This window comes from Corvus kubaryi, unplaced genomic scaffold, assembly GCF_017639235.1.
Source record: "Corvus kubaryi isolate FWS band 111438036 unplaced genomic scaffold, C.kubaryi_AGA036_p1.0 37385, whole genome shotgun sequence".
In the NCBI taxonomy this organism is placed as follows: domain Eukaryota; kingdom Metazoa; phylum Chordata; class Aves; order Passeriformes; family Corvidae; genus Corvus; species Corvus kubaryi.
Window position 1 is genome coordinate 23,744,028 of NW_024581127.1, and position 117,245 is coordinate 23,861,272.

General features: G+C 38.9%; 2 protein-coding genes across 3 annotated transcripts; both read right to left on the bottom strand.

Annotated features, from left to right (window-relative positions):
* Nucleotides 1–17,765: 17,765 nt before the first annotated feature.
* Nucleotides 17,766–78,744, bottom strand: TAF2 (TATA-box binding protein associated factor 2). 2 transcript variants are annotated; one of them, XM_042036581.1, is made up of 26 exons: nt 78,025–78,744; nt 76,480–76,534; nt 75,527–75,687; nt 63,777–63,895; nt 62,312–62,453; nt 61,693–61,924; nt 61,176–61,360; nt 60,503–60,616; nt 59,126–59,225; nt 57,461–57,546; nt 56,065–56,200; nt 54,883–55,037; nt 52,613–52,727; nt 52,403–52,512; nt 51,664–51,729; nt 49,463–49,715; nt 45,912–46,052; nt 44,461–44,571; nt 42,935–43,128; nt 42,249–42,388; nt 36,555–36,624; nt 34,945–35,054; nt 32,478–32,707; nt 29,696–29,848; nt 29,177–29,282; nt 17,766–19,389 (listed from the first exon to the last, which is right to left on the bottom strand). In XM_042036581.1, exons 1-26 carry the CDS (start codon nt 78,075–78,077, stop codon nt 19,124–19,126), a joined length of 3,603 nt encoding a protein of 1,200 aa, XP_041892515.1. In that variant the 5' UTR covers nt 78,078–78,744; the 3' UTR covers nt 17,766–19,123. The 2 variants fall into 2 exon arrangements, with proteins under 2 accessions (XP_041892515.1, XP_041892516.1); XM_042036582.1 differs by lacking the exon at nt 29,696–29,848.
* A 1,614-nt stretch (nt 78,745–80,358) lies between these two features.
* DSCC1 (DNA replication and sister chromatid cohesion 1) lies at nt 80,359–95,056 on the bottom strand. The gene is made up of 9 exons (XM_042036583.1): nt 94,821–95,056; nt 93,108–93,276; nt 90,509–90,643; nt 87,538–87,628; nt 85,123–85,261; nt 83,479–83,528; nt 82,197–82,354; nt 81,575–81,723; nt 80,359–80,782 (listed from the first exon to the last, which is right to left on the bottom strand). The coding sequence occupies exons 1-9, from the start codon at nt 95,030–95,032 to the stop codon at nt 80,674–80,676; spliced, it is 1,212 nt and encodes a 403-aa protein (XP_041892517.1). The 5' UTR covers nt 95,033–95,056; the 3' UTR covers nt 80,359–80,673.
* Nucleotides 95,057–117,245: the final 22,189 nt, after the last annotated feature.

The following is a 117,245-nucleotide window of genomic DNA, read 5'->3' on the forward strand; positions in this document are numbered from 1 at the left end:
TAACATTAAAATCCTATTTTTAAAAGCTGTGTTTACAGATATCCCAGACTGCTAGAAATAAAGACGTTTTGAACATAGCTCCTTTTTATGCCTGCACTTTCTGCAGTCATTTGAAACTGTATTGATACAAATAAATTCATCAGAAATTTATACTGGCAGTTTAATATGCCATGGGTATTACAGCACTAAAATCAACCACAAAAAAAACAGCGCTTCAAAAAAATTGCACTGCAGATAGTCATGAATAAAAGAAGATTGTGACTTACAAGAAATATACAACCCCTCCTCCTGTTAATCTGTTCCATATTTGATCACTGAGCTTGCATTGCAGTTGAAAAATATCCTGGGGGACTACTTAGTGTACTGCCTAATCCAACCATCCACCCCCTGCAAAGTACAACCTCATGTGGTTTTGCTTCTTTAGGAGTTTCTCTGCAGCTCCAATGACCCAGCTCAGTTTCACCTCCAGCAAACAGGTCTGAGCATGAAGAAATAGCTTCTGTGGCCAGAACTGTGCAGAAATATATAATTCTGTACAAGCATAATTGCACGAGCTGAGCTAATGGAAAAAACATACTTTGTCCAGCTACTTCTAGGCATGGCTGGAGTTACTCCGTCTGCAATCTGAATGGATTATGTGGTCTTGTATCTCTGACTTTGCCTTGGCATATTTTCTTGTTCTTAACCCTTCATTTACTGTATTACAGCTACATAAAAGCTTTGTTCAAACTCCAAAGGTTTACCACTTTTGTTAAACAACATTTTTCCTGCCATTAGATGTTTTTTTTGCCACTAGACTTTGCCCACCAGTGGGGATGTTATGGTATCCTTTATCCTCAGTTTATGCAAAAATGTATCTTCATTCTGAAAAGTCATCAGACCCAGAGCTTCTAAAAATCATATGTCAAAATATTAATCCTCCTTTCCTGGGCTCTGTTAACCACAGCATACCAGGCTACAAGCAGTTATAAAATACCACAGCTTTACAAACCTACACCAGCAGGATCCACCTGTGTGAAGGTGTCTGCCATGGAGAGTTCGGGATGGAAGAGAAATGGCCAAGGGTAAACTGTAGCCAGGAGTAAATGTGTGTGGGAAGACGAAGTTTGGATATGTGGAGACTCAAAAAGATTGTAAACTATAGCTTAGTTCTCCCTGGCCAACATGAAAAGACTCTGCATGGGCTGCAGTTTTCCTCTGAGAGAGCTAGAACTAGCTGAGATAGCTCATAGCTTCATCACTTTGGTCATCATACAGGGCACTCCAAGTCCTGGATAAGGCCAGCAAAGAGCCACAGGGAAGAACAAAGCATTGCCAGCATCAGCCAAGACCCTGCTCCTTGGCTTGAGGGCTGACACCATGGCTCCTTATCTACCTTCCTTATCACTAAAACATTGCTCTCTACACCTTCAATATTTCCCTTCAACTGGTTTTCTTCTCCCAAAGCCAATCCCCTATGCCTATCCCAAACAACATCTCTTTATTCTAACACAGTTACAGCTCCACCTGAATTTGAAGTCCCTAGTCTTGTACAATATGTACAAGTGAAGTAAAGTTCTACATCCTGAACAAGATGTACAAATTTCTTAAATTAAACAGTAACTAGGGACCAAATTAATAAAATCCCTAAAGAAGGAAACACAACAAATTTCAAGGCTGCTCTTACCTGCTAGAGAAAGTCCAGTGTTAAAACCTGACTATAAAGGCCTGACAAGAGATACTGCACTAGGAATAAGGGTTATGAAGGTTAAATAAAAAATAGTATGATAATTGCACATTCCCAGATGCTAACAGCAATCCATAGGTGACAGTAGCCAACAAACATAGCCATAAATACAGCAAATGTACTGTAGAGAACAGAGAAGCCAAGAAACTCTGGAAAAGGTTTACAGGGGAAGGACTAAGGACTTCCAAGGGGTCCCACTACAGGACAGGGGTTGGAAATACACATGGATTTGCAGGTGATACACCTAGACCAGCCTTTGGAGCACAGTGAGGAATTTTGACCACCCACCAGCTACTGTGCCAGCAAGCAGCTGTGGGCCCAAGCTGTGTCATGACCTGGGTTGTTGATACAGTGTTTGTAACTGAAGATCAGTGGGTTGGCCACCATTACTATAGTGCTTGGATTTTCATCTTCCCGGAAAGAAAGCTGAGTCTCCAGAAAACATAAACATCTCAATCTTTTGGGGGTTGGGGAAATTGGACAACATTTTTACAAGTAAAATATAATAATGAATTCTTATTTCTTATTGTCTCCACTTGGGGTGTAAAAGCTATTTCAAGTGATTGGACAACTCATCCTTGCTTTTTGTGTGAAGCCCATGGAAAATCCATTGTGAGAGGAAGCTACAGGCACAACTGCAACATGGATTAGGGCCTTACAAGTGCTAGATTGAGCAGGTATCCATCACAGTGACAGCTGCTCCTGCACTGAAATGTACTCGATTCTGGGAAAAAAACCCAAGAGGGAACTGGCTTGTTCAGTTTTGGATGCTGCAGAGAGGAATGACTGTGCAGTGAAGGTTTTTGGGCTGCACAAATCAATTTTACATACAACTCCTTGAGAATTCTAAAAGGACTTGTTTGTTCACAAAGCTTAGTTTTATTTCTGCTTACAATTTATCTTCTGTTTTTGATTTCTCACAACGTTTGTGTCCTTTTTCCAGACCCCCCTGCAAGTCTTTATTCACTAAAGCTTTCAGAGTTTTGTTTTTGTTCTAATTTCTTTGCCTTCTAAGTTGTTTTTATTATGATGTACCACACTGAGTGCTATAACAGCCTGTGAGGGATATTTTCTAAGAAGAATAAATTATGGGCATTAATACAACAAAGCACAGAGGTTTTGAACATTTGGTTTCAACGTGGAAAGATTCTCTTTCATATGAGAGTCATACTGAGGATTTATTTCTAGGGGTCTTTTTTCTGCTATTAAGATCTAACGAAGCAGTATTCTACTGAAGGCTTATTTTTTTCCTTGCACATACTGTCATGGTTACTGCAGAGCTCTTCTCCTGTTTCTCATTTCACTGCAAGGTACCTATGTGCATATGAAAGGTGTACTGTGCAGGGTTTGCTTTCAAGTTTTCCATTAAGGGGGTGGAAGGAAGGTATGGGGGTTTTGTTTGAGCTTCTTTTGTGGAGAGGGATTAAGGAAAGGATACGGAAACCAGGGGCAAAGTAGTTCTTTAAAATAAATCCAGATCTCCCCTCTGTAAACACATGCCAACCAAATATACAAATTACAGCAAATTGCTTGTCTGTGTTCACAACTGGGCTCATGCTAAAAACTAAGAACACTGTAAGCATGAGTTAGAACATTTATTTGGACCTCCTTGAAAAGTCTTCCTTTCAGTAGGTTCAATCCTGCAACATAAGTAATTTAGCTCTCATGAGTAGTCCCATTGACTAAAAGCAGGGCCTGGATTTACAGGGTCACCTAAACCAACAGAGGAGTTTCGAATGCAACATTTTCCCATAAGTCACTTCCCATTATACGCTTTTGCCACCTGGACTCCATCTCCTTAAATCTGCTTTATTGGTCCCATATGCCTTTATTCAACAAAATGCTCGAGCTTTGATGGAATGGAAGGGACACAAGCGAGCACCAAGCAGCTTTCCTGAGCCGGTGCTGCAGCCGTGCTCCTGATTAATGCCTCCATTCATAGAGCTGTGTCCCCACACTGCACAGGGAACAGCCTCCCACTTGTAATGCCCAAACATGCTGGCTTTCTCTTCCAGATCTGCTCACAAAATCCACTGCGTCATGGCTGCCTCCAGCTTGCAGCTCTGTGCCTGTGTCCTTTACATGATGGAATTGCCTTTTGCTGAGTACCCACTGAGAGCTTGACAACAAGGGCTTCAACTCCCATTGTTTTGTCCCCTCCTAGCTCCCACGAGCAGGATCTCAACCGCAGCCCTGCAGGTCTGGAGGCTGGCAGCCCCCAGCTGGCACCACTGCCCCCTTCTTGTAGCCCCCTTCTTGTACCATCTATGCCTCCCAAGGGATTTAATTTAGTTCCCCAAAAGGCACAAAATACTTTTCCCCCCCTGATTTTGGCTGGATCTCGTTTCTGGCTATTTAGCAAACTGGCTCAGCAGATCAAGCTGAGCCTCTGGGCTGATGCTCAGGAATCCCTCGAAGTAGAGTGGAGGGAGGACAGGACCACCATCTTCAGCAGTCCTGTATTAACTAATTTTAGAATCATACACAAATTAGGGAAGAGAAAGACACGGCTCCATCTTTCCTTCCAGCCTTGTATCTCCATACTCCTTCTCCTTTTTGTCTGCGTTTTACAATGCAAGAAATATAAGAAAACATTTTAGTGCAGATTTCCTGAAAACAATGGCAATTTTTGGACCTGGACAGATTTTTAGCAGTACCTAAATGTATTTCAATGGTGGCATTTCAGCTATACGCCTCCTGTTAAGGTAAAGATGCAAACAGTTTGATCATATCATACTCCAGATCAAAAAGTGGGGGGTGGGAACCGCAAACTGCAATGTTTGACTTGAACTCAAGTGAAAACATCTGAAGGCTTTTGTGGGTGTTTGAACTTCTCAGTGACAGGAATCAAGGTAAAAGCAACTTGATTGTTTCTTTTTATCACTTTCCAGCCTTGGTACAAAAACAGGAATTCATTAATTACTTCAGACACCAGTGGGGTTGGATTGGCAGCAGCGAGGAGCTCCGAGCCCTTTCCTTGTAACTGCTGTGATGAAAAACTCCTGTGTTTCCTTCCTCACCACATGTCTCACAAAGAGATTTACGGCTGTGTTTTAACCACGTGTCAGCGAGCCAATGCATCAAGATTTACAGCAGAAAATTTGGAGACTTATCTTCAGCTGAATTTTCCCACTGATAGCTATTATAATTTATAATAAGTGTTTGCATATTTAATTAGCTGTATGATGATAGTAAACACTAGAGAAAAGTGGCCTAAATGGAGGAAGCAAGTGAATGGCACTGTATCCCTTCCCATCCCCACAAAGGTTAAGCAGTACCTGAGTATCAGATTTCTTAGCTGCACCATGCTGCTCACAAGCAGCAGCAAGTAAGTGTATAGAAATACCAAGAAATGGATGTTTATTTGCATGTCCTGAGGTTTTGCTTTAGTTCTTGCAGGATCTCTTACCATCAATGCTACTTCTGTCAGTTCGTTTTCAACCGAACTCCCAAACATCCCAGCAGAGACAAGGACCCATACAGTAAATTTAAGGTGGTGATCACTTGCTTAGACACCTTTCACCAAACAAAGAATTTGAAAGCCATTTCTCCAGGGTTGATTGGTTTTGTTTTGGTTTTGGTCCCTGTTCTGTTTTTGGCAGTCCACATGCACAGGGCAGGGGTCTGTGAGACTGGGAACAGAGAGAGGCAATGGACTTGTGAGGGGATGCCAAGAAAGAGGCCTGGGGCAGGTTAGAGCTGAACACCAATATTTTCTTTACATTTCCTAGCACTGTATTTCTTGACAGCTCTCAGCCACTTTCATGACATGGACACCAGGGAATGGGACTGCACAGCAGGGAGTCCCTCTAGGTGGCCTAAGCTACACAATTTGCTGTTACAGAGGTTGTACTTACTTCTTTATCAGGCCTTTTTCCAGACAACAAAAGCTCAAATCTAGCTAATGTGATGTCAGCTTCTCCCTCTCATTTTCTGGCCCATGCCCAGAGCATAATCTTCCTCCATGTTTCAAATATGAAACCTTGCATTAGGGCTTTGAGCATTTCCACTTTAAGTTGTTGCAACCTCTTCCACGTAGCTGGAAGAGCATATATAACTCAGACACCACAGCAACTTGCCAAATTGTGTTCAGCTGAGTTTCTTGCTTCCATTTGGAGTTAGCTGTTATGGATCACAGTATTGAAATAAACACATGTCAGACGGCATTAATGAAGAGCTGTTGAGCTGACTTAGAAAACACCAAAAAGGTCTTCATCACAGCCTAATTTCAGGTTTCAGATTTCTTTGGTTCATCTCAAAGTTCCAGGTCCATTATTCTCAGTACCACTGCTGATTATTATCACTACTTTTGGCTCAAAAGGTGAAAACACCTCCAGACTCTGCCTGCTGCACCTCTTGCTATCATCCCACCCCTAAATCCATTATCTCAGAGAAAAGCATTTAATAGAAAAAGCCTAGAGAAGACTGGCACAAACTACCAGGTGACAGCAGCTATCTTTCTTCCACTTTCTCTTCTTGCCTCACTGACAGTAATCTCCACATAAATTTTGGCATATAAACGTCTTCCTGCAAGAAACACATTTTACCTTTTACAAGGTAGCACCTTCAGAAAACACATAATTACTACTGAAGTAGAATTTTTGTTTGAACTGTCAGTCCTCACACTTTTTTGAGGCGACCAGTATGAATTTAAAAAGTAAAATTAAGCACACATGTACTTCAAAAGATTACTTTTTAAGGTGTCTTCCTCCATTTTAAAGGATTCATAGAGCACAATTCCATCTAGTTTCCTTCTCAAGTTATCTGCAAGACACTCAGGAATTCTTGAAGCACTACAAAAGGCCGATTTAGGCATAAATGCAATACATGCATAGTAAAAATAAAACAGGTAATCCATTTTTACAACTAATTGTTGGAGCACGTACTCTCCAGCAGAGTTTCACCCCTCTATTAATTCAGCTCATACTTTATCAATAGCTAAAACCAGCAGGATCAATGTGGAATTATGCAAATAAATAGCAGCAATAATAAAACATCAAGAGTGTTCCAAGAGTGTTGCCTCTTTCTTGCAAAGCAACAGTCTACTCTCTCTGATCCCTTATGCTTTTGCCATTCACCTGAGGTTGGACGTAAGATGAAATTGTTAAATCAGAGGCTGGGGAGGATGCCAGACTTCCAAACCCAGGCTGTGAAAGGCCCCCTCTGTCCATTGCAGAATTTCACAGGGACTGCAGACGGCAGATCTGAGACAGCCTTTCAGGCCTGTCTTTATCAATCAAATCTCCTCTTGTGCTCTGGAGGAACCCCTGGAGACACTTCAGCCTCCTGGTTGTGCTGGTGCAAGGGGGCTTGGCTGTGTGCACCCCCAGACAGCCAGACCCCAGGCTGCCAAAACTTCCCTTCACACAGGCCCGCTCTCAAGCAGCACCAGCCTCCCTCTACTTGCAGGACTTCTGATTCTTGAAGAAATTTTGATACCTGTCAGGAGAAGAAATTAAGACCCTTTCCGTTTTATTATATTTCTTCCATTTTATAGGCAGGCTGTTTCTTTTTTGTTTGCTTTGCAAAAGACATTATACTATAATAATCAACCACTGGAAAGAGTTTGTTTTTGATTCCTTTGGATGAACTGCCTTAGACGGACTGTGTCTGAAGTAGAAAAGATTAGTTCTGTATTTACTAACATGCCACAGGCTCAGGGAGAAAAGGGGGGAGTAATCCCTCAAACATTTATAACAAAATGTTTGTTATAAAACCCACCACAAGTAATCAATATACCCCAAAAGAGCAAAGGCAGTGATGGAGCAAACCCTTAATGTGAACCAGACCGAGTAACACGCAACAATCAGCTTGATGGGTGAAGTAGTGATTTGGCAAATGTTCTGACATTCCTTGCCATGGGATTTCCGGGCAGTCATGGTGAAAGTAAGTAAACATGCCTCATCAGAAATAACATTAGCAACAGACCCAACAGTAACACACAGCTGGGCTGTTCATTCAGAGCAGGGATTCCTTCCTTTACCTGATACTAAATCTTATTCTCCACATGGGGCCACAAAGCAGCTTGGATATAAACTTTATGTCAAAAATTCACTTCCATCAAAATACTCCTGAGCTGGAGGTGCAACAATGTGATTGCCAAGTTCGTCCTTCATGACAAAACCAAGAGGTTCCCTGAATTAATCCGTATCCATTATGACTGTGTGAGGAAACAATCCAGGAGCTGGCACTTTCTGGCTCCTCAGTTCACATGCTTTCCATTACACAAAGAAATTCTATATTTCAGCAACAGGATTACCCAGGCCTTTCTGGGAAATTTTAAGCCAAAGCAATTTCCTCACCTAGAAAACAAGAATAAGAGGGTTGAAACATGTTAAAGGTTTTAAAGAGTGAAAATAGTGATTGCTATTCCCATGTAGCAACTGAATCTTGATCTTTTTGTTTGTATTTCATTGAAGGAACTCCTCCCGTCCCTGGGGAGCATGAACTTGCAGAATGGAGAGAAGTTAGAAAAGGGGTGTCTCATTTTGTCAAGTGATGGATTCAGTCCCTCCAGGAAAGGGAATATAATACATAAAATCACTTTATAAATCTTCAGCTCAAGAGCTACTAATCAAGGGTTCTTTCAGTGTCTGCAAATTCAGATGATCTCCTAATACCCAGCCCTTCTTTCTGATTAGCTGCAAAGAGTTGTGAGCTTTTTTTGGTGACACCAAACTTGGGGGCGAATTTGAGACAGTCCCCTAGACTGGAAATCAACAGCAGCAATTGTATACAGAGGTTGGGACTTTTGGATAAAACATCAGGGCCCATGGGGAACATTCCTGCATTAAAGTCAGTGTTTGATTCCAAAATTTGATATCTCCAAGATGCTAAGAGAGATTTCAAGAAAACAAGACCATCACTCAAAGCGTGACAGAGGCTTCTAACTGTTACAACATCATCTCCAGCAAGCATTAACACTGCATTTTAAACACTGAGTGCTGGGGTTTGATGCAGCTCCAGGGAAGTGCTTTCCTAAGCTTCGGAGAAGATGTGCTAAATTTAGAATGTTGTCCAAAGAGAAAACTGGTTATAATCACCAAAAATCCATCTAATGTTTTACAATGATCCTAAAACAGGCAGATTTAACAAGGGATGGCAAGTAGCCACTGACTTGACTCCAATGTCACCTGTCAAATACAACAATCTGATCAAGTACTGAGAAGCCACATGATGTTCAACAAGCAGCACAAGGCTGAAGGGAGCTTGAAGTATGGCTGAGGGACAACCTCCTGCCTAATGCAGAAGGAGCTCCCAGCTGGTGCTTCTCTGTTTTGTGCTTCTGTGCTACTGAGAACCTGATCAAGATAGCAACCATGTGTTGTGGAAGACATCAAATGTAGGCCAACAATTCTCCTGCACTTTTTAGTATATTCATGTCTCTGCAACAACCAGTTTTAGCATGCTCTTAGAGTATCAGCATTATCACCTAAATGCAAAATACATCACCCAAAATGTACTCCAGGTCACTCAGACTAGGATAGATTCCCATTTCCACTCAGTCTGTCCTCTGGCCAGACACTGATTGATGTCTGTTGCTCTGGCTCATATACATCCTGTTCAGGTGCTTCCTGCACAGGTCTTGGTGCTGTAGACCCTTGTTTCAAACAGCATCAACCACAGCAATAAGCAGATGTTCTTACATCTTGCTTTATCTGCTTCCCACATCGACCCCACACAGCAAACCAAGGCAGAAAGCTGTTCCACTCAGAAATGTCAAGCCAGCTTGCTCTCAGACACAGCCATTTTGCAATGCTAAATGCTGCTGAGAAGAAAGAGGCACAGACCTCACCCTTGCTGTTCAAATGCTGCAGAGCTCCACATCAGGGCTGCAGGACCAGCTGAATCTTTCAGATGCTGCCAGTGATACCAGCAGCAGCACAGCAGCTCAGCACAGTCACGGCATACAAATTCCTAACTTCTTTATTATGGAGCACCATTCAAAGCTTCTCTGTAAACAAGATGATCAAGAAATGTCCTTGCAGTGGTGTCCAAGCAGTTTCCAAAATATCTTGACAGCACTCCTTTGAGGTAAAGGCAGCACCACTTGCAGATGAGACAGAGGGACATTAACAAAATATTTCTACTACATTTAAGAGCCTATCTTAAGACTTCAAGAATGCCAGTTTCAAGAATGCGCAGCATTATAAAGCACTACTACCAGTCTGTAATAGGCACTACCAGAGACCGGCTGTACTAGATGTGTGCAGCACAGACCCCTGTTACCTTCACATGAACCCATCGAGACTCAGCAGTTCTCCTAATCAGAACTGGGCATTTCAAGCTGAGTGCTGAACAGAGAAGTTAAAAAATGACCTTTTCTAAAAATTATAGCTAAAATGACCTGGCAGCATCTTGTAACAATTCTGTCTATGGAGACACAGAAACAGGATCCAGCTCTCCAGAACAAGATTGAGCTGATCTGAGCATGACCTGAGTTCTCCTGCAGCCCCATTCTCCACTCAAGGCACTGTGTTGAGATTGTCTCATCATACTTGAATGCCAAGGTACTGTGTAAAGTTGCCCAGATAGTCTTATGTCTATTCAAATGGACCTTATTCATAGTCTCCAAAGAGAGTACTTTGGGTTTGTTTTTTTAAAAATTATTTTAAAAGACTGAATTCAAAGAAGAGCAATTCCTAGTGTGTTGGTGATGATGGGCTGTCTCCTTCATGGCTCAACAGCAGTACTGGAACATGTCCGGCTCGCATGAGGTAAGAGATTGGCAACCACAGCTGTTGTAGGCTGTCATCCCTTTGGTAACTCATACCTATAGAGGAATAAAACATGTATTTCAAGCAAATGGATATGAAACCTGTTGCCCAGGAGCAGTGAGACTCATGAACCTCTGGTTACAACACAGTGGATGATGGCTCTGAATTATTTTGTTTAGCCATCTTTGCCCATTGTCCCTTGATATCCAGTTTTCCTTCCTTGATGCTATTGCCTCCCAGATCTTCCTTTGACTTTATGCCCTGTCACTGGTTCCTTTTCCCAGTTCTTGATCCATTTGCTTAGCTCCCTGGGATAGCTTAGCTTTTTATTTCATGTTTGATTCACCTTCATCAGAGGTCTGTCCAAGCCAACAGACTTCACTCTGGAATGGCTGAGCCCAAAGTTCCCTTCTGCTAATTCTCCCCTGGGGGCAGTGATCATGTGAACTGCTTCAGCCTTGTATTGAAGTGCTAACTCACAGAAATTCACAGGGCTTTCATTTTGCCATGCTGGAGTCTCTTCTGGAAATCAGGCAAGAACTTCTAAATCACGTGAATCGTTTGGCCAGTTCTACCTCTCACATCCACTGAAAAAATGTGAGCCTTTCAGTATTTCAGGCAGATGTTAGTGGATGATTCAGGGAGCAGATACACATGGTTGCCAGCCATTGAGTTGAAGAAGCCCCAGAGAGAGTCTGAGAGATGATAAAGTTGAGCAAAACTGAGAGTTAATCCAAAGCTTGTAACTTGCTCTCAGCTCCCTTGGGAACACACAACACACACTGAGCAATGGATTCCAAAATATTAAGAAATAAGCTAGCGTGTAAAAAAAATAAGGATCTCCTGTTGAATTAAGGAGTTAGGTCATTAATGCTTGTTCATATTACATTACTCACACTTGAGAGACAAATAACTATCTGTTGCCTCACTAACCCACATATTTATTTGAACAAATATTTCCCAAGAAGTAGAGAGAGAACCATTTCAACAGAAAAGTTCTATATTATGGTCTTATCATAACAAGCCACTTCACAGTACACTGATGTGTATCGTATACAAGCATCCATTGTGAAAAGCTATTAAGTGTATCTCATTTTACAGTGCTGACATGTTGGTTCCTTCACAGAGGTCATTAGCTCACAATGGGGCCTCTTATTTCCCTATGCCTTACTAAGGTTTTGCTGTATTTTAGAATCAAACTGTAGTATGAGCATTATTAACTCAGAGGGATATGATCTGTGCCATATAAAGTCAATTTACATAGAAATCCTGCAATCATTCAGAACGAATTTTACGTATTTATATATATAAAAGGAAAGCTACAATCTCTGAATGGAGAAGACATAGTACATGATTAGCTCAGTTCCAGATGCTTAAGATGTTTAACAGAATAGCCTTCCAAAAAGGAAAAAATACCCAATCCTAAACAAAATTACCTATTTTCCTCTGGGCCAAAAATGCTGTTCAGTCACCTGTTCCCAGGCCACCTTGTAAACAGTGCTGGACATGAGCAGTGTGTGGAGGTGAATTGCTGCCTATATTTTGACCAACAGGGGGTCTCAATAGTGTAATACCTGCTTCAAATGGTGGCACTGATTACCTAAAATCAGCTCAGACTCTAGGGAAAGGTACAAGTCATTACCTCAACTCATGGCCACAACCAGAAATACGTACTGATAAAAATACAGCTCAAAGGCCAATGCCCAGTTGTGTTTCTGGGCAGCCCAAGTACACATTACATACGTAATACAGAACAGGTAAATCAGGTCCAAAGTATACTTGATTTTTGTAAAACAGCAGTAAGTCATGTATTTAGAAGCTTTCTCTATTCTTCATAGCACAAATCATTAAAGGAAAATTAAAAGTGAACTGCCAAGCTGTTAGTTTCAGTTGGATGACAGATATTCTGTCATGATACATGGCTTGACTCTGAAAAAGAAATGGAGCTCTTGCTAGGTTCTTAATTAAGGAATACAGCACTCAAGGACAATGGTCAAAAATTAAGCAGCTGTTGTACATTATATACATTACCTCTTTCTTGTTTTCATTTTATAAATGATTTTATCTCCAATTAAATTTTTGAACTTTTTTTGCAAAAAGAGTACTGTTTTCTGCTGCCCTCTCCATACAATTTTACTCTGAGGTTTTCATATCCTTTCATCATAGCAGTAGACAACAACCAATTCCTTGAAGTCCTTTATCAGTTCTCCTACAATTTAATTGCATTTCTCTTCCATGAAGAGACGCACAAAAAGCTTTTGTTCTCTCTCCTCCTTTGTGTCTTGTCCTACTTATTAACTGCTGAGAGTTTTATAGAGCACCTGGAAGATTTTCAGTGTTATAAAAAACAAATGTCTTTTTGTAAAAATCTGACCCTCAAAATATACGCAACAGAAAGTGTTCAGTATTTTCAAATTAGTCAACTACTCAATAACAAACATAATTCCAACACTTCAAAATTACATTTGAGATGGAGAAGCATTTTTGACATGTACTGCTCCAAACACAAGAAAGATGCTTGCACAGACTCTGGAACTGTAAAATGTCCACAAGGGACAAGGAACAGCTATGTTTGGTTCTCAGAGAGGAGAAATAAGCCGTAGCAGCCTGCTGGCCACAGAGCTGGGAACAGACCATGAAAAGTTATGATAAGACTCAAATCCCCAAGTGTAGGGCATCAACCTGCTCCTAAGCAGCTTAAACCCTCTGCTTTAGTGGATGTCTTTGAGTTGATTTATCTTTCTTGAAGTTTGGACATCCCTCTGACATGGGCTATATCTATAAACTGGAAGAAGACTTGAAGGCAAAGAAATAGCAGAGGAAAACAAGTGATGACAGCAGCAGCTTCGTAATACCTAAAAGCAGAAGAAGCTGCCTTAGGAGGGTGAGTGACAGAGCTGATGTGAGATGTTTAATCTCTCAAAGTCTCTCTTTCCCAAGACCATCCCAGTCCCTTCTCTTCCTCCCTATCTCAAGTTTCTCACTGTACAGAAAAGCTAGGAATTAAGTGACTAAAACTAGCAAAACAATAATGCATTGTTAATAACTTCCATGACTGCCGTATCAACTTGAGAAGTTTTAGTCAAGTAGCTTCAAAACTTCTAAGAAACCTTCTTCCCCTCCATATGCTTTGGCTCAGCTCCTGGGTGGGAAATGAGCTACAAAAGAGGTAAGTTTAAAAAGAGACTTTTCCCCCCCAGAAATATGGTTTTGAAAAGGGGAAGAATCAACCAGGTCTTGCAATATGCTTTCATTTGTACTGTGCTTTCAAACTCTGTCCTTCTTTTTAGGGAATATTTTAATTTAGAGGTTTAATCAGTTACTTACACTTCACAGAGTGCTTTATTTATAAAATACAATATTTAGAAAATGAAAAGTGCATTTTCAGAATGAATTGCTTCAGATTAACTCTCTTATGAAATTCACTTCTGTGGATAAAAGAAAAATAAAATATAACAAATAATAATAATAATAATTAATGAAGAAAGAATAAAAGTAATTACTAAAACTCTATTTGACCTGAAATGACTTTTGGAGTAGTTTTTGAAGTGAGTTTCTTTTCCACTCTATCACTGAGACCATCTTTTTAACACAGCAAAGAGAAAACAACTGCTAGTCACATAAGCTCATCTTACTCCAACCTTCCAAAAATGTCCAAAATTAATCTGATTCAAAACAATCACTCAACTAATTCACAACAAAATTAAGACTCCCAAAGATGCGCAGATGTGAAAACTTGAATTCTCCCTATTGTATTATTTTCTCGAAGCAAAGTCACAAGAAGCAGTGGAGCCAAGTGAACCGGCTGCTGCTGCCAAAGACGGTTTTGTTCCTGCTCATGCCTCCCTCCCTCCCTCTTCCCACCCCACCCTTGGCTCCATAAGTCAGGCATAAGCCTTGCTGCCTACTCAGCCTCTGCCCAAAAGTTTCAGCTTACTAACAGTGCAAGAATAACTCCAATTTTACTCACAGGTTAGAGAGTTGTATCAGGCCACAGAAGAGCCCAGTTAGCAAAAAAATCCTACATGGGACTCTGGGGTTGGGAGCTGTGGGGGGAAAGAGAGCTTCTTGCTGCAGGAGGGACAAGCTGTCAAATCAGCCCAAAGCATGCCCACACAGATTCACTTTCATTCAGAAATTAAGAAAATCCAGCTAAATATGCTTTCATTTGTTCTGTCACTTTATGGTGGTTACCACATCCTAAGCACCATACTAACTGAAGGATTTTTCAATAAAATACAAAGTATTTCAAATTAAATCCTGACTCTTCTACATCAACAAAGATTGTTAACCCTGTAGATTTATCAGGACAAAAATAATAGTGAAAGAAAGCCTTAGAAATGTGTTTAGAAAAACGATATTTATGGTTATCCGATGACTATGGAATAATGCAGACTTCAAGTATTAGCTGCTCTGACAATTCATATGCAAACACTCATATTATTGTCATTTAAAATTATAAAATCAGGAAGTAAACATATATTTTAAGAATATATATTTTGATGAATATATAAAAATTGAAACATACAAAAGTAAGTAAATCTCATCTAACACAGTTCTGAACTTACCTTGTGTATTTTAAGGGCCGCTGTGTAATACCCATGCTCCATTAAAAACGGGGTTCCTAAGTTTCTGAGAATAAACTATCACAAAGAACTGAAAATAATGCCATGACTCAAAATTTCTTGTATTATAATTTAAAAAAACTCTATTTCTATGAATATGAAATCAACTAAAACTAAGGAGGTCATATATCCCCAAAAGCTAAACAGTGTAAGACACTAATTTTTGTTGATAGGAGTCCTGATGTCAGCTTGAGTGCTTTATGGACAGCAGGGCTTATTGATAGAAAGATGTTATGAGCTCTCCCAATGACTCCATGAAGGTGCATCCTCTCTCCCTCCCTCCACAGCACTGGGACACTCTGACAGAGCCTGGCAGTGACTGACCAAAGCTGAAACTCCTGCTTACCTGGACACCTAAGGAGAGAAGCTATATCCTCATTAGATGCTTCAGCATGCCTACAAATTTAAGACATGCAGTTACTTACTTTGTGGACATTTTGTTATATAATTATACTGAGAAATAAAGAAAAAACCCAATGAAAAGTCTGCATTAGAAACACGTAAGAGATATTTTAGCATTACATATTTGCCCTACACTTACGTGTGTTCTAACATTTATATTGAACAAAATAAAATAATTCATGTTAAAAGCAGAGATACCAAAATAAATTCTTCAGACTTTGACTGCTTTGCATATTTTCAACAATGCATTAATTTCTACTTTATATGTGTAATGTGCATTCTTGCAGTATTTGGATAATACCCCAATTAAATAAAATATTTTTCCTTTTGTTTTAAGAAGAGTGCACTATAAAGCAGGAGTTTTAACCAAAAATCAGAACCCAGGTCAAAAGCAACTGTATAGGTTACAGGCAACCCATGAGGTTGGAAGGTGCAGAGGACAAAGAGCTTAATCCACCATCCAAATACCAGACTTTAACTTGAATCGATGTCAGGTTATAACTTTGAAACAGTCATCAGTTTTTCAGCAGAAGAAAAACTCGAGCTAAACCACAATCAGTGAGATCTTTGGCAGGCAAAGACTTCAGTTTCCTAAACCTTCCACAAGTGCCAGTCTCATCCAGGGAGGCATCACAAAAACTACACTGACAAAAATGGAAGATCAAAGAAACCATGAAAACAACCATAGCAGTGAGGTCCCTGCACTGTGGCGGGGTGAAGCATCCCATAAACATCCCCTCCAGACGTCTGCCAATCTGCTGCTTAAAAGCCTACAAGAAATGAGTCTTCACATCATTAGGTGCCTGTTAGAATACTTTTCATCTTAATATTCAACAAAAATATTTTTTCTTGTGAATAAAGCTAACTCCTCCCTTCCCAAAGGAAATATCAAGAACAACTGATAAACACTTTTTGTTGTAGCAATATTTTAGGTATGAGAAGGGCAAGTTCCTTCCTCAAACTTCTTTTATTCTAGACCAGGAATACCCAGTTCCCTTTATTTATTTTCTTATATACAATGTTATCTCATTTCCATTTGCCCTCTTATTTCTTAAAATGTGTTGCCCCAAATCACTGGCACAACAGGATAATTACTTTCACATCTTATATAAAAAATCCTGTTAATCCTTAAGTGACTTTTACTTTTGCAATAGTATAAAACTGCTCACCTCTGTGCAACCAGATGCTTTCTTTTTCACTGCACCATACAAGATGGGGAGAATGGCTTGCTTTCAGACACTCCATTTTCCCTGGAGTTCAGTATTTCACATTCATTCCTTCTGAATTTCAGTTTGCTTTTTTATAATCACCTGTGCAATCTGCCGAATTATTCTGATTTCTGAGCACACTTATCAGTTTGTGAACATTGCCTATCCATGTTGCACCATCTGCAGACCTCAAACTTTGTATTCCATCAAATACACTAATGGATATTCTGAACCACGAACATGATGTAACCTCAGAAACTGCACTAGAAAAAGCTTTTTTAGATTCTCTCTGTCCCTCCCCTACCTTCCAGTTTTCTACTGGCAGTATCTTCACCATATATTTACTATATATTTAACAGTTCACTTAAAGTCATACAGCAATACCTCTGATGGCACAATTTCTGTGCTACAGCTCCACCTCAGTTCTCTGCCTGTATCACTGAACAATACATTTTCCCCCCAGCCTAAGAGTGTAAATCCACATCTCCAAAAGTAGAAACTACACCAGCCTAAATTATCCATGACCTCATTTTTAAAACATAAATGCATCTGCCTTCAATCTCCCAAACAATGCCAGCTTTCATTGCTTATTAGCCCAGGTCTCCCACAAACAGCCCTGGCACTGTTACATCACTCCTTAGCCAAGGGAAAAACACCTCAAAGTATTTCCATTCAGCTATTACTTGCTGTCTCCCAAGCAGTGCTGAGCTGCACATATGGTTAGTACCCAAAACATGCTCAGTACCTCTTTCATCCCACGTTTAGGTGTTTCTCTTGCACCTTTAGCTCACCTAAGCTCCAAGAGCTTGCAGTTATTGCTAAAAGGACACCCAGGTGGGCTTCCCCTGACAAGGGGCAAAGTTGCAGATCAGGAGAGGCTGCGGTGTTGCCCAGGACCATTGTGTCTGAATCCAGCCCAAACATGTGTTCCAAGTGCAACAATCAGCACAACTATCCATGCAGTATCGAAAGGATATGGTGTTTGAATAACAAAATAAGTATATGCATATTACAAATACCTGAGCCTATCATCTTTCTAGTCTACAGATAACTTTTTATTCCAAGAATTACAGGATTCACCAGCAGGTATAGAATATAAAAGTATTTATTAACTTTCATGAAACAGAATATGGCTTAAAAAAAAGTTTTCTTGGGTCCCTCTTGAACTTCTCTCTTTGCTCTAAGAAGGAGAATCAGTCTATCATAAAAATTTGTGAAAATTAAAAAAAAAATATTAACCCAAATACAACCATCTTATAGAACACCATGTGAACTCTGGGCAACAGAAGCTAACCAGTGCATGGAAATAAAACCCTGCTTCTACACACGTACAAAGAAAACAGATAAAAATTGGCAGAGATTATTTATCTCTATTATTAAAACTTTTTAAAAATTAAGCTTTTAAATAAAACACTTCCTAGGTGTAAATAGTACACTGCATAAAACACAGCTAAAGAAATTTAAATGTATCCATAGTTTCAAGTCCCAGACCTAGTTTCATCTACTAACATATTTCTTCTGTGGATTCATGAGCTCATCTTGCTTCCAAACAAACCACCCCTCAGGAGGAAGAAACAGATATTTTTCAATATTTTAATTTTTAAGTTTTTCAGATTTTTTTAATTTTAGCAAACATCTTTCAAAAGCATATTCCAATGTTAAGCTTGAAGAAAAAATTCTGCCTCTGTCAAAATAATTCGCAAACTTTATTGGATTTTTAAAAGCCTGATTACAGGACAAAACATGCATTATGGATTTTGCTAAAATTCCCAAAACAATTGCAGAATTTAATCATATTCAAAGGCTCATGTCCATAATAAATACCGCCAGCTTAAAAGCAGCCTGGAATTTTTCAAGAGTTTTAGTATCTGAAAAATGCAAATGTTCTACATACTGTTCTTTTAAGTCTGACATAACGTTGCAATGGTTAAAGCAAGAAACAGGCCATCTGAAGACTAAAGAAAATCCCTGTCTTCTGAGGAGATCTACACTTAGTTACACAATACTGCTCTGGAAACAGCCTGTCACCAAAGGCCTGGCAATTGGCTTCTGCTTAAAACATACTCTGCCTCTAACATTCTTCAAAGGATTAAACCATAATTGATTCTGGCAATACACATGGTAAGCGTGATGTGCAGGGGGTTGCCAGTGGACATGGGGCCCTTACATAAAGGGCTGTTTTCTTTGTTTAAAATGGAAAAAAGAGTGGGAGGTGTGGAGAACAGTGAAATACAAAATGAGTCAGAATCATAAACCATATTTTTTGAATCAGATTTCAACAACCACATATGCAAAAAGAAGGCTTCAAAGGTGGCAGAGCTTCTGAATTGCTAAGGCAATTCGCATATTCTTAGTTCCATAAAAAAAGATAGAAGCTATAGTTATGTACATCCTTCTAAGCACTCCAAGAATATTGCAAGTTGAACTCCAGAGAAGCCACTGGTATCAGTCTGAAAGTGATGGGGAACGAATTGATCGTGCACTGGCTGGACTGTTAGAGAAAACAAAGGGATCCTTTTCCTTTTCTTTAGTATCATGTTTATGTTTATGTTTATGCTTATGCTTGTGTTTCTTCTTCTTTTTCTTGTGCTCATGGTGGTGATGGTGGTGGTGATCGCTGTGTTTTGAGGAGTTTGATTCTTTACTAAACACAGAGAGTGGAGCTGCTGAGACAGGGTGCATGTTTATCTCTCCCGAAGATTGTTCCTTACCTAGAAGAATGGATACAGTGGGATTAGCAAATGTTTAACTTGCATTGTTTCCAAACACAAGGAATTCTGAAATATTAGATAAAACCTACATTATCATTTAAACATACAAACATGGAATCTGTTATGATGCTTGTACCATTTAGCTTCAGAGAAGGTTCTGAACATGCCATTAAAGTTCCCACACTACTGACAATTTTTAGAGATGATCTTTCCTTCCTCAACAGCATAAAAGTATTCCAGGCAATCTGGAACTTTAAAGAGCCCTAGGAAACTGCAAGTCATACTAGCTTCCTGAAATTCATTTTCGAATAGAGTAGGAAAGCCCCTATAACTCTGAATAATGCAAATATAATTGCTTGTGAAAATTCTGATAAAAAGTGCAAGAGTGGCATAAAAAAGTGCATTTTTGGGATGTGAACTCTTTTTAGTCAGGAAGTAAAGCTCCCCACAAGAACATACAAACCTTCTGACAGTGGAAAATTAAACTGATTTTTCTAAAAATTGCCTCTTACAACCAATTTAGCCTATTTGAAAGATTATACAAAGCTTTTTTCTTAAACAAAACCAAATCCCAGTAAAGACAATTATACCATCTTTATCAGTACATATTTCACAAGTACACTAGAACAGTTATATATTGAGCAAGCCTCCTATCTAAACCTGAGGAAGGAAATACGATCCATGACATCTCAATTCTCATTCTCTCTTTGGCTCATTTAATATTTCATTATTTCAGACAGACTGCAATAGCTTCAATAGTAGAGATTAAAGGGCATTATTCTAAGGATACCTTTGTTAAAGAGTGCAAATGCTCGGAAGGTAGGAACACTCAGATTCCTTTAGGCTGAAATTGAATCAAATCACATTGCAAGAATGCTTTAACAACTAGATAAATGTAGAAAAGCATCAACAGATTTTTAAGGCAACTAATCCTCTAAGTTTTACTTAAAATGGATTTTCTTCATAGCTACTTTAAAAATGTTTTTTTTTGCCATCCAGTTTTTGGTGAAAATATCCCCATTAACAAATAACAAGAAATTGTGTTACGTTCTTTGCAATTACCTTCTCCTGTATATTTGAAAACACATTTATTTTCTAGTACCTCTTTTTGTTTGGCTGGTTGGTTGTGTAACTCAAAAGGCAAGAATGATTTGTCTGTGGGAATGATTCCTGGAAGTCTAAAGAGACAGCTCCCTGTACTATGACAAGCAAGTATTGAGAACAATTTCCATGCAATCTTTCTAGCCTTACCCAAAAGATTAAGGACTGATTCAGTTATGAATATATACAGGAAATTTCTAGATGGTACAGCTGTTTTGTTTGTTTGTAAGTAAGTTTTGTTTGTTTTTAAGTAAGTCTGGAAAAAACAAAATCTACACCTATACAAAGTGTTTGTAAGTCAGAATAGAAACACAAAACATTTTTATAGTGAGGATAATCAGTAACTTACTATGGGGACATGGTGGAATTTCTACTGCTTGAAGTCTTATACAGCAAAATGATGTCTTTCTAGAAATATGTTTGGTTTTAACCACAAGACAGGAGTATGGTGCAATATAAAACTCTGCTGAGGTTATGAAGGAGGCTAGTCTAGAGTACAATAGATTCCTATGAACTTGAAATTGCTAATATAGAAGTATTTTAAAAGCTTTAATTTTTATTTAATCAGAACTAAGCAGCAGTAAGCTCATGTTATCAATGCAAAAATTTATTGTCAGAATTCACAACTTTACTTTTTTATGTATCTTATGGCAGGTAGAGGAGATGCACACCAATTCCAAATTCAGTGCATACCTACTACCACTTTGTTGTCTGGAGCCATTCTCAACAGTGCAGGCAGTGTGCAAGTATACTGCATTTGATGTACAAAGGTACAAGACTGCTTCACAATGTAATGATTTCCAACTTCATTTTTAAAGGAATTCCTCCTGTATCTAAACCTATCCCCATAACCTGAGCTCCTTACTCTAAAGCATTCAGTGCTTAGACAACTTTATTTAGCAGCTGCAAGGATACAAAACCAGTCACTAAACAGAAGACACAATGGTGAAAAAAGGAGTATATCCAGCTCAGGCGATTAGAAAAGGAAAGGGTGGAGGCTGTATCTCAGAAAACCAAAGCAGGCAGTATTTGACACTGTTAAAATAGTCTGCAATAGTTAAAGGTGAACTGTGGCAGTGACACAAACAGGGCTCCCAGTAACACAGAAATAAAGGTCTTGGCAAAAAGACTGAAGACCACTGGTTGGTTGTATAAAGAAATGTACAAAAGATTACCTAAAGTACAGAAAACATTGTCATGTGTTCTCAAGCTGCAGGCACATGATACATAAAATACACATGGCAAACTGAAGTCAACTTCAAATAGAAGAAAAAACCCACACAATGTGACATAAACTCTTAAAACTTCTCAGCTCCATTAATTCCAAATTGTGGAGTTATTTTTATATGGAAACTAAACCTGTAAGTCTAGACACTAACTTTAAAAATTTTAATCAGAACTGGTATAAAAACACTGGCTTAAGTCTGCAGGGATGATGCAGCAGCAGTGTCAAGTGAAGATGAAGGATGCAACCAGACTCTCCTGACTCTGTTACACGACCTGCCACTTGTGCTAATTTCCTGCAGTTTACTGAACTACCAGCTCTGCTAAGGCAACAGTCTGTATTATCACCTCATTACTTATTTCAGGTGTGTTATTAAAAAAATCTGTTTGTTAAAGCAGTTAAATACCATTGACTGCAATAAGTTAGGGAGCAAATACAACAGTAGTTTAAACCAAGAGGACTGAAGGGGTGGTGGTCACCACCTAGAGAGGCAGGAAGATCTTCAGGAAGGTGAGAAATGGGGTCCAACTGCAACTCAAGGGCTACTGACACTTAGGGAAACAGTCAACATTGGTAATATGGAAAAGATGTCAGTAAGAAACGAAAGAATGTCATTACAAAAATCTGCTTCTACTGAGCCAGCAACAGGAGTACACACACAATTTCTTCATAGAGGTCAATAGTGACTCTAGTCTGCTGAGTTTTTAAATGCAAAAATAACAGCAATCCATAAAATTTCCTCCTACTGTTAAAGAGTGCTTTGAAATCAAGAATCAAATACATTGATCCTGGATGATGGCTCCAAAAGATTGAACACCTATAAATGCTCTACCAAAAATGTTACAGATTTCCACACATAAAATTCAGTGTTGAACCTACAGAACCTTTTTTTTTTTCCTTTCTTTTAATTAGTATCTACTTACAGCCTATGCTAGGAACATGCCAAGTGTAGTTAAGGAAAGCAAGACTAAAGAGAAATTGCCTCACAGGGCAGTATAATCATCCTTTTATCAATGGGGGTAGCAGGACTGATGCAAAGAGACACAGAGCACTCCCTCTTCCTGCAGGGAACCCACTTCTTCCTGGCACAGAGAGCAGGACTGAAACCCGCATTTCTCAAAACACAAAAACACACAATAAGTGGAGGGTGAGCCCAGGAGCTTGCTTCTGAAGTGGTTAGTAGCATTCCTTGGAAGAAAATTCACATACATGTGTCTATCCACATGGATCTCCTCCTTTTTAGGATGTGGAGATTCCAATGTAATTATTGGCTTTGTGGTGTTCCAGCCAGCTGGGTAGGTGTTTAAAATTAGACAGGATTATGATCCCATAGGAGAAAGATCAGAATCTTTGTGTACCATTTGCCCCAAGGACAAATACAAATGCTGTAGATGTTGTGAGAGAGAATAAAATATGAAAATACAGGTCTGGTAGCTTAGTTTTAAAATTAAAGGGATTTAGGTCCTGATAAGCTTTAAAGTAACAGAAATTGCTGTCAGATAATGATAACACCCTGCTCACTGAATTTTTTTCCTTTGTAAGACTCATTGGTGCATTAACATTCAACTATGTTGTTGGGTAGAGTGTTTTTCTCTGATTTTGTTATTGAACTTCTACAGTTTGAAAACCTGTTACTTGAGACTTTAACATGTCAACAGGCTTTCATGAGATCTTTCATATGGTCCCTCCTATGTTTCTGATTTTTTCTGTGTGAAGAGAGTGGGATGCCACAAACTTACAGTCTCTGTTTCTTTGCATGGCTAATCAATGTAAAACAGCTAGCTTATACAGGATTTTTACAAATTGACACTTGTTTGAAATCATCCCATTTGCACCCTGATTTATTCAAATATCAGAGAGGGAAAAACCAAGTTCACAAATCATAGCAAAGGCTGAAGCCATGGGTCCTGAGGACAGGCTGATGCTCCAGCACCTGACATGGACAAGCTCTGGGAAGAGGGAGACATCAACATAAGCACGCAAGCACTTAACGTGTCTCTCCCAGAACTCAAAGAAAGCTTACCAGTGAGGAAGAGAATGCACTCTCTTTGCCTAGCAGTTAAACTGCATCTCTGGCTAGCATTTTCTATAAAGAGAAAACACTCAAAAAATGGAAAATACCATAAAAACGGTTTCAAAATTTTTCCTGTTCTTCCTTATTTCTTCTTTTCTTTTTAGTGTTACCCTGGAAATATCCAAGACACACCATTTTTTAATTTAATGCTCTGTTTATGCATCTGTTGAACCACCAACAAAGTACATAGAAAAAGTTACCAAGCATAAATGATTTCAAGTATCCAGAATGCAAAGTCCTGTAATTAGTCTAAAGAAGCAGAATTTTCAAATTATATGTCTCTGAAAAAGATTATCAATTTTCTCTCTAGGAGAGTGCTCTTTTAAGGTCCATGGGACAAAAAAGTTTGAGGGTGAGAAGCAAAGGTCTTGTCAAAAGAAATAAAACCAGCCCAAAGGTTTCTGAAGATGTGCTAAGTAAATCAGTTAATTTGGCTCCAACGTAAACATTTTAACTAGTTCCAATTTACAGACTCATTTGACTTAAATTTTTCAGTAGGATTTAAAATCAGATAGACAATTCCAGATACATATACCAAAGGTATAACTAAGGTATTGTATAGACAAGCTGGTGTTTTAACTAAAGTATACCTTTAACTGGTAAAAAGTTTATTAATTTCCTCATTTGACTTTGATTTAACAACTATATTGCCTTATACTTAAAAGAATAGCTTGACTATGGTGTTATTTTTACTGCACTTATTTTAATATTCTAAAACATTCTAGTGAAATTCCTATTTTTGAAAGAAAGAACATTTATATCAGGAAGCCAATTCAGAATACTTTGTGCCTCTATCAGTTTCAGGTAGTTCACTTGAAAACTTGCTAGCCTTATTCATCCTCTATATTTGACAGTGTTTAGTTGTTTTCTCAGAGACAGTCACAGCTATATGTTGTTTTTAGTAAATCATGGAGTTGACACACTGCAGCCACACACTGATGCAATTCTCATTTCTGTTGTCACTATCTGCAGGGCTTGTGTTTCTATTAAATCTGCTTTCTTTACTTCAGGGTAAAGCACTGGAAAACACCATTCCTTGTGAAGTGTACAATTAGCCACATACTATTTCAGTGAGGCAAATTTATCTACAAACCTCAAAGCCTATGAGATACCAGTTTGGAAACAGTTATATCTTGGGTAATAAAGTGTAACAGATACTGTATTAATATTATACATTATTAAAAGGCATTCTAGCAGAACAGCTCTAACAACTTTTACCTCCTTAGCAGAGAGCCACTAATGGCTGGACTTGGAGGTACTGGTGCATTTACAGCTAACTTGGGTAACTGCAGAGCTGCAGACCTTCTCACGCAGTTTGGACTGAATTCCTATTTATTCCTGCGTCCAAACTCCAAGTGCAGTGATTTGCACCTCAGGTTTGGATCTGCTGTTGTAAATGTACTGCTTAAATATAGGAACTACACTAGTTTACTTCTACACTTTACTGCAGCATGTGCAGTATGTCCAAACTGTTCCAGAAAAAAGTCAATCCAGATAAGCCGTAATTTCCTGAAAGTGCACTAACTGTGATAAACAAGACCATAATCAACACTATGACTGTGGTCTAGACCTCCAAAGTTTCATGTACATCTACACAGCAAACAGAACAACCTACAAAGTCAGCAGAGGCAATTTCCAATTTGATTATCCTAGAAAACTGCAAAAGGATTAACAGAATGGCCAAGGAATCTGTTTGATCTGAATCTGAATGCTCAGGATGTGTCCTCAAAGCCCACTGCCTCTGAATGTGATCAGAAAAAAGACTGCCAGTGCACAAAGTGAACATCACTGAACTTTTTTTATTTCCTTTGCAGAAACAGAGAATTAGATACTGCTTTTTATCAACTTTCAAACCATCAAAACTAGCTGGAAAAAGTTCAATTAAGTGTTTATCAGTGATGAGCCATAACAATATGTAACTTCACTGGCAGATCATGCAGCCTACAGCCAGGCATTTATTTTGAAAGCAGAAAAGACCAGGCCAATCAATAACCACTGACAGATACAGCAGAACCTTTTAAAGGTTACTTCTGACGTATTGTACTTTCAGATGAGTGAAATATTAGAGAAGTGTACCTTTATCTGATTTCACTGAAGTCAACAAAGCAAGACAAGTCACCTTACAGCCTGAGAGTTCAGATGTGTTGCTTACACAAAATCTGATCTTGAAATTCTTTTATCTTAAGATTTAAGTGAAGGGAGCATTCCTAATATTCTTGATGATTAATAGCAAATAAAATCTGTTCTCACATTAGAAATGTAGCCTTGCGCAGCCTTGGAGGTCCAAAGGAGGCTACCAAGTTCCTAGCCCTAAGGGCAGATGAATAATCATCACAACAGCATTCTTCAGACAGTTCACAACTACTGTTTTGTTTTAATAATTTCTTGATAAAATTATTAGATTCCCTCACAACTACCAGAGTCCACAGTTCTACTATCATAGTCAGGATGCTTCAGTAGGATTTAAACCATTCATTTTCTGTATGAATTCGGACAGGTGCTGTAATTGTAACACTGAAACCTGTAATCCAGCAAAAGCTGTATTAGACTACCTTTTTTATTGTCTCAGCCTTAACCTTTCACATCCATGGGTAGAGCCATAAAAAAAATCCATCCCCCCCCGGCCCCCCCCCCCCCCCCCCAAACTTTTAAAGGAAAATCATATTTTCCTGGAGTTAGGGGGGTTACATCAACTTGACCAAATCCAAATCATCATTTGCAGTGGTCTGGGAAATGTGAAAAAAAACCCCAACCCAACAATCCAGCAAAAAACCACAGATAGACAGGACCCAACATGAACTTCCTCCTGGCAGCTGCTTTTCGCATGCTGTGTTTGGCTGATGACCTAAGACTTCATGTGACATGTGGGGACATAGCCCACAGCTGGGGGAGGAAAACTGCGGGTGGACTAAGAGCTCACTCCTTCCAAGCAGGAGTCAGAACTGAGGCAGATTTACTAACAAGATACTGAGACCATTTCAGAACCTGCTGTCAATCTATTTCACAACAATCACTCCCTGAAATGCACCCATCCTCCATCATTGTTGTAAAACCTCACAGGCCCTGTGATTACTTTGTAAAACAGAACACTCCTATGTGTGAACAATTTCATTTATGCATGCTTTTATTTCTCCCCATCTGTTTCTTCTCAGCAGTGTACCATTTCCTAAAGATTGAACTATCTTTATTTACTCAGTCTGTAATTCACACATCTCTACTTCTAAGAAAAATGCCATGAATAAGAAACAGGTGAAATTTTAGAAGCAAAGAATATGTGAAGTGGAACTGTTTCTAACCACACAAACTAAAAAAAAAAAAGAATAAAATAATCCGAAGTGCTTCAAAATAACGTTTTTCATAGGCTTACTATTTAAAGTGAATTCTGGTACAAAACATGGCATTTGTCTCATTTATTACCTAGGAAAGAAAATGTATTACAGTGCACTGAATGTCTCAATAACAGAGGTGAGAAGGTCATTCAGGACACAAGCAAGACTTGAAGTAGCTTGTGTCTGCTGTAGGTCTATAAAAGGACCAATCAAGTGGCCATTTCTCCATTCTTGGTCAGACTTTACCCTTTCTGACCTCCAGCACAAACTTAATCCGCAATAGTCCCTGACCACAGAGCTGGCGTACAGAGGGTCCCCTAAGTCCTATTTGTGAAGTATTTGGCAGAGTTTTGTTTATGACTTTACATTCCATAGAGTGTGTAAATCTAGTAAAAAAATAGTTGCAAAATATCATATAAGAGTTATAAATACTAATTGTCAGCAGATCAGCTTTGCACTTGCATGCCCTGGATGCATCATTGTTTGCCATAACAGAAAATGTGATGGTTGACCGTAACATTGAGAACAAAATTCAAAGCAGCTCTGAGAAGTTTAAACTAAAGCTTTGCAGATACAGGCTCCTAGGTTCATGACAGTTAACCTACATGCAGCCTGCCCCTTTACCCTGCTGAAGTAAGTCAAAAAGTTGGTTTTGCTACTCTAGATAACTAACAGCAAAGCTGTCCTGGTGGAGTTGGCTGTAGGCACATGTCGTTAACTGAAGGCCATCTGGAATACAGAAACTAGACCTCCCTGTGTTTTAATGTCCCCATAAGAACTTAATTTCTTAGCTGAGAAGTGACAGCAGTTACATTTTATAAAAATAAGGAAATTAAAAGAAAGAAATAAACTTCCTTAGTGGCTACAGCATCTGCCAAAGAAGAAAAAATGTTATGTCCAAGGCCCTAATGGAGTATGAGCATCCAGCTTCTGCACCACTGGCACCAAGGCACCAGCCTCAGCAGGATTCTCAGGGCAGCAGCATCCACCCGCCCTTCTCTTAAAATGGGGCCACTAAATTGCCTGGTCACAGAGAAAGCAGATGAGGTCACCTGTCAGCATAGCTCAGCACCTAGGGCAACTCAAGATGGAACCAACATTCCAGATCCTGCTGCTAAGGTCTACTTCTCTGTTACATTACGCAGTCACTGGATAAAAAGAGAAAAACAAGCAAGAGGGTAATTACTCTGAATTCTACTTCTAAAGCCAAAAACTTCACTTTAACACAATACAGTACTGCAACCTTAAAATCTTGTTCTGGATCTGTATGGAAGATCCCTCAAAATGCTCTGTACATTGTCACATGACCTCAGCTCCACTGGCATGTTCTGGAACTGAATTTTGAACAGTTAAAATATTTTGAGAAAATGAGACTAACCAATTAATTTCTTTGCTAATGACAGAGAAGCAAAGAAGGTGGAAGTTCATCAATGATGTTCAACCTGTCTTAAGGTTTCTAAGAAACACTATGCTTTGAGAATAATTTTGTCAAGTGTATGAAAATAGATACTAAGAGAAGTAGTAAAAGAAAGGAAGTGCTTGAAATGAAACAATTTTACTCACAGATGGAATCTTTTCAGCTTTGGAAAGCCCTTCTAAATACCTTTGAGGCTTGTATGTTTTTTAACTGCTAATATTAAGTTATAAATCATTAATATTTGAGGGTTTTTTTTTTACTTAAGAGTCTTGCTATTTTTTTAACCTTCAAAATTACTATTTTTTAAATGACACCTATGGTGAAACAAGTTTTACCTAAATGCTTATGGGGTTCCACTTCAGCTTTGTGCTCTTTTATTCATTCCTTAGCTTTTCACTTTTATAAGCATGATTTATACTTGTCTTACTTAGCTATGTGTGAAAATACATATGTATACACTTACCTACACATCTACTGAAACCTAAAGAAAAGTTCTTATGCACCCTTTATAATCCTGGAATTCCAGTAATATTTAACACTTACCAACACTGTATGTATGGAAATAAGCAGTAGCAGAAAACACCTCACAACTGAAGTAGTTAAAAAAAATACAAACATCTTGCCTATAAAGTTACTCGTACCTGGTGTGGATGGTCTCTCCAGCATATTCAAATGATGGTAAATGAAGGCTTGGCTGTCATGAACTGTGTCCATATCAATTTCCTCTTCCTCTTGAGAGTTAGAGAACTAAGATATCAGGAAAAAAAATAAGCAGATGCTAATAACTCATAAAAACATCACTAAACAGGATTTAAAATATTTCATTTTTGAGGTAAACTGGGGGTGAGAGGGAAAGGAAGTGATATCTACCACTGCAAAGGAATAAAAATTCAATAAAATTAAAAAGGGTCAGTGTGTTTCCTTCTTTCTAATTTACTGTGAAGCTGTGCGAACAAGAGCATTATCTGTCAACTTTAGTTCTTGCCAGCCAATAAAGAATCTGATAGGAAATGATTTTGCCAAAGTAAGCATAACAACTGCTGTACACATATACACAGCATGTCTTTTGTTTGAACACAGCTTCAAGGGAAGCCAGCAGACACCACTGCTGTTATTCTGAACACTCTACACATTGTGCAAGTTGAATTTCCATTTCTTACTCTGATTTTGAGTTTGACTTTACTGTCTTCATTCTTCTCTAGTATTTGCCCTGGCTCCAATGGAGACCCGAGTGGCATATCAGCCTTCCTCTTCACCCCCTGCTGATGACCAGAAATGCTGGATGCTGTTTCCTTAATAAGATGATCATCCTCCTGAAGCGGCATTAAAAGACCACAATTAGAAGATAGCAAGATCCATGTTTCAGAGAAAGAGACCTGATACCTGAAAAATCTTCTGAGTAAAGTGGGTGATTTGAACAGAGTCTTCTCTGTAGTTCTGGCAAGAAGTATTTTCTAAAACCCTGTATGGATTTGTGCCAACCACTCCTACAAACATAGTTTCTCTTTACTTCTATCCCTGCTCCCTCTGCATATCTAGCACTGGCATCTTTTCTGTCGCTTCTCACAATCATGGTACTGTTGGTGTGCAACAACATTTGCTGCCTCTGAATAGCCTTTCTATAAATCTGTGCCTCGCTGACTCTCCTCAGGCCAAATCTCAGTTGAAAAACTGCGATAGCCTCTGATCTACACATGGGATTTAGCTAAATCTTCTTTCAGTTTGTTTTAAAAGCTAAAGCTTACTTTACTTAGTTCAAATCATAATGAGTACTCATAACTTCTTCTTCTTTATTTTCCAACAATATTTATTAAAAAGAATAAAACTGTCTTGTAAATTACTGCTTAGATTATAAAAAGAACAAGGTCAAAGAAATATAAAAATAGGAGTCTCCTAAGTTATACATATAGTAATGAAAACAGGAGACAGGTGTTTCAACAAGTCCAATACACAAAATTTAGAAGGGAAAATAAAGTATCCACAGAAGCAAACATAATTAGAAGCTCACTAAAAACTAGATAAAAGGCATATATATAATAGATTCTCAAGGGCATATATTGCTCTCCTGAACTGCTCTGCCTCTATCCTACAAAGAGCACTCTAGCCCCACAAACTCTTGCCCTGAACAATCAAGTTCCATTTTATGAAGTGGGTAACTTTTACCATCCTCAGCAGCTTTAGTGGCACTGGTCTGTCAGTACTGATTTTAACATGTTTATGCTCTCAGAGTATGTCTCCTTCGAAGAATCTAGTTAATCTGATAAATTCTATCACCTGTTTATTCTTTTTTTCCCTCAGTTACATACATCCCTTTTTTTCATCCCTACCATTTTTTGTCCAAGGCACTGCTATTGTGAAACACTTCTGGACTGTCTGACATAAGAGGCAGTCTTTGTTTTATGCTACTGGAAAATCAGTACCCTGAATTTTGGGGGAGTTACAGTGAAATGGTTACCTTAAGGTAAGGGGTTAGGAAAATGTAGATGAGGAATAGGAGAAGATACAAAGGATGAATTGCGAATTGAAGCTTATACCAGTGCTATATTTCCACACCAGTGCAAGCCAATACACTGCTAAATGAAGCAGCCTCATCCCCACACAGTTCTGTCCTGGGGTGCCACAAGCATTTTTACAGCTACGTGACGAACTGACTCAGGAAACTCAAATATCTGTTTATAAAAAGGTACTGTTCAACCAGATCCTTCCTGATCCAGCTCACTATGCAGCAACAAGTACTATGCTAGCACAAGGAAGAGGAAAGTTTAGGAAAAGAAGAGTTAAGAGGAAATCTTTTGATAGTCTGGCTCCAAAAAAAGTTTGGGTGTTCACTGAACTGCAGCCTAAAAACCTGCCAACAAAATGCTTCCTAGTATTTAATTCTAATGATTAGGGACGCAAATTTGGACTTACTACATGCTCTGTAAATATGCAGGACAGGTCTAACAATATCTGACTCTACCAGCATTTTCTCCCCCTGCTGGAAAGGGCCTGCAGCGTACTGTCAACCAGTACTCTCAGTATACTTTTCAATAAAAACTATTTAGACATTAACTATGGAACTGATAAAGTAACAGTAAACCATCCCATTCAAAAGGGTGGAGAGAGTTTCAAACATGCTAATCACATGTTTACATTCTCTTTCAGGATTTACTCCTGGACAGTTTCCACCAAATGCAGTTTTTGAAACTGTTAAGAAAAATCACTCATTTCCATGTGTGTTGATTTTTCTTTCCCTCGTAATTAAATCTGTCCAACAAAAATACTTGGTCTTGAAGCAGTGGCAGTTATTCTTGAGGAAAGTATGACCTTAATAGTTTATAAAAATTTGTTTTCTAACTACACAATGGAATATGTGTTAGGACTGAACCCTCCGAATCCAGAAAGATACCAAACTGAATGTATGCCATTCTTCAGAAGTTGTTACAAATCCTTCAGAGCACAGTACTAAAACATCAGATTCAAATGTTCAATGCAGATGTGTTAGATTTCCAACTTTCACATCTCTTAAAGTTATTTAAGATGAGGTGTATCTATGTATTTTAAGATGCAATAAATTCACTGATAAAGGTTTTGTTTTGGAAAATTGGATAACTTGCCTATAAGAAACAGTCTCATGAAAAAAGTTTTCATCACAGCATCAAACATTTCTGTGAATCATTTCATATCTCAGAAGCAATATATAAAGTTTCGTAAAGAACAGAAATGATGAGACTAGAAAAAAACAAGTAAAAAGCTTGCATATGCGACACAAAACAGTTAAAAAATGTCCAAAAAATCATGGTATATGCCAGCTTTTCAGGAGTACAGAATAAAGAGCAACGAGGTAAGAAGGTAGCTTAGGTAAAGCATGAGAGGCTTGAACACAATACAAAATTCAATCAGCAACCCATGCAAGAACTCAGAGCCAGCTGAATAGGATGGATGCAGATAGTTTGTGCTTACGGTGTTCTGAAATCCTACTGACTGTCCATGATTGTTAGTACTATTCACAGGTTCCTGATTATTTGCAACTGATTCAGGGATGATCGTTGGATTAAGTACAGCCTTCTTTTCTTTCAGGTTAAGAACAAGTCCAAGCTCTGGTAATGGTAAACAGGAAGGTCTGCTGAGGCCAAAGAGTGTGAAATAGAGGTCCACAGCACCACATCGTAATCTCCAGTCATGTGAAGTTCCTAAAATCCAAAAGAGATTGTTAATACAGAGATAAAATCTCCTCCTCTCTCACAAATAAAACTGCTTAAGTGATCTAGGCCCAGCAGAGTATGACATTTTCTGTGCTGGAGATACACTTCCTTCATTATTCCTGGCTCTCATTAGCTCTAATTCATATGCTTTCTTTTTAAACTTTTTTTCTTCTTAAACTTTCGTGTTTAAAAGAAAGGCTTTAAGTTTCCTGGGTTGTAAGTTAGACATGTTTAGCAGAACAAGACCAGAAAAGTAAGTGCTGTAATAACATAATGAAAAATAAAAGAAAAATAACCACACCCATATGTCTTTATTTTTCAAGTTGAATTCTTAAGTTTTCCTACTGGGCAAGTAAATAGAGCATTTTATTACCAAACTGGCTTCCTGTATCAATGGATTTGGTTGCATTTGCCTATGTATTCCACACAATGTAGTAAGAGCTTTAAGCATGACTAAGATCTTTACTCTCTAGAAACTGGATTGATCGAGAAATGCACAGGCATGCTTTTTAACATCATTACTATGTCCTGTACTTCACTGAATACACAATACTGTATTAAAAAAAAGTCTTCTTACTGCACAAAGCAATACTTTATTTTTTTATTATTTTTCACTGCAAACTGTGTACTGCTTTTATATCTTCATACACAAATGGTCTAAGCACATTTGGCACCAATCACAACAGAAAGACATTTAACATCTGGTGCAATCTGCAAATACAGTGATTCTGGTGTTAACTCAGCCCAGCTCCTGACTGACTGCAAGTTTATTGAACATATTGTTCCCCAGCAGGAATTGAACTGTATCTGGTAAACAGGACACAGACGTGCCAACTGCCATGTTAATGTGGCTGTGCAAGACTTAGCACAAAATAAAATTACAAGATCTATCCTTGTAAATAGTAGTTTTATGGGGCCAAAATAGTGTTTTGAGTAAGCCTAGCTTACTTACCAGTTACAAATCACCAGTCACACTCACCCAGTTACAAATGAAAGCAACATGAATATTCATCTGGACATTTCTAACATTAAAATACTCTCCAGAGAATGACACATTCAAAAATATCAATTTTAGAACTATTGTAATATTATCAATTTAATTCAGATTAACACAGAGAAAAAAAAGATTACATATATCAATCAGAGTCTGTTCTCTATTATATGTGCTTATGTTAAATGAAAGCAACTCATGATTCTAGAACCATGCATGTTTAAACCTGGCTACTAGCTTGTCAACTAACAACTTTTTTCAAGGCACCCTGGAAGGCTATAGTTATCCCTTACAGAAAATTAATTGAAACATTATGTCATCTCGAGGCATAGAAATTTAAGTGCTTAAAGCCCCATGAACTTTAATAAGAATGTATACCCTATTTGTTTCTTGCAAAAAGAGGTAATGCTTGTAACACTGCACACACTCTTCTCTCATGAAAAAGCAAAAACAAATTCTCTGATGGGAACATCAAAATTGTTTATTTTGTGTGTCTGACACTTGGAAAATCCTATGAAACTGAACTACTAGTAGTCTCCCCACTTCAACCCCTGGAGTGTAGCTGTAAACTTTCAAACACTAAATATAATGACACACAGAGAACAGAAAGCCTGCAATGACCTAAAAAAAGCTATATAAATGTTTATATGTAATCTATGTAGTAATGTGCCAGATGTTAAAGGGCAGCTTGTCAGGACTGGATAAAACTGCGTCAGTAATGAAAAACAGGTCAATGGTAAAGACGCAAGCCTTCTCTCACTAGGATCTTTCCTAATCTCAAAAGGCAAATTGAGTTTTAGGTCTATAATGTGCTTCTAAAAATCTCATTTAAATTATCTATACCAATGCTGTCCTCTCGTATTCTCTGTAAAAGAGACAAAAGAGGACAAAAAGAGACATAAAACAAACTCTTAAGTGTGGCACAGACACCATTATTTGAAGAAACACTTCCTTTGAACATTTTTGAACATTAGAAATATCATTCTGTGAAAAAGGACATCAAAGCACACTACATCAGTAGACAAAAGAATTAAAAACAAGGTTTGGTAGCCTATGTCACTAGGAATGTTCTGGAAGTACATAGATTATATTCAACGTCTGAGACTGGATTTTCAATTTCTAATCACTGAAACTAAGAGAGCTCATGGTATATTCTGAAGCAAGTCTTTATTTCAGAAAACCTCACAGTAAAACTCCAACACAACAAAACAACAAAAAAATCAAAAACCCTAACCTGAATTCATCAGTTTCCAAAGCTGATCTACCAAAGCTTCATTACATAAAGGGGACTCCATATTCTTGGTGAAAGGTGGATTCTTAGTCAGCATATCCAAAATCTTATGCCTGAAAGAAGCAGAACAGTAATCTTTATTATCTTCCAAAAGAAAAACCCTAAGGATACAAAGTCTGTTAGTTTGCAATATTCTTACAAAATTCTTAAATTACAAGATTCAATCCAAATTTTTAACCAATGTTTTATGCCTTTAGTTCTTTCTTCTGTCCACAATTATGCATAGACACAGATTTACCATCAGCAATATAACTTAGAGATAAAAAGTGAGGTGCAAAGCACTAGGATGTTTTTAGACGCAACTGTTAACAGTTGTAGGCTACATTATGCTCTTCTGTTTAGTAATGATCTTTTTTGAATACTGACATGGAAATTTACCAAGAAGCAGCAACACTGGCAAATAAACTCCTTACATACTGATACCAAAGAGTTTCTAAATAACTGCAAATGTTTGTGACGGACACAAAATGGCAGGCCCAAAAACACTGACCTGCACATTTTCCTGAAAACAGACACTGCCACCTCTTAAGTTGCATTGGTGTCTGAAGATCCTGCACTTACCATATTGCTTACAATATTTACACACTGAGCTGAAAGTAGATACATTTTTGTTTCTTCAAACTTGGCCTTGAAAACATTTCACAAATAATTCTTTTTTCCATTACTTGTTATTTTAACTATTTTTCTCTGTATAGCCAGCTTTCACCTTGCTGTCTTACACATTTGGAACAAGAAGACTCTTGCAGATACTTTTTTTTCTGCATTTTCTTTTGGAAGAGGCTAACATACAGCACTCAATTCAAATTAAATCTCCTTCTTAAACTGAAGCTAAACCTGTATTTATTTTCATTAACAAGAGTGACAGAAATGAAACAGAACAATCTTGCAGCTATGACATTTGTACGAAATCACCTATAGAGAGTAAAAGTAATATTATTCAACTTTATATTAGAAGTAATATTATTTAACTCAGTATTTTAATGGTGGTCATAAGAATAAAGTGTTGGGAAAAAACAATTATTATGAACCTTGGTGTTCACAGGTTTGTAATGAATGTGCTAAAATACCCAACCAGTCATGTGAAAACAAAGTTGAAACAAGCAATACTAGAAATTTCACCACATCTTCACATGATCCTTTCACCCCATCTACAGTCTAACAATTGCTTTACACCCCCTGCTGTCCAAATATTGTGTGTACTATGTCTCAGACTGTCTTTTCTAAATATCACAAAGTCTTTTTTGCCATATGCAACATCATATTTATACACTTTATTTATGTTCAGGAAATAATCTCTAACTTCAGACTTCTTCCACAAGGTAGAACATAAAAGACAAAAATAACATAATGCAGAATTAGAACAGAATATACTAATTTTTGAGATGTGAATTGTTGAAACATCAAAACACGTTTCAATTAACCTAAAATAACAAGAAGGAAAAACAGTTTTGTGAAGAAGCAGTTAAAGATCTGATCTATTCTAGTGATTCCAGGTGAAGAATTTACTTAGTAGCTTCAGCACTGGTAAAAAACCTGTCTCTTTATTAACTCACCTTATGTAGGGTACAGGATCACTCTGAACCATAGTAAGTAGCCACTGTAATTCTTCATAGCTCCTATCAACTGCAAAGCAAAATAAACCAAAATGCCTATTAGAAGGATTTTGATGAAGACAATCATGAGTTCCTGAATTAGCACATAAAGAGCCTGAGTGATTGCAACTAAAGAGGAATTCCACTAATTATAGAGCAAATTCAAAGTTTAAGTGTTTTACTTTACATTGAAATAGAAATATTTACAAAACTCTTCCATGCCTCAATTGTTCAATAACAACCAGTTTGACTATTTGCATGAGCATTGACTGGGAAAATCAGAGTAAAGGCTCATCTTGATATTGTGAGCTTCCTAAACTGAACACATTCAAATATCCTTTCAAGAATCAGAAGCGTAACATTTTCTGTAGAGAATATACAACTCTCATACACAGGAATCTGTGAAGGATTATCTTTAAATAGGATAGAAAGAGGAATACTACAGGGCTTATATAAAACTGCAGTCATAGCTCCCCTCAGTAGCCTTCATTAGTTTTTTAGATCATTATACTTTGCAACTAAAATGGATTTTGAAACCTATCAGCACATGCTTCTAGAAAATTGCTGGTTTGACACTGTTAGAAACGAAGTCAGCTTGTTAGATTGAAATGTAACTTACATTACAAAATTCCTTTGATTATCAGAGTAGTATTGCAAAATATGGGATATCATGATCACTCATTACACAAAACATGAAAGAATTTTTATGTGATCTTTTTGTCAGGTGCATAACTAAGATTTTTTATAGCAGTATTCTCCTTTCTTTAAAACAATGAAGAGGGTGTATTAATCATTACTGGATAGACAGGTCAAAAAACACTTCTGTTGCTTTCATTTTGTGGTCCTAGCAAAAGGGTCTTTCTTCTCCTAGCCAATCATACTTTCAGTTCTAAATACCTCAGTTCAACTTTTCTTCCTTATTTCTGTTAGTTTTCAGTCAACAATTTTAAAATATAACTTCTTTCATCCAACCAATTCTTATACCTATTATTCTCTTGTTATTTCAGTAGGGTAAGTTGCTTTTAACAGAAGAGTCATTTATTAATACTAGAAGAACCAGCACTTTAGTTCTATTACAAGTTTTAGAAATACTTTGGACAGCTAAAACATAAGACCCCTTTCTGGGCTAGGAGAAGGCAACTACATTAAAATATTGCTTAGAAGATGTCTGAAGAGTCATTTGCAAGCCACTTGTGAATCAGCACTGCTCTTCCTACAGTCCAACCAAAACAAAACTGGTTACACTGGTGAGGCTCCAGTAAACCCTGTTTGGAGGCAGAATGTATTAGCTCACACAGTGCGCTGTTCAGAGCACAGCTACACTGTTCTGCATGATGCCAGAGCAAATTTGTATCCATACACATCAGAACTACAATCTCAGATTTGCCTTAAAATCCAGAGAAATCTTTGAAAAACTATGCCTAGAACATACTTCTAAGGGAGTAGTGACTGCTTGTGCTCAGCTCAGTGCACAGCTGCTTTTTCTGGCTTGGAACAGAAGGCAGCTAGAACACTGCAAACAAAAGTTGTTTTGCATGTAACAAAAATAATATTGTATTACCACACAGCAAAGAATTACCACACTGCAAACATGAAGTCACAATCATTAGCAAATTGTAATTACTTTGACTAACAGAAGGTATTTTAAAATGCTTTTTTGCTAGAAAATGCAAAGCCTGAGAGATAAATCCTTTAGGCTGGCAGTACTGTATAACAAAAGTGGGTAACACCATACTTTTGTAATTTTTTTTTGTTGTTGTTTTTTAAACTTATTTCTGCTAGAGATGAAGTAAGTCTTCCCTGCTATTTGCCTTATAGTGTAAACTAAGTCTTCTAGGCTTCCAAAGCTTTGCTACTAATGCATTTAACCAGCTCCTTAAATTTACACAGGAACTATGAAACAGTTTGGACAGCAATGACAAATTAAACCTGACCTCAGGCAGAACCAATCTTATTACCCAGAAAAACCATACACCAGCCTGGTTTGGAGACCTCGCAAGATCATCTGCTCCAATCTTCCATGGGAAAGGGAGCCTAGATGAGATTATCTAGCACTCTGTCCAACTGCACCTTGTAAACCTCCAGTGATGGGGACTCCACCACATCCCTGGGGAGGCTGTGCCACTGACTGACTGTTCTTACTGTAAAAAAATTTTTTCTTGTATCAAGATGAAACCTCTCTTGGTGCAACTTGTACTTGTTAATCCTTCTCCTTTCCATGTGGAGGAGAGAGACACTCCATCCACTTTGTAGCTGCTGTCTAAGTACTGGGATATTCTGATGAAGTCTTCCTGAGCCTTCTCCAGTGAGAAAAGACCTAATGCTGTCAAATCTTCCCTCACAGAGCAGGTTCTGCAGCCCCCTGATAATCTTCATGGTCCCTCTCTGGACCCCAGTCTGCCCACAACTTTCTTGAACTGTGAGGGCTGCAACTATACACACTGCTGGAAGTACAGACTGAGTACAAAGTAGAGTGGGATGATCGCATCTCTGTCTCTGTTAGTACTGCCCCTGCAGATGCAGCCCAGGATCTGATTTGCTGCAGCCACACGCTGCTGACTCGAGGTCAGCTTGTTATCCACCAAGACCGCAGGTCCCTTTCAGTGATGCTGCTCCCCAAGCACAGATCCTGGCCTGTTCTGGGCTCTTTGGTTATGCTGTCCCAGGTGCAGGACCTTGCACTTGTTAAACTTCATCCAGTAGTCGCTCACCCGCTCTCCCAGCCTGCCCAGGTCTCTCTGTGAGATGTCTCTCCCTTCCGCTACGTCCACCTCACAACCAGCTTTGTCATCAACCAACTTGGTGAGGCTGCTTTCAGTGATGTTCTCCACATAATTTCTGAAGATGTTCCCCGAGGGACCCACTTGTGACAGACTGCCAGCCTGAGTAAAAACCACTGATCACCACGCTCTCAGTGTGGCCCATGACCTGAATTCTTACCCACTGCACTGACCACCCATCCTGTCTGTAGCTTGCCAGTTTGTCTAGGAGAAGGCTGTGGGAAAAGCAGCATGTGTAGATTTTCATACTTCTGATAGATATAAACACAAGTCATTGCTTTCAGAAACAAAAATCCCCTTGTGATTTTTTTTCAAATTACAAGCAGTGTTGTCTCAGTTCTCAATTGCAGCAGACCATCTCTGACACTGAAGTTTAACGTTCATCAAATTTGATAATGGTTATTTATTTAGAATAGTTTGTGGTTATCTCTTTTAAGTATGCAACTGCCTTGTTCCATGCAAATAACTATTAATAGTCATACAGCTCTCACAAGTTAACTTTTAAAAGTCAATAAACTCTGTTCACTTCAAGCCACTTTAGATAAACTGTCAAAGCCCTTGTATGCTGCCTCAAGCATTTTAAAAAGTTACCATGTCTGAAAAAACCCCTTGCTATTAATGGCAAAGAAAACAACTTATTCAGTTCCATGGAGAAATTATTTCTTTTCAAGTAACTTAAAACAAGGTAGTGTTATTCCTACTCTAAAAGTTCCACCCAGAAAACACAGACTTTCCTTTTTATGGAAATTACAAAATCTGTCAGCTTCCTTTACAAGAACTGTTAAAAGCCAGCTTTGGCACAAGCAACAGGCTTTTGATAGCTGCTGGTTTGCATCCAGTGTGAACTGGAAACCAGGTAACTGGGAACAAGAACCAGATCTCTTGGCAACACATGGCCAATCATTTCTCCTTCTAAAGCCAGGTTTAGGGCTCTGCAAGGCAAGCACTGCTAGCTTCTCTATGGGTAGTGGAAGAAGTCAGTTAGCAAACTGTGTTTCCAGATCACCCCTCCACCAAAAACTCACCAGTCTTACAGCAGGAGCAGAAGCTCCTGTGTTCAGTGCTGGAAGCTTGTATTGGAGAAATGACAGTGATGACCAGCTAGACACTAGGCTGTGTGGTGAACTGTAGTGACTTTATAGCAGATAGGTATTTGCATCTGCTACCTCTGCATCCAAGAAAAAGCTGTTGGCAAGGGGCAAGGCAGTTAGGCGCAGTAGTATTCTGGTCTGTCATTTTCAGATCTCACAGTGAGCTCTGTCAAAAACTCTGTTCATCATCTCAACCACTGATTTCAAGTAATCTACTTTTTACCATTCAAGTTTTAGCTTCCTGTACAAGGTTTCAAGCAACTTACCCTACTATCTTGCTTATACAGGACCCCATTTGATCAACTGTTTTAAAGATGTACTTTATTACCTTGTAGTATGCTTTCTTATCCAAGCCACTTATTAACTATAAATACCATCCATAAAAGGTCAAGAATTTAATGAGAAAACATTATTTCTATCAGTTTGTCTTTCCAAAGGGTGGAATGAATTAGTGACATTATTCTAAAGGAAAAGAGCTGATGAGTAAGCTTTCTATTCTCCAGCAAATCTTTCCATGAACATTCTATGAAGGGTGGAATAAAGCAATTAGCCCACCAATGAGAGATATGTATAGCACTAGCACAATTGTGAATTCTAGCTTTTATCACTCACAGGATTACCAAATGGTCTATGTGCAGTGGGTTATGGATACAGAGTGTCTGGTGGATTACAGGAGGGAGCCTGAGTGCTGCTCAGCACACAGGCTCCCTCACAGTTACCCGCTGTTTGGAATGACAGCCTGGTTTCAGTCTGTGAGCGGATGCCTGAGTTCCACTGAATGCATTCACTCAAAGAATCTAACTACCTTAAAACCTCCCACTGCTCATCTAGTTTGAGAAGTCTTTGGATAGAATAACAGGAGTAATGTCAAAGTAATACAGCCCTTAAAAAAGGGAGAAAACAATTATTCATGTAACAAGCAAAGGAAACTCTCCTTTACCCTGAAAACAAAACAAACCCATGAAATCTGAGACAGAATAATTAGAAATCTACATCCACCAGTCTGCTACAGAGGAAGAACTGAAGGATTTGGCCACTCTGAAAGGTATAAACCTTCAAACACAAAAGTATTACAAATCTGCTGAACAAAGAAAGACTAACCCAAATAAATGAACGGGGCAATATAATACTAAATTAACTTTATGGAATGCAAATCACTGAAGCTGTAATTTCTAACTGCATTAGAAATCTGTCAGGATTGAGTTTTAACTACAATACATTTAAGAAACTGCCCCGTTTGATTTTTTTTTTCATGGACCGGCAATAGTCAACTTGGATAAAGGCAATATTAAAAGAATGTAAACATCTCATAAACATAAGCTATGCATAAGGAATGGCAAAACATAATCAGCCAAAATATCTCTACAATAATCTGTTTCCAATATTTATAACCATAAAATGCATGCAAAAAGCACAATAAAGATATTAGGAAAAAGGTAAAGCAAAATCAAGGACTTTGACTAGAAATTATGGCTGAAATCAACTAAATCAAAGTCACTGAAGTGTTCAAGAGAAATTACCAAATCCCCTTACTGCCACTTATTATTTCAAAACTTTGGTATCTGATTCAATTTGCAAAGCACTGAGAAACAATGTTCAGCACATCTTCATCACACTTATACTTGCTGAGACAAAGCAACAATAGAAATCTCAGTTTCTTATTAATACAGCTGTCATCATACAAGCTCTTCTGGTGGACACAATTTCAACCTAATATTAATGAGGTAAGCCCTACATTTGTATGAGAATTGTTAAAAAATGTCAAAATAATTGGAAAAAAGTACCTTTTGTGTAGTCAACGACAGCCTCCAATGCTGCTATTCGTACATCTACGAAGTGCCCGTATTCTGCGTACGACTTGAAGAGAGCAGGATCACTTGGGACATGACCATTCTTCTGAAGCACTCGAATAGCTTTTAAACAGCTAGACATGGTAGAAAGAGAAAATTTACATCAGGTTTATGAAATACCAGCCAAGAAAAACAAAACTACCTTTCCCCAAATTGAATACTGAAGATTTTCTGAATTATGTTATCCATATTAACATGATTTCCATGTTACAATTATTTTCACAGCATTAACATACAGCTCTTATTACCTCTGAATCAGGCAGAAACACAAATTAAATTCTCCACCCTGTCAAATCCATTGCTTGGTTTCAGTAAAGCCATAAAAATTTAGAGAAAACACAGCTCAGATGATGTGTGTGCTCTACAGTTACTGTTACAAGGCAAAACTTTCATAAATGCTCTTCTTAAAGAGGCATGGCACGATCAACCTGTTATTAAAAGTCTACACTGACAGAAATTAATGCTGAAAAATAAAGCAATCAAGACAAACTTGCATTTATCAGCTTTTGAAACTTGAAAGGAATTTGACATTTAAGATTAAGACAAACAAGCTAAAATCTCAAAAGCTAACTACAGAAAGGTACATAAAACCCAAGAAAAGTAGTGTCATTAAACCCTACCTGACTGTAATAGTATGTCTGTAACTGGGAAGAAGCTTCTCCATATTCAGAAAACGGGTAATTTCCTCAAGAATAAGTCGTACATCAGGATTTAAGTTATCCAATGTTCGAACTTCATTGTTCACACTGACTGCGGGAGTTACAGAGTTGGCTAGGGCATCAATCAGCTCAGCACGATAGTAGTTGTCTGAAAACTAAATAAAACCAACATTTAACACAAGAAAATATAATGATATATATTCTTTCAAAGCTAAGAAATGCTTAAACTCTGTTACAGAACAGATCTTAAAGCCGAGACAGTGGGAAACACTGCATGAGAAAGCAAAACAGGAAAAAATTAGTTCTGAAAATCATACCATTAATCCAGCCAGCAACTTCATGAGCTTCTGAAGTGAACTAATGAGCTCACTGCTGCTTAGTGAAGAAAATCTCGCTTCTTCATCCACCCCTCTTACCTGGGCTCGTAGTTTCACCCCTTCTGTTATGCTGGCCTTTGCATCTGTTAGTTGTGTTAGTAAGCAGCAAAAAGTATAAAAATAAAATTTACAAAAGCAGAAAGAAGTACTGGATTTGAGTGTTAAGTTACTTTAACCTAAACAAGCCCCACATCTGTCAGATCCAGCAGAAGATGTCAAGCATGTGCAGAAGGGATGTGGAAAAGTGAGGCTGGATCTCTCCCTCAGTGGTAAGAAGATGTCAGACACCTCACCCCTTTCTGTGACTACTGATTCATGTGTCCAACTCTCTACCTCTCCACCCTCCATCATCCTTATTTCAGTAATAAGCAACAAGTGTTGTTACAGTATGTGTTCTACACACAAGAAAAAATTAGGCTTAAGACACATCAGACTGGTTCCACTTAACTTTGGATACTTAATTGGGAAGATTATGATGGGCTCTGAGCTAGAATTCTCTATCATCTCAGGATCTCAAAGGTCATCTAATCCTCCTTCAGAAGAGGTCTGTGTGGGAAGGAACTTGAGGTGACATTTCCAACCCAGATGTTTCAGTTTAGTGATGGAACAATATTAACCTGTGGTTCAGCTGCTATTTAACTAGATGAAGACAATCCAGTTCTGTGAACTAGAACTGATATTCAAAACACAGAAACCCAGAGTCCTGTATATTGTTAAAAAAAGATTATTTCCTTTCTTTGCTCTTTCAAATATTCTTTTCAAGGTCAAAAAACCATCATAAAAACCAGTGCTTAACTTTGCATGCTACATTCTCTCCAAACACTTGGGTATTTTTAATGAAAAAGAGTAAAGCAAGGAAAGTATGTGTGCCACAGGCAGGTCCTTAGTAAGTCAAACAAGCACACAGAGCTTGAAATATCCAAGAAGTGCCACCACAGAATGTCAGTTACAGAACATTCTCTAACATTTACCATTTAGTTTAGCACATCACCTTTGCATCAACTCTGAGCCAGGTATTTACAGTAGTGGTATCAAACGTCATGCAGGTATTAACTAAAACTTTTTTCAACAAAAAAAGAAGTAAGAGATTAAAATAAACACAGTCTTTACCTTATTCTTCCTGTTATCGTTATACTTGATCAAATCCAAAATAAACATTAAAACCTCCTTAGGACAAAGGTTGTGAACATCTCTCAGAAGGGCCATGGCAACAGGCATAGTCTGTGTAATAAAATTAATACTAACATCACTCTTTACATTAAGGAAATGATAGTTATACACTGGAAAGAGGTACATCCTGAAAAACAGCAATTAACAAATTTACAATAGCAAGTGTCTGAAAAGTTGTATTTACATACTTTTTGAAAGTATAATTTTCAGATCAAATAAACTATGTAGTTGTTGTTCAGTAATTAGTGACAGTACAGCTATTTGGAAAAAAAAAGAAAAAGTATATCCAAAACCAGACTCCCAAGTCAAGACACTATTAAAAAAGTATCAAATGAAAACCAGTGATACACAGAAAATGATGATGGAATTTATTTTGAGATAGACACTGAATTTGAGTGTTTCATGTAGACACAATGTCTAAGCTTCCACTTTGACTGAGACATATAGACCCAACAGGGTCAATGAAGCCTGAAGAATTACTAGCCAGACAGGTGCTACTCTGACTAGGTATTTATTTTAGAATGAGCTAAGCAGATGTCTAGGCTCCACTTGACATAGATTTAGGAATCTTACTCTAGATAGTCAAACTTGGCACACAGGATTAAAAAGGGAGAAAAATTGAAGATTTAGTGGTAAAGAATGAACAATGACAAAAAAAGCAGAAAAATACAAAAAGAAGGTCCAAGAATGACAGGAAGGATGAAACAGTTTTGGACAGAGTAAAAAACCAAAATTTGAGTCTTCTATAAAATCAGTAATACAAAATCTATGAAATAAGAACTCAATCACCCAGTAAAGTGAATCTTGAGAGAAAAACATTGTAATTAGTTTTGTTATCCAATGAACAACCAAAAATTATAGATTACAGTAAAAAAAACTGTGCTAACACCAAAATAAGCAGCAGTGATATGTGATTTGATAACAGAAAGAAGAGGGCAAGAAGGATTATCCAATGTCTTGAACTAAAAAGCCCACCAATATAAGAATTTTAAGACTTTACTTGCAGTATGGTATAATTGCTATTAAAGAATAAAGGCAGTTGCTGAATTCACTTAAAAGATAAAATTAGTATCTTCCTTACAGTGTTATTTAAGAACGAGCTCAGAAATAATTACAAATAATTATTATATAATAACATAAAATTCTCCATTCTCCTGAAGAAACTGCTAATTTAACTTCAGCTACTCAGAAGAAATTACTAAATATTTGTTAATTGATTTTTTACTAAGAAGGAACAACTGAAGCCATATGAGAAAGAATTAGTTACTTTGACTTTTATTACAGAATAATTGAGGCTTGGGCGATCCATGTTCCTGTAATTGTCAACTGTGGGAACATTTTAGTATTTCGACAATTCTTTTAAAACATTCATTGAGAAAAATAAATTTTACCTTTTGAAGAAAGTAGCTTTGAAAGTTCATGAAGTTGTTGGTCTTCACAATGTTTGGACAAGTCTTACAACAAAACATTCGGGTAAAGAGTGACTTCATGGCTGGTGGTCCCGTCCACGTACTTACCATGGAATTTGCAATCTGAGTAAGTAGGGGGGAAGGGAAACTGTATTAACATGACCACTGCAAGTTTAGTTTGGCTGTAAAAAAGTACACATTTCCCATAATCAAAAAGGATAATTGCCAAGAACATTCTCTCCTTTAAACAGATAGTTACTTTCATGAGTGTACTATCTTATATTAGCTAAGTATTCACTGACATTCCCAATATATCTTCTCTACGTTAAAGGTAAGTTTTATGAAAATGGTTCCATTTGGAAGACATCTGCAACTAACTATCCTTCCATGATAAACTTCTGTTCTTAATTATTTTCTCTTCTATGTATTTTAGATGAAAATTCTGTGTTTACTATGCCAAGTTCTCTGACTTTACAGAAGCCAGTGATGGAAGGGGATTTTGCAATACCAACTTCCCAAATTTACCCTGCCAGTAACCTCAACCTAGACTTTAAAATAGGTCTCAGCCACCCTATGAATTAAAGACCACCTCTAAAATTAAGACAAGGCAGCTCCTTCTAACTTTAATTGTAATGCACTAAAAGACTGTGCACTGAGAACTATTTATTACTATAGTCTGCTTTGGTGTAAGGCAGTTAAGGTTCCACAAAGACAAAACTGCTTTTTGTGCCTTTCCAGCATCCTGGGTTTCATACATTTGCTGTATGGAGCACTGAAAGTCTGCAGACAAGGACACCTGTGTCTGCTGATGGTTAATCTGCCTGATGTGTGTGCACACAAACAAATGGTACCAATGCACCCTACAATGTAGCAGGAATTTCCATTGTTACAGACCCACCACAAACTAAGGAAAAATCTGTTTTCACAAAGAAAAAACTGAATTTGATGACTTCCTTCCAAATTATTTAGCTTGTTTCAAAGGTTATTGCATATGCATTAAGTGAAGGAAAAGCAAGAGGCTATCTGAACATGCACAGCAATCCATTTCACCATTGCTTTTGTGGAAGATGGGTGCTCTGTTACTAAAAACCATCTTCCCACTAATCCAGGCTTCAAAGGAAAGTCAGAGAGGGAAAATACTGCAGACAGGCTCGATCTTCCCTTTGCAATAACGGAAGTGTTTGAACTAAAGATGCAGGTACAGCTTTTTCTGAAAGCTACAATAATTCTTCCTGCAGATGAAGATTAATCCCGAAGACTGCTTAGAAACCATGATAAAGAACTTAAAACTGCAAATATGAAATTTATGTAGCAGTGTCCAGTACAACTCAATCCCCAAAATATCAAAGTTTACTATGTTTACAAAATACTCACTATTCCATTAATATCAGGGTGTACATTTTTAAACATTAACTTCTTATTTTAAGCATTTCATTTCACAAAGTCCGTAGATGAACAACTATTTTCAAGTAAAATCAACAGTAGTTAAATCATCATCATTTCAGTATTTTTTTTGTCTTATAATGTGTTCCGACTCATTTGAATTTCTCTTTACTGACAGAATCTGATTTTTCTACTTATTCTACTGAGACATTACACACTTTGAACTAAATGAATCTGTGCATTCCCCACACAGTAACACAAGTGGTGTTTCTTGCATTATTTTTAGTTAAAAAGGCAGGAGGCACACTCCATTTCTGCATTCTCCATTCAATTTAGCACAGCATGAAAAAGTAGACTAAGGTGTAACTCTCATGCACATCTATGAAACTCCTCAATGTTTGGGAGGGAGAAGTTTGTGGTGGTAGTGTTCCTATCGTAAAGTTTATAGCACATCACCCACACTGCAATGGATCTGAACTGGGAAATCAGTTTGTGTACTCTCAGGAATTAAGATTGTGACATTATTTGCTGCTTTCTCTGTATTTTTGTCCTGAAGGACTCAGCACAGTGTGTGTGCATGTATCTTCACACATATCTCTTAATTTATCAATGAGGATTTAATATGTCACCTGGATACTTCATGGCTGAGAGACTGATGTCTTTTTTACAATGAAATATACCAAGAAAGTGTAGTAAATTCGATAACTGCATTGTCACGTATAATTTCTCTGTCTCACATGAGTACACCAAGAACATTTGACAACAGTAACTGCAACCCAGCTAGAAACTGCAAACCAACAAAAAAGTACCCTCCTTCCGAATAACCACGAGTGACTTGGCTTTTTTCAATAAAGAATACAGATCCTGAGTATTTACAAGCTGAGAAAATTAAACTCAATGACAATAGGAAGTTACTCTCATTAATGTCCTGATGTTGGAATAAGTAACAGAATGTATTACACTTTCCTCCCAGGTAACTTACATAAATATATCTACAACTCTGTTCTGCCATGCTACTTCACCTTCATTTAATGTCACAGCCAAACTTTTTGCTTGCCTTATTATCTTCTTTTCTGTAAGTCAACCACCTTATCCATAGACCCAAGATTTTCCATACAATTACAACTGAACAAAACCAGCAATGATTATCTGCAGCCCAACTGCCTAAGAAGTTAAAGACAGAAAAAAACTATTGCATTTAAATATTGCAACAACTGCTCTTTTAATATTTACCTGTGCAATATACACTATTAGATATTCCGAGTGAATTCATCATGAAAAGTGCATATTCTAAGTCAGATACTGGCAGCACCAATACTAGCACATACACTGGCAGTTTTACATCAGTGCTTCATAATATTAAAATAGTTTGTCAAAAACATTTGGATTTTGATTTTCAAAATATGGCCAAACATTTTATTTCTGTATGGGAATGAAATTATTCCCAACAGGTACACAGCAGAAAGCAAGCTCTATGACAATAATCTGAACTCTACAAATTGGCAATCAATGTCTTCATGTCCATAAAAGTATGTCACCAACATGTCATTTTTAGAAATTCTTGTTTTTCTGTTATTGTAAAATTAGGGTTTTACTCATTTTTATTCTTAATGCTAATTGTATGTCTAAGAAAAAAAAAGATCTTCCTTTTTCAAGGCAATTATTTGGCTTCTTAATATTTAATTGTGGCCCAACTTGATGTTTATTTTGTGACCTTATTCAATCTGAAACAACATAAAGCAGCAATCTGAATTCCAATTAGAAAAAGATGAATTTCAGCACTTCAGAGTTCTCAACAGACTGGCCAAGGAACTTCCCAGTAAAATAACAAAAAATATACTTTGGTTCTGAAAAAAAATTAAACAAAAGTCTTTTATTTCTGCCACTTAATGAAATCTGGAAAAATCCCTTGTGGTTTTCATGTCTGACATCTCAATTTTGACCATTATGAAAGCTTTCTGCAGTCTCCATTTACAGACTAAAATAATACAACCTTCCTTTCAAATCTGTCATGTTAAAAATACTTGGCAAATAAATTTAAGAAGTTAAATATCAAGCCAATTTAGGAACTGTGATGAGTTCTGACCCATTTTCAGCCATTTACAAAGTCTAGTGGATTTCTTCCCTTACTCCCATCCACACAACCTCACCTTTGCAAGGCAGAAGCAGGCCAGCATTCTCACCCGGTAGAAACACTGTTCCTGCTCCAGGATATCAGTCAGTGCAAGCCGTGATGCTGGAGTAGGGAACTTTTCCAATGCCAGAATGGCTTCTTCTTGTGCCACCACATCTCTCTCATATCGCAGCTGATACTGCCACATGAAATCAGACTGCTCAAATTCCACCTTCCTCAGTACTGACATATCGGGATCTATCCTTATCCAGAGCAAGGGGGAATCAGCACTAAGACAGACATGAAAAACAGTAATAGCTTATAAAATTTCAAGACTACAGAAATTCTAAAGATCTCCTAACTTGTTATGAGTTATTTGTAAAGTATTTAAATTCAAAGAACTATAACAGAATATAGGTTAGAGGGAACTCTTGAAAGTCTCTGGTCCGATCTCCTGCTTCCAGGATGGCAATTCTATAGCCTCCCAGGGCAATCTGTCCAAACCTCTAATACATCAAAGTGAACACTGTTTTAGTATTTTTAACCTACAGATCTCTGTTTATGGTAAACTACTGTATAATCTCAGTGTATTTAATTCTACTTCCTCAGTTGCAACAATTTTCCTAACTGATAAGTACTTTATCACCTTCTAAAGGTTAGGACTACAAAAAAAAAAAAATTCAAGAAAGAAAATCTGGTGGTAAATACACTTTTTTTTAATCAATAGATGTGAAACTCCTTTACAACCACTCACATGCTATGATGAAAGCTGACAAGGGTAACGATATAAATGATGATAAAAGTGAAAGTATTAACCAACAGGATTAAAATTATGCTACAGACAGAATAACCCAGTTGTATTCCACCCAAACAAGCATTTTACGCTTTAGTAAAAAAAAAGTAATACACTTTAGTATTCACACAGCACCATGACTGCAGAAATAATTTATGGAAGCAAGAAGCACGAATTATGCAATACATTCTCTTAGTCATTTTTCCACATAAAAATCACAACCCCAAAATACCGACATGGCATTAGGAGAGTTTGGAATGATGAAAAGGGCATAATTATAAATATGATGTGTATTTCTGAATACATTTGTAGAAAAACTAGAATTACCATCAAGATAGTAGCTAGAGAAGAAAAGACAGTGAAAGTGTGTATACACAAGACTTAGAAAATAGGATAGAATGTGTATTATCATACATGCTTGCAGCAGAGGAGTCCAAACCAGACAACAGAATGACCATGCCACAGATTAGGTTATCAGATAAAGTGCAAGTGTCTTGCATAAAATTCTATACCAGTTCAAAGGTCATTCTAAGATCCCTGAAGTCTCATCTCAGGATAATACAGCAGGGACCTGAGCATAATTGATCAAAAATACTCACAAATATTTAGGGTAATTATCCTTTAATACAATTAAAATTATTCCTATTTCCAATGTCATACGAAAATGACAGCAATAACTTGCTCTATGTAAGTACATCATAAAATTTTTTCTCATCATATATTAGATGAGGTTAAATTTTGAGAATCTGCAACATTTTTAAGGTGAAGCAATCTATCCTTCAAAGAGCCACCACTGGCTTTCAAGAGCAGATTATTTACTTCCCTCATCCAGAAAACAAGATACCAACACCTTCACTATTTCTGAGGGCACTACTGGTTCCAAGTCAAGGATGGTAAGGCAGGTATTTACACTGAGCAACAATTTGCTTCCAAAGATCTTAACAGTTCCAACTGAAATCAATGACAGTGTAGATTTCAGTGTGAAGCACCTCATCATTATTTTTAATCTAGAAGAATTCTTTTGTAATTACAGATTTCAGGAACTTGTCTGTATTAGTGGCAGTTAAATGGTCTTCATCAAGATCCAACAAAAATGGCTCTTAGTTTCAAACAAATTCTTGTTTACATTTTACCTATAAAGTCAGCTGAAAGGTATCATTGGAAATGTATTAGAGTCAAGTAATTTATTGCATCACCCTACCATGCCCAAGTTTTTTTATAAAATCTGATTATATTGGTCAACCTGTACTTTTTACACTTTGCCAGCATTTCCCCAGCTACAGCAAAAAAGTCTCAAAGAAGACAAAGAAATGTGGGATAGTTTTGGAAGTGGTCACTCATATAATGAAGTACAACATTATTATCCAATCCTTCGAAACAGCATGCTTTAGACAAGGGGAACATGGCTCAGACTCACACTGGGAAACTCCAACAAGCTAACTTACTCCATAGCAGAAAGGTCCATGTCCACCTCTTCTCCATTCATCAGTGGAATCTTTTTCTTCTTATTTCTATTAATAAAGAGAAAATAGAAAGAAAAAAAAAAGTATACTTAGCAGACTGGCAAATATATGTTTATAAATGGAGTTAAGCACTGCAAAAAGTACTCTGTGTATTTAATCACATAAAAACATAATGCTCTCTCCAGCAAAAAATATTTACAAATTTGAGCTATGCATCCATTTCTATAATTTTTACTTCCACCATTTTTACAATTACACATAAACATAGAACTTTGAGAAGCAGAATTCAAAGTAATTATTAAAATGCATTAGAAAATGGAGAGAATCTATTTGGGAAGTATGTCACTTTTCTTGTTCCCTTGATTTACCAAATAGTCCTGGCACCCCCTTCACTTGAGGCACTCCTCTGGCCTACATTTGTCTTCCCTCTAATTTGTGGTTCCCATTCAAAGGCATTTTGAATAATTTGACTAATTAGAGTCTTCATTCAACTAATTCTACATAAATTAGGTCTTTATAAAAGTTTTACAAAATGACTTATAATTAAGAACTGTGTAAAGTCTCCTGCTGTCCCTAACAGTAAGAAATTTTCCACTTACATCACAAGTAAGTTTTATTTAGTAAGACTAAGAAAGAAAAAGAATATATTTATCACCAAATGCCCTGTATGTTTTCATACAGCCATACTAAAAATACCTGCAGTTAGTATTTTAGTTCTTACCTTCTGCTTTTAGAATGGCAAGGAATATCATGTTTAAGACTGTTTTCTTCAATCTGCAATGTATGGTTGAATGAGCCATCAAGTTCTTGCACTGTCACTTTAAGAGGACCCTTGAAGTTCATAAGATTTTGTTATTAACATTAAACCTATGCTTATTAATGTACACATCATACTTGTATGTGTAGGTAAAATATAGAAAATGGACCTTACCACGTATTTCTGAGTCCCAGGAGAGGTGTAATCTTGTTTTATTTCCAATTCCAATACATTCCGTTTTCTATTAAATGCAAAGCTACCATAAAATTTTACCACTCCACTCTGATCCCTAATAAGCAGTATAGGAATTCTAGTGCTCAATGCAATAGTTATAAAAAACCATAATTCTCAATTCTTAACACTTGCTTTATGCTTCTTTATTCCTAGAATTACCCATTCCAAGAAAATCTGGAAATGAAAACACCCATGTTCATTCACGAAATTCTAGGGGTTTAGGTTCTTTAATGTCCAATCATGTTTCTTATGAAGAAAAACTGAAGTGCAATAAAAACCACCTAGTATGAAGAAATTCATTATGAAAAATTATTCTGGACTCCACCACATCCAATGTCCTTGGCATGCTCTCAGAGAAAGTAATTGAGTAAGACTTCAGTATATGGTTTGTTTTACTATGTATTTTAGTTAAATAAAACTAAGGGGAAAATGTAGACATCAGTTTGTTTTCTACCCACACTACATTTAACTCCATTATTTTATTGCAGTTTTTCAAACTGGGCCATGTGAGCATTCACATGTGTGTGTATATGAGTTCACATATACATGAGAGTGTACAATATGAATGATAAAAAGTAACAATCTCACTCTACATTTTTGCTCGGGCAATGATTCCTTCAAGACAACTTTTCCTGTGAATAATTTAATCATTCATTTCTGTATGACAGCCATTACTACACCTTACTTATAGTAAACAAAAATACTAAAATGAAGCATTTTAGTGTAATGCACACTCTCACAAGTCTCTGACAAGCAAGGAAGGAAAATCTGTTCTTTCATGTACCAACATTTAAGGGAGGAGCTTCCATATTCAAAGACACTTCTTACCATACAGGGGTTATTAACTTTTCTCCCAAAATTTGGCCATTTGGCTAAATACCTCAGACTGGTTCTGTTTGTGGAGGCTGCCTTCATGAAGCTCAGTGATATCAGGTAAGAGTTTAAGACATTTTTAGTGGTTTATTCAGCACAAGGTTTAAACTCAGCATCAACGCAGCCCTTGCTAACGGCAGAAGATAGCACTAGTTAACAGCAGTAAGATCTCCTCCCAAACAACATAGAGACCTGCTACGATCTCACAAGGTGGAAAATCTACTGCCACAGGAATAGCAGGGTTTGAAGCATGGCAGGCAGGTTGCAATCATAGGATTAGATGCAAGTTACAGTTAACAGGATCAGCCTTGGGGCCAAAGTACAGAGAAGGTGAAAAAATCCCCAAATGTATGAATTACAATTCTTTCTTCCTTACAGAACAGATGTAGTTAAGATTCCTCCAGCTCTGATAGTAACACTGACATTTAGATGTAGCTGCAGTGTGAAAATATGTACATAATACAGCTCCTATTTTTCTCAAATGCTTGGCACAGCGAAGTATGGAAATTAGAATAATGTGTATGTATACTTTATGAATACTTCTGATGCAAATAAAATACTAACCTCTCAAATTACTCTATAAATACTAATTATACAGTGCTTTTTAGTTAAGATATTCAGATGCATGAACATTGTTAAGTCAGCTCAAATACCTACTTTTGTTTAAGGTATGTTTTTGCTGCAGTCACATACAATTCTAGCCTGGAGTCACATTAAATAAAACTAACAATTAAACCTCTTAAATGGAGCAACTTCAAATTTCCCCTCATATCAATACAAAATAAGAAACCCTATTTCTTGACTAATATCACTAAAATCTGTCTGTTGAAGAATCAACAGACAGAGGTTTATTTTACTTGCAATTGTACTATTAACACAAGCTACCAAGATATTAAAGTATATTGTAAACTAATAGTCTGTGCTTTAGGTTACTTATTTCATGGTGATTTACTGGAAATCACATATTAAAATGCACTAGACTATAGCATTTTCCATGTCCAACTTCAGCATATTTCTATGGGCAGTGTCCTCTGGAATCCTTTTAGTATAATTTGGCCTTAAATTCCAGCAGAGTTCCTGTGCTTCTTTCAAAGGAAACCTTAAAATAATGAAATCCCTTCTAGTACAGAACATGCAAAAAAGCCAGCATAGTTCAAAGGACTATGAAAAGATTGTGAACCTGTGGTTCACATATACATCTAATTCACAGAATAATGTACTTCACTGTTTTATGCAAATGTGTTTCATACTCCTCTTCATGTTCCTTTGATAGTGCCAATTAAAAAACAAAATTCATTCTCCATATTAACAATCCAGACAAAGAATAAAAAGGATACACCCACTGCTTTATTAAAGGTTGGATGTCTTTGCCTGAGACATTTGAGATAGATTTCAAAAACCCAGATGTGGAAACCAACATCTGACTCCACATGTGTGACTGGAACTTCTGAGATGAAGCAGTACTGGCCAGACTCAACAACTTGTTGAAAACCTAAAATGATAAAATGTTATTACTTTCCTTAAATACTTATATATACAATAAGCTTTTCTGTTTAGTTTCAGTTGAATTGCAACTAAAGGTCAATACACTCACTTTCTGATAAGCAGCTTTAAAAAAAGGTTTTCAAAATAAAGACATTACAGGGAAATTACTTGCTTGACCACATCAGAAATTGTGATTTTCAGTCCAAATGTATCTTCCTGGAAGTTACACATACATATAAATATACAAAATCAATTAGAAGATGATCAACTTTCAAAAATTATCTACAGTAAAAGAAATCACTGACTATATCTCCTTTTTCAGAAACATTCATTAGATTCTCTGCTGTATTTTCAACCTGACAACTACCTATAACAGCTCTAGCACAGTAACACACATTTTTCTTAAAAATAACCCCAAATTGAGGAAAAAACCCCCAACCCCCCCAAAAACGTGAAGTTGATATGAAAATATTACTCAGTTTCTAACTGCTTATTTGTAGCACCATAGTCTTCCTAAGGTAAGTCACAAAAGATATTTAGTAAAGAAGAGAAACTACAGTTCTGCAGAAGTTCAGTATTTCAGAATAAAATTACGATCTTCTATTCAAATACTTCCTTTAATATAAGCATCTATGTTTCACCTAGCACTGAAAATTTTATATAATGGAGAGAGCTGAGGCTGGATTCTCATTATTGTCATAATTTATAATTTCATTAGATTACCTCACAGCAACACCAGTTAGGGACAGTAAAACAGGCTCTCAGTGTTAACAACTGATCAAAATAACTCAAACCAATGAAACACCCTAAGATTAAAGAGAATATGCAAAATATAAAAAGCTTTGTAAATTATGCTTAAGAAAAACAGCTAACTTCATCCTAACTCAAAAGACCTAACATTTGTTCAATCCTGCTAAAACTGATGGAATCCTATGATGACCTGTTCTGTTTTTCTCTGAACTCCATTTAAAGAACAGAAATGCAACTGAAGACAAAGAGTTTTCTATATTCCATATAATCATTTAAATACCTACCTGTAACATGAACTCCATGCTAATTCTGTTCTCAATCAGTCTCATAACAAGATGTGCTTTACACTGGAACATAGTGTAATATTCCCAGGACAGTGTATGAGGGTGTTTGATAGAAAAATGTAAATGTGATGCAGGGCTGGAAAAAAAAAAAAATATCAAAAAAAGCTCTCTATTTTTCATTTATTGAATGAAACTTAAAATGTAACCCAGCAACCAAGCTTAGAGCTGCACCAACTTAAGACTTCTTGTATTGCTTTTTGTTACAAATTATGGCATGCTTAAAATGACCACTCACTTGTCCAGACAAGGGTGTACGTACCTGGCATCCAGCAAGTACTGTACAGAGATCAGTGGCACATGATAACTACTTGATAGGCAATCACTGAAGTTCTCCTTATCACAATTCTCCTGTTATTTTAGATACTTCTCTGTTCTGAGGTAGGGAGGGGCTAGCAACCATGGAAGAATTGAAATTCAAGGAGGAAACTGAGGTTGTGGCTCAGACATTATATAATAATTTGGTCTCAGTATAAAAAGTATTTATCCAGCTTCAAATTATACAGTTGATTGACTTCTGTAAAGTTCTTTTCTTGCAAATTACAACTGAGCCAGGACCCACATTCTCGGCCTTCTTAAATTTACTAAGTGTTGATTGATTTTGGTACTGGTTACATTACTTAGCAGCAAAACAACTCCTTGTGAGGCTGTGTCATAACTGGATCAATTTATGCAAGAAAATAAAAACCCAGCAAAGCTTGTCACTGAAACCCAGATCCACTTAGTGATCTGACATTTAGCAATATTTTTCTACCTCCAGTGGTTAGTACTACTCAGTGGGAGAATTACAGGAGAGGGAAGAGGAATCATTCTAAACTAGACATACTGAAGCTACAGATATCAGGCAAATAAAAACCCTGCCAGTTCACATTGGAAACTAATAGTACTTCACAGATGACTGACCTAATACTTTTTTACCCACAATATACTAAGAAATCTCAGTCTAAGACTACAAGGTGGTATCTGAGAGCAGAAAGAAAAAGGAGCAAAGAAACAGAAAGCTGATGATACCGTAAAAAAGCCTGAAAATTACTAACCACTCCAGAAATAGCTCACGCCAAAATTCTGGCTTCATGTTCTCTCTTATCCTCTTACTAAAAAGCAGTTTCATAACAGCATTAAAAACATTCATTATACTTAATTTCCTTTGAAATTCACATTGAAAGAAAAATAAAACAACAGGTATTACAATATACTCAAGATGTACTTTATGAGACTGGTAATACATGCCTTGGGCAGCTTGAGATCTTGGCCTTGTGCTACACAACACACCCAAGGCATATATTAATGGCCCCATAAAAAAATACCCTGCAATAACTTGCAGCTTAAATAAACATACTTGTCTTTCTCTTTTCCTCCTCCGAATATTGGATGCAGTAAAACTCCACCAGTCTTCAGTTCATATGCCACGATTTGATCTAACTCCTGGGAAGAACAACATACATAAGTGAGTGTCATTTTGAAGAGCAGAGAAATTATTTAAAGACAGGAAAGCTTTTAATATTGTTCAAGCCATACCTCCTAATTAAGCTTGTTTACAAAAGGAGAAGTATTTTAAAATCAGAGATGTTCCTCAAATGAGAACAATAACAAAACAGTAGAAATTAGCAGCTTTTACTTGTTTTGGGGCTGGACAGGGGGCTAACCTCCAACAATACTGAAAAACATTATAACTGAAGAGTATTATTATTCAATAAATAAGTTGTCTCCAACCAAAAGAAATAAATGTGGTCAGCATTTCATGCCATGGAAAACAACTACAGAGACACACACACACACATAAATATAATGTATTAAATATACATATTAATAAATAAATAGATATATATTTACATTGGGCCCAAGCCCTGCACTGTGTCTGAATTTGTGTGATGCTACACCCGGGTTAACAAGCACACTTTAAGGCACGATGTTTTTAAGGGCTCACTGTCACCCAGAACTCAACATGAATCAAATTGTGTCAGCTTAAGCACAGGAAATGTAAACCGATGCCTGTCTGCAACCCAGTGTTAAAAGATTTCCAAATATTTATATGTATTGATATTACACACTTTCACATATTGGTGATACATTAAAAGACGGGCAGGCTGTGACAGTAGCAGCTCTCAGTTCTACATGGGCACCTTTAGCAAGTCACGGGGAACAATGCGAGCAACTTCTGCTGCACACAGCAGTGAACTCTTAGCACAGACCATCAGTTCTGCTGTTCTCTGTAGCACCCACAGCTTCAGCACAGACAACACATGACTGGTGAACTGAATGAGCATTAGGCAGTTGAGGACATGGTACTGGGTCCCCATGTGAGTAAGGGATGTAAATGGAGGTAGTGGGGTTAGGATTTACTTTTTGGAATAGGGAGAGTAAGAGAATGTGATGAGAGAAAGAAGACGTATCTTTTTGTGAATAAATGTTACTGGCAAGGAATGAGGAGTCATTGCTGCTATCTCTAGAAAGTACCTGTCTCAAAGATTACATTTGAAAATGTAAGCCACAGAGACCTTCCAAGAAAAGGAACCTCTTCAAAAGGGGGTTTTTTTGCTGTTTCATTATTTCATTTAGTACTTCAATGATACTGAAAGATACCAGAATCACCACTGATCCAAGCTAATACTGGAGCCTTTCTGAGCTGTATGGATAGCCATCACAGCACAATAAATTCACCAAATACATATCCTTATGAATCCTATATTCTATTCTAAGTATTTCAAAATTAACATCTTTTTCGACTCTTTTTTTGGTGCAAAAGTCCAAACAAAAAGAGCAAAACTAATTTCATGGAGAGACAATGACAATATTACTCATATGGCAGTCACAAAAATCTATTTTGGTTTGTATGTTTGGTGTTCTTCCTTGCAGCAAGTGGTCAAAATATTTTAGCTCTAAGTTTTGTCACTACTAAAGAGGTCTTCAGATTGCAATGCAAGGCTGTTTTATATTCTGGTTTTATACTGTATCTTCTTTGATGCAAAATGTCTGACAGGTATAGAAAATGCTATGATGTTACCTGTTTAATCCAGTGCCGATACTCATTAACACCAAAGGTTTTTTTCATCCAAAGGCCATAAATGTAACCAGAGATTCCCTTTAGTACCCATTCATCTGACCTATTATAAGAAAGAAACATGAATTATATCACTTCAGAAGATGTTTTGTAAGGGATGGTATTTTTGACCAGCTCAAAAATAGCCACAAATTTCAAGAGGTTGTATAACTTCTCTAAGTCAACAGAAGTCTGATGAGCTGTGAACCAATTTATGGAACTTGGCACCTGGATGAGACCAATGAAACTGAAAAGTCAGTGAAAATTGAACTTTTACCAGAGAAATCCAGATTAAAATATAAAATCAAACTATTTTAGCTGAAACAATAATAATAAACAGGTGGAAATGGACACTAAAGCTAAAGCAAGTGCTAATCTGTATGACCTTAATTTCTTGATAAACATCTCAATGCAGTGCAGAAGATCTGGACAGCAAGTAGACAAAATACCTATCTCACATTTGGTGGACACCCTTTTAAACACATCTCCTGTGAGTTATGTTCTAAGAGAGAAAAAAATGGACAAAAACTACAACATGATCATGAACTAGGACCTTAAACAGAAGAATGACATCGTACACAGGGTATGATGAAGTAAGTAACAGAAGAACATATGACAATGGAGTCATTATGAAAGATGGAAAAAATTGCCTTCACCACAGAAGTAGGCTAGAAATAAAGAAGAGAGCCAGAGAAATTACAACAGTACAAACATCAATTTAAGAACCTTTTGATTTCCCTTGTTTTTAAGACAAGGACGCGCTGGGACATAGACTTTTGCCATAAATAAAAAGTCATGGGCTACTTGTGCCCAATAAATAAAGCGTATACAAAGGGATTTAAAATAAATACGGATCAAAACTGCAAGAGCCATTTGGGAAGGTTTTCTGAGACATGGAGTTATAGCCATTTGACATTAATTTCTGCATTCTCCTCCCTGAAAAAACTTCTTAATTTATTAGTTCTGTGCTCTGCAAGTACTTTGCATGCAGGCTATACTTCATCATCCAAAATATCTAACAGAAATTGACTGATAATGCAAAAGAGTTACCTTTCTAAAATTTTCAGATGCCAAAGCATACTACAACATTCAGGAAGATATATTCAATCTACACAATCTTTCGAACTTTTCTCTCTCACATTCTCCTTTCAAAACAACAAAAAATACTAATGGATTTTCATTTATTGAGTTGGGTTTATTATTGCTGATTTTTTCCCGTTTTTGCTTTCTTCTACAATTACCGTTTCACGTATTTTTCTGATTAAATGCAATTTGCAAATTAAAATTTGAGCTTCCTAGATCCTCCCCATTTTCTGGAGAATACTATGGTAAAATACTTACCAGGACATTCTGGATATGAAACATCCAAAGAACTGCTGGGCCAGGGCCTGTGCCAAGCACCTCCTTGTCAGTGGAGTTTCATCTATAATCATTGCACTGTGCAAGAGATTTGTGCTGGACCACCATAGAAAGAAAATTACACAACATGAGTACCGGCTCCAAAGAAACACAAGAGACCTTGCCTTAAAAACCAAAACACGTAAAATAATTTCTTCACTGTTTTTCCAGGGAGATAGTAACATCTTTTTTTAAATAATCTTAATGCAGGCAGATCTCCTGCTATTATTATCTATACACAACTCTCTGTGTAGAGCCTACGTAGCTTAACTGGTGAAATTCTCTTGGATTTCTGATACCTTATTTCGGCTGAAGAAAAATAAAACACAGTCAAACTTCTGCATTTAGTTTGAGATTAAATATTTCATGCATGGGCATTTCTAACTCACAAGGAATTGCCAGTTTTTTCTTAAAGTAAATCCAACATCTTTATAACAGATGACAACGGAAACAGTGTTAAAAGCCTGTAGTGTCAATAAAAACAAGCCTTTTCAAACCAGAGAGCCCGAAACTCAGGCTACAAAAATAACTAGAGTTTCACACATTTCTCACCAGTCTTGGATCTAGAGCTTCAAGACCTGTGGATTTAGAAGCTGTAACTTTCTCAAATACTAACCTGAAAATACTCATGGATGCATAAGCAGCTACTTCAACATAAGCTTCATCTATAAAAACAGTCTTGAAACAGGAGTAAGGATAGCGGCAGGTAAGAATCTCCTCATAAAATTCAAACACCTCATGAAGGTAAGACGTGGTATGTTTGAGCAATGGGAGGAGCTGTGGTAAGCAAAAGTGAGTCACCTACAACCAAAGGAAAATTTGTTACAAGACCTATGAATATATTTAAATACATAAATATCAGCTATATTACATATCAGGGAAGAAACCCAATTTCAACTAAATTCGCCCCATAAATGCAGACATAAATGGAATTATTGCTTATTTAAAGGCTTTTTTTTTTTTTGGAGACAAATTTAAATACAGGCATTACTAGACAAGCTTTATCATACGACTGTACTGATGAAGGTTGATCTAGACATACGCATTCTTGGACTAATATATACTGACTGCAACACAAAACATCAGTAATTCTTTAGGAAAAAAAAGGAGGCTTCTATGACGAAGATTATTACCTCATGCATGTATGGATCAACAAGGATTTCAAATGGTCCAATTGCCAAGGAGATGTTAGAAGCTGCAGTTGGAATAGTCAGCATGTAATGAAAAGTCTTCTTTCTCATATCATGGGTGTACACAGTTTCCACCAAATCTCCGTTTGAAACTGCCACCATTGCAGCATCTACAGTATACTCAAGTTTCCAGGTACACAACTCAGAATATGAATCCACACAAGGAAACCAAAATCTAGGAAAGTTAGGATTGGGGGGAAAATGGTTAACAATAATACTTAACAATTATACTCTTTTTCACAGGTGATTTTTCTTTCAAGTTCCAAACTATATCCCTAAATATTTTAAGAATATATGAATATTGACATACTGACTCCTATAATACATTAACTTTATAAAGCTTCACAAGTTTTTTTGTCTTTATCTCCTGCTGAGCTATAAAGACTAGACATTCTAATTACTAGTCATTAGATGCTACTTCACATTGGTAAGCTCCTTTAAAGCACAAATTAAGTTTTAGAATTTTTTAAACTTAAAAGAATTTGAAGAAATTATTTGTATTTCCTACACTTTGAGAATAAGGAAGAAATACAAGTCTAACATTCCAAGACAGTTTTCTTACCTTGTAGAATTTTGATAACCACATGAAAAGACATGAGCCCCTCTTTCTGCCATGTTGCCCTCCATGTTGGGTACCACAAAATGAAGGCCTCCTTTTGGCTGGTCCAGAGAAAAGTTTATATGCACCTTCAGGACTTTTAACTCTGCAGCACAAAGACCAAAATTGGAGCAAGTATATACAACTTACATGAAAGTTATTTCAGGATAGTAATTCAGTTTTGGACTTTAGGTCTTTCAAGATTATGTGATAACTTCATTCTCATGGACTTCCTGGTCCACTTACAAAGTACAGATCAAAACTTACAAAACTGAGACCTCCGTAAGCACAACTTACAGGAGATAAATTTGTAAGAATCTTTATTGATTAATAAAAACTGCAATTGGAGTCACATCTCATCTTCCATTTCCCCAACAGTAAAGCATCTTTATACAGATTGTCCCCTAACCACGATCTGCTTGGTACCTTGCTAAAAAATTTTCTCTAACAACTCCATGTAGCAGGCACATTCTTAAAAGACCTATTATTGTCATTTGCAGTTGCTTAAAATATCTTATTACAGTAAATGCTTTTCCTGTAACTTAAGTGTCTTTGCTTTCGTTTAGTTTCACAGAAGTCTCACTTATGAAGAGATTGGCAAGAAAAGAAATTCAAATTTATTCCACAAGTCTCACCATATTTTGGAACTCAAACTTTGAAAAGTGAAATTATACATGTTTGACTATTTTTCCTTCTAGGCTTGCATGTAAGGCAACAGGGACTCACACAAAAATCAAAATAAACAAAAGTGTCTTTCCCATTAAGGTGCATCTGACAATGCTGCGTGAGTCAGCCTCATGATACAGTTGCTATTATTCTCTCAGAGATCTCATAAATCCATGGCAAAAACTGATAAAACCATGCAAGAAATAATACAAGAAACTTGCAAGATCCCTGTAATAAAATAATCAACACTGGAGAGTAACTTATTAAAACAATTACTTATTCCAGGATCTAGTATGCCAGTTTATAAAGGAGTCTACTTTCACTACCAAATCAATTTTAAAATGACCATTCCTCAAAGTGAGATGGCATGAAATTAATATAGCTTTGTAAAAAGAGGTATATAACTATATCCTTGTAAATTATTTTCTTTGTTGGATCACATATATTGTAAGTAACCTCAAAATTACAATTTAGCACCCAGTATACTCCATTATTCCCACTTCCTGAAGTATTCTGGGGTTGTGACCACCCAAGAGAACGTTTGTATAATAGTGTCAAGAAACCTTGCTACAGTTCTCCATATTACCGAAAAGTAAAGGTGTTTTTCACAGTTCAAATAGAGAGGAAAAGGAAACAGTAACCATAAATTCATAAGATAATGTAACACTACTTCAATTTATATAAAGCTACTATCTTCCTAAGGGAACTTGTAGCTGACAACTCTATGACATCTTAAATTAAGCTTTCAGTACAGTGTCTTTACCATCAACATGTTTCCATAGCTCCGAGGGAACCTTAATGCAGAGTTCTCCGTTTCCAGCATCTGGGTCCACAGCACTGACAGCAGCAGCATAGGCATTGGAAAAATAGTTGAGATTCCTCCTGTCAGAAATACCCAGTTAATTATTAGAGTACAGTTGTGCTAAACCACAAAATACTAGTTTGAAAGTTAAGACAATTTCTATACTGAATTTCAAGGTGCATGTTCAACCAAGTGTTTTGTTTTGTTTTTAAAGGAGTGGAAGAGAAAAGGAGTAAAGATTAGATTTCAACAACCAGAACTTTAAATATGGCTCTTGCAGAAGTGATCTGTGATCAAAAAGACTTAAACAGTAATAATTCCCGATAAACTGAGGAACGCTCGGTGTTCTTTTCTTGACAATATGAGTAATATTTTACATTTATTGGAATAGAAATAAAAAATTCTGGTTTTTATTTTGGATGAAGATTGTGTCTTTATCTAAAGCTCTGTCTTGAAGATCTGCTTCCTCATATATTGCAGTTTTGCTTTTATTTTGGTTTTCTAAATGTGAGATTTTAGCTTGGCAATGGTATTTTTCCCCTTTAGCTTGATGGATAAGAATAGGGTTTGTTTTAATGCACTTGTAAATACACATAAAATATTATATGTTAAGAGTTTTGGCCTTAATACACAAACACAAAAATATGTGCTATACTTTTTTGTTTCTAGTTATATTAGAAACATTCTTCTTCTTTAAAGTGTACCGTAATTCATTTAAGATGTAAACACAGTTTTTCGTAATTAGGTTTGAGCAACTATATATCATCTGCTCATTAGCTGCTCACTTCATTCCAAAGTCATATTATCACTTCAGTTATGACTTAGAGTAACTGTTTTCTACTAAAATGAGCAGAAACAAGCATATGTCTGCTGTTAAAGTACTTATGAGCAGGATGTTACCTTATTATTTAATGTGATTATATTCAGCTACAGGAGGACGACCAGTCAAGTTCAAAAATAACCCTACTTTAACAGCTTTATGCAATAGCCTTTATACTTTCTCAAAATGCATTTTTAAACTGTTTAAAGCATGGGAGCAAAATCTTTCTTAATTCTAATTCTCCAGTACACACAGTTTTTCAGAAGTTTGCACAACTCGATACCTGAAGAGATGTGTTTGAATAACTTATCACCTTTTCCCCAGAATTTAGGTACTGCTGATGAATCCAAGCACTGTGGAAGCAAGACACAACCAAGCATAAAGCAGCCATAGAATCACAGAACCACAGAACACTCTTGGAAGGGACCTTCCAAGGTTATCTAGTCCAGCTCTCCTGGGAGAGGACAGAGACATCTTACACTATATGAGGTGGCTCAGAGTCCTGTCCAACCAGACCTTCAATGTTTCCAGGGATGGGACATCTACCATCTCCCCAAGAAACCAGTTCCAGGGTTTCACTGCCCTCACAGTAAAAGAGTTCTTCCTTGCATCTAGTCTAAATCTACCCTCTTTTAGTTTAAAACCATTACCCCTTGTCCTACTGTAACAGGCCCTACTAAAAGTCTGCCCCATCGTTCTTATAAACCCCCTCTAAGTACTGAAAGGTTGCAATAAGATATTCCCAGAGCTGTATCTTCTCCAGGCTGAACCCCAACTCTCTCAGCCTTTCACCACAAATAGGTGTTCCACCCCTCTTATCATCTTTGTAGCCTCCTCTGGATCTGCTCCAACAGGTCCTTGTCTTCCCTGTGCTGAGGACCTCAGAGCTGGATGCAGCACTGCAGGTGGGGTCTCAAAAGGGTGGAGTGGAGGGGCAGAATCCCCTCCTTTGCCCTGCTGCCCACACTGCTGGTGATGCAGCCCAGGACACCGTTGGCTTTTTGGGGTGCAAATGCACACTGCCAGTTCATGCTGTGCTTCTCATCCATTAGCACCCCGAAGTCTTTCTCCACAGGGCTGCATGCAATCCCTTCATCTCCCAGCCTGTACTGATATTAGGGGTTGTCCTGACCCAGGACTACTGCACCACAATGAAGTAAATTAACTTTTGGCTGGGGACTCCACCTTCCAATCTGAAGTCCACACAAAGCAGACATGATCTCATTTCAGGATTTTGCTTTCATCTAACCAGTCTCTATTCACTATCCACAGAGAAAACCACCCAAATTACAGTACCTTACTTGGAAGAATGAAGTACAATTAACCATGCCACCAGCACCATCCTTTAAGTCTAGGTATGTCAAACACCATGCTTAATATTCCTAGTCTTCCACACACATAAAATTTTGCTAAAACACTGAAATATGTTGAGAACATATTTTCATGTAGTTCTTCATCTTTGGCACTAATAACGCACAAATTCCCTGGCACCTCCACCAAGACCGAGAATGTCAGGAGCAGTAAACTTGTCTACTTTGCTTGGAAGCTTCTGAAAATTGGACATGAATAGTAAATGAGACCATTTCAGTATAGAAACACACAAATCTCAAGTTTTAATACATTTTTTCCCCCCTTTTCACAGCTGAAGTATACCTAAAGGTAGGATACAATGCCAAAAAGTTTCAAAAGCAAAAGGTTGAATTTGTACACTAGAATACACTACAACTCCGGGTATGGCTCCAGAACAATTCCAACCCACTTAAGTCCAGCTGATGTGCTGTCTCCTAGTCTCACTCATGCATTCCTACTACCTCACTCACTAAGGACACTACTGTTCATCTGACCCTGCGGTGATGCAGCTGAAAGTGTCCACTGGAAAAATAAGTCCTTTTTTCTAAGTAGGCAGCAGTTGGTTTATTTCCTTGAACTGTCATACTGAGGGGTCAAAACACACTCCTAAGCAAAGTTACTTTAAGCTATCCTTCAAATGGCATCCTAGAAAGGCAAACAAATACCATTGGAAAAACTCTATTTAAAAAGAGACTGCATGACTAAGAACTATCAGTAATTAAAAAAGCTAGCAAAAGAAAACAACAGTAACATTCCATTAGATTGTGAAGTCTAAAGTTTTTAATTTTAATCCAAATTGGTTTTGAAAATTGACTATTATTGATACAGGATCCCCTTCCTACACATCAGTGAGAATTTGTTCAAACTTTGAAGATTGTGATGAGCTTGTGGCTACACTTTAAACATCAGTGGGTTCAGAGACAGGAAAAGGTTATGATTTTACAGCAAAGAAGGTAGACACCAGAGCTTAACATTTTATGGAAAACAAGTCTATTCTTATAGTTCTATTTTTGTGAAGTGTTCCAATTCAAATGGGTGATTCATTGTAAAAGAATCCATGAAAGGCTTAGTACTACAGATTAATCTTTTCATAGGCTGAACTATTCTCAATAAACTGGATATGGCCATTTTAAGAAAAACAGAGCACATGCCAAAAGTTATAGCCCAAGGAATAACAATGATAAATTTTCCTAATGCTAAGTGTAGATTGACAATGAAAAACAAATACACATTCATGGTTTTTTTCCCAGTAGAGATACATTTTATTATCAGAATTCACCCCAAGCACTGTTAATTACAGCCCAAGCATGTAGCTTGACCGACTGTAAAGAAGCAATCCTGCAGAGACTTATTTTTTAAAGCTACTAATTGATTTCAAACTTCCCATAGCATTTCTCACTACTAGCTGCACCAGTGCTACAAATATATGTGCCAAACATATAGTCTATAAACCACTGTTTTCCTAGAGTATTTAACATCAACTTGGCAAAATAATTCTTTGCTCTACCTGTAATTCATTACCTGTAATTCATTTACTATTCTACTTTGCTTCCCAGATAGAATAAGCACTTGATACTGGAGTATATACATGATATAGCATTTTAAATATATAATACATGCATATATAGGTGATTTATTAATAGGGTAATGATTTAAATCTTTATCGTGCTGAAAAACCTAATTTTCACTCCTGGCCAAGTTTAAGGGCTTTGTCATCTCTTTTCAAAAGTTCTCTGCACCTTTGTGTCATGGTTTAGGAATTCTCCCATTTAATGTTTCCACTGAAACTACTTCAAACCATGTGCCACTTGATCTCTCCCCCCTGCCCCTGTGGTGGGCTGGAGAGGAGAACTGGAGCCACAAAAGGTAAAGATTATAGACTGAGATAAGAATAATTTACCAGAGACAACAATAAAACAACAAACAGTGACAGCAACAAGACCAATGACAACGTGTACGAGAAAAGAGGCGAACAACTCACATGGCATTGCTCACCCTGTGGAAAACTTCTGAAAATACCTGACCCCTCTGCCATGCTATGGGACTTGGAAGCGAGCCTTCTTCCCATCCCTGGAAAATGAGGTGAGGTGGTATAGAAAAATTTCCATGCCCTAGCCATGCTCCCTCCTGGCTACTGCAAAAATTAAACAGGGACATTATCTACCTCTTATTCTATATTGTCTACTTCATGCCCAAATCCTACACCTTTCAACTACACATACATATATACACACACACACACACACATATATATATAATATTTCCACAGTGACCATCCCTCCAACGCATCTATTGAGCTCATTTAGTCCATGTGTGTTCTGTCCATCCTAGATGCCTTCCAGGGCAGGAGAGGTGCTGTGCTGTCAGCTGGTTGCAAGTTGCCTCAGGCACTCACAACTGGTCTAACTGGAGCAGCCCATATTCATTTTCCTTGGTGGTTATTACATACAGGGGCAGTGTCATTCAGGAACCAGTATTATACAATTCAACATTACAGGCTGTTCTTATGCAAAATCAAATCCCCATGAGGTGCACATCATGCTTCCCTGTCCCTCTGCACTACCCACCAAGTGCACCCAGGTGCTTGAGCAAAAACAATCCACAGATAGGTTTGCCTTTTCATGAGGCAGGACTAATCCAAACTGTCTTCCCTAACACATTTCTCATATGCACCACAGGGACTTTATCCCCTTGTACAGTACATGGGAATTTTTATTGGGCAGGGCCAGCTGGATTGTTAGAGCCTCTAGTGTTAACTAACCAGGCAGCCTCCACTAAATGTAGGAAGGTGGAGGTTGCACTACCCAGGTTCCACCACCCACTGCTTTCAATCTTTCAATGTGGTTTTTAACAGTCCACTGTACCACTCAACTTTCCCAGAGACTGGCATGTGCAAGGGAGTATGATACACCCACTCAATACCATGTTCTCTAGTCCAGGTGTCTATAAGGCTGTTTCTAAAATGAGTCCCATTGTCTGAATCAATTCTTTCAGGGGTGCCACGTTGCCACAGGACTTGTTTTTCAAGTCCCAGGATGGTGTTCCAGGCAGTAGTGTAGGCACAGGATACATCTCCAGCCATCCAGCGGTTGCTTCCATCACTCTCAGCCCACAGCACTTGCCTTGGTGAGTTTGCAGAATGTGATGGGATCAATCTGCCAGGCCTCCCCATGTTTGTAATGTTTGTATTTCGATCATCATCCACCACACCACAGAGGATTTACCCACTTGGCCTGCACTGCAGTGCATGCTTCACAGTTATGGATAACCATGGTTAAGTTCATCCCTAAATTATGAGCCCATCTGTATACTGCATCTTCTCCCTGATGACCTGAGGTATCATGGGCCCACTAAGCCAGAAATAATTCACCCTTATGTTGCCAACCCAGACCCACCTGAGACACTTAAGTCTTGGCAGCTTGATCCACCTGTTTGTTGTGATGCTCTTCAGTAGCCCAACTCTTGGTTACATGTACATAACGTACTTTCACAGGCAACTTCTCTACCCCGTCAGGGATATCTTACCACAATTCAGCAGCCCAGATGGGTTTACCTCTGGGCTGCCAATTGGTCTTTTCCCATTGTCCTAGTCACCCTGCAGAGAATTTGCTACCATCCATGAGTCAGTATAGAAGTGGAGTGTTGGCTACTTCTCTCACTCAGTGATGTCCAAAGCCATCTGGATGGCTTTCAGCTCTGCAACCTGACTTGATCCACCTTGTCCCTCAATAGCTTCTGTGACTCATCACATAGGACTCAGTACAGCAGCTTTCAATTTGCGATGTAACCCTATGATACAACAGGAAGTGTCAGTGAAGAGGGTGTGTTGCTTTTCATTTTCTGGCAGCTGATTATATGGTGGGGCCTCCTCAGGATGTGTCACCTTTTCCTCCTCCTCCTCTGATGATAGTCCGAAATTTTCACCCTCAGGCCGGTTTGTGATGATTTCCAAGATCCCTGGGGGACTGGGGTTTCCTATTTGAACTTGCTGCTATGATTGGCGCAACTCACTTACTCCGTGTAGCATCAGGGCTATGATGTGTTGCAGGGACTTTCCCTTTGAACATCGGGTGATTATCTCTGGCCCTGCCTCTTCCTCCTGTTGCAAGGGCCCTACTTCCTCTTCATTCCTCACTAAGTGAACTGATTTTGTCTAAGATTTCTTCTTCTTCTGTATAGGGGTGCCTGGTACCGACACAGGTTGCTCCTCTGGTTCAGCTGCAGTTTGAGTGGCCCCAGTGCCTGCTGGTCTGCTTTCCTTAACATCCAAAGGAAATCCAAAATTCTCAAAAGCTGTTGTAAGGCACAAAGGAGAAAGAGGGGCTCACAAGCTGGGGGAAATCATCCTCCTCTATTCTCCCCACAGACTGGGTACAGTTATTAATGGACTCCTAAAGGGAGCACCTGAGGTAAGGGTAGGAGAACAACACTGAACACACATCCCAAATGATCCTCATTGTCCATGATGTCATCATATCATATCCCACAGTACATCAACAAAGCAATCCTGATCCCTCTTCCCAGTCTGAAAAAGAGCACCATGATGGGCACATAGTGCATATACAGAAGCATACAGAAGGCTAGATAGCACAACCACTTTGAACAAACCAAGACATAGAGTGACCAGCGGCTCTGTTACCTAATACAACAAATGTTTAGATGAAATTTGTTTCCAACCCGCTCTGGGCAGATCTGTTGATATCTCAACCCTTCATGCCCAACCTGGGCGCCAAGTAAGGCTGTCCTGGCTTAGGAATGGTACTCTGCCATTTAGTGTTCCCACTGAAACAGTCCAAATCACTGGCAGCTCGATCACTGGCCCCACCCCCGTCCCTTGTGGGGCTTGGGAGAGGAGAACTGGAGGCATAAAAGGCAAAGATCACAGGTCAAGATAAGAATAATTTACTGGAAACAGCAATAAAGTAAGAGTACAGTAACAGCAACAATACTAATGACAGAATGTACAAGAAAAGAGGCAAACAATTCTTGCTCACCCTGCAGAACACCCCCACCCTGAAAATACCTGACTGCTCCCTCCACCACACTATGTGACCCCGGAGTGAGCCCGTCCTCCATCCCTGGAAAATGATGTGAGGTGGTATAGAATAATCTCCAGGCCTTAGCCTTCCCCCTCCTGACTACTGCAAAAATCAACCCTGTCCTGGCCAGGACACTTGGTTTCTTTCTAATGAAGTCTATCATGAATTGGACAAGCATTGTATCAGTGGAAATAAAAGTTATTTATTGCAGCAAGGCAACACACACTCAGTCCACCAAAAATTTTTCTATTTTGTGCAAAGGCAAAAGGCTTGATCATGGACTTCTCAGAAGAATAAAGACAGACAAGACAGACATGCCCTGAAGGCTACCACATTGCTCTCTCACAGCTTACTGCTGCTTGTAACTAAAGCAATAGTGAAGTCAGAGGATATCAAAACATCTTCATACTTGTAATGTTTAAATAGTACAGGCTTCAAGCTAAAAAAAAGGACAAACGAACTGGCATTGCCCAGGAAAGCATGTGCATATTAGCTAGCTATACTGAAAACAGCTTCCTTCATACAGAAATAACAATAAAATGCAACAGCTTCTTGGCCTGGGATCCTAGTTATCCCACAAACGTGAAGCATGTAAGCAGGCACAGTAGGATCATCACAAACTTCACTTATCACAGAACAAACCACTGCATCCAAACTCCAAACTTTTGCTGCACCTATTTAACAGTTTACAATCTCAACCACAAGATTAAGAAAAATGTATCTCCTTTGCCAGTTTTAAATAAATAGGGCTGAGATACAAGCAGTTGTCTCAGTACTCAGAATATGCACTGGGATTTCTACACAGAATATAGAAGTATAGCCCAGAAAAAGCACACTCATTTCTCTTATGCTGACAGAATCAAGAAAGCACCAATTTACAAGGAAAAGAAAGATGAGGAGGATAGACAGCTGTAACACTCAAAACCAGCAGCCCCAAACCATGACCCAAAGAGACATTCTCCACCATTATTTGCAGTCTTCACAAGACTTGAAACTCTTCTCAAAAGCATGAGCAAAACGGGATTCTCTGCCATCCTGTGTACACACAATAAAGCAATGTAAATTATTTCATATCTTACACCACTGTTCAGGTGTTTGCTCAGTCAGGAAGGAAGTGACTGCATTATCTAAGTTCATCCATCTATTCTGGTATGAAAAGCCTGGTATTCAGGTTGCCTGAAGCCTCCAGAGGAAATTACAAGACAGAAGTCTGACTTTATTTCTAGATAAACCGTTAAAACACTCTCTCACTTGTTACCTGAAGTTATGGTTTGGGACTAATGGGTAAATTGGCAATGACATCAAAGCTAAAAATATATTTAATGCACTAATTAATGGCTTCCAACCTTTCCTACAAACTTCACCAATTTTTAATTACCTTTTTAGTGAGATATTCAGGAGAACTGACAACATACATGACTGAAAAAAATTGTTTCACCTTCTGCAACACTGAAAATGTGAAATGACAGAGACCACCTGTCAATGATTTTTTCATCAAAAGATGCTAAAACCCAATAGTACTATTTGAACTGAAAACAAATTGAATATTTCAATTCAGAACACAAAGAGGTGATCAGACAGATCTCACCAAGAAGTAGCAAAGAACATCACAGTGAGGCAGACACAATTGTGTGTCATACATAAAGCTGAATTTCTTAACCCTCTTTTAACTGTGTTCTCAGATGCCAAAATTTGCACAACGTAACAGTGAACCAACCATTTCTCTTAACCTCCTATCAGCAAACATAACCTTTCAAGTCAGAGATGCTGTAGCAAGTTTTCTAACCTTTACTCCATACAGAGTTTTCCATTTTTAATAGAATTCTGTTGCTAACTAAGGGAGTAAGAAGTCTTCAAATTATTTTAACTTTGATAAAAAGGTAGTAAAATGTCCATTAAATTAACAACTTTTCTAAGTACTTATGCCTCAGATTAGCTATTCGGAAAAAATTTCTTCACAGAAAAGATTGCAAAGCATTGGAACAGACTGTCCAGGTAAGTGGTTACTGTGGTGGAGAATGCGGGCAGCAACAAGTAGTGGAGTGACCGTCCCTGGAAGTGTTCAAAAAACACGTAGACATGGCACGTGAAGACATGATTTAATGGTCATGGTGATGCTGGGTTGACAGCTGGACTTGATGATCTTATGGGTCTTTTCCAACTTTAATGCTTCTATGATTTTATGTGTTCTTTTAGAAAACAACATCTAAGAAACTAAAAGCATTATCAAAACAAACGAAAGCGTCTGTATATAAAATCATATAACTTGAACTTATATTCGCTACACATCACAGGAAAGAATAAAGAATGAAAACAAAATATTTTAAATAAACAGGTCGCCAAGAACCATCTTAATTTCACATTTACTAGTTCAACAGACTACTAAAGAAAACTGTGCAAAAGGTAACTATCCCTGTAACATCAGAAACGAACCACACTGTCTGATCTGTGTCCCATTCAAAATAATTGCTGCAGCTAGCTCAGCTGCAAGGGTACAAAGGACATTATCACTAAACTTGCCATTACACATGAGAACTTGAAAGAGATGACCAGATGATTAGATGTAAAGACTACTACAAACCACTGTTTCTAGAAACAGTTCTTTGTAAAGAAGGGCAGAAGAAATGCACTGATGATTTTTTTGAGGTACTAATTCTAGAGTTTTTAGATTTCTAGTATTTCTGTTTGCAATCCTGCCTTAAGAACAGAGGTGCTGTATTTAACTACCCAATTGTGACCTGGTATTTCAATGGAAAGATACATCTAACTTCATCTAATACTTTGTAACTCGTGTTGCCTTTAACTTCTGAGATACAGAAAGAGTCATACTAGTTTTTTGTTATGAATATTTGGTGACCTCTGTCTTTCATAACTATGAATAACACAGAGTTATGAAATAAAGAGATTTTCTATTAAGTTTGAAAAGTTTGAATGAAAAATGACCTCTCCTAATCCCTTTTTTAACATAATGGAGTGCTCACTCTGATCACTTTAAATGCTGCTCCCTTCTCACATCTTCCAGGAGTTACGCAGGATTCCAGTTATTACAGAATCACAGAATGACTGATGTTGGAAGGGATTTCTGAAGGTCTTCTGGTCCAACCCCTCAGCTCCAGCAGGGTCACCTACAACCAGTTGCTCAGGAGCATGTCCAGATGACTCGACTATTTCCCAGGATAGAGATTCCACAGTCTGGGTAAATTGTCTCAGTGCTCACCTTCACAGTAAAAACAGTTTCTTGATGTTCGAAGGGAACCTGCTATGTCTCAGTTTGTGCCCACTGTGTCTGCTCCTGTCAGTGGACATAAGTTAAAATACATGAAATTCTATCAGAATACGAGAAAACGCTTTTTACTGTGAGGGTCATCAACACTGGAGCAGGTTGCCTGGAGAGACTGCAGAGATTCCATCCCTGAAGATACTCAAAACCCAAAGGGACACAGCCCTGTGCAACCTGCTCTACCTAACCCTGCATGAGCAGGGGAGTTGGACTAGGTGATTTCAGTCAGTGTTTTCCAGCCTAAAGGACTCTGTGATTTCGTATCAGCTGCTATTAAACTTGTACAACACTTTCACTAGAAGTTTTTAACAAGTCAGCAAATTGTAAATTCAACTGAGCCAGCCAAAAGAACGTGTGAGAATATGAACGTTTCAGCAAATCAAAAGAGAATACTTAGGGAAATCATTTGCCCACCATGCTCTTACCAAAAATGAAAAGGCTATGACATTTTTTGCTAAAGCCCCTTCCCGTATCAGTTCCCCGAACATGCAGGATGCCACATGTTTTTAAACTTACTCTTCAATATCAGATGGTGAAGAAATTTGAAACTTTTCCTTTCAAATTTTAAAGTGAGTTCAGGTAACATTCTAGGACTTACACTGTTATCTACAACAATAAATAATGAAAGTTTGATTCCCCAGGAAAGGCCAAAAGCTTTACTTACTAGCTCTTTGTAACAATCTAGAATCCCTGCAATGAGGATTCTGAATTTTTGACATAATGAGCAATAGTGTCAACAGCAAAAAAAATCAAGTCACAAAGCAAACAGAATTACAGAATTAATATAGTCAAGTGGTTCAGTATCAGGACTCAAAGTAAATTTCTTAACTCTGATAATAAATTTGGTGTCCTATATAAACTAACACTGTATTTGTACAATGAATTATTGGAGCTTTTGCATAACTGATGAATAAAGGAATACACAGTGTCTGTAACAAGCACACAATTCAAATCCAAGGACTTTTTTCCCCATAAAGTACTTTATAGAAAATTTTTGGATACTTTCACAAAACAGTACAAAGATATGTTAGCAAAAGAAATTCTAAAGAAGAATAGTGTAGAAGTCAAAATTATTGCCAAAATACTTCCCCAGAATTAAGGTGCTATACCAAATGTTACCTTTAGGAAACTACCAGGTAAAACTTGAAAGTAAAATAGAATAGGATATACTTACGAGCAACAGAAAACAACACATCTGCAGAATCTTAAACATAGTACTTACTGCTTTGATTCATGGTGACAGACCTCCAGCGTTGGATCATTATAAATGAAAGCTGCTTCTAAATCATTGACTCTCACTCTGTAAATCCGGCACTGTTTACTGTTCAGCTTGATTCTGTTCAGGTTTGCAACTGTGGGAAATATTGTCAGTTCCACATAACCCTATGAAAACACAAATCAAAATCTTCTGTAAAATCCTAACTCAAAAACTAGAGAGATATAAAAAAAATTATTATTAATACAATTCAAAGAAAATCACTGGTATAAAGATGGTATTTTCATATTTAAAAAGGGAAACGGTTTGCCCTTTAGATGCCTAGATTTTTTTCATGCTATTTAACAGGTGAATTTTCCCAGCTATGAAATGAAACAAAACAAAACAAAAAAATTGAACTTGACTGACAGACATGCTTGTTTTACTGGAAAAAATCTGCCCCTATGACTACATTTCAAGTTATTAGCATCACTATGTTGTAGGTTTTGGTATCTGAACTTGAGACAGGGATTCTTAAAACTTAAGCAGAATCCATTTAAGCGTATATGTAAATTGACAAAGACCCTTGAAGACTTTGGGCCTGAAATGATGAAAGTCTTTTCAAAGCCCAAGTGAACTCACACACATGCCAGAAAACCCTGTAAGCCTATCCCTAACATCAGCTAACACGGTCTGAGCATGAGTGTTGAACTGCAAATTGCTCTCTAATATTTACAATGCAGCAGCCTTAGTTTAGAAAGCTTTCTCTTACAGAGAAAAAAGTGTTCACCATTAGAAGGTATTTTATTTGATACACCTCAAGCAATGACAGACTTATGAGAAGAATCAGATGAGAAAAGTGTAACATATGAAGTAGCTGAACAGCATAATTAGCTTCTGAGTGCAGTTTTTTCCTTAAAAGTATGAAGAAAACTCAGACATTTAATTTCTACTTTCACACTTTATTAAAAAATACTTACTACAACAGACTTTCTCTGAAAATTTATGTTGTTGATACAAACTACCTGATGAGTTGTGCTGAAAGAAAAAAAAAATAAAGTAAGTAAGGTTTTGCACAAATGCCAACATTTAAAATAATACTTTAATCCAGTTTAATAAAGAGTCAAAGAAGATATATGTACATATAGATAAATACTGCATCTAGAATATACTTGCATAAAAAGAATTAATGATTGTCTAAATCTCTTATACAGTCTAAACCAAATCATGAATAGAAGTTGCCCACAACGTCAGGAAAGTTCCAAAAAATATCAAACATAGTATCATACCAGTATGAACACTACTAGTAATACAGGAAGATAACAACGCCGTTTTTGAACATCACTTATCTGTACGTAAAAACAAAGAATTACTAATGGCAGAGTGTCAAGGTCTACTAACACTGTAGTGGTGAGCAGTATCAGTAATGGCATGCAGCCTAACACCTGCAATCAGAGACCTGCGGAAAGTCTACCTGGAGAGTTGACACTTGTACATAATTTATATAAGCAGGTATTACACATTAAAAGATAGAGGGTGTGCTTTTAAAATAGCATGCCAGAAGAATTCATTATGCAAAATAATGCATAATGAATATAATGAATGATAATATATCAATCATTATGGGCATTTTATACTAGTCAAATGCATTTCCTTAAATTTGGAGTCACGTATTAGAACTCCTAGTAAATAAAACTCATTGATTTAAAAGGTGGAAGATAAAGTAATTCCAACTTCTTTAAAACCCTACAAGTTATTTCTATGTATTTTTCTGTAGTAGGTGGCACCTTCACAGTAGTGCATTTCATGACTCAAGATAAAACCTTGAATTCAACTTTTATGGCACATCACACTTTATGTGCACATATTCTGTGCATTAAAAAGTGACATTGCTTCAGATGAGACGAAATTTGATAAAAATTCCTACAAGAAATTACACCTAAATATGGATTCAGACATTACTTACATGTAAGTGTATATAACAAGACTGATTCTACTTAGAAAAATACATTTGTGTGACACATTTATAAAGGAATCAAGAAGATATAACAAGACATATATAAAGATGCACTGAAATCCACCAACAACTGCTCTGTAGCTTGGCTACAAGCCAAATAGTGAATGTGTAAAAATGACAATTTGCTTAACAAAGCTGCTTGCTGCAAAAGCAAGCATTTTTTCATATGTAAAAAAGCCCTTAAGTCAAAAGGGCTTTTTGACACAGCAGTAAATATGGAACATCGTAGTATGGTCTTTAGTACTGAGACTGGGTGGAGAAATGTCTGAGGTTTGACGAGCATAATGTAAATATCTTCGTGAGACTGAACAGTTGACAGACTCGCTGCCCATGAGTAAGTCCATTTACACATTAAAACATACATCTGCAACACATATTTTTTGAATGCAAGCTACACCACAAGCAACAGCTCCAACCTTCTGAAATAAATCATTATTAATCAGCCTGTGGCCTGATTCAACGTGCACTGATTTCAAGTACAGCAATTAAAAAAAAACCGGATACTTATAATTTATAGGGTCTTGGGCTTTCAAATCCTTTGTCTCCTTTCTTCCTATTCATCCTGAACCGTAGCACTAAACACACGCTGCTGACCGTCAGACTGGCATCAACATCATTCTCGCTCAATGGGTCCTTCGATTTTTCCCCGTGTCACGTCGTATTTGATCACTCATCTCCTCAGTGGATGTGTGACCCCCAGTAGTCAGGAATCTTCAGCTCGAGTGTGCACCATTGTTACAGCACCACCAACACGCAGTGTTTGCTCATAACCTTCTATAGGTGCACACACAGCCCCTCTGTCCGCTCTGTCTGTCTGGTACCAGTCCAGAGGCGCTTCCTCTCCGCGGCAAGTACGGAAAACAACCGGCTCGGCGGGCAGTGGCGGCGGGAGCGACGGAAGCAGGAGGGCCGCAGCCGGGACGGCCGGGCAGACACCGGGGTCCGCGCTCTTGGGAGCGCCGGCTGGGGGCAGCGCCGTCCGCTGAGAGCCGGGAAAGGTGCCGAGGGTCGAGCGGGCCGGGCGGTGGCCGGGCCCGGGACAGGGTCGGCCCCGCGGGTCTCCCTCAGCAGCGCGCCCGCTGCGGCCCTGCCACAGCCGCCGCCATCTTGCCAGTCACCTCCGACCCCGCGGGTGAGAGGTCACGGCCCGATTCAGTGAGCTCTATCGCTAAAGGCGGGAAGGGCTTTTGGGAGTCTTGCTTTTTACAGGAGGGCGGCCCAGCGACAGGGGCGGCAGCCGGAAGAAAGAAAAAAAAAAATAAAATAAAAGGAAGAATAACCCCCGCAATAATCCAAAAGCCGGGAGAGGAGCCGGGCCGTGTCCCCGCGCGCAGGCGCCGCAGCTCGCGCAGGCGCAGGCCGGGGCCTGGGGAAGGCGGGAAGGCGCGGCGGGAGCGGCGCGCGCCCGGGAATGGAACGCGAGTCGGGACAGCGGCGGCACCGCCCCGAGCAGCGAGCTCTGCCTCCCACCCACGGGTGTCACTTCGAGTAGCAGGACACGAGATGAAGCTCCTTCAGAACCAAGACTGCTCTATTATAAGTAAGTTTCGATTCACCCATTTTAGGTTAAAATAAACGCTTGCATCAGAGAAACTGATGGAGTTTGAAAGCATCATTTCGTTTTGAACGTCTAACAAAACCAATTAGCAGCACTGAACACATGGAATGAAAACACAAAATTAATTTACAGGAACTCTTCTCACAGCTGTAATAAAGCACTATTCATTAAATACTTAGTTTATTTTTTTTACAAAGAAACCCCTATGTAAAAAACTCGGACAACAGACTACAAAAGTAGCAATTGCGTTGTATATTTATTTCAACTAAGGAACCTTCTGTGATGCAATTGAAGAACTTCCAAGGCTTTTCCATTCATATTACCATTGATCTCTCGAGAGTGAACTTTCTGGTGCTATTGGAGGACGGCAGCTGTTGGAACCAGACGGCAAACAAGGCAGTTCTTCCCAGAAGAGAGCCGTTATACATCTCTGCACAGCTGGTCAAACACCACACCTCTGCACCAGCAATGTGGAGCACAGGGCACTGACCTTGCATTACTGGGCAATAAACAGAGCTCAGGAAGTAGCTTTTATTCTGTTTTTTATCTGTTCCAAATTCCAAGTACACACACCGTGCATCTTAAGAGTTACATTTGGTTTAGGAGGAGTTTGTCTCTTCTCCCTGCTCATCCTACAGCTGGAATGCTGGCAGTTCCAAGGTATTTCATACCTCACATCTGAGTCTGATGGAAAAAATGCTTTTTGTATCAATTAACATACAACTGTTAAGTTTAAAATATAAATCTGAAAACTACCTAATATTAAACTCTAGTTTACTGACATGCAAACAATCCTTGTTTTTAAGGCACAATTTCTATGTGCAGTTATTTGTCATAACGAAGTTTTAAAAAAAATAATTGTAGGTTCTTTTTTAAAAAGCACAAGTAGTCTTCTGTAAAGTATTAGTTTTACCTCAGCTACATTTTAATAAGTTTATAGGAAATTCATAACACAATGTTCAACTACTCTCTTATATTCACACTTCACTACAATTCGAGGTTTTTTTAATATATAAAAGGCCATTCTGCCAAGTATTAAAGTGTCAGGTGCTTGTGCTGATTGTGTTCATAGACATGACCTTCAAAAGAACCACTTTTCAAAATCAAGACTAGTGTAGTCTCAATTGGGGAATGATTTGTTCATGAGCTTGATGAGCTCTGTGCTATTTAAAATGTGAACACTGCAATGAAACCTTAATCTTTAAGAATGATCACTAATGGGCAGAAGACTAAAATTTCCATTTTGATACTCAAATCCATTCAAGTGATTGAATTATTATCAAGGAGGTTTTAAATTTTTATTTCAGACGTACAGATAAACAGATTTAAGTGTACTCAAGAAGTAGCTTGGCTCCTGGCTTAACTAGACACAAAGGAAAAAGCAGTTGGGCAAAGGAAGGTTGGCAAAGGAAGGTGAGCTGAACCCCTCACACTCTCCTTAGCTGAGCAGAAAACAGCTGGTTCAAGTAGCTTAGCTGCTTAAACTCAAGTACAACATTATTGTATAAGTTGGTTGGCAACTCTTTTCCCCAGAAGGCAGCAGCAAGTAACATTCACTGTTACTACATTCAGTATCCTCAGTTCTTCAAACAATACTTGTTATGAGATGGGTCTTCTGGAATTATAAACTTTAACACCATTCAGCATTGAGGAGCGAGCATATTTTGTCAGAAGAGCACCAACAGTCTGCTTCTCTGCACACAAGTCTCTAAAGAGGAAATAAAGCACACGACATTGGCATTAAAAGATATTCTCACACAAAATGAATCTGTAAAATACTTGTAACTAAAGCAATAAACTGGATTAGGATATTAGGAAAAAAACCCAAACTACTGTAACTGTCACATAATGCTTTAAATTACCTAAAGTTTAGAACTTTTCTTGACGTTTAAAGAATAGGCAAAACTGTATTTCTTACTTCAGAAAAAAATTTTGGTTTTTAGGGGGAGTTTTTATTATTACTGTTGTCTAATGAGTTTTCAGTCTAGCAAAACAGTTAGCTCTGAACTATTCAGTTATTTTACTGTAAATTTAGAGCCACTCATAAAGGGTTGATGCAGTTACTTCTGGGTTACCATCAATATCTGCTCAAATATATCACAGCTGGGCATTCCAGATAGTGCAGTAGTGTAAGTCTTAACGACCAAAGGAACAAAAGATGCAGTACAGGAAGCACTACTGCTCTATAGTTCTAGTGTTGTAAATATAGAGACTGATTTTACGTGTCAGGAGGTTTGGCCTTTGAATTAAGTCTGCCTTAATCAAATGAGAGTTATCACCTATTTAAATCCAGTAGCATCAGCTTTTTACACACATTTAAATCCAAAAAAGAGTTACAGATCCCAGAGGTGGGTATTCTATTCATACAGAATCCATATTCATTTAAAATGCAAAGTTTAGTAGCTGAGGCTACTAGATCATAGCTCATCAGAAGCCAGTTATGCAAAAAGGAAAGAATATAATACTTATTGTATTTTAATAAAAAGAAATACATCCTTACTGTATATAAGGGGTAATATCCACTTCTGTCCACTTTTCTCGTATGCCAAATAAGCTGTTGAATCTTTCCTGGTTGTCTTCAGGTAACTCTTCTACTTTTAGCAGACAGATGGTCTCTGGTCTTGAACTTTTATCCACAAGAGCCAAGCCCTGCAGATCAGCATCAGAAAGAAAATGTTAAATACAGATACAATTAAACTTCCATCTTTCTGACAGTATTCCATACAAGCTGCTCTTTGCAGATCCAAAGCCTTCTACAACTGCACTACCAGAGACAAACTGAAGAAGTATCATAAAGATGCTGTTTTACATGCAGTGTTTATAATTTTCTTTATGACAAGAAGGAAGGGATAATCCATTGGCTTCCAACATCTCTCTGCCTTCCTTTGAGGAAAAGGATTCCCATAGCGCTTGTTACTCTACTGGCTGTCTCTACAATCTGTTCAACAACCTGAACTGTTATGATTCCAGACTACTGGTGCTCATAGAGGATGTCATAAAGCGCACTTGAATTCAAAAGCTGACAGAAACAACACAATACCCAATAATGGGTAAAATCTGTGTATGACACAAGTCAGTTACAGCCTACTCACAAAAGAATCCATACATCTTTATGTGTTTACCTGAAGCTGATCAAGCCTTGTTGTCATCCCCTCAGGGACACTCTGTTGCCAGACTTCTTCAAACTCTGATAGATTGAATTTAACTGCATTTTGCAAAAGCATTTGTGCTATAGCTCTGCATATTTTATCTTCACACATTTCAAAGAAAACCTCCCCTGCTGAGAAGCAAAAACTAGGTTATCTTGGGTTCTTGCCTTTTGATAAAAGAACAGAGAACAGCCTTGTATTTCCATTCTGTTCTACAGTCTTCTATACAACAAGTATCCTCTTTTTTCTTTTCCTTGGGAAGTAATGAGACTTGGTATTAATTTGGATAAATTATGATATCTTATTCTCAAGAACAAATTATGCAGAATACAGCATATACAGCAAATACAGTATCAATTCATATCAATAAACCTATTTGCCCTCCATGTTTTCCCCTTTCACAGTGTACTGTTTCTCCTACAGCTTTCATTCCTATTTCTGAATGGCTTGTATTAAAGCATTTGCTTAAACAATTTCACTTAAACTTTCACTTCTTTAATCACCCTTATGAGATTATGAAGGGATAAGACTTCATTTTCTCTCACACTGACTTTGCTAAAATTCTCTGAACAAAATCAGGAATAAACACTTCCTTCTATTGTTTCAGCCACCTGTCTGTAATTCAAACTGTTCCTTGTGCAACCTACTTAAATATATTAAGACAAGAGTCTGTTGTCACTCCAGTTACTTTCCTATGTGCTTTAAGGTTGAGTGCAACTCCTCCTTCAGCCGAAGATGAGATGAAAGCAACTGTGGGAAAGAATTCAGACTAAGGCAGTGCAATATTGTATCTGCATGTGAGATGGACAATGGAAATCTAATCAATACAACCAGCGGATCTTGTGGTGCAGTTCAAGAGATCAAAGGCAGATACCTACTTCAGGCAAGCTGAATTCATGCCATTGACTATTCACAATAGCACAATTAATTGCTTAAATATCTGAGGCCTTCTAGGGTATTAAAGAGAGAAGTCATCTAAATTTTACTAGTGATCTCTCTTTAGTCACAAAATTATGGCTTGTGGACACCTAATAAATCACTTCCAGTACTTCTGTTCACAATTTTCCCTTGTGTCTTGTACAGTTTAATAGCCTTTTTTCCTATGAAACCTCCTTTAATAACTGTACTGGTTTTTAGCCCAGTTTGCTCCCTCCTTATACTGGCACTGTAACAAACTCGTTTGTTCGGACCATCCTTCACAAAATCTACATTTCCTCATTAATAACTATGTCTTTTATGCAAAGTTAAAACTTACCATCAACGTATTTCCTGCCATAGCTTACAAGAATGTGTTCTATCATCTCTCTGGAAAAAAAAAAACCAAACCCAGAAATCAAGTTCTAACACTGTTCTTTAGGACACTACAGAAACAGTTACCAAGAAGATTAAGGTATGGAGAAAAAAATAAATTGAAGAGACTAGATTATGAGACACATTTTTGTGGGTGAAATGAAGAAACAGATTAAAAAAATAGAAGTAAAAGAGGTAACAAAAGAGGACAAATAACAGATGGGAGCTGATTTAGCCTGTCAACCACAAAGGTCTCTTCCACTTTCTAGGTGTTACTAGCAAAGACTAAAATGCATAAGGAAAATAAGGAAAAGAGATTCTTGCAATATCACTTCTTTGAAATGATAAAGAATGGTATCAGAAACAGTGTGTTCAGCAGGACCAGTGTGGTGGCCAGCTAGCCTGTGGTACAAGGGACAGAGAGTTCTCAGTAAGACAGTCCCTGGTGCCAGAGACTTAGTGGTCATGGTGATAAAAAAAGCCTCTCCCAGGATGCTTTGTTCTGTTACGTTAATCTACCCCAGTTCTGCTTCCCCGGTTGGCTGTTGGCTGCTCTGCCTCCTTGCTACCTTATATGTTCCATGCCATAGAAAGTTTTCCACTCCAGGTTCCCCCCATTGGCCTCTGCCCCTCGCCACTCTGCCAGAGCTCCCCCATGGGTCCCGATTCCCTTGTCTCGCCTTTGTACCGCCTCCGTGCCCTCACACCTTTGGTTTCTGGTGCTAGCCCCACCCCCGTAGTTAAGCCTGAGTTCTCCATTGTTCTGGGTCTTTGCCTCTAGAACCCTTCACAGTGTAGAAGCAATAAACTGCTCTCGTGGAAATCTATGCAAAGAACCTTCCAGCCTCTCTGCCACTGACCATATTACTGAAGCTGTCCGTGCATTTGTGCGTGCACGTGTGTGTGAGTGGATATAGCTGATCCCGTGGAGCGGCTTCGCTTTGGAGATGCCTTTCAGAGATTGCTACACCTCGCGCTCCAGAACAGAAGCCACAGAGCCAGAGGGATAGTGACAGACCAGGGCAGGGATTGTCCCCCTGTACTCAGCACCGGTGAGGCTGCACCTCAATCCTGTGTCCAGTTCTGGGCCTCTCACTACAAGAAAGTCATTGAGGGGCTGGAGTGAGTCCAGAGGCAGGGAATATAGCTGGTGAAGGGTCTGGAGCACAGGTCAGATGAGGAGCAGCTGAGGGAGCTGGGGGTGTTTAGCCTGAAGAAAAGGAAGCCCAGGGGATACCTTCTCAGATAGTATGCAACAGGTAAACCAAACATTTTTGGCTAGCTATAGCTTCAGAACAGGTATTTCAAGATGCTCAGCAATTTACAACTTAAGTACATGCTACTTCCATCATTTACAACTCAGCAGTAATGTTTCTACTATGAATCAATGGAAATACTAACAATAAACACTAAAATCAGTTTACTAACCTATCTGTCTAAAAATTCCTTTGTATATTTTTAGAAAAAAAGAAAATGTATCATTTAGACCATGGTAACTAGAATCTAGATTTGCAAGACTATAATTCTAATAAACAGTTAACAAGTACTGTAATTATTAATAGTTAATAACAAATGTAGGCAATTTTAAGTACTAAAAATAATTGTTTACCTGGGTTCTAGAGATCCAAGTTCTTCAAGGCAGGCACATAGAGGAACCTTACTCAAAGGCCAGGACTCTGAGTCTATTAGCTGAGTCACGTGATTCAGGAGTTTCATCTCATAGTCAAAGTCTAGGATTCTCCAATATCCTGCCAAACAGAGCACCACAAAACACTATTAGAAGGAGAACATTAATACCTTAATTCTGTTGCCATAAAGATACATTACTGGAGTCTGGACATTCAGGTCACACCTCTACAAAATGCAGCAGCATTGTGTCTTTTCCAGGATTAAAAGCTGAGAAAAGGAACTAAATAATAAGAGCAAATGTAAAGGAGAATGAAACTTAGTTATCTCAATTGTTTGTAATTCTTTAGTAATTCTTTAACTGCCACAGATACAAAGACACTACAAATATCATTCCAAGATGAATCAGATGTGAAAAAACTATTAATTAGTTCAGGCACAGAACTGCATACATTGGCCCTACAAAGCAAGGTCAGGTCCAGAGAAGTTCACAAAAATCCAGAAATCCAGATGACTCTAGGACTGCCATCACCTTGTGTCCCAGTGGGGTTTGGGCACGGCCAAGTAAAGGAGTGTCATAGGTTAGCAAGCATAGTCCTGGAAGGGATGTCCTTGCTAAGGGGTGCTTACAGCTTCCTCTGGGACCTGATAGAACCTATCAGCTGGCCAGTTTGAATATGGACAATTCTTTAAGCCACTTAAAGTTGTGATCGCCTCTGTGATGCACACTTAAGAATAGACAAACCCCCCCCAAGCTCTCTCTTGTTTCCGGTGCTGGGACAGGTGGCTGCTCGGGCCCCGTGTGGGGCCCAGCGGGCCCGGCCCAGGCCCTGCTCGGGCCAGGCCGGGCCAGGCCACGGCCATCCTGGAGCCGATGGACCTGTTCCAGCCGTGGAACCCCCCCCACTGCCTTGCTGTGGGCAGCCGGAGCGGCTCGGCTCTCCCCCCTCTCCACTTCGATAAGAAACATTCAACATTCCAGCTGCAAAGCTGCAAGGCCGAGGTGAGATTAACCCTTTTACTGCTGTGAAGAGCTGAAAAACCTGAGGGAAGAGAGAGAGGAGATGCTTAAAGCTGAAATTCTGTTGTGAAGCTATGATATATCAGAGTATCCTGTTGTAATTTCATGAAGATATGGGGGGTGGAGTGTTCAACTCGTGAGCAAAAGCACCTGCGCTGAGATAGGCAGATGCTGACGCAGCTGTAATTTAATGAGACGTTTGGACAGGGAGAGATGGACCAGATGAGGACTTTTGCTCCACACGGGAAAGGAGAAAACCTCAGTCCCTAGAGATGGACCAGATGAGGACTTTTGCTCCAAATGGGAAAGGAGAAAACCTCAGTTCCTAGAGATGCCCCCAGAGATAGTCCTAATGATGAAGATGATGAAGACCCTTTGCTCCCAGGGAAGGAGAAGGGCCTCTGTTCTTGTTTCTGAACAGCTCAACCTTAAAATTGTACCCCAAAAAAACTTCAAGAGTGGACCCTCGAAAGCAGTTGCGGGAAAAGCTGCAAGTTGGGGGAAGGGACTCACATGCGAGCAAAGAGACTCCTCTTCCTAAATGGACTGAACAATATTTGGAAGTGGGCGGCTGTCTCGTTGTGATAATGTTTTCATAGCAGGAGCAAGAAGAGACTTCTCTTTCTAAATGGACTGAACAAGGTCATTATGGAAGTGGTAAACAGACTGAAGGGTTGTCTTTTTACATTGTCAGTGGGAGAAGGGAGGAAGGTGGGGGGAGGAGGAGAGTTCTGAAGGTGGTATTTTTATTTTTCCTTCTTTTAGGTCTGTTAATAAACTTCTTTATATTATTTCAAGTTTGGTGCCTGCTTTGCATTTCTCCTAATTCTTATCTCACAGCAGATAAACAGTAATGAGTATTTTGGACCAAACCACTACAAGGAGGAGTAGGAGCTGTCCCAAGGTGAGACACTTGATCAAGCCTTGCCTCACATGGTAGGAAGACACTGAGATAAACTCAGTCTGGGAGGAAGAAAAGACTGTGAAAAGGGTGGGCTGTGGTTACCTGAGAATCAGCTATTTTTTCCTCTAGGGCTACAGAAAGCAGTACCCACTATAATACCCAGTATTCATGAAGAGGGTGACCAGCTGAAAAATATGCTGAGGGTGGGACACTGATGCCAGTGTTTGTAGCAGCAAAGAAGGAATCATCCTGGAAAGAGAGAAACTGGCAGTGCCTGCTCAGCTTTATCCTTCTGATCAGATTCATAGCAGCAGAGGACATAAATCTATGGAAACGTATCTTACAACTTTGAAATAACTTGCACCTTGAAAGACGAGGATGTGGAATGGGCCTTAGAAAAATGAGACATATATTTTGGGGAAAATAACAGAGTTACTTCCTCATAGATAATAATATTCTTCAGATATGAATACCTTCAATTTTGCAGGCATCTATAACTTGCAATTGGTGGAGTATTTCTTCTTCACTTGCCTGAATCAAACTTAACAAATCTTCTGTTGTATACTGCAACAAGGAAAAAAAAAGAAGGAAATAAAAGAGGTTATTCTTATTCCTTCTTTGCTTCAGTGACCACGCTAAATGTATTACAAGCTATAATGAAGGGAAGACTTAAGATAGATTTTTTTTCCCCCCAGAGTCGGAATTTTCTAAGGCTTACCACACTCTCTGAAACTTTTCTTGTAACTTAAAACATTTTCTCAAAGGGTTATTCAATATAAAACCCAGTCTAACTACAGGAAAGTCTTTGTACCAGGCGTAAGTAATATACCTGTATTCCCAGAATGTCAAACTAGCACAAGCAGACATTGTAAGTAAAGTATCCCAGCAAGAATGAAAAGTGAATGTGTTCTGGCTTTTCTGAAATCACATATTTTAATCTGTGAGATTCAAAGAAAAGGAAAAGCAAAAATCACTTATCACATCTGGATAGAAGTCAGAACCTGAACTTAGTACCTCCACTGAGGGAAGGTCTCCTCCACCATGACCTCAACAGCAACATGTTGTGTTTTGGTGTCTGCTAATCAACTGGCACACAGGTAGCACAGAGCCAGCCATAACACAAACACATCCTTGCAGAACAGTTACGAGGTGAGATGGGAAGGTGCTGTGGGATACTGTGGTAAAGACATGGGTGGAAGAGAAGGTACCATGAGGAGTGAAGTAAATGGAAGAAATACCAGACTTCAATCCACAGGAAATAGGGCATCAATTCCTTTATTCACATTACAGCCTATTTAATGAACTTTAGTATTAAAGTTCTGTTGATTATAGCTTAAGAATATTTCCTATCAGAAAGAAAAACACTGGATTAAGTAAGTATTGGATTGAGATCTATCAGACTATGGGAACACAAATGGCACAAACCAACACTAAGTTTGGAACGTTCACATGTTAAAAAACCATTTAATAAATATGGAATCTCCACGTCCTGCTATGCTATTCCTGTCAGAGTATGTTGAAATACCATCAGGCCAAGCTCCCATCAGTATGTCAATGAGCGATGACCATATTATACAGTACTTAAAAAAAACACTGCTAGCAATTGAGAGCAAAAATATCCCCAAATCAGTAAGTGTGTTTGAAAATTTAACTCTGCCATTCAGATGCCTTGCACACAAGTCCTTGGCATGTTCCTGCTTCGAGGCCAGCCTAGCAATTCCAACAGCTTTTTTGAAGACATCACTGCTCTCAGCTCTGATGCTTCTATCAGCTGCATTGCCCTTGCAAACATAAAATGGAATGGGTTGACTTGCACCATGTCTACACCAGCAACTTCTAGAGAATATGTGTAATATGTTTCTGATCCTTATTCACAGATCTTAGTCTGTGATCATCTGAGTATGCCCTATCATTTCACTGTAAAATTCAGTACTAGCCTATCTATTTATAAGCTTTCCTCTAGTTTACTAAATCACATCACTATGCAACAGCTTGCCTCCAGTACCATTGATCTTTATGGCTTTTTTGCTGGGGTTCTCTTGTATGATACAGTCCTGAAAACCATGAGAGGCTTACAGTAAACGACCAGAAGAAAGTAATTTGTTTTCAAACAGATTAAAGGTGACCCTAGCACCTCAGGATAAATATTAAGTGTAAGCAAACAAAACAGTGGAAATCATTACTACACATATATTGTTGGGGATTTCAGTGAGAATTAGTCCCATAGGAAAGAGCTTTCCCCTGGAGAGCTTTCAGATTCATTTCAGAGTTCCACCAGAGGCAAGGTTAAGACTTGTCTACATTTATCAAGATATATCTAGTTGTTCTTGAGTAAGCTCATTCAGAGGAAATACACTCTCCTTCCAAATAAATGGTCATCAATCCTCAAACCAGGCACTAACGTTTGGAAGACACTGACATCTTTTTATAATACTCAATATTATGAATAAATACTTAATATGATTTTTTCCGTGTTGCTAGCCTTTGTCAATGCTTATAATTTTTAGACAATTTAAGCCCTTTAACCTTTACCATCTCTTATTTTGCTGTACATCTTTCTATTCCTAGATCAGAGTAGGCAGGCAATTCTGGGGGCAAGATTCTGTAACTGATCAGAAATCAGTCTGTTAATCATCCAAGAAGAGAAAGGCATCATGTCTCTCCAAGGGAGAAAAGTAACATCCATCTTTGCACATCCAAGCACACGCAGATGGTTTGCTGGTGTCAGCTTCAACCAAGCCTCAGCATAAAATACTTGGGAGCAACTATCTTTTGTTTTACAGTCAAAAGGAAAAGAATGTATCAACCAAACTAACAAAACCACAGAATTTTTATCAGCCTTTTATCTGAGATCATATGCTGCACAGTCCAGGTCTCTCCATTACTCTTTAGATCCTAAATTGAATTTCCTGGAAACACAATAGGACAGGACAGGATTTTATTCGTGTTTTCCCTTCTTGTAGTGTCAGTCTTATTCTGTGCCTTGTATCATCCCTGTTACTCTCTTCAACTCCCTTCTTCTCCTTGTTATCACAGTTACTGACTGGCAAATGACTTGCACATGGCTGTGCTCTGACCTCATACATGACAGACCCAAAGAAGAAGGAAAGGCTGCATTATACCTTAGTAGTCATATAAACTGTCAAGGAATTTAGAAAAGGTTCTGAAGGCTGTCCTCCAGGAAACTTCCCATAGGAAAAGGGAAATGCCCAGTCTCCTTCTGTGTCCTTCATTTTCCTCTTGTAACTAATAAAAAGGTTGCTTACCTGTATCCACTGGAAGTGCTAACAACAACCAACTTGTTTAGAATAGAAGGGTTAAAAAATTAACTCAAAGAAACACTGTGAATCATGTGAGGAAAGGGATTTTTCTACTTAAGAATGTATCTTCACTTTAATTTGCTCATTACCAATTACAAGAAAGCAATCTACACAGCTGATTTACCTTTGAAAATGTCAAAGTCCGATCTTTCTGACTATCAGGCCCGTCATATGGATATTCCATTAAAAGCTTCCTCAGTTTCTTCAGTTTTGGTCGACATCTCCTTAATTCCCAATAGTTATTGGAGAAACCAGCAATCTACAAGAAAAAACAGTGACTCTTAAAACACTAACATACTATCTGGATTCAAAGCTGCTTACCAAAAATTATCAGCAAGAAGTGTTAATCAAGTCACTGAAAACAAGAAACTATTAATAGGGTAATTAATTTGACAACAAAACAATCATTGAAGTGTTTTCAGTAAAAAAATTTACTACAGACAATGAAGAATAAAAATCCACTTTTGATTGATAAAAATACGTTTGTAGTGCGTAAGACAAAGGTAACAACTCAACTCTGCATGCAAATGACAGGAAATCACCACGGGAGATATTTCTGCACAATTCCCCTCAAAACTGCTTTTTGTCTTAATAGTAAATTATACTACTGCCATAAAAGCCCTCCTATATTAACCTGACTCTATCTTCCCCACTTCTTCCCATGCTTGGGATCTACTTCACAGCCTTTTTACTCCTTAATGAATCATCACAGCCCTAAGCTCAAGCAAAGCAGACATTAACAAGGACAGTAAGCTACACTTGCACACAACTGACCAGACATCTCTGTTCCTTGCCCTGAGTCCACACACAAATGAAGAGCGTGCAACAGGAAGCTCGGCTGTACTTGATTCAACAACACCAACTTACCAAAGCTTTACTTTCAGAGTAATCCTGTGGTGTTTCACAGGGTACAGCTTGGACTTCCTACAAGATTCTTTGAAGAGGACAGACTATTGGAGACTTTTCAGCATTGTTCCTGCTATTTACCAAACTGACAGAAACGGGAACAGAATGGCAGAGGCGAAACAGGCTCCAGCTTAGTGACTCCTGATCCAATCACTAGTTCTGTGTTAAAAAAGCTTCCATGAAAAAACCTCTAGACAATACTTTAAAATACCCTAAGTGCTTTACCAGAGTACTTGGGGTATTTTACAAGTTCTCCATTAAAAAAAAAAAAGCACCAAAACTTTAAAATAATATTCCATTTAAATGAATTATAAGAAGAATCACCTATATAGATAAGAAATCCTATACAAATTCTAAAACAGAGAAATCTCTCAATTTTAATCAAACTATTCCATAGCTGGCTTGGCAAAAAATTCACGTAAACACCAATTTCCTGATAAACTTCCAAGCTCCATGTCAAATAGCATTTACTTAAGTGCTAGGCTTTTTTCCTGCCAAGTTGTTTTCTGATCAATTTGGTAGTAAGATACTCTGCATAGAAAAGAAAATAACTAATTCTAATTTATATTCCAAAGCTCATAACCTGAGCTGGGCTCTGTGAGGTGAACAAAATGGCAGATGCTTTGGCTGCGAGTATCAGCCATGCAAGTGATACAAAGATCAGCAATGAGACGGCAAGTGAAGGGCAGTGAAGCCCCCAAAGAACTGAGTACATATAGTATCTTTTGCTGTGTTTCACAATTTTCTGTGTCAATGAACCATCTAACATTTTTGAAATAATTGAGAGCTCTTAGAAATAAAACTTCTAAAATAGTTCCTAAAAATCACATCTATGATGTGTAACTTCACAGAAATAGTGAAATTATTAAATGTAGCACAAAAAAAAAAAAAGTATATGGAAGAATATTACTTTCTCATTAACCTACTTCAGCTTGAATTAACTTTCTACATTAGCTCATTGGACCTCATGGAAGAACTTGGAAGATGTTGAAGCAGGATTATTCCTCAATGACGCCATTATGTCCATTACAGCAAATAATTAACTAATATTTGCCTAGCTATTTTTAATAGAATTTTATTAACTATGCTTCAGAAGTGCAGAGAACAACGAATTCTTTAAACTGAGAACTCTGAAGTCATTCACTCCAACAAATGTTTTGATATGCTAATTGAAAGAGCCACCTTTGAATATATTCCTATATTTAAAATATATATAAAATACTAAAAAAAATAAAATACTAAAAATAAAAAAATAAAATACTAAAATACTAAAAATAAAAAAATACTAAAAAAAGTATTCAGGCATGACATGGTAAAATCTACCTTTTGGGGAATGCGCTCCTAAAAAATCAACCTGTAAGTAGCTTATTTTAAAAACAGTCGCTAACGCTGAGGAATGATATTTTCTTTGCAAGCTTTTAATATCAACCACAAGTAATTACTATGCACTAAAAATAAACCAAAGTTTTAACTTCTTGGAAACAATAATAATCGTATATTACAGAGAAAGTTCAACTCAAAAGAAGGGCCCTAAAGACATAGCACGGCCCTGTGTAAAAAGCATATTTATAAGCACATCCTCCTGGAGCTGGTCAATATACAAAGAAGCTACAGGAGACTCATCCTTTCTCCAGTGGCAGCCTGCAATAGCAGCTAAGCAATACCACAGGGCATCTAAAATGGCATTAGAAGCCTATGTTTAGGCAACTGAATCCCAGCTGGGTTTCATATATACATCTTGGACAAAATACAAGAAATTACAGAGAATAAGAAAGCAGAGAACTAAAGCAAACAAACAAAAACCCTGAAAGACATACCTGTGAATGAATAACGTTACAAGATGCCGGATCTGCACTCAGCTCCTCTGGAGTTTTGCAACCAGGAACAAACAGGAGCATATTTGAGGTATCTGCTATTTTCATGTCGTAAGTTTTATCTTTGCTGCACAACACTGCATGTTCATCCTTTTCACCACGGATTACTAGGCTGGAAAAAAAAACCAGCATAAAGATGTATTTTTACCTCTATTTCAGGATGAACACTTGTTAAACTTGTCTGATATTGTCTCACATTTATACATTTGTAAAGAAGTTATGAACTGCAGTTCTGTTTTGTAGCAGCAGTCACAGTTTACCAAAATATAAAGATTCAAATGTCAATTAATCTATGTTTTCCCATTTTAATGTGAGAAAACTCAAAACACAAGCATTTGAAGTTTTCATGCAGATCACAGCTGAACACCTATAGTCATACACCGATTCACACGACCCCCTGAAACACTGATTAAGTGATGCCTAACGCCTGAACTAGTTCACTAATCTTAGAAATTAGATTACAGATAGAGCTGTTCTTTAATAAGGACTGAAACTGGCCCAGTGTGAAACAAGAAAGCAAACAGAAATTGTGTCTATTGTGCAGAGCCCTTCAGATAATTAATATCTATTTTCTTGCAAGTGATTCCAAACGGGAAAGAAAATCATCTTCTAGAACAATTCTGGACAATGTAAACTACTCTCTTCAGCTCACATACTTGATTAAGTAAAGATTCTGCATGAGAATATGGTAATACCAAAGCAGGACCACAACAGGGGAACATACAGTTCCCTCCCAGGCTACACTAACTTAAGTGCTCAGATTCAATTTAATTGAACTGCTCCTCTTGCTCCCCAAAGCCTGCATGCATGAGCAAAGCTCACCTGTGCCCCAAGGGGTCCTCAACATGGTTCAGGCCTCTAACAGATGACACTTCATCAGTATTGCACTAAATAGGAATGGGCTTACTAACATACATCTCAGAGACTACCTTCTTTAGAGGGAGTTTTCATATTGTATTATTTTAAAGATTTTTCCTTATGTCACTGGCATTGCTGTAAAGGAAGAAATTTAAAACCGTATCAAAAACTTATCTAGAAGCGGCTCTTGGTCCAGAGTTTGGTGTCACATAACCATCCTACCCCATGCCCATGCTAATACTGTACATCCTTCCCTGCCAATTTATCTATCTTGTAGGCACCCTGCCATCCATACAGGAAAATCGCAAATTCAGCAGGATTCTTTTAGAGACATAATCTCTTTTCTAAACCTATATTCATAGAACTGATCATACAATCATAGAATATCCCAAGCTGCATGGGACCCACAAGGATCATTGAGTCCAACTCCTGGTCCCGCTCAGGACCGCCCAAAGAATCACACCATGTGCCCGAGAGCGCTGTCCAATTGCTTCTTGAACTGCGGCGGGCTTGGGGCTGTGACCACTTCTCGGGGAGCCTATTCCAGCACCTTCTGAGTTTTGTTTAGAAGCCTTCACAGCAGGAAGCTGTCCATATAAAAAACCCCAAACAAACTCAACAAGCTTCTTATAGGTTAAAGAATTTTTAGTTTCCAATGTAACCCAGACAGGTTTAAGGAATTTAAGGAGCTGTTATGCAAACCGCATCAGAAGAACACAAATGTGGACAAAGCGCTGTTCACAGGGTGTCCCCGCGGCGCGAACCGCGGCGGCCCCGCCTCCCCCGCACCCGCCGTACCTGTGCCCCGCCTCCAGCTCGGCGCAGAGCCCCGGTTCCAGCTGCAGCAGGCAGCACTCGCCGCCGCCGGCCTGCGGGCCGAAGCTGAGGCAGTGCACGGCCGGCAGCAGCTCCGCCGGGTTCAGCTTGGCCGTCTGCAGCGTGGCGTCCACCTCGGCGCGGCTCCGCATGGCGGCCCCCGCTCGCTCCGAACTCCGCGCCACGACCTCCATCCCCCGCCCCTCCGGGGAGGCGGGCCCCGGCGGCGCGCGCAGCCTGGCTTGATTCTGCGGTTCACGGCCGCGCGCTCAGCGGCGCCCGACGGGGCGGGCGGGAACTGCTCCGGATTACTGCACGGGGAATCGCTCCCCTCCGCTCCTCCGCCGAGTCTGATCTGGGACAAACCTCCCGATTTCTGCCCAGCTGCACAGGAGCCGGGCTGTGCTGCAGTAAAATCTCTCGTTTTGCCAAAAATGCAGTAAAAATCTACAAAATGCGCAATCAAATATCAAGACAAAACACTACAAAACCAGGCCCAATATGGAAGTCACTGCCCAGCTCTGAGGCAACATAGAATCATAGACGTGTTTTGGTTGGAAAAGGCCTCCAAGATAATCAAGTCCAAGCCTTTATCTGGCTCTGGCAAATCCAGCACTAAACCATGTCCCTAAATGCCACATCTACATGTCTTTTAAACATCTCCAGGGATGGTGACTCCACCACTTCTCTGTACAACCTGTTCCAGTGCCTGACCACCTTTTCTGTGAAGACATTTTTCCCAATATCCAATCTAAACTTCTGCTGGTGCAACCTGAGCCATTTCTTCTCATCCTGTCACTTCTTATCTGGGAGAATCCCTGCCTGGCTACAGCCTCCTTTCAGGAAGTGGTAGAGAGCATTAAGGTCTACCCTGAACCTCCCTGTTTTCAGACTAAACACCCGCAGATCCCTCAGCTGCTCCACATCAGACTTGTGTTCCAGACCCTTCACCAGCTCTGTTGCCCTTCTCTGGACATACTCCAGCCAAGGGGCCCAGAACTGGGCACAGGACTTAAGGTATGGCTTCACCAGTGCCAAGTACAGGGGGATAGTCACTGCCCTGGTCTTGCTGGCCACACTGTTTCTGATACAGGCCAGGATGCCACTGGCTGCCTTGGCCACCTGGGCACACACTGGCCTATGTTCAGTCACTGAACAGCACCCCTTTTCCACCTGACAGCTTTCCAGCCACACTGCCCCAAGCCTGAAGCATTGCTGTGGCACTCTCTAGGTTCTTCCTTGACACCAAAGCATGACTGCAACTGTGGAGAGAGGAAGAGACAGCAATGGGGCCTGATTGTGGGTGGGAAAGCACTGCTGAGGCAGCTGCCACCCACTGGCATCACCCACGCCAGGTCCTTCTGTCCTTCTGGGGACGGTCTGACTGAGGGCAGCTATCTGCAGGTTCTCATCCATGCATGACCCCTTAAGAAAGGGCTTGCACATCCCTCACACAGAGGTTTGTCTCCCCATGATTCAGGACTCATCTCAGGTTCTTGCTGTGGCCTGACAGGGCTCCCTCTGCCAGAGGAAGTGGTGAGGAAGTGCTTGACCTAAAGTCATGGCAGAAATGAGTGGAAACCACAGGCATGCGCAATTATTGCAATGGAAATAGTCTGCAGCTCAGAGATGCAAGGGGAAGTCTACTGACGTCCTTAAACCATAAGAAAACAGAAGCGGAGGCTCAGAACACAGCAGCTCAGCAGCAGTGGGAGTCAGACTTCTGCAAGGAGCAGCACAGGATGCCTCTTCTCTGCCTTGTCCAGGACAACTGGCTCCTCAGACACTCACTGATTTTTGCTGCAGGGCATATTAACATTCAGCCTGGTAGTGTATTAGCCCTAGCTGCCTGCTGTGTGCATCAGCTAACAAATAGTTACTCAGTGCTCCTAAGTTATGTCTATCCACTTGCAGAGTACCTCTGTGCTTGGTCAAAGTCTGTGCCAAATGACCCAGATGAGGCAGTTGTAACCCCTTTTATGTGGGAACCTGAAGCGGGAGCTGGTGGGATGGAGTTGGCTTGGTCCAGTCCCAGCCTGGCAGAGACCAACTGTTGTTGTATGTGACTGAGTCAGGCATCTTCTGCCTTCAGAAGGTGGTGCCTGAGTGGTGCCAGTGAGGCAATTGGTCTCAGAGAAAACTTTGACCGAAGTTATTAGGCAGTTACGTCTGTCAGAACACATGTGCAGTGGCTTGTTCAAAGACTCAGACATCTATCATGTTTTCATGTTTTATTTCAGTTATTGGGAGGTGGAAATACCGTCATTGTGCACACAGGAAACGAGAGGCATTCCAGCTTTGGCTAGTTTCTACTAATGTGTAGGTGCAAACTGATATGTGTACAGCCTTATTTGAGACTTACATTTTGCTTTAATGTAAATCTCTTCCTGCACACCTCTTAGGTAAACCAGAAAATCACTTTACCAAGTAAATGCTCACATAGTTACTAACTGTTTAAATAGCACTTTAATTGTGCTGGCTTTAATTTATACCTTAATTTGTGCAATTTTCCAATGACCTTGCGTGCCTGCTTCTTCTTTCTAGTTTTCCTTCTGTGAAATAAAAAAAGGTTCTGGTATAGCCAAGAGACTGAATCCAAGGCATAAGTTCCTGGAGTTCGTATCTTAAGAGTTCTGCTATGTAACAGAAACCCAATAGGAATTAAATCACTGGATATTATTCAGGAGTTGGAATTGATCTGTGGTCAGGAACATCTGTAGTAGTTATTAATTTTTCTAATCAGTTTTGTTTATCCTGGTAGTTCTGCTTGAAGATGCTTTTTACATATTTTTGCTTAGGAACGGAAACGTATATGCTTGTGCTGCCTGCCATCTTTGTCTGCCTGTCCCTCGCTTGCTGTTCAACGTCAAGCAAATTTGGTAGGTAAATTTCCTGGAAGTTTGGTAGAAATCAGCAGCTGGATTGTATATTGAAGCCCCTACTTATGGGAATGCTGCTCTGATCCATTCTAAGAGGCAGAAGCCAACTGGCCTATCAGCAAACACATGGACATAAATCTATAGATATGTCTCATTTCTCAGGAAACAACTGGTATTATGCGTCTGTTTTCACTGAGAATGCTTTAGAGCAGTGACCTAACTGACAAAAATGGTTTTGTCTGGGAACTCAAGAAGTTGGCTTGTTGAAACATGGATGAATCACTTAATGAATTTAAATTGCACAGAAAATGAGATGATGAACTATCAATGTTGCTGTCAATTTATAAGGAAATGCATGCTATGGCAAAGGAGCCTGGTAGGATCCTGAAATTATTTTCTATTGATATTGTGGGGTTATTTATTTGCTTTGGAGTTGCTATAGCATAAATGAGTTCTGTTTTCAGTTTGAGCTAGTCTGGTGGGCTGAAAGTGTCAGGAGCATGTTGCATCATGGTACAAGCAGGGGTGAAACTCACCTGTAGGAGAATGGAAGCAAGAGTTGAATGTGTTGCTTTAACACAGCCTGGTTTTTGGTGGTGGTGGGAGAAAAGCTGATCGAAACTTTTGTGTCCAGCACAGAGCCAGTCGCTGAAGGCTCTGATGATGGGCAGGTTACTAGCCTGATTAGACAAGTTGGTAACGCCTCTGTGATGACATATTTAAGAAAGGAAAAAGTGCGGGAAGCTCTTTTTTCTTCTCTTGAGCGGTGGTGAGGCGGCCGCTGGGGCCCTCCTGAGGCCGGGGCTGCCCATGTGGTGCTGGTCGGGACAACGCAGCTGGGGCCGCCCGTGCAGTGCGGGCAGAGACCATGTGGCCAGCAACGAAAACATGGCAAACAATTCCCCAATATGGAGCCCAGAAGAAATCAACCTTTTCAGTGCAGCAAATCTCTATAAGAACTTTTCAACTGATGGAACTTGAGAAGAAATGAACCTACAGACACCAACTTTCTTCCGAGTCAGAGAAAAAGGAAAAGTGAGGACACGTGAGGAGAACCATCATGGCAGCATCGAGGTCAGTGAAAAGAAGGAGAGGAAAAAAGTACTCCGAGCGCCGGAGCTGAGATTCTTCTGCAAGCCGTGGTGAGGACTATAATACAACAAACTGTTTGCCTGTAATTCATTAGGTGCCTGGGGGGGTGCAGATATCCACCCGCAGCCCGTCAGGAAGAGTACTCATGCTGGAGAGCGTGGATACTGAAAAGCTGTAATCTAGTGAGGAATCCAAACAGAGATGACCCTTGCTTACAGAGATAGAGAACCCTTGCTTCCAAACTAGAACAGCTCATCCTTAAAAGACTAAACCCCATGAACTAAAATGGCCCACGCTTGGCAGTTGTGGGAAGACTGCTTGGCCCATGGGAGGGACTCACGTTACAGCAGGTCGGGCAGATTGCTGTTTGTGAAAGTTAAAACCGCGCTGGAAAAGTTCACAGAGAACTGTCTCCAGTGGGAAGGATCCCACAGCACAGCAGAAGAAACTCTTTTCCTTAAGTGAACTGAAAAATGTTTTTTAAGAAGTGAAAGACTGACCAAAACACCATGTTTTGTCTCCTTGTGTGGTTGGTGGGAAAGAGGGAAGGACTGGGAAGGAAAGGTATTCTAAAGGTTTATTTTAGTTCTCATTACTCTTTTTACTTTTAATTCTGTTAATAAATTTTCTTTATACTGTTTAAGTTTTAAACCTGTTTTGCCTTAAAGAGTTTTTCCCCTAATCCTTATCTCAACTCATGAAGTTTTCAACTCCCCCTCCTCTGCTCAGCTATAGCAGAGGAAAATAAGCGGATAATTTTTTGTGGGTGCCTGGCACTTAGCCAGCTTCAAACCGCAACATTGAGGAAGCAGTTAATTCAGCCATCCCAATTTAACTAATCACTGACTGCAATCAGCCCACCCAGGTGCCAATTGGAGGCTTTAAGTGGCTGCTGTGAATGTACAGCTGTGAGGTATAAGGTGTACACACCTGTCAGCATAAGAGAGAAGTAGACTGAACTGCTAAATAGCTTCTGCATCCTCAGCTGGGCTGGGGAGGGGGCAGGAATGAAGTCAAGCCTCAAGCATGACAAGCTTTGGCATAGTTTTTCAATTGACAAATGTTAATGAAAATTAGTGTTAGTGGAATGTGGTTGACAATTGAGTGAAGTCGACAAACAGAAAAAGGATTGTTGAAGATTGTTACAGTCTTGGCCTTTGAAGTTCTTGGCCCTGTATAATCTTTCCCAGAAGTCAAATATCAGGGATGTGAACCGTTAAATAAATGAAGGGCAACCATTAAATCTGAAGGGCATTTGACAAATCAAATAAAAGAAGTAAATCCAAAGCTCCACAACTGAAACATAGAACAATGAAGCAGGAGATAACGTAACAGTGCACGTTACCACTGTCAGGCTCTAGTCATTAGGTAGTGTGTTAGGAGGATGACTTCCCACATGTGATTGCAATTCAAGTGCTTGGGAGCTCTACAGTAAAATGTAGTGAAAGATTGGGCTACATGAAATGGGGTGTTCAAATGACAAAGATGTACACACTAGAAACTTAGAGATGTCCTTCAAAGCACAACAGAGGTAGCTGAGAAAATAATAAAAAAAAAGATAAAGCCAGCACTGGAAAGACTGGCACAGTGCCCAAGTTTAATACAGCAACACATTATCAGCTCAGTGATAATTACACAATTCACAGTTACAGTTCTTAGAAATTATTCCACAAGAGAGGCTCGTTTTGATTAAAGCCTCATAAACCCTAGTTCAAGGATTTCTTTCTTCAGCTGGAATGCCATCTGCAATATTTAAAATGAGCATGTGTGTTACATTTTCGCTCATTAAATGACAGTTTCTCATTGTCTAGAAATACCTTGGACATGCTCATTGTGTTTCAGTACAGAAGGTGACCACCGAACCTGTAGGTGTGACTGGGGTTAGAGCTTTAAATGCTGTTTCAGCACATTTCAGACTCCCATGAGACACTGGGAGAATGACTGTCTACAATGAATGTGTTACATTTCCTTCCTAGGAAAACAAGAAAGAGAAAAGAAAGACCACACAGAAAATATCATTATGCCACTATACAAATCCATGGTGCACACCTATCCTAAATAATGATTGTCTAGTCTGTCTTAAATGTAAGAACTGGGGATTACTGATGAAAAGAACAGAAAGTAATGGATAACAGGAGAGAATCAATTTCTGTGCAACACATTGAGGAACTTGGGAGATGTGGTGAAAGTCAAAATTACTGTGATCCACAAAAGAGTTAACCAAGTTCATGAAGGCTAGTTGTGCTTGTCTCTGTTAAATACAATATTCAGGCTATAGTCATAACTCAGGATCCTAAATAAATTCAGACCCCCCTAAATCACTAGAGCACACAATCTTCTGCTCTCCATTGGAGTTGGTTATTGAGACATACTTTAATTTTTTAAACATTTTTTTTTTTAGTGAAAGGTAAAATTGCAAAACAGTGGCTTCCATATTCTGTGTTGCAGACCTTGATTCATTTGTATTACTGTACCCCAGTAAAACCATCATACCTGGTGATGTCAGCCAGAAAAGCACCACAAAGCCGGAGCTAATGAGTCCAAGACTCAAACAGGGAAAATTTCAGCCAATTAGTAAAATAACTAGATAGCTCATTGCTACCTCAGACAAGGCTGTCTTGTCAGTCTTAACAGGCCACCAGGGATATGCAAAACAGTTATATTCAAATTAGGTGAAAATAAACAGTTGTGACCAAACATAAATATTTGTGTAAACCATACAATAGCCTGGAGTATCTCAGTGACAAAAAAATTGGTTCTGGTCTGGAAAGACTGGAGAAGAAACACTCAACTAACAAAGCTGGAAAGCATACGCCAAAATAGCCAGAGCACAAACAGTTTGGAAATGACTTTAAGAATTTCATCGTATGCAGGTGTGACAAGCAAGAACCCAGATGCCCAATGCTTATGAGACAACTAGCAATTAGAGACCTGCTCCTTGGCTATGTTATTTCTTTGTGTGAAGAATGAGACCACTCTTGATGTTAATTAAAAATTAACAACTGTTTTATTAAAAGAATAATTAAAAAAATTAATTAAAGCTAAAATAATTCAGTCCAGGAAAATCCACTAGTAAGGAAACCCAAATAAAAATCCCAAAACCCAGGTCCGCAGCGATTAGAGACCTTTAGGCCTAATCGGCACAAGGCCCCAGTACAGGAAGCCTGCAACGCTGGGTTAACTTTGGCTAGTCCCAAGTTAGGTAATTAAAATGGTCTCTCTGGAAGATAGAGGCCTGAGTCACCAGCATTGGACTTCATCCACAGCTAATCCAAGGCAAAAAGCGAGCTCCAGTGCTGTGCACTGAGTTTTATAGTGTCCATGCTCCGCCCAGGTCCGCCCACAGTCCAGCCCCATGGTCTGGTGCGATTGGTGGAGTCTTGAAGTGAGGTCAACTGATCCTGCCAATGGCTGGCTGTCGTCTGGGGTAAAGTTTGGGGATGATGTCACTTGCTTGAAAGGCAGGAAAATGTTCTCACTGACATTCATGTTGCCATGGAACTGAGTTGCAGCTTAATGGACAGGAGACTAAAAATAGCTTTTGACAGTTAAAAGTCTGCTCTTGAAGCTGGGCTTGGAAAATGGTAGAACTTAAGGACAATTAACAAAAGCATTAAACTGCACTACAAACACTTCAAAGAACTTTTAAAACAGAACAATCAACAAACATTTTAAGGAACTTTTAAAACTGTACCATAAACACTCTAAGAATCTTTTTAAAACATACTAATTAACTTGGATAACTTGGGTATGTGCAGAAAACAATACATTTGTAAGTTTAAAGCTTAAGGAAGGGATTAAACTTGGGAGTATTTTATTAACAGGAATTTTTAACTAGGAACTGTGTGATTAAATGATTCTGAGAATTAACTCAGTAACTTTAACTAGTTTGATGGGCATTTTAAGTATGTAAAGACTAATTTGGCAATTAAAACACTTAATGTGCAAAATGTGAAACTAGGACATTTAACATCTTATCATGCAAAATCAGGGCACTTAACATGCAAAGGCCAATTTGGTGGATTTCATATATTACAAGTCCCCCTTTTTCTCTTTTGCGCAGGCTGTTTGGCTTTTGCATTTAAGTGAAGGCGGATAACTCCTCAGGGAGTTCTTTATAATGGTCCCACATCTGCTGGGCTAGCTTTTGCTCTTTTCCAGTTTGCATGATCTTTTGGGTGGAGGCTGGAGGAAGTCGTTGTCCTTGGAGATCCTGAATAAGGGGCATACTTTGAACAACAGAAGTTATTAAACGAATAAAACAGGGAATTAAACAGGGAAGAAAAATTAGACCAGTAAGGGAAAACCCAATGACTAGTAAAATCTTTTTCCACCATTCTTTTTGGAAGACGTAATTCCACCAATCTGCACTGGTAAGTTATTGCCACTACTGCACTGGAACATGGGCAATTTTTCTTATATTTTGAGTAATTTTTGTGATGGCTTTTCCATGATCGTCTATGTGCAAACAGCAATCAGATGTATTAAATTTACCACACATTCCGCTTTCTTCTGCTAATGGTCTAGGGCAAGGCGGTTTTGATAGATAGTGGCCCTGGTTTGGATTTGTTGTGCGTTAAATAGTTCAATGGCAAAGGATGTTTGATTAGTAATTACTTCGATTAAGGCTTGGAGTCTGATGATACAGTTAAGCATATAGATGGGAGTACGATAACCCCAACTTCCATCTTGCGCCCATGTTGCGGGTCCATAAGTTTCTAAGATTCTTTCTGGTGGCCATTCCTCTTCCTTCCACTTTTGTGTTCCTCCTATTACGTGTCTTTTAGCTCTAGTCAGTTCATCATAAAGTGCAGCTCCTAGATGGTTTCCAACATCTTCTGGTAAAAGGAAAAAGTTAGGTTGGATATCTCCGAGGGTACAGCTTCCTCGCCAGCGGGGTGGTAGTTTGGAATAGGCCTTGTTACCGCAGATCCAGTACAGATCTTGAGGTGCTTCCCAAAAGTGAGATTGGATGCTAGAAGCAGAAGTCCAGTATCTGGAGATCTGTGGCAAGACTGAGTAAGGATTTCCATGATTCCAGCATTGATAGAGTTGTTCCGTGGGATTTAAAATACAATTTTTGTTTTTAATTTTCTCTTTTGACCAGAAAACTTCTGGTTCTTGAGGTATCCACCAGTGACTTTGCCCATCAGTCACTAAATATCTTCTACAAATTGTTTCTCCAACTTCTTTTGTAAACCTGTTCCCTTTTCTCCATATGCATTCCTCTCCAATAACCGTGTTCTTCAGTTGCCAGGTTTCATTATCTTGTCGGGTGGTAGGTGTAGGAGCTTTGGGTGGGTTGGACGGTCGGGACGGACGGAGACGAGAGATCTCTGAAGTCAGATCTTGGAACATGCGGTTTATTGCAAAGGGCGTGGGTACAGGGGCACTGCTTAGAGCTGCCAGCTGCAGCTCAGAGCAGGCCCAAGAGAGCAAGAGTGTAAAAGTAAGAGCAAGTAAGTAGAGTGGATTAAGCGAAGGGGAGGTAAGTAAGAGAGTAAGCGGGTAAGGGAGTAGATAGAGTGGAGCGAGAGTGAGTGAAGTCCTGGTTACAATACAATAAATCATCTTCTGTACTGAATATTCTAATTTTCACTAACCAATCTAATACAAGATACAAATCCTATACCATTTACATACAGCCTATAAGAATTGTTATATTACCATAGAGTGTTACATCTTAACTCCTAAAAACTACTCTTTGGACCCCTTCTGCTGAGCTAGTAGGGTCTGCTCTGACCCTTGGACCTGCCTTCAAGCAGAGGGTATTGTTCAATCAAGAGGGGATTACCTTCAGTCGGCCATACCATTGTTTTCCAGTTGTTCAGTAACTAAGACTTGGTATCTCAAAGGTGGCCTTCATTTCGATGTTGCTTATAGTTTTCATATTCCCAAAATCTTTTGTCAGGCAATCATATTTATAAGGCTTTCCTGTTTCATCTTCCCCAACATCAGGAAAGAGGTCATTTAGTTGGATTAAGTCAGGGGTCCAATACTGACTCCCCACCAAGGCCAACTTTCCGACTCCAAAGTTTGCCTGCACACCCAGCAATTTGTGAGGTTCAATTGTTGACTTATTCTCTCGGCCAGATCAATGAACAAATTTTTACCTGACACCAAAGGATTTTCTGCTTTTTGTTTCTCTTTCTCATTGATTACCACTTCTTGGATCAGGTCTACATCGTAAGGTTTTCTTTTTATCCAATCTTCTGTTTTTGTTATATATTTAAAGTTAAACCAGAGCCAATCTTCTTGGGAGGGGCATTCTCCCTTTTGTTTACGAACAGAATTGCCAAGATTTCTTCCAATCCAGTATTTGTGTCCTTTTTCCGTGGAGGTACTTAGTGTAGTTAAGTTGTAACAAGCTGGATTCACATAAGTATGTGCACGGAAAAAGTGTTTAATTTGTTATGAGTTTCCTTCTGTCTGATATACTGTTTTGTAACCTTTGTTACATCTGATGTCAGCTTGGGTGAAGGGAAACTACAGGATCCAGAGTGTAACAGTGTAGAACAGGGTACATTTGCTCTTGTTTGAAAGATTACTTTGAGGAGAGTTGTCATCACCCCAGGTCTTTCTGTCTCTGGGTGGTACCATCCCTAGTCCTCTGGTCCTTCTTCTGGGTTTTACACCTTTGGATGGACTCTTCATGTAGTCAGACATCAGGAATCCCTTCATTTTTGGAGCTGGCCTTGTTACAGGTTTGAATGGTTTTGCCCTGAAATTTAGAGTCAGATTAAGCTGTTATTAGAGGTGAATACTATCTCTAACTGGAGCATTCTGATGTGGAAATTGAGGAAACAATTTTTATGATATAACAACTTTATAGCAACAATAACATTTGGAACAACACTCTTAACACTTCATAGCTGGGGAAAAGGTAGCAATTAACTTGGATGTCTTGAAAGGGAAACTGGGAGTTAATATAAAAGGTGAGATAAACAGTTTTATTGGAGTTTTACTCTGATGACTTTTCTTCAGTTGGTGGTGCTACTGGTCCTTTGACACGCTGGATGTGTGTCCACCCTTTTTCTAGAGTACGCACAGCTGTCTCAGTGGTCAGTTGAACTTGGAACGGACCTTCCCAAGCTGGTGTCAGTGACTTTTCTTTCCACGATTTTATCAATACCCAGTCTCCTGGGTTGATGTGATGTAAATTAAAGTCCAGTGGTGGTGTCTGTGGTATGAGTCCCCTCTCTCTCAGCTGCTTTAAATTTCCTGCAATCAATTGCACATATTGTTGAACATTTCCATACTCTTTCGCATCAGCTTCATATTGGGTGGCTAAGTATGATAACCCGCACAACATTTCATAAGGGGAACAGTTTAAGTCAGATCTTGGTTGGGTTTGGATCCGTAGTGGGAGGCACTTTATCCACGACCACTTTGTCTCGATCATTAACTTTGTTAAAGTGCCTTTGAGGGCTTGATTCATTCGTTCCACTCTCCCAGAACTTTGTGGATGCCACACAGTGTGTAGTCTCCAATTAATGCCTAATTGCTGTACCAATTGTTGTAGAATTTGGGAGGTAAAGTGTGTACCTCGGTCCGAATCAATTTGGTGACTATCCCGTTGTGAGAGATTGGTTAAGTGAAAAGGGACATATAGATTCAGGACATACAGATTCTTTGCAGCTTACTGATCTGAGAAGCTGGCTACGTGAGAACGGGCACATAGGCCCTTGCAGCTAGCTGAGCAAGGTCTCATAAGACAATGCACCACACATCCTGTGTAACAACTGAAGTTACAGAATATTACATGTATCTTGCTCAGTAACTGAACCACCATTGAGTCTTACTGCTGAACTATGGGTTTATTTGCAGAGCCAGCAAGGTTAGGTTTTGGCAGTATAAACAATAGACATCTGTGGTTAGAAGGCCAGGGAAAAAGGCAGAACTGCTGACCACGAAAGGGGGTCTAAGGAGGGGTTTAGAATCAGCTTAGTCGACGTGAACCACTTAGAATGCGCCGTTAAGAATATGCATAAAGCTTATTATTGTTAGTATATAAGGAGTTCTGGTACAATCAATAAATCGGATTCCTGCTGATCACTCATATTGAGCGTCTGGGTTTCCCCTCTATCGCGACATCCCGTAACGAGGGATAATTTGTTCGAGGATCACCTTGCTCACTGTTTGAGCAGTAGCGTTTACAGTTGGTATGGCTTCAACCCAGTAAGTAAGGTGATCAACAATCACTAATAAATATTTCCACCTTTGGACAGGGGGCATTTCAGTAAAATCAATTTGTATGCTTTGGAAAGGTCTAGTGGCCAATTCAATTCCCCCACTTGTATTCTTTTTCATAACTTTTCTATTTACCTTTTGACAAATTATGCAACTCCTTGTAATTTGATTAGCCAATTTGTAAATTCCAATGCATCCAAAAGTTCTAAGAAAGTGGTCTGCTAGAGCTTTTGAACCCCAGTGATGATTTTGATGAATGTTCCACAGGATTTCTCTAGCCAGGTTTTTATTTTAAATTTGTCGGCCATCTGGCAGATGCCACCGGCCTTGTGAATCTTCTTTCCCTCCAATTAAAGTTAATTCGTGTTTTTCTTGATCGTTAAAAATGGGTGTGGGTAAAGTGCTGTTTGTTAAAGTACTGTCGATGTTATTGGGAGGTGTTTTCACCTCCATTACCTTCTCTGTTGTTTCTACAGCTGCTTCCTTAGCTGCGAGGTCTGCAAGAGCATTTCCCCTTGCCTCTCTCGTGTTCCCTGTTTGATGTCCTGGAATATGTACCACTGAAATCACCTGAGGTTGTTTAAGTGCTTCCAAAGTCTTTAAAAATCAACTCTTTATGGAGGATGTCTTTTCCTTTGGTGTTGAGGAACCCTCGCTCTGTCCAAATTTTGCCAAATGTGTGGACTACCCCATAGGCATACCTCAAGTCCGTGTATGTGGTTCCGATGCTTCCGGCTAGTCTGTGGAGGGCTTTTTCAAGGGCATATAATTCGCACACTTGAGCTGACCAAGTAGCTGGTAACTTTCCTTTTTCTAAAACTTGCATTTGAAGCCCATCTACAACAGAATAGCCAGAGCATCGTTTCGCATCTACAACTTGGGATGACCTGTCAATAAAAAGGACTTCTCCTTGATCAAGGGGGCAGTCCACTAGATCTTCCCGAATTTTTGTTTGTAAGTCAATTATATCAATACAATTGTGTTCAAGGATGTTTTCAGAGGGGGTTCCGTAAAAAAATTGAGCTGGATTTTGGATTGAGCAAGTAACCAAGCTCAGGTGATCAGTATGCATTAATATAGTTTCACATTTCACCATCCTTGGATCTGTTAACCACTCGGAAGCTTTCTGACTCAAGATGGTCCTTATTGAGTGTGGTGTGTAAATGGTCAACTTACACCCAAAGATGAGTTTTTGGCTCTCCGAAACTAGGGTGGCTGCTGTGGTGATAGACTGGATGCAGACTGGCCATCCTCTTGACACTGGGTCTAACAACTTTGAGAGGAAAGCAACTGGCTTTCTGACTCCACCCCAGTCTTGGGTCAAGATGCCATAGGCGATTCCTTTCTCTACATTGACAAACAGGTCAAATGGCTTTTCTAGGCAAGGTACGCTTAAGACTGGTGCCTTTGTCAATTTCTCTTTTAGATTTTGCAGTTTTTGATTGTCTGATTCTGTCCAATTGATGGGTTCATCTTCGGTTAATTTTTCATGTAAGAATTTAGCAGATTGGGTACACTGGTTGATCCACAGTCTGCAATACCCAAACAAGCCTAATAATTGTCTGGCTTCCTTTTTTGTAGTTGGAGGTGATACATTTAGGATCCCTTAAATTCTCTCGGCACTCAGCTTTCTAGTGCCATGGCCAAGTACATGTCCTAAATATCTCACCTCCTGTTGGACGAATTGTAATTTTTGTTTTGAGACTCTCAAGCCATTCTTCCCCAGAAAATTTAATAATTGAATAGTGCCCAATCTGACTGTGGACTCCTGCTCTCCAGAGAGTAGCAGGTCATCCACATACTATGTTACTTGTGTCCCTGTAGGTGGAGAGAAGGAGCTTAACAGGTCCTCTAGCTCTTGACCGAAGAGTGTTGGTGCCTCGGTGTAACCTTGAGGGAGTCGAGTCCAGTGCAGCTGCTGCCTCCTTCCAGTGTCTGGATCCTCCTATGTGAAAGCAAAGATGTCTCTGTAATGAGAATCTAGAGGACATGACCAGAATGCATCCTTGAGGTCAATAACAGAGAACCAGGTATGCTCTGGCTGTACTTGGCTTAGAAGGGTGTAAGGATTTTGTACCAAAGGGTACCTGGTTTGAACTCTCTTACTGATCTCATGCAGATCTTGTACCAGCTGAAAGGTCTTATCTGGTTTCTGGACAGCCAAAATTGGGGTGTTGTAGGGTGACTTGCAGGTCTCAAGGATCCCATCCTCTATGAGGTCCACAATGACAGGTTTTAGTCCCTGTCTTTTGTATTTAGAGTGGGTACTGTGGTACTCGTATCAGTGTCAGAAAGTAGTTGGATGGTAAGGGGTGTGAGATCCATTTTACCGCTGTTTTTAGGCCTTGCCCAAACTATTGGATTGATTTCTTTTTCATCTGTCAAAGATAAAACAAACAGTTTAGTTTTCATTTGACCTCCTTGAGGTACCACTCCGATTTTAAGTGGTACTTGGAAGTCCCGGCCTAATAGGTTGGCACCTGCTTGAGGCAAATACAGCATATCACCTTTATGGGTGCGTTCATAACCGGTAATTGTCACATCCTTTACCAGAGGAACCGCAAAGGTTTCTCCTTTGGCTCCATAAATGTTTAAAGTGCTTGTTGATATTGTACATCCTTTGGTTTGTTCAGTGACACAGGTCCTTTCAGCACCTGTGTCTACTAAAAACTCCATTGTCTGTTCCTAGGGACCAACTTTTAATTTTATCAAGGGGTCTTGTAGATATTCCTGTTTCCCCAGGTGGTAGAGCCCCTGACATCTTCAGTTATTTAATACCTGGCCCTCCATTTGGAAAGCCTCTTGATCTCTTAATCTTTTAAAACAACACCAATGGCCATGGCCCTCTTTATTACAGTACGTGCATGTGATTCTTCTGGGTCCTGAGGTTTCAGAGGTATATTGCTGTGGGGATCCCTCAGAGGTTTTCTTTTGGAGAGAAGGGTTAAAGGAGGGGTTGTTTCCCATGTTTAACATAACTTTGGCTTTGGTTTTTATTCTTTCCTCATCTCTCCTAACATATACTTTTTGTTCTTCCTCCAACAACTCATCCAGTCCTCTCTCTGGGCACTTTTCCAATTTCTCTAATTTTCTTCTGATGTCAGGCCAGGAATGCAATATGAAGTGGACTTTTAGCATAGTTTTTCCACCTTCGCTTTCTAAATCAATTTCAGAATACAATTGAATGTTATTCCTCAACCGAGTCATCCAAGCGGTAGGGGACTCATCTTTTTCCTGTTCCCCACAAAAAGCCTTTTTCATGTTGTTAACACGGGGAACAGCCACTTTGATTCCTTTAACAATTAAATTCCGGTAATCAGTCATGTACCTCCTTCCCTCTACTGAATTTGGGTTCCAATTAGGATCGGTTATGGGTAATTTGTGTTCGCCAATTGGACCTTGGTTTGTATTGTTTTCTCTGTCCCATATGTTTACTCCTGCGGCTCTAATCATTTTCCATTCCTCAACGGTGAACAGAGCTTGGAGGATAGATTGCATTTCCCTCCAAGTATAAATGTTAGGGCCGAGGAATTGGTCAAACTGTTCTGCAAGACCCACTGGGTCAGTTAACAAATTTTTCATTTCCTTTTTAAACTCTCGTACTTCTGACGATGCCAGTGGTACAATGACATAACCAATTCCTCCCTGAGCACCTCCCACAGGTACCTCTCTGAGGAGTAAAATTTGGGAATCTTGGGGTGCGCTAGAGCAGGTGGGACATTCAGGTGCTTTAATGGACTTCTTTCTAGTACGGAAGGCTGGGCCCTTCTGGCTAGAAAGAACTTCACGTTCAATTTTTTTCTTTTGAGAGTTAGAGGTAACAGACACTTCCCCGTTTGTCTCCATTTCATTTTCGCTTTTACTTTCAGAATCCCCTTCGGTTGATTGGATCAGTGGAGGAAAAACTCTTTTACATTCAATTTGGACTCTCTCCCTTGGAGGAGTTGCTGGAGGAAGGTGGTCTAAGGGATCCCATTTTGGTTTATTTAATTTCTTTTTAGATTTCTCTTTTGGTTTTTCTAAAATGGTAGGACCTTGTTTGATTCTTCTTGAATTTGGTTTGGTTTGGTTTGTTCTCTTTCTGGTTTTTCCCAATATCTTAACCAAATTTTTGCATATTCCAATTCATCAGGATCTTTTGAGGCTCTGTAATGCACACAGGAATAAAGTGCCCTGCAGAGCCATGCTTCTGAGGACCCATGTTTTGGCCATGTAAGGCCATCATGTCTGATCTTACGTTTTGGCCATTTAAATACACAGTACTGAATCATTTGATATTGGTCTTTTTCTTTAGTTATTTTTCTCCCATTCAGTTAACATCTGCCCTAGTGGGCTGTCAGGGAGAATTTTGTATTTCTTAAAAGGGTTGTTCCTTTTGCTATTTGACTGCCCCATTCTGTTAGTTTAGGACAAACAAATAGCTGATGAAAAATTCCCTTTTTTAAATTAAATCAACTAAAACCAATATAATTTAATACTTAGAACAATATAAACGACAATTTGTGTAATGTAATAAGCAATAAATCAAGACTTTTTAGCAATTAGAAATAACAATCCACTGAGAAATTAAGAAAATTGGTAGGTCCACGGGAGAAGTAAAAATTAATTTAAATAATATTTTATAATAAAGACTCTAATGGTAAAGAGAATAAACACGACAATAGAATAACGATCTAATGCAAATATAAGAAAAAATGGCGGATCTCTGGGAAAATGAAATTAATTATAAATATCTATAATTTACAATAAAAATATTATTGTGATTAGGATAAAAGCAACGACTGAATACCACAGCGGTACTTTCGGATTAAAACAAATAATGAAAACTACTGTGAAAAACCACCAAATGATTTGGTCGAAAGCCACAAATAAAATTAAAGAACTTGCTAATATGCTATACAACAGTCCAACTAAAATACAATCACACATATGACTAATTAAATCTTAAAATCTAAAGTGCTAAAGGTGTGTAAAATAAATAATTTAAATTCGGCAGTAACATCAGTAGTGGTGGCCTCTCCGCTCAAGGGAACTTAAAATGGTGGCCCTGCCCGCCGAAAAGAAGGAAATTTAAAATGGCCGCCCTGCCCACCAAAAGGAAGGAAACTTAAAATGGCGGCCCTGCCCACCAAAAGGATACGAGAGAAAAAGAGGTTAGAGAGTGGAGTGTCCTTCTTGGTTCTAGACCCGAGATGGACTAGGGATACGAAAATGTAAAACGTACTGGAGTTGCGCGCACTCCCAAAAGAGGTAACACATATGCTGCCACACTGATTTCGTGATAAGCTGGGGTAAACCTGAACAAGCTGGTATCCAGCCTCATTCAGAGCTTCTCCCAGTCTCAGCCAGTCAGCCAGGACATTCATTGCTGCACAGCGTGTCCTCACAGTCTAAACACTGGTGCAACGGGTGGGAAGGTGCTGTGATGTCTGTTCCCGCTGGCATGAAAGAGCAAGCTATTTTTTTCAAGAATGTAATAATTACAGGAATCGTTTTAAATTTAGAGTATATGTCAGGCAGCCATGTTAGTTCATGCATGAGTACATCATTAAAATCTTTTGCTCCCTGTACATTATTTTCTGGGTAGATCTCCGGAGTGCTTCTACCACAGCAAAGCCTGTAATTCAGACCTAGATGATTTTGCTAGTTGGGAAAATTAACAGCAGTACTTTACTGCAGGCCCTAAAATTTAATCACATAAAAGATCTGCTGCTAGAAATATTTGAAATGGTGTTATCATTAATATCTAGGAGTTACATGAGATAAATGCAAATAAATGTAATTTTTTTAATACTGTGTAGAGAATTGTGTGGCTAATTTCAAGGCTCAGTCTGAAGACCTTTTTAATAGTGACAACCTAAATATCAGTATGTGTCATCTGGCAAGTTATCCCATCATCTCACTTCTTGACTAGCTACTATCTGCAAAGTAGTAACCTCAGAGAGTGGGTGATTTTTATTTAATCTATTATGAATTTTTAAGGCATTGCTAGGGATATGTACTACAAATATTTCCCAGCAAACCACATACTTACACTTTCTATATTAATCTAAAATAAATAAATAGATTAATCAAATTCATGTGAAAACCATAGCCATTTTATGCAAAATATTTTTAAAAACCCAAACAGGAAAATGCACCAAGTATTCTATTGATAAAAGAATACAGTAGAGGAGTATAGTGGCACAGAAAAATGACAGTGAAAAATAGCAGGATGAAAACTTAAATGAGAAGAAGCCAATATAGGAAAAGCTCATGTAACAAAGCGAGCAGAAGCCTTACATGGGAAAGAATAAAATGCAATACAAATGAAAACATTATAAAAATTCTGTCCAACAAACGTAATGCTGGAATGAGCTACAGAACAAATATCTGATTCTCCTTCATTCCAGGTGTTTCTCATGTTTCTGCTTGTAGGGCCTTCTAGTTTCACTCTCAGTTGTGATGAATAATGAGATCTCAGGTTGTAACCATCTGAGAATTACCAGTTCACTCAATTTTGCCACTCTCCACTTCCTTCCTGATGCTGAAATGTTAGATGGGCAGGCTATACCCTTCCCATCCTGCTCCCCAATATACCTAGAAGCCTTTCTAGTCCCATGCCCTTTTTAGCCCCAAACCATCAACCTGACATGGAAGTGGAAAAACTCTGCAGACATCTCTGCAGGAAACATTTTGTTCTGAAGATTTCCATCTACCCCTCTCATCAGGTACTGGGGCCTATGCCTAAAGCATTATATTTTTGAAATTTTTCTGTGAAGATGCTAACCATCTCTATTTTTTTCTCCTGCTGCTGAATAATGGAGTTTGTCATGAGGACAAACATTTTTCCATTGTAATCACTGTGTCAATGAGTAGCTGGAATTTTTTTCTTACACCTCTGTGAGTAATGAATAGTATTGAGTATATCACAAGGGCTATCAATGTCTTGAGATGCTGGACAATTTGACATCATGTGGTAGGCTATAACTGGGACAACACGAGTAACTTTCCATTCTCAGATTCCCAACCACTGTTGGCTCAGTAAAGTAAGTTCACTGCCTGTACACTTAGGAGAGATTCTTGTCTTCTCATCTTCTCCTAAGTGTTGGAGACTGGGTCATCAGTTTTGACACGGACCTTATCTAACGGAATTGCCTCTCCCTGGGACATTGTTCAGTAGGGTGGATGAGGAGGCTGCTGTCATCATGAACTGCTTCAGAAGAGATCCTGTGTGAGGCATGAGAGGAAATACTGCCCTCTTTGGAGACCTAAATGAGTTTTCATCCAAAATTTAATGATTTGAATGAGAGAAACATCAAAGGCAATTTAAAAACTTACAAAGCTTTAATTAAAATTTCTATGCAGGTTCCATTCCTGGGGGATTGCACACTGGGATCTGCCAAATTGTGTTATAGAAGAAGTACAGGTTTAGCTGATCCTATTCTATGGTGGGGATGTGCAGTATTGGTCTTCTGAGATGCTTCCAGGTGAGTTTTCTATATTGACATCTTTAAGTGTGACAATTTGGAGGGCTCCTCTCCAGAGAGAGAAGTCAGTGCAGATAGGGAGGGAAGGTCTTGTCTCTCTGACAGTTGCTGTGAAGCCAGTGTAATACAGGGGGAAAAGGTCTGAGGGACATCACAAAGAAAAATTATTCCTTCCATCCCCTACCTCAGCTGGGCTTTAGTGCTGCCGTTCCAGCTTCTTTCCCTCTGTTTTCTTCAGCTCAAGTCCTACTTATGTTTTTAGTGGGATGCTTTCCCCACCAACCTTTTTTTTCTCTGGTGCTTCCTGGACCATTTTATCCTCATTTCACCCCTCTTCCCTGTGGGAATGCACCTTGGTGAAATTTTCTTCTTGGACACAAGAACTACAGACTGATTTTTACATGCTTTTTTTTTCTGCTGAGGTGTTGAGGGCAGAATAGTCTTCCCACTATAGTTCAGCCCTTGGCAATATTGTTTACCAGGTTCTCTATTTCAAGAAACCGGAATTTGGCCTTACGAGAAAACTTTGATACGGTTCTGTTTCATCCCAGTTCTGTCTTCCGTGCCTCCTTCCAACAGTTTCTTTGGCATCAGTTACCCTGATGCAGGGCTGCAGAACTCTTTCTCCATTGTTGCGGTGAGCCAGGAACAGCCAAATCACATTGGTTTAATGTTTCCACAGCCCAAAAGCCTTGAGCATTCAAAAGACTTTGAAAAATATGTAAATCAGTGCCTTACCATTGGCCGCAGCCCTGCCCTCCCCTCCCCTTATTTCTCATGTTGTGTTGTCTTCCAGAGAGTTCTATGCTCCTCGGTATCTAATTGCCCCTTGTTACTCCTCCCCGCCTACCCCCTTCTCCCATTTGCTGTAATTCCTTCTCCCCGCCTTGGTAACACCCCCTGGCTGATGTTCCATTGGTTACTGTGTGTTTTCCACGCCCACACTGTGGGGTACAAGACCCCCTGCAAGACACGGTGCTTCGGCTTTCTCCGGGGATTTTTGCTTTGGGGGGAAGCGTTTCACCCCACGAAGGAGCCCCTCCGCTTCTTTCCTGCCCCCTTCGCGCGCCCTCGCCATCGGCGGGCAAGGCCAACCCGAGCAGGTTCTTCGCCTGCCCTCCCGCGCCGCGCTCGGATTCCGTCCTTCCCGCTCGGAGCAGGCGGAAGATAGCCCGGTGCCGGGACAGCGTGCTAGCCGGATGGCACCGCGGCACTCCGTAAAGAATTCTGGTTCTCGATAGCACTAAAGATACCTTCTCTTCAGTTCAATAAAGGGACTGGTGATAGCTGATCGTTTTGCTATATCTCAAGACAATGCAGATTCTGATTTATTTTGGAATCATGTTCTACTGAGTTAATCTCATTGCTTTAGCACTGTAGGACGTCCAGAAATATTTTGAGAACCCAGGAAGTCCCAGACAAATGCTTGCAAAGTGCCTTCATGAAAGAGAATATTGCTTAGCCAGTTTCACTGACTTTTTAGTTTTTCATTTTTACTAGATTGGGCAGTTATTTTTTGTATTCATTGGGGAGGGAAATAAATGATGGAGTAAAATATGTTTGTGTTTTTAATTGTGTGCAGAGGTTGTATTGCCTAAAGATTATTCTTTTATAAAATTAGCTTAATTTAACAGTATTTTTCTTTTGTGGACCATCGATTAACTACAATTTCCTAATTGGCATTTTCGTACTTAAATTCTTGAAGGGGCCACAGGGTGGCAGAACGGTTAAACACTATCAACAGTTCTTTAAGTGGACATGGACAAGAGTGAGGCATGCCAATGTAGCTGCTGTGGTGATTATCCCAGTGGAGCTGAATGATGCCATCGGTTTGTAGCATTGGCGATGTCCCGCAGCAGTCGTGGCACGTTGTCAATGTGCTGTGTTGCTGCCCGTGTCCCAGGGAGGTCTGTCAGCCGGAGGAGCAGCTTCACTGGCATGTGTTTCTCAGCCACGGGATGTCTCTCTGTGCCCCACAGCCTCGCCTAATGAATGACAGGGTAGGATGTGGTGAAGGACAGAGACAATGCTGAAGCCTCATTAGTCTGTGAGGAGGACTGTGATTGTGTGCCTCATAGATGCAGCTGTTTGGCATCTGTCAAACTGTTTGCCTCTGTTCCTGCTACCAGAACCATATATCCCCAGAGACATGCACACTGCATGCTTGCACCCACCACCTACCCCAAGCCCTGGCTGTGATGCTCACCCTAGGAAACAAAGAGCCAGATCCCCTAAGGCAGAGTGTGCTCCATCATGGGCAGTGTGGAAAGAAAAATAGTCAATGGAAACTTGCACTGAGAAGCAGGAATAGGTAGCAGAGGACTTGTAGGACACTAAGGTATCTTAGACTGAATCTCAGCTGTTAGGTGTTGTCTCCCAAAGAACAGGAAAACCAACCCATGCCTGAGTGTTCAGGGCTGATCACAACTCAGTGTCAAACTGCCAGTTCAAGCCACAGTGCTTTAAGTAAACATTTTAAGTCTTGCAACCAGACATCAGAGCGCATTAACACAGATGCGGCTGGCGGACAGCTTAAGAAGCTGGCTTTTACCATTGAGCTAGAAAGTGTTGTCTTCACACTTGAGAAGTGGTTTAGAAAGCAGTTCCTTTTCAGCTCTTAGTCACACTTCCCAGCTGACTCACACCTCCCAGTCCATGCATTAGGCTGGATACTACACAAGTCTAGAACTATGACTAGGACTAAATATATGATATAGACATAACTCTAGCTGAAGAAGTTCATAATTGCTGTTGATTAAAATGAAGAATAAAATAAA

What these genes read in the sequence shown, in the direction of transcription:
- TAF2 (XM_042036581.1), bottom strand. Translation starts at nt 78,077, where the DNA reads ATGAATAGGAAGAAAGGAGACAAAGGATTTGAAAGCCCAAGACCCTAT. An exon ending in AGCCCAAGACCCTATAAATT is followed by an intron (nt 76,535 to 78,024) that starts ATAAGTATCCGG and finishes TTCTTTCAGCAC; the next exon opens with AACTCATCAGGTAGTTTGTA. An exon ending in ACGATAACAGGAAGAATAAG is followed by an intron (nt 43,129 to 44,460) that starts GTAAAGACTGTG and finishes GGTTTTATTTAG; the next exon opens with TTTTCAGACAACTACTATCG.
- DSCC1 (XM_042036583.1), bottom strand. Translation starts at nt 95,032, where the DNA reads ATGGAGGTCGTGGCGCGGAGTTCGGAGCGAGCGGGGGCCGCCATGCGG. An exon ending in GTAACGTTATTCATTCACAG is followed by an intron (nt 90,644 to 93,107) that starts GTATGTCTTTCA and finishes TTTTTCTTGTAG; the next exon opens with ATTGCTGGTTTCTCCAATAA. An exon ending in CAAGGCTTGATCAGCTTCAG is followed by an intron (nt 81,724 to 82,196) that starts GTAAACACATAA and finishes GCTGATCTGCAG; the next exon opens with GGCTTGGCTCTTGTGGATAA.